The sequence below is a fragment of the Drosophila busckii genome, chromosome 2L (assembly GCF_011750605.1).
Source record: "Drosophila busckii strain San Diego stock center, stock number 13000-0081.31 chromosome 2L, ASM1175060v1, whole genome shotgun sequence".
NCBI classification, from domain to species: Eukaryota; Metazoa; Arthropoda; class Insecta; order Diptera; family Drosophilidae; genus Drosophila; species Drosophila busckii.
This window is the reverse complement of record NC_046604.1, coordinates 10338017-10480231: the sequence shown is the minus strand read 5'-3', so window position 1 is coordinate 10480231 and position 142215 is coordinate 10338017. Positions and strand designations below refer to the sequence as shown.

At 37.6% G+C, this 142215-nt stretch overlaps 12 protein-coding genes and 1 non-coding gene across 18 annotated transcripts in view; 6 read left to right on the top strand and 7 right to left on the bottom strand.

Moving 5' to 3' along the window:
- Window positions 1-23967, top strand: part of LOC108601987 (short neuropeptide F) — a 28032-nt gene extending 4065 nt beyond the window's left edge. Inside the window, 5 exon segments of the mRNA XM_017989985.2 lie at window positions 22923-23057; window positions 23122-23573; window positions 23639-23788; window positions 23790-23855; window positions 23914-23967. Of these exon segments, the coding sequence (XP_017845474.1) occupies window positions 22952-23057; window positions 23122-23573; window positions 23639-23788; window positions 23790-23855; window positions 23914-23967 (828 nt within the window). The 5' untranslated portion in view covers window positions 22923-22951.
- A 3005-nt stretch (window positions 23968-26972) lies between these two features.
- LOC108598235 (condensin complex subunit 2) lies at window positions 26973-29750 on the bottom strand. Its single transcript, XM_017984853.2, has 4 exons — window positions 29478-29750; window positions 29075-29413; window positions 27474-29021; window positions 26973-27409 (listed from the first exon to the last, which is right to left on the bottom strand). The coding sequence occupies exons 2-4, from the start codon at window positions 29408-29410 to the stop codon at window positions 27062-27064; spliced, it is 2232 nt and encodes a 743-aa protein (XP_017840342.2). The 5' UTR covers window positions 29411-29413; window positions 29478-29750; the 3' UTR covers window positions 26973-27061.
- Window positions 29751-29803: 53 nt separating this feature from the next.
- On the top strand, window positions 29804-32279 carry LOC108598441 (ovarian-specific serine/threonine-protein kinase Lok). 2 transcript variants are annotated; one of them, XM_017985077.2, is made up of 6 exons: window positions 29804-30392; window positions 30493-30650; window positions 30719-30827; window positions 30885-31325; window positions 31385-31619; window positions 31678-32279. In XM_017985077.2, the coding sequence occupies exons 1-6, from the start codon at window positions 30203-30205 to the stop codon at window positions 31985-31987; spliced, it is 1443 nt and encodes a 480-aa protein (XP_017840566.2). In that variant the 5' UTR covers window positions 29804-30202; the 3' UTR covers window positions 31988-32279. The 2 variants fall into 2 exon arrangements, with proteins under 2 accessions (XP_017840566.2, XP_017840575.2); XM_017985086.2 differs by having other exon boundaries at window positions 29805-30338.
- A 161-nt stretch (window positions 32280-32440) lies between these two features.
- LOC108601882 (protein valois) lies at window positions 32441-33781 on the bottom strand. Its single transcript, XM_017989860.2, has 3 exons — window positions 33172-33781; window positions 32743-33119; window positions 32441-32689 (listed from the first exon to the last, which is right to left on the bottom strand). Exons 1-3 carry the CDS (start codon window positions 33703-33705, stop codon window positions 32506-32508), a joined length of 1095 nt encoding a protein of 364 aa, XP_017845349.2. The 5' UTR covers window positions 33706-33781; the 3' UTR covers window positions 32441-32505.
- A 393-nt stretch (window positions 33782-34174) lies between these two features.
- LOC108595509 (alkaline ceramidase) lies at window positions 34175-38245 on the top strand. The gene is made up of 5 exons (XM_033294433.1): window positions 34175-34648; window positions 36177-36433; window positions 36493-36630; window positions 37228-37520; window positions 38113-38245. The coding sequence occupies exons 1-5, from the start codon at window positions 34526-34528 to the stop codon at window positions 38205-38207; spliced, it is 906 nt and encodes a 301-aa protein (XP_033150324.1). The 5' UTR covers window positions 34175-34525; the 3' UTR covers window positions 38208-38245.
- A 345-nt stretch (window positions 38246-38590) lies between these two features.
- LOC108594329 (6-pyruvoyl tetrahydrobiopterin synthase) lies at window positions 38591-39875 on the bottom strand. The gene is made up of 4 exons (XM_017979479.1): window positions 39666-39875; window positions 39422-39501; window positions 38916-39061; window positions 38591-38854 (listed from the first exon to the last, which is right to left on the bottom strand). The coding sequence occupies exons 1-4, from the start codon at window positions 39731-39733 to the stop codon at window positions 38642-38644; spliced, it is 507 nt and encodes a 168-aa protein (XP_017834968.1). The 5' UTR covers window positions 39734-39875; the 3' UTR covers window positions 38591-38641.
- A 456-nt stretch (window positions 39876-40331) lies between these two features.
- LOC108596521 (transmembrane 9 superfamily member 4) lies at window positions 40332-43152 on the top strand. The gene is made up of 6 exons (XM_017982385.2): window positions 40332-40438; window positions 40629-41857; window positions 41919-42146; window positions 42208-42391; window positions 42450-42588; window positions 42650-43152. Exons 1-6 carry the CDS (start codon window positions 40433-40435, stop codon window positions 42748-42750), a joined length of 1887 nt encoding a protein of 628 aa, XP_017837874.1. The 5' UTR covers window positions 40332-40432; the 3' UTR covers window positions 42751-43152.
- An 837-nt stretch (window positions 43153-43989) lies between these two features.
- On the bottom strand, window positions 43990-48888 carry LOC108599582 (glucose-6-phosphate 1-epimerase). Of its 3 annotated transcripts, none has more exons than XM_017986543.2 (7): window positions 48669-48888; window positions 47451-47502; window positions 45498-45556; window positions 45279-45435; window positions 44548-44885; window positions 44336-44487; window positions 43990-44138 (listed from the first exon to the last, which is right to left on the bottom strand). In XM_017986543.2, exons 1-7 carry the CDS (start codon window positions 48739-48741, stop codon window positions 44091-44093), a joined length of 879 nt encoding a protein of 292 aa, XP_017842032.1. In that variant the 5' UTR covers window positions 48742-48888; the 3' UTR covers window positions 43990-44090. The 3 variants fall into 3 exon arrangements, with proteins under 3 accessions (XP_017842032.1, XP_017842015.1, XP_017842024.1); XM_017986526.2 differs by having other exon boundaries at window positions 44041-44269; XM_017986535.2 differs by lacking the exon at window positions 48669-48888 and adding an exon at window positions 47909-47927 and having other exon boundaries at window positions 44041-44269.
- Window positions 48889-69687: 20799 nt separating this feature from the next.
- LOC108607861 (dual 3',5'-cyclic-AMP and -GMP phosphodiesterase 11) lies at window positions 69688-107596 on the top strand. 3 transcript variants are annotated; one of them, XM_017998944.2, is made up of 18 exons: window positions 69688-69761; window positions 76404-76490; window positions 96541-97042; window positions 98456-98602; window positions 98676-99087; window positions 99443-99582; window positions 100597-100747; window positions 102091-102246; window positions 102456-102977; window positions 103043-103219; window positions 105140-105226; window positions 105293-105460; window positions 105517-105626; window positions 105687-105875; window positions 105940-106156; window positions 106214-106297; window positions 106359-106610; window positions 106685-106800. In XM_017998944.2, exons 2-18 carry the CDS (start codon window positions 76436-76438, stop codon window positions 106706-106708), a joined length of 3393 nt encoding a protein of 1130 aa, XP_017854433.2. In that variant the 5' UTR covers window positions 69688-69761; window positions 76404-76435; the 3' UTR covers window positions 106709-106800. The 3 variants fall into 3 exon arrangements, with proteins under 3 accessions (XP_017854433.2, XP_033150871.1, XP_033150872.1); XM_033294980.1 differs by having other exon boundaries at window positions 69693-69761; window positions 106359-107596; XM_033294981.1 differs by lacking the exons at window positions 69688-69761; window positions 76404-76490 and adding exons at window positions 92973-93142; window positions 94074-94096 and having other exon boundaries at window positions 96485-97042; window positions 106359-107596.
- Window positions 107597-108557: 961 nt separating this feature from the next.
- Window positions 108558-108676, top strand: LOC117135059. Its single transcript, XR_004458965.1, has one exon. It is a non-coding gene; the product is annotated as a 5S ribosomal RNA (ribosomal RNA).
- Window positions 108677-108867: 191 nt separating this feature from the next.
- Window positions 108868-122374, bottom strand: LOC108608232. Its single transcript, XM_017999515.2, has 9 exons — window positions 122184-122374; window positions 113232-113812; window positions 112435-113170; window positions 112098-112373; window positions 111822-112039; window positions 110206-111747; window positions 109729-110137; window positions 109499-109652; window positions 108868-109435 (listed from the first exon to the last, which is right to left on the bottom strand). The coding sequence occupies exons 1-9, from the start codon at window positions 122219-122221 to the stop codon at window positions 109196-109198; spliced, it is 4194 nt and encodes a 1397-aa protein (XP_017855004.2). The 5' UTR covers window positions 122222-122374; the 3' UTR covers window positions 108868-109195.
- A 6924-nt stretch (window positions 122375-129298) lies between these two features.
- Window positions 129299-131447, bottom strand: LOC108598644 (UDP-glucuronosyltransferase 2B13). The gene is made up of 4 exons (XM_017985356.1): window positions 131308-131447; window positions 130945-131197; window positions 130356-130802; window positions 129299-130296 (listed from the first exon to the last, which is right to left on the bottom strand). Exons 2-4 carry the CDS (start codon window positions 131195-131197, stop codon window positions 129404-129406), a joined length of 1593 nt encoding a protein of 530 aa, XP_017840845.1. The 5' UTR covers window positions 131308-131447; the 3' UTR covers window positions 129299-129403.
- Window positions 131448-131983: 536 nt separating this feature from the next.
- LOC108596304 (UDP-glucuronosyltransferase 2B31) lies at window positions 131984-136448 on the bottom strand. The gene is made up of 4 exons (XM_017981903.2): window positions 136330-136448; window positions 134778-135024; window positions 134264-134710; window positions 131984-133145 (listed from the first exon to the last, which is right to left on the bottom strand). Exons 2-4 carry the CDS (start codon window positions 135022-135024, stop codon window positions 132259-132261), a joined length of 1581 nt encoding a protein of 526 aa, XP_017837392.1. The 5' UTR covers window positions 136330-136448; the 3' UTR covers window positions 131984-132258.
- Window positions 136449-142215: the final 5767 nt, after the last annotated feature.

Sequence of the window (142215 nt, the reverse complement as noted above, 5' to 3'; positions counted from 1 at the left end):
ACATGAGTTGCTTATATCCATTAATTAAAGTGAATTATTTAAATTGATAGAATACGCTTTATGCGTTCGGTTGACAGCCCAGGGCGCCGTATGTAAATGTCTTTGAATTTAATTAAATGCATTAGCTAAGGCTTATGTGCAAACAGCACACGTAACGTGATGAATGATGCTTGAGAAATGATAAAGGTAAGCAATGAAAGGATAATGGCTAGACAATGGCAAACAATGATTATGAAATTGTGTAGTAAGCAAATATGTAATGGATTTATATTTTAATAGACTAATGCCTAAGCAGCTAAGCATGCAAAATATTTACCCAGCTTTAAGTTTCACAAACTGAATTCTGCCTTCACTGCTTTTCGTCCTTCACAAGCAGAAAATACTGTAGCTCATAAATCAGTTCTCAATTTCATTTTTAAAATGCAACTCTCTGTCGCACACAGAGAGAGAGAGAGCAGAAGACCGAAGCTCAGATTACTGTACTCAAAGCGCGCTTGAAAATTCTAACTATTTATTAAGCAAACAATGCAAAGCAAATTGGATAAGACACTCCTTAATTTTTTGCTTGCTTTTTTTTGTTTGGTGAGCAATTGCAGAAGAAATGAAGTGCCAAGCGTATAATTTACTTGTGTGTGAGCATGACTGTAAAAAAAAATCTTTACATTGAGTGGATTTGTTTCTTGGATTATGTTTGCTAACAAGCTCAACGGGCAGGCCTTAGTTCTTTCTTTCATGCTGTGCACGTCGATTGCATAGCTTATAATCTTTGGCTAATTGCTCAACTATTTAATTGGGGGCTAGTGCTTGATATACACTTGATCTACATCAAATCTGTTTGATGAACTGACAGCACGACCGACAATCTTAATCAGTGTGCGACCAGTAAACTATAGTTGGCTATGCCCTTGTGTATTACGTGTGACAATTAAGCGTTATGGCGTACATTAAGCTGGCCAACAACGTGCTGATAATGTCCTTTATGTAAGCCACAAAGCAGCAACGTGGCGTATGCGTAATCACAGCTAGTTTGTTGCGCATACGCTGCGCGAGCCTTGCTGTGATTAATGCCTTTGCTGCTTATGCGCCAACCAAATGAAGAGTTATTTATGCTACAAGCTGCAGTTTCGGTTTGCATTTGATTGAGTGGGAGAGCCACACAGCCTGCGAGATTTGTTGCTGCCATTTGACTAATTTTTTAATTTGTTACAATCTCAGTGTGCAGCAAACGGCTTTGTTTATGCGCTTACACCAGCTTATGCAGTTTAAAATAAGTATAAGCTGCTTATGGTAGTTTGCGTTTTGTTTAATTCAACAACATTATTAGTTGCATAAATAAATGCGTATAAAGCAAAGTAATTACCAAGCTTGTATTCCCGATTCAGCGACTGTTATACATTGCTTAGCCTTTGCGCGATTTTTCAATTGAAAATGCTCTTAATTAGTTTTATTTCCCATTAATTAGAAGTGCTCAACTTCTTTGACATTTTCAATTTAATTTTATAGATTATTGTATGGCAACAGACTTTTTATATACATATTTTTAAAATGGCCGAGGGTAACTCAACTCGGCAGTCCAAGTTTATATAAAATGGTCTTCGTCTCATGCTGATTATTTTATTAATATTATGTGCCAATTATATTTACGAATTTGTGTTGACTTTAAAAACTTTGTGCCGCGTTAAACGCAAGTGTTAATAATGGCACCGCCAATTAATTAGCTAATTAAATTTTCAGCTGGCTCAAAACAAAAGCTTGTCCGACACTAAAGCACGTTTCGCTGTAAGATATTTACCTGCTGCCTGCTCTGCAGCATTTTGAGCTTGAATAGCCATTTAACAACAACAAAAATTCCAGTGTTGTGCTGGACGCATAAATTTTAAGCTGTAGGCAGCTTAAAGTAATAACTTTTGTTGGGCTTCAAACAATTATGTGCTCAGCCTTCTCATTAGCGCAAAAAAGGACGAGCAAGTGAGTTGAATCGTTGAACAGGCAGCTGCAGCTTAAAGCTCAATTTATGCAACTTTTTATAAAGTTGAGCGATTAGTAGCAAGCAATTTATCACACATACGCCTAGTAACTGCACTGCATGCCACACACTCACGCTGGCCTTCAAGGTGAACCTGTAACCCACTCAAAAACCTCCACAGCTATGCACTGGAAAACAATCTGACCAAATGAGCAGCAGCAGCAGCAGCTTGCCCTCTGGCTGTCAGTGCTGCAGCAGAGCGTACTCGTAAATCAATCAGGCGCATTGGTATTTTTTAATATAAAATGGAGCAGACAGCAAAGACAGCAGGAGCACTCGTCAGCGTGAGATTTTCATGTGCAGTGAAGCAAGTGTCTGACGGTTTTGGGGTGAGCCCCGGCGCCATCCATATGCAACACTTTAACCTATAGCGCTTGGGCAGGTGTCCGTATGCATAGCTCACAGTTGTGAGGATAATTGATGAAGCGCATAGCTGACCAAACATCATCATCATCATCATCATCATTCATCAACAAATGTTTGAAGAGCTAAAAAAGCAATGCAATGTGTGCATAAATCTTTTACCAACTGCACGTGCATGAAACAAAATATACCAATTGAATAGTCAGCATTGTTACGCGTTATTATTAAAATGTATTTAATCAAAATATTGGCTATATAGCTTGCATATATATTAAAACAGCAATCAATAAGTGAAAAGTAAGAGCTGTTATTTTAATATTTTATAAGCAAACCATAAAAACATGTGAAAAGTTTGATTAAAGGCACGCACCCAAAAAAGTATGCACAAATTTTATGACTTTCCTTTTTGTATGTGCTTCGCTTTTTTATAACTTGTCTCTTTTTTGTAGGTGCGTATTTTGTTACAAGTATTTCTTAATTGCTTTTTGTGTCACGTCGAATTAAACTTGTGTTAAATTCATTATGTTGCCACATGTAAAACAAATAGCAAACAAGCATTGAATTCAACATGTGTTTCATTTAATATGCCTTGTTAAATACCAAATGCTAATTTTACATAACTCAAGGATTTTCAACGCATGAAGCACAGCTGTGGCTGTGTACAGGCTTAACGCCTGCATATGTAAATGCAATTTGATTTAATAATGTTGTGGGCTTAAGCGCTTTATAATAAGTTTTGTCGTTGTGGTCGTCGCCAATTATTATTAATTTATTGAAACTGTTACTGCAATTCTGAGTTCAGATCAATTCAATATATCAATTGCTCTAAGTAAAGCTCAATTTGCTATAAACAATCACGTGCTGCTTCTGATTGAGTAGTAAAGTAAAAATCACGCGCTGCGCGTCAATTAATAGATAAACACTTATCAGCCATCGATTGGAAAAAACTCCAAATACTGCTATCTTCATATACATAACATCTATATCTAATCCACACTGAAATAAGCTGCGTAGAGAGCAATGACTGCGATAAGCTGCGCTATATTTTGTGTTTAATGCCCCGCCCACTCAGCTGGCAGCTCATTAGTTGTCGCTGCTCGCTATTAACGGCTTCATTACAGCCATGTTATTTATTTATAGACGGTCACATATCGTATTAATAAGCAGCTTGTACTACGCCACAAAAGTTAGTACTGCGATAATGAATTCAAAACATTTGCCAAGCACACACATATGTCAACTTTAAGCATTAACCAAATGCTTAATCGATTGTAAAACTAAGTGCTGCATGCATTTGGCCTCAAGCTGCGTTGAAAAATATTTTCTCTTGCCTGACTTGGCGCAAAATTAATTACACGCTCTTGCTCACTCTAAGTGCGGCTCATTATTTCTTCTTCTGAATTAAAATTGTAATTTTGTCTGCGCTGCCTTTAGGCATTTGTTGCTGCAAGCGCTTTAAAATGCACAAACCGTTAAATATTTGTTTAGGCATTCATTTGCAAAACTCTTTTTGTTTTAATGTAGCTCATTAGTCTTGGCAGCCAACGCAAAAAGGTTCAATGAAGCAATAATATACGTAAACGTTGCCAAGTAATTGGAAAGCTTAAGTTTTCCAATTTAAGCTGTGGGCAAATCTAAATGTCATAAGCAAATGCATAGCATATTTGCAATTAACAACAAATTCTTTGATATTTTTTAGCTGCGCTAGAGCAGAAAATATCAGCAGCCTAGCAATATAATTTATAATTCAATTATAGCTACGAATGCTGTTCAATGAATTTATGCGATTTAATAATAATTTTGTGTCTACTCAAGTTGCGTCGAGCGAAAAAATGCAAACAGTTTTTTATTCAAATTTCAGATTTTTCACTGTCCAAGCGAGACGCAACATAAATCAAAAGCAGACAGACGCGTCTGCCTAAAATGTTACATAAATCAAACGAGAGCAGAGCTAAAGCATTAGCACTTAACGTTGCGTCGCGTTTAGTTAAAGACAACAGCAGTTTGTATGTGGCAGCAATTGTAATAAATTCAACAATACAAGACGCTTGCGAATGTCAATAACTAACAGTTTTTTATCAGCAGGACTTATGCTTTAGCTGCTGCGCTGCCTGATTGAAAGCAAACAAACAGCAGGCACAAAAACTCACATGCGCCTAAAAGCAAGCAGCAGAATTTATTTACTTTAACCAACTGCTTTCAAGCCTGTCAGCTTCAGTTTAAGTTTGCTGCCACTTGTTGAGACGCGCGCTAAACAATTTGCATGCCAAGGCCTGCTTAATGGAAATTGGTGTAATAATTACACGAATAAATTGAATTAACTGTGTAACTTGTGCTTGTTGCTTAGCTTACTCAAAGCTTAGATTAAGTGTTAAGTGCGACTCTGATTGCAGCTTAAACAAACTTCAAATCAAGTCCAGCTTTTTAGAGGCACTTCACAGACTCGTAAACAACAGTGCTGCCTGACATGTCACATAAAACCACAAAAAGTGCCCATCAAAAATAAAAATTGACAGCACATACACAAGCTCCGGCGTGGGCGTTACATGCAGCTTAAGTGCTATTAAAATAATATTTTGTTGAGTGCGCATATTTTCAGCTATTTGAAAAGCATTGAAAAGCCATTAACATGTGCATGCATGTTTATATTGTAAAACGATTATTTATTTATATAAACAAACACACGGCTATGGACATTAAATGTCACTTTGAATTTATGTTATTTTAGCTGCAATTCACAGTGAAAAGTGCCATTTGCAATAGCAAGCAATTTTTATGACCAACTGTTTCAAAAGTAATTTGCCAAATTGTTGTTTGTGACATTTGACTTGCAGTAGCTTAGGCAATTACTACGCTGACCTCTCACTTGAGTAGAATTGTTGCATTGCGCTGTCAATAGACTAGTAAAAAATTTCATTTTATTAACTACCCTCAAGCTCTTAAAATGAGCCTAACAAAGACCGTCTATTGATTATGGTTAAGTGTTGTGGTTTGCTAATTCATTGTAACTGTGTATTTGCCGAATCGATTGAGCGTCTAACCAAATGCACTGATGTCATTTCCGGGGGCTGCTGGTTTTGTTGGCCTTAAGCCTCAGTCTATCTTTCGCAATATTGCATGTTTGCGGTAATTTGTGTGCACACATGGAGCTACATGGCTATTCACTTACTTAGTTGCATGTTTGCTGGTGCCACAAGAAAGCCGCAACTTGACGTCATTTATGAAATATGCACAGCCAAATTTCAACAAGCAAAGGCGCATATTTGTTAAAGTTTATTGGCGCTGAATATTGCAACTTAATTTTGCTTACTTTATGCACAGTCAATTGTTTATAAGTAAAGTGCTGGCTGCATTTATTTTAAGGCAATGCGTCTGCTCCTGCATACATTAAAAGGCAACGGAAATATGTTTGCAACAGCTGCAGGCGTCTTACAGATCCTTCTAGCAAATTACAGCAGAAAGCACAAATACATACAAATGCTGCGCACACTTTGTGTATGAAATTTCATATGGGCTGCCAGTTAAGTTTGCTGCCTATGCTTGTGTTTGAGCTTTCTGGCTGAAGTAAGTGCTACTAATTAGCTGGCAGAGTTTCAAGAATTCAACTAAACTGCTTAGGAACCAAGCATATTGTGTATTGAAGCCAAGCACTTAAATATATATTTATACGTAACTGATAAATTTCAATTACCATTTGTAATCAAACTATAATTGCAATTCAATAATTAGTTATGAATGATTGCAAATAAAATAAAACATTATTCAAGAGTTACGGCTTTAAATAATTCTGAGAATTATTTTCTTTACATAAGCATATTTTTAATCAGCTCTTTGTTATTGTTAGCTAGCTTAAATAGCTTCGCTTTAATAAATTTTGCTTCGCTGCTTGCTTGCTAATTTGCATGCGCTTGATATGCAATTGATACGCCACAGCTGATGTAATCAATAAATTGAATCGATTAGCCTTGGTTCAAGGCAGACTTCGAGTGCACGGCTAATCGAATATCTGCTACAAAAAATGGCAATTTTAAATTTTACATTTATTATTTAAAGCGTGTAATTTCTCAAGCTAAATTTGTGTCAAGCCTTTGCCATAGCAACTATAAAAAATTACACGCAGCTGCCAAGTCCATGCAAATAAGTCGCATTGCTTGCATGCAACACAAAAAGTAAAAGTATTTTCACTTTTTTTTTGCTGCTGCTTTATGTGACAGTATTTTTTTTCTTTTACATTGGCGCCCTCATTGTGCGCTCGCAGTAATTTACAGCATCTTGCTGTGTGTGTCTGTGTGTGTGTGTGAGCGTGACTGTGTGTGTTACTTGTTGTATTGTTGCTCAGTTTGGCGCCTGTTGAGTGGGCTGTTGGCAAATGAGCGGCATTAGTGAGCGCTTTAAGTTGTTTTTTTTTGAGTGGGCAAATTGTAAGGCAGAAAACACGTTAAGTATGTAGAATTGGAAAAGTGTGCTATATATTGAGTAGGCTCTAATGCGTGGTTATTAGAGCTGAGATAAAATTTGCGACTCATTAAATTTAAATACGCATTTTACTCGAATTTCAAAAGATGTTATGAGCGCAACCTTCTACTTGTTTACGCTATCGATAGCTACAAAGGTGTTATCGATTAAAATTAGCATCTTGTGCAACATAAGAACCTAATATTGAAGTATAGTTTATTTAAATTGAATACACTAAAGTTTAGTTCATCAATTAATTCTATCATAGCTTGTACTTACTTAATTAAATTTGTAGCAATCTTTTCTTTAAAGTTTCTTTAAGCAATTAATCTTTAGTACATGCAATCTTCAACTTTCTTTAGTTAATTTACTACAACCTTTTCAATTGCTATTGTGTTGTCGTTGCATTTATGAGCTGTGACAAGCCATTAACGATGCGCTTGAAGAGATAAACACGCAAAGCTAAGCTCAGTCAAGCTATTTTTTAGCCTGGGCTAACACATTTCTATGTACTACATGAGCCGGTGTCAAGTCAAGACAATTGGCTTTGTTAGCGTTGCACAGTGGCCATGTGCAGCAGCTGCAACTACAGTGGGTGCAGGTAGTATATGTAAGAGACAGCAACATTTTATTATTATGACGAGCAGTTCGAAAGCATGTCAACAAACATGCAACTGTGTGGGGGGCACAACCAACACACACAACTGAGAGAGAGAGAGAGAGAGAGCACAGTGGGCTGCCGCCACACACGTGGCTGGGCGCATAATGGCAAATTTGCTGGCTGGCATCATCGTCAGTGCATAAGCTTGAGGCACTGACTGACTGGCTGGCATGTGTCAGGGGGAACTTTTAAATTAGTGCTAGTAATTTAAGTTGCTCTGTTGCTGTTGCTCTGTCATCAGTTGCAGTCAAGCGTAATTTGTTATTGCCACAAAAATTTGTTTGCCTGCTGGTAATCCAATGATGACCTTGTGAACGAAACCTGAGCTAACACCTTTCCAAACGCCAGGCTAGGCGCCCAGTGCCCACATTAATTTATAGGCTGCCAAACATGTTTGCCACAAGAGCTGACAGCTTGCCACAAAATACTTGTTGCATACTTTTAGCAGCCGAAGACCAAGAAAATCGCATCAAATTTGTAATCTAGGGCTTGGCTGCCTTCGGTAATGCTTGGCTGCCTTTAAAAATGTTTAATTTTAGTTTTAACCTTACACATTTACCAAAGGGCGGGCGCCTGCCCGCAAGGCATGTGTCAAACTTAACAGCTTTAAGGCACATTGAAGTGACTGCATATTGGCATTGACTGGCTAGCATATGGACTCACCATGCACAAACTCACTCACAGACACACTTTATATGGTATATTGCGGCTGACTAATTGACCCAAGTCCGGCTTGAACTGGCACTGATTAAACCAATCGAGTTGTAGTTGGCTCTGTTGCTGCTGCTGCTGGCACCCCAAAGCGTTTTTGATGCGAGCCAAGGCAAACCTATTAATAAAAGCTCGAGAAATGCTCACGCTTAATTAAGCTATCGATTTGTATATGCAAAATAAAATATCTAACCATAACCATATGCATAACACCTAAATAAAAAGTGCGCATGGCATAGGAAGTTTTTCTGTTTTGTGCCTTTTATTTCAGACCGACATTTTTCGGTTGCGCTGTGAAGCATAAATTAAGTGGAAACTACATACACGTACATATAAAGGAAGATAGGTGTGTTTTTGAAAAAACCAATAGTTTTAACTTTAAAGGTTAGCTTAACTCAAAGCTGTTGATTTCAATTAGCATTACTAGTAATATAATTGTAATGGTTTATTGCGATAATAAATAATAATAACAGAAACATGTTGTGAGATTACTCAAAATGATTCAAAATAAATGAAAATTATTATTTAGCTATTTCAATTATTAATATCAATAAATGCAGTTAATTGGGAAGCAATTAATTAGCTATAAAAGTCTTTACTATTTGTTTTGCCGCAAGTAAATATTCTAATTTTATTATTTCTTTTGTAGCAATGTAATCAATTAAAGTAAACTACATAATAATCATTCCTCCACATATGCTCATAATTTCAATAAATGGACTTAATACAAAAATAAATATAAACATTCATTCATTGACAACACTTAGTAAAGAAAGGCATTCAATTTGTTCTCAATCAGTTTACAAACTTGATATAACTACTGGCACTCAATCGTTGAGATTCCACAAAATCGCACTCAAGTTTCATTCACAAACACTTTTGAAACATATGAACAGCATTCATTAGTGGCACACTCAATTACGAGACTTCTTATGGCCGAGTGCCTGAAGAGTGTCAAAAGAACAAGCAATAGTAAATCCATTGACTGCTTCAGTATCTCAAGCTAAGCGCCCACACACACACACAGACAGACAGACAGACAAATAACAATTGTATATAAGCTAGAGCTATATTTATAGACATTGCTCAGGGAGCACCCTCAAAGTTATTGATACCTTTGCAGAATTAGCAAAATTACCTTAGCAGAATTCATTGAATTAATTTTTTAACTTAATGATCGCTAAATGTAGTGCAAGTAGCGAGGTCAAAGTCAAGTGTAGAAACAAGTAAAAGCAGCACGCTATGTAATTAATAAACTTGTCTGTAAGTGATTGAGCCACGTTGCTAACAGAGAGTCAAACGTTATAAAGAGAATAGTGCATTTCATTAAGAAAATTGCATTTGCTTTGACATCCTATGGGTTACATGAGTATATTGAACTGTATCTTGTATAAACAAATGTGCGCAAAAATTATGTAAAGTGAGTCGTAACGAAAATAGTGCAGAGATGTCAGTAACATTGCCAAGCAGCTTACATGCTTACATAGTTAGAATAAGTGATGTCTTTGTGTTACCGACAAAAGTAGCTATTATAAGCCAAAGCCACGCCCACACTGTCACACGCATCGAGGCACAGGCTATTGGGCACTCGAATGATTTTGCTCTGTGCCATGATAACAATCGCACAAGCCAAGCGCTTGGCATAACAACATTTCAAATTGGCAAAACACTGTGCTGACAGTTTTTTCTGCTATTGCCCAGCAACTCACCCCCCTCCGCACTTTGTATTTTGTCGCATGCTAATGTCCTCAAATGTGCCATACAATGTTGATTTTGTAACGAGACTTCGACGTAAAGCAGCAAGTGCCATGTGCTTATAATTGAAAAGTGTCCGGACAGGGGCCCAACTCGTTGGCATGCGAAATTCCATGCTGGCTAACAATTTATAAATTCTAGCAAATATTCGAACATTTTAACAAGCTGGACAACAATCAAAGCAAGCACTTTTAAGCAGCCTAACAAGCAATTATTCTGTTTGCCTTTGGAAAATATGGCTAAGTAGGAAAGAGTGACTAAAGAATGTGCTGATGTGTGAGTGGATCGAAGATTAAAGCAAAATATGTTAGGTCTAGATCTTGAGCTTAAATTGCAAGATACAATATTTGGAATGAAGCAAATAACAATGTGCAAGGCTGTGTGTTAAATTTGAACCAAAAAATTCAAATTTTTTGAAAAGCGACTTTAAAAATTATTATCTTATTGCTTAAGATATGTTTTGGTATTCTATTTGTAGTAGTAAAAAAAAGGAATTTCTAGAATAAAGACTGTAAAGTATCAAGACTTTATCGGAAGTGTAATAAATATTTGGACAACTGTTCTTTTTCTAAACTCAATTCTTAATACACTTTCTTGTCTAAATTACTAAATTTAACAAATTTTCAAAGAGCAAAACATTTTACTGTCCCCTGATAAATAAAATAGGATTAAAAACAGACTGAAACGCATCCCATTACTAAGTTTGTTAAACGCGGTTGCCGCTTCATCGCCCTATCGATTGCATTCATCAAAGTATTTCGCCCACTATGCGGCTTGGCTTTTTAAACAATATTGCAAACTCTAAGCCCGATTGAGCATAACTCAGTTGGCAGCCACATGTGGCATGCATTTCAAACCCAATTGCAATGGGCAGCCCACAGCTCTTTGCAACAACTGCAGACAACTGCAACACACAAACTGACACACAGACACATAAAAACGTTAACGCTTCAACGACGATGGGGACAACAGTTTCAGCTTACAGTTTTCAACTTACTGCGGCCAACACCAACACGGTGTTAAGTACTTAGTTTGAAATTTGCGTAAATGTGTCTTTCTCTCTCTCTCTCTGTCTCTGTGCAGCTAAGTTGAAAGTCCATGGCAAATGTAAAGGCAACAGCAGAGCAAGTCCAAGCTGCAATTGTAAGCCATTCACCTCTTAAGTCCAGGCTGTGTGTATGCCACATTACAGTTTTGCAACTGACACTAAAAATCGGCAAACGAGTGCGACACATATCGTACATATATCTTGTGGGTGAGTTCTGCTGCTTTTATGCTATATCCCATTGCGTTTCGAGTGGCTTCAAATCCCCAGCAATTTGTCGCAACAACTCGCATTACATTACAAAAAGATGTGCAAATAGAAACGGCCAACAAACTAAAGGGATCTACACATAATGGTTGGCCCAAAGTATATTCCATATATGTATAAGTTTGCTTTAGCTTTAGCTTACGGCTGACTGTCTTTTAAATAAAGACAGACAACAAATGAGAATATTTGCTTTGTTGTAGAATAAAAGTTTATTGAACATAAAATGCTTAGAAAGTTCAAAGTTACTATTGGGCTAATTTTGTTACAGCGTATATGATAGTCGCCTTTATTCAAGTTCTCCATTCTTGTTAGTTTTGTATTATGTTTCAGTTTATTGTAATTCTTGTTTATTTAGTTTGCTTGCTTTGATGATGCTTAGTATATTATTTGCAGACGCTTTATGTACGCAATAATTCTAAAGCTAAGGCTAAGCTTTTATATAAAATTAATATTTTAATAAAATAGAAAGCTTAATTTAAATTTAAAATTTGCTAACCATTCGCACTGGAGTTATGTATAAATTTTAATAAAATTATTATATTGTATAATAAGATATTAACCTCTGTCTGCTCTTAAATCAATGTTTTAACTATGTAGTAGCTGTAGTTGAACGTTGTATATTTTTCTCAAAAGCATAAGTATACATAGCAGCAGCCAACAGACTCACTTTAAGACTCTTTCTTTTAACATCTTAATAAAAAAAAAACTGAGCATTTCACTTCAAATATGCTTTTTGTCGTATAAAATATTTAAAGCTCAACCGCAGCTACAAAGTTCTTTATACAGAATTTTAATAATTTTGCTTTAAGTCTTTATCAAAAGTCTGCGCTCTTGGGCGCTTTTAAATTTAAATTCAACTGAACTCCGCCGAGTCGCATGTGCTTTTACTTTATTTGAGTTTATTCACAAATATGATTATGCTAATAAGAATCAAAAATTTGCAACTCGTGCGTAGTATTTATAGGCGGCACAGCATGTGATGTCGACCATCAAATAACAAGGTCGTCTACACGCCACAACTTAAGGCCAAGCATAATTTTAATAATTTCATAAACTGCTGTGTGTGTGTGTGTGTGTGGAGACGAAGAACAAACTGTGCCACATAAATTGATTAGGCTACAAAAATGTGCCGCAATAAAATGGTCTAAGCTGGCCATTAGGGTCATTACAAGCACGAGAGCAGCAAATCACGGTCTGTCAGCTATGAGACGCTCTGTGGCTCTTGCAGACTTTCCCAGGCGACATATAAACACCGAAAACAAAAAAAAAACGAGAAGAAAACCTTTTTGTTTGTCTACATAAAAAATACATTTGTGTCTGCTATGTAGGTTGCAAATGCGTGTGTTGCGTGTTGCATACTTGTGTTTTGCTTTTGCTTTTTTTTTTTGAATATCACGTTCATAGCCATACACTGGCGCCTTATTGGAAGCGAGTGTGTGAAACCGCATTTATATATCCGCTGGGAACTGTGCCACTTCCGTTGCACAGCAGCAGGTTGTCAGCTGAACTGTTTTACGTCTACAAAAGCTGTGCATAAGAGTATAACTCGCTATGATAAATTAAGCATTGTTCCAGCAGGCATTAGATATTCAGAAAATAATTTCAACAGAATTTTAATTAAAGCAGTTTCAATGCAAAAGCAAATACTTTATAACTAACTCTTATAATGGGATTTAGTAAAAAATATTTTTTGTTCTAAATATTAAACAGTGCTCTGATTTGTAATTTATTGAATTAATAATTAATAAGCCAATTGTTAATGCTTTGGTCGATTTGATGAGATTATTTTTGTTGGGTTTTTTTAGTCCAGACCAACATATTTAGTTGCATGTATCTTTAAGTTTTTAATTAACTTTTTTTATTTTGTATTAGCTTTTCTATATATTTTATTGACTGATCAAAACTATTTGGCTATTCAAAGAAGATTGCATGGTACACAAGACTTAAAGACAAATACGTTTGGAGAAATACCATATAATTTTTACTGAATTCGAAATTATATAGAGCATTTCCTAGTCTACCTAGCTAGCGCTAAGCTGCTTCCATTTGTCATTTATGAACGTAGCCACGCTTACAAATTGTAATCCCAATACGATGGCAACCATTGCGCTGAAAAGTATGCTAGCTTTGTCATTAGTAACGATAAATAATTTAAATAGCAATTAAAGTTTTGTGCCGGATGAAAGGCGCCGGCGCAGCTGCTTATAACGTTGAAAATCCTTGACAATTGCGAATGATTTGCGATTTAAGAGTGCGTCGGCCGCTCGCCGGATATTAATAAACTGAAAGAATGCGTGTTAATTAGGCTTCGAGCGCAGCGTTCGAGTGATGAATGCAACTGATGTGGAAGAAAACAATTTTAATATTAAATTCAATGCCGTTAAATTCAATTATGAGCAAGTGAATGGGCCAGCGTAGAGATTTCTGCTGTTGTGTAAAAGTTTCAGAGACTGCTGTTGTGACCTTACAGAGAGAACTCATTGAGCGAGAGAGGCATGCAAATGTAGGCGACACTTAATTTAGTTTGTAAATTCTTGTGCATAATTTTAGGCGTGACTGACAACGAGTTGACAGCACAACAAGTCAAAAAACAAGAAGAACAACAAACAGCTGCAAGCTTAACAACAAAGTTTAAAGTGTGTTTTAACTTTGACAGCATTAAACAAAGCCTTGACATAAGAGAGAGGGATAAGCTGAGCCAAAAGTAAAAATTGTTGACCACATGCTTTAATCAGAAAATAATTACACAAATGTCATAGCTATGCTTTGTTTAATAAATTCTGTACAATTAATTAACAGTAGCGAAGTGGCAAAGGCCAAATTGTCAACAATTTCACGCTTCAGTGTACAATCGTTGTTAATGGGCTTTCAATTAAGTTGATGCATCGACTCGACGTTTGCTGGTAGGCAAATGAATTTGTTGGTCAACCCACGCAGCCCACGCGCTCAAGAGACAATAAGCCAAATATGAAAAAAATGCACGAGCGTCCAAAATACTTGTGTTTTTAATTTACCAACGCTCACGTAACATGGGTGGGGGGTTTGAGTACAGCCGCAGGAGCATGTCAAGCACTTGGCCATTCAAGCAGACTGACAGAGCGACGGACAGACGAAAAAACAACTTTTCAGCAAACTGTCACTCGTTGTAATTACAGCAGCGTTCGCAGCAAGTTCAATTTAAAGTTGCCACAGAAAACGAAACTGAGGTCAAAGGCAGATCCACAGCTGAGGCTATAAGCCGTCGCACTAGCAGCAGCAGCTTAGAGACTGCGGACATTGACGAACTGACGCTCAAAGGCGCAGGATTTGTTGGTGCGCTATGAAAAGCGCGTTCGTTGCCTTAGATTGTGTTAAAGATTTGATTTGGCTGCTCATTAATATAGCTTAAAATTCAACCAAAGCCAACACAAGCAGCTTAGCGAATCACAAAAATAAATGCTGCCCACATATATTTAATTAAAGAATTAATTTCCATTACAGCTTGTACCCAGTGTGTGCTTTAATTTTGGGTGCAAGCATGCTCATGTGATAATAATGCGACATTATCAATGCTTTTCAATAAATTTGCATGACGCGATTTATGGGCACATAAAAATAAAGACAAACAATGTGTAGACGCCGGATAAAAGCGCAGGTGTGGCAAATCACAAAGCAAAAAGTAAATAAATTTATATACAACTTGAGAGAGCTGAGTGCTATATTTAAAGCTGCTTTCAATGCCAATGCAATTTGTAAAACTTTGGCGTAGCACGGTCTTATCTCACTCATTGTCCAAGCACAACTATTTTTTCTTATTTGCTCCTTTGTGTGGAGTTGACTGCCAAGTTGCTAGACTCGTCTCGTGGTTTATAAATAAAACCATCATTGGCATTATTATCATTATTATCAACAGCAAACAATGCCGCTGGCAGCTTCGCACTGTCTGCGTGCCACAAACCTTAATGGTTTTAGCATCAAAGCGCGTCATGGCAACACTAAGCTTACAAAGCATCAACAGTGGACCATTATTGACACTTTGGCTGTCCTTAGACTGGTCACACTATGTGGAATGGCTGTCTGCCGTCTGTTGTGGTTTCTGTGCAGCATTTGATTGCAACTAATTGTCTTGGGTAAAATTTTGCTTAAGCTTGTAGCTAGACAAGCAACTAGTTGCTTATCGCAGCCAACTCGTTTTTTTTTTTTTTTCTTTTTTTTTTTTAAGAAATATATTGTAAGACATTCACGCATATATAAAGTACAACAGAATAATAATAATAATAACAAAGGAATAATTATGGACAAACATACTAGATATAAACTGAATATAATGAGATATTAGTGTCCTAGGAATATAAGCGATATGAGTGCATTAGGTCAAGACCGACGCCTGCGGTCTGAGGGATGGGCTGTCGTTTTATCGTCTCCCTGACGTTGTGCGATGACTCGGGCGTTAGGCGTCTAGCTAGCCTGTTCGGATGAGCTCCAAGTCGCTCACCGTAATATTTTGCATCTGCTTGGATTCTGTCGCCAAATTTTTGGTATTTGAGGTCCGCGCTCGATGTCCGCGTCTCATGTACCATGGAGCTCTGCTGATCCTCCTCAACGTCTGGCCCTTGCAGAACACTCGTATTTTTGGTTGAGGTGTGTTTCGCTGCGAACCGTACACCTGTATGCGTCAAATAAGCTCGAGCTAAATCACTGGTAAATTCGCAAAATACAGAACTCAACTTAAATACTCACAAACAGTATGTGCAACATGAGTGTTCAAAAAAGTTTCCAAAGACTTTTGCTGCTATATCAAAGTTTGGATAAGTTCATACAAATCATGTTAGCGCTTCCTTGATGTCCTTAAACACCGAATGGTGGGTTACTTACAAAGTTAATGTCACATAAGATAATTTGTTTTAAAAGGGTTTACAATTATTTATTTGTTTGCGCGCAGTTTAAGGTACTGAGAGCAATAAGTTGAGCTATATCATCGGCCAGATAGGTGGCTATCAACTATATTAAGAATATAATATGTTATCTATAGATTTTCCATTCATATTCCTTATCTACGAATATTTCCAGTACATATGTCTGAGCTGCAAATTACTCAAGCAAAATGTCAAGTTGACTGCGCTTGTTAATTCGCAAAACTAACTACTCAACTAGTTTGTGCCAAATCAACGCTCTAAACGCATTTACGGACAGCTTTGGCTGACGTGCAACAACTGTTGCAAGAAGAAAAGCAACAAGAAAACTTTTTGCAGCGCTAGCGTATCTTTGTATCTCAAGCGGAAGCACACGCATAAAATATGTTTATAAACAAAAAATAAGTAATATACACATATGTGACGTACGTATGCTTAAATGTTTATACTTTTAAAATGAAAAATGGCAACAGCTTGCAGGAATCAAGGCTATTTTTAGAGCGCTGAGCTAAAAAAGACATTAATGAAACATTGCCGGGCATAAACTGGGCACACAATATTCTCTTGGATTTTTTTATAAGCTGCTCGTTTGCTGTCCAGTCTGAAGTGGATATTGATGAATTCAGATGGGATTTATATGTGTGCTTGGACATTGTTTCATTTTAGGTTTACTTATTTCAGCTTAAGTACTTATTTGTTGTCATTTGGTAATTGGAGTTTTGACCAACATACAACAAACAAATTGATGACCCATGTGAGCTGTCAGCTTCTGTTGCTTGGTGCACACTGTAAAAGACACGTGCCTACGCATCCGTCAAAAGTTTCAGCAGTTTCCAGTAAGCTTATAAAAGTGCCTGCCGATTTGGTACAAATCAAAAGCATTGCAAAGCTGCTTATGCAAATGAATTTTAAATGGACCTGAGGCTTAAGTAAGAGGCTTGAGAGTTAATAAAGTGAGGCAAGCGCTATAAGTTCAAGCTAAGTTAGTTTAAAAGTGTCTCTAGCTGGCAGCTGTGATAAAATTTTGATTCTTGCTATTTAACTCGCATTTGCTTTTGTTGATTTGCTACAAATATTTTTCCAACATGTCCCCAAAGGCAACAAATTGTGTCTAATCTACTCTAAATGCAAAATAAGCAGCAAAAGCTAAATCCAGACGCATGTTTGTTTGCTTTTGTCAACGGTGAGCGCTTTATTCAATTTTTCTACCCCCCAAATAACGCGCAGAGCCAATCAATCAATCTAATAGATTTATATTTCTGACAGCTCGCCCCACAAAAAGTTAAAGGTAATTGAAGTGCAGCGGTAAAATTTAAAATAAACTTCATAGCCAACAGCTTGCAAACGATTAAAAGCCACAAAAAACGGGGCACAAAAATAAAGCGAAAGACTTTGTCACGCCCTCGGGCCCGTAATAGCATAGACAATGCCATAACAATTGAGATGGGCAATTTTTGTGCTAAGCAACTACACCAACAGCAGCAGCAGCAGCAGCAGTGACGCAAAACAAAAACAAAAGCACAAACAACTACAACAAACGAAAATTACATTCATTTCCGACTTCCGCCATCACGTAGCCGCAACGCTGGCCCACAAATTCTCAACTTCCGGCATATACAAATAGTCCAATTTCAAAAGCACCTCGCTCTAGGGCATAATTGAAGCGCGCCAGCCTTGTTAAAAAATACACTCGTTTACCGTTTTACATTTAGGCTTGCTTCTATGAGTTACAAGAGAGGATGCAGTCCTAGCATTTGGCTCAAGGAATTACTTTTGAAATGTGTTTATTATTAACTGTAAACTACAAGGCCAAACACCGCAGTACAAGTTTATGTTTCCCATAAAAAGAAGTACCGATAACATCAGTAAATTTACTTTTTAATTCGAAATAATGAAGTTAAAGTTTCTTTTATGTATTTTTACATATGCGTCTAGAGACTATTTTTGGTGTTAACGGGGCAATAACATTAACCTTGGTAGCTCTTTTTTAATTACTTGCTAAAGTGCAATAAACGAATATTTTTGACCGAAAAAAATAATAATGTCAAAATAAAAACGTTAGCTTGCTTAATATTAATATTTTAAATATTTTAAAATTTTGTTCCAAAAATTTGTTAAATCTGTACATAGCAAGATTAAGCCTATAAAACTTGCATTAGCAAGAATGAAGAATCATCAGCACTTTAAATCAAACGATTTGGCAATCGTTGTACTAAACTAACAAAACTGCTTGGCTAGCTGACCATCATCATCATCGACAAATCATTTGCCAGCTCGTCCCAGACTTAATCGAAAGCTCCAATACTTTTTGCTGCAAATGATTTGTGAAACGGAAGCTTGGACCCGGGACCCGCTGGACAATTGCCCTGGACCCAACCAGGCAGGCAGTCAGGCCGGCAAGTGCGCTATGTAGAAAAGTGTGCTGTGTGTATTTGCAGATTTATGTGGGTGCCAAAATGTGCGAGCTGCTCGTCAGAGCCGTCACTTGTGACGTTTGTCAAAATTGAAAATGATTTATCATCGTTGCTGCTGCTGTTGCTGTTGCTGCTTGTTGATTGCCACATAAATGACGAATGAGTTGTGCGTTATGCAGAGATCATATTGGTGTTTATGTCTTTTGCAGTAGAAAACTGTGTTAGCCTGGGCTTTAAACTGTCAAAAAGCACAGGCAATTGTGCGGCAAATTGAACATGACAGCAGCGCACACAACTAAAAACCTAATAACGAAAAGCTGTTGACACTTGAGGTCTAAATTCGGAGCTATAAAGCTTAGCACTAAGCTACAATTGGCACTAAGCAGTGTCGGAATTAGCTAAATGTAGCTGCTAAAAATAAATAAAGCTAAAATCTTTTAAGGGCATTAGGCAGCATTTTTAGAAAATGTTATAAGTTGCTTGTGCTAAAATGTTTGTGTTGTTTAAAAAATTTTGCGGCTTCTGCTTGACAAGCGTAAAAACACATTGACCACGTTTAAATAGCCAAGCCAAACTAACACATTTAACACTCTCACACATACATAGTTATACGCACACACATAGACACACACACGCACACACATACAACAGGTTGACTGCGTGCTGCACATTGACGAGCCGTCGTTTCTTTTATACACTTTGGCATTTGTATAAGAAAAGGAAGAAGGTTATCATGAATGAATGGGAATGAATGTAACAGGGAAAAGAAGAAGAAAAGAAAAAGAAAACAAACTGAATCAATTGAGCCCTGTCTGTCTGCATGAGAAAAAAGAACTCAGAGCTAGCAGTGAAGAGCTTAGGTTACCAAAATTTATTTGTACATAGATTCCTTCGCTTTCATTTTTGATAATTTTATTTAACTGCTGCTGATGAGCTATACCTAGCCGTAGTCAAAGTGTATCATAGTCTTGACTGCAGCCAACTTATAGGTCTTCTTATATTTTTTTGGGGCTTTTTGTGTCACACATTTTATTTGCCTTTTATTTAACAATTTTTATTTTGCTGTGCCAAAAAGGTCATTTGTGGTCAGTTGGCCAAAAAGCAAGAGCAACAACAACAGTGTTAAGCAGCATTCTGGTCAGCCTGTCTGCTTTATAGCACCCTGGCCATTGGCATTAAAACGTTTTGACAAACACATTAGATGCCCAGTTTGGTAGCCTTTTGTTGACCCAACGCGCCGACCCTTTAGTCGGGCTTCTATTACTTAAACAGGAAGGGCGTGCGGCATAATCTTTTGTGTTTTATCAACGTATTTGATTAAACTTTCTGTTGTTGTAGCTGTTGCCTAGGCGGCTGCTTGACATTTTGTGCGGCTTTTGCGGCTTTGTGGGCGTTAATCATACGCCCTATTGTGCCAGGCGAGACTTGTGCCCAGGATATGTGCCTGGCCCAGCTTAGGTTTATGCAACAAAATTTGCTCATATTAACACTCTATTTGAGCTGTAGTTGTTAAGCAAGTCTCGAAGGACAGCCTGCAGCTGGCAACTTGTCTCCAGAGCGCAGATAAAAGTTTCGAAATTCATTGTAAAGGATTTTAAGCTGCATTTTCATAAACATGTAAAAACCAGATTGCTTACACTTAAATTTATGCTTCAATTACAAGTTTTCAACTATTTCAAATGCTCAAATGCCAGCAATTAAACGGCGCTTGGCAACAGCTGCTATGCAAAGGATGCACTTTGAAAATGTTCTGCAGCTGCAGCAGCTCAGTTTTTTATTCACACATAGCCAGACAGCAAATCTAAAGAAAAAAACCACCAAACAAAATGTTTGCTTTGCCAACTCTCTCTCTCTCTCTATAGGTGGGCTTTGTCACTCGGTGGGTGCTTTGCTTATGCAGCTACAAAAAGTAAAAATAGAATTGAGCTACAAATTCCATGAATATGAAATCCGCTTGATTAAACCCTTGCTGCCAATAGGCAGCATTTTTACAACAAGTTTATTGTCACTGCCCACACAAATGCAATGCACACAAAGCTGCTAACGAATGCCTCCTGGTTAACCAGCATAATAGACGTCGAAAGTTGTTGTGGCAAAGTTTAGCCAAAGTTGTAACAAACTTTGATAAGTTATGCTGGCCAAACAATTTGCCCGGCGATTATCTTATTTTATTTGCACGATTAGCTGCTTGCTCCGAGGCTAAAAGGCAAATCAGGTGTATTAAATTTGTGACAAGCATGAAAGAGTTGACAGCAACTGGGAATACACCAAGGCATCCACAAATGGGCGTTACTAGTGAAAATCATCATAAAAAAGGAATGACATTTGCATTGCTTAGTGGAAGACTCTCTGTGAAATTTATTTATATATTTCGTAGTGAAAAAACTTTTTATACTGTTGTACTGAATTTCTAAATATTCTACAGCCAATATTTAATCCTCTTTGCCTAAGAATTACAACAAAAAGTTTGTCTTACTGGTCTAAAAATGTACATTATGTGGTCTTATAAAGGGATGCTCAACATTTTCTTAGAATAATTGCTCATGAGAACTCTCTTTCCCATTTACTAAAAGTATTAAATATATATTAAATTTTAATAAACATTACTTATCACTTTTTGCTGATTGCAAGTTTATAGGCAAAATATAGTTCAATTAAATAAATAAAACAGCAAATAATCGTAATTCAATAATTTAAAATATTCACACTCTCCCATTTTAATATTTATCAAAATTAAACGCTATAATCCAAATTCACGCCAAACTTATACCAGTATGTACTTGAACTCTCGTAAATATTGCACAATGTACACCATTAAATTGTCACAAATTACAAGAAAGTTATAGACGCAATTGCTTGGCTTAGGCCAAAGGTCACAGCCAAATGAACTTGAATATAAAAAATTCATGAAATAAAGCCCACATGGGTTAGCAAATGACAGTACTTGACTACTATGTGCATGCGATTGATTTCGAAGAGGCGTAGTCTTCTTCAATAGGTCAACTTTAGCGAAAGGACTTTGGTGCAGCTGTTCAATGCGTGTTATGCCATTAGCAGCGTATGTTTTATGCACGTGGCAAAAGCTGTGTAGGTAATACTAGCGAAATGATGTCATGGACTAAAGGGCGAAACAGCTAGCTCATCATAAGAGCCGTAAACACCATATTCAAATCCATAATTAAAGTCAACGCAAATCAATAAAAATGTAATTTCAAGGCATGCCAAAGACAAAAGCCAGCGGTAAGGGAATGGAGGGACCTGCTGTCTATTACAAACATGTACATATTTAAATTGATATGCAAAACTTGTGTGGTGTAAATAAAGTTGTGTAAGTTTTGCGCCTCCAGGCGCTGTTCATTGCAATTCATTTCATCGTCATATATTTTCTTTACGGGCTGCATGCGTTAGCAGGCAATTGAATTATTTATAAGGCGGGGCGCAAAGAAAAGACTGTAGCAGACATATTCGTCAAGTAGTACGTCGCACCTTAAGGCGACGCCAAAAACAATGCAACAAAAAGTAGCAGCGTCAAATTTCAGTACGCGCGTGTTTGAGCCTGAACAATGCAGCTAAATAAGCTAAGTATGTGAAGTGGCAAAGAAAAAACAACAACAACAACGGCTCCCCAAGACAGACATGCCATTAAAAATTGACTCTTGAAGCAGCTTCAAGTGTTTGTCTCCCAGCTAAGGCGGAAGTCTAAAAGTAAAGCCTGCAGCAACAGCACGTCTCTTAAAACTGTAGACGCTCAACTGCAGCAGCAGGTGGGGGAGTGGGCAGGCGTGGGCAAGCGTTGAAAGTGAGCGTTAAGTGTATTGCAACACACTTATTTTGTTAACTGGGGTTGCATGCGATGCAATGTGTCGTATACGTGATAGCATGCGTATACGACGTGTTGCCAGAGGCAAGGCGGAAATTGAATTGTAACACTCACAACATGCTGGCAATCGGATAAGCATAAGCAAATTCTTAATGCTCGACGACTTCAACGATCAACGATAAAAGCCGCGCTGCAAGAAAAAAAAGTACAGTCGACAACAAACTTATTATATAATATTTAATACAGTAAATAAATTATGCAAAAGCTTAAGAGCGCATTTATTACCAGCCTCACCCTCACATAAATTTTCTAAAATGACAGTGTATATAAGATAATTATAATTAATGATTCAAACATTCTTATCTTAAAACTTTAATAGAATGATGAGCATAAGTCAATAATATTTGAATTTTAAATAAACCTTATGTACCCTCAAGTCCATAGACTTATACAATATTTTTATATCAATAATATATTTTATATCAATAGCATCTTTTCTTTTGTTCCTTGCAGTTTGCCAACAACAAAATAAAAAAGAAAGCATGCGTCTATTCAAATCCCATCAAAGCTATGGCTGTGTGCTGGCGCTCTTCAGCTTGAATCTCTTATTGCTGCAAGAGACCAGCGCAGAGCTAACCACAGTGCAAGGTAAGCCAACATTTTATATACTAATTACTAGCAGAGGTTATAACCAATGTACATTTTTAAACAGGCGCTCCCATCAGCAGTTTGTATGACAATCTGCTGCAGCGCGAATATGCAGGGCCCATTGTCTTTCCCAATCATCAAGTGGAGCGCAAGGCGCAACGTTCACCCTCGTTACGCTTGCGTTTCGGTCGCAGCGATCCGGACATGTTGAATAATATGATGGAGAAACGTTGGTTTGGCGATGTTCATCAGAAGCCAATTCGATCGCCTTCACTGCGCTTGCGCTTTGGTCGACGTGATCCCAATTTGCCACAAATGCGACGCACCCCATACGATGATCTTCTGGAGCGTGAACTCACCTTGAACAGTCAGCAGAACCAGCCGCAGGCAGATGCTGCCAATGCTGTTGGACTATCCGATGATTATGATACTGTCTTTGATCGCGTGGTGCGCAAGCCGCAGCGTCTACGTTGGGGACGCAGCGTTGATCCTCGCATGATCAATAATTATGATGACGTATGGTCTTTGGCTTTGCTTGCTAGCCTATTTTTTATTATTTATTTTACTCTTTTACAATATAGGAGCGCAATCAGCTGGAGCGTGAGATAATGGACAGTACTCGCTTGTTAATAGCTTTGCAACAGAAGTATGATCACCTGACTGGCGAGCATTCCGATGAGAGCAACGCTGAGGATCAGTATGAGGAGAATATGGATGAGCAGTTCCAACGGCGAGGTGCGTAAGCCCATGCGCTTGCGCTGGGGACGCAGCACTGGCAAAGCTCCGGCTGAGCAAAAGGTAGCGACATAATCTTCTAACAATTATTGCAAGTACTTACAACATTTTTAACTTGCAGCTTCCTCTAGCTGCTGCCGAGTCTGCTTCAGTGGCACCCAATGCTCAGAATTAAGAAAATAACTCGAAAATGGACAAGGAACAATTTTAAAATATAACAACAAACATAAACAAAAAACAACTGTGCGGTTAAGATTAAAAATATTTTCTTTAAACTGTCAATCGAGGAGTAGGAATAGCTATTGTAGGTATTTATGGTGAGCGCTGGGAGACTAAGCATATGGGCTATGGAATACATACATATTAAAAATTATATATATATATATATATGTACACATATACATACATATTTATATATGCAGCATAACCATTTACGTGTATATTTTTATTAGTTAATGAAACTAACTAAATGTATAGAAAATGTGGCGAATTAAATATTACAAAATATAAAATATTTTTTTCCAACTTTGTCAAAAACTTTAATTTAACACCTCAGTTTTGCTATTCACTTCGAATGAAATAAAAAATTTTATACTTTAAATATTATTGTTTGATGTTTAGCTAAACTTTTTTCCTAACAATCTCAATTAAAAAATGCCTGTATTACTTAACAAAAGTCAATCCTAATCTAACAATTAGTGTATATAAAATATTTCAAAAAAGCCGTTTTTCAGTTATTCAAATGTAGCGCAATTTTGTTACAAACAAAAGAAAAGCAACAAAACTCTAAATTAATAAAATACATGCAAAAAAGTGTTTTATTTTTTAAAGTTCTATTGAAGTTATGATAACAATGTTTAAAAAACATTCAAAGGCCCCCGAAGGTGTATTACTGCAACAATTGTTATATTCTGTGTGCTAAAATGAATTATACTATTTATACATATATATATCCACTAATATATTCTATTCAATACAACATACATACTTACTACTTATATATATACATATATATAAATAAATATATATTAATTGTCTACTACACGTGTTGAACTTTTATTGGTGTGTTTTTAAAAATATAATTATTAGCCTAAAAAGAAAACACAAAAACTGGAAAGAAGTATATGAAACTCAAAAATCTTTTGTATATTTAATTTACACCATCATTGAAAATAAACAAAGCCTAAATGAATTAATATGATTTACGAAATATTTAAATAAAGTACATGTAGCCAACAATTTTAGAAAAATTGTTTAAGCAGTTTAACCACAAAAGAATAACAAGCAAACAAGAAATATACAAAGCAGTACTTACTAGAAGTATGCATATTATATGAGTATAAACAATAACAATGGAATATATATCATGAATGTAAATATAATTGACGAATGCTGAACAACCGCGAAATATTTAATCCGATATAATAAATATACAACATACCTATGCTACAAAATACAAAAAGTTAAATAAAAGGCGATGCTCTGAGGGAGTAAACAAAAAAAAGAAATTATACAAGTGTTTTAATTTCATAATGTATAATAACTATTTAGATTTTGTAATAGCATTTGTTTAGCAAACAAACTAAAAAGCAGAGCTAAAGTTTGAATTACGCTTCTGACCTGGCTATTAGCTCAGCAAATGTGGCACTTAAACTGCCAGCAATTATATGGCTTAGACACAATTGGGTTGCAACAGCAACACCCGCAGCACAATTAGCTTACAAATGTGTGGAACCATGGAAAATAAAACCAAAGCTAACAAGACATAAGGACGTCGGTGTTAATGCCGCAAATGCGATATGGCCAAAAGACAAAGACAAACACAAGGGCACAACTTTGGAGCTTGTTATAAAGCCTTGCCACTGCCACCTGTATTGCAATGTTTGTGTTGATAATTAACTTTTTAGCTGCAAATGTGTGTGTGTCTGTGTGTGTGTGTTGTTTATGTGCTTAAATATTGTTTTACATTTCCTTTTCAACTTGGCTTTTTCGACATGACACTCATTCATTATAGCCCTAACCCATTTAATTGCATTTGTTGGCCATAACATGAGAATGCACTTATGTTATGTGTTAATCAAGCATATGTATGTCAGAGGCAATTTTAATTTTACCATATTTTGTTACCAAATAAATTTCGACTGGGCTGTCAATTTGAGCTGCTAAAATATGGCTTGTCATTTATAATTATTCCAAGTAACAGGCATATTTTAGTTTCAACTAACATGTGCATACCATATTTCATTTGTTATCAGCCTAATACATTTTAAATTCAACAAATAATACATTTAAATTTAAAGCAAATAATAAATTTAAATCTTCTACATAGTTTTGTATTTCACACTTTACTTAAAATGTATTTTTTATGCATTAGTATTAACTGCAAATTTCCATGTTTTTTTTATGGAATTTCATGCCTACAGCACTTTACTTAACTCATACTCTGCAGTTCAGCTTGGCGCGATTAATTTCCAAAGTTTGATATGGCTAAGTATGTTTTTCCTTCTCACTCTTCATTTATTGCTGCTGTGTTGTGTTTTAGAAAACGTTACTTTGTACTTAGCAAATATTTATGCAAATAATATGCAATTACACACGCAAACACAACACATGCTTAAACTTCTATATACAAGACCAGACGACAGACAGCGCTACATTTAAGACAAAACGCGACGTCTCAAAGCTCTCAGTAAACAGCGAACTTTTTAAAACAAGTGCAGCAAATGTGTCACATCCTCCCACCCACGCTCTCTCATACGCAGACTGAGACACTCTCACGCAATGCAGATAAGCATGTGTGTAAACAGGCGAGAAGGGACAACAGCAAAAGCAGCAAACAAGTTTACAAAGTGTGCGACTAAAAACGCGCGTCAAACAAATGCTGAAGAAAATGCAAATTAAAGAGCAGCAACAACAAATACTAAGAACAGCTTGGAAAGCACATACATACATACATGTAAAAAATAAAGTTACATTTGTTCAATAGTTTGATTAAAGCAAAAGGCCCATGCACATTTTAACTGAATAAAATTTTATTGGCCATAATATAGTGTGAACATGTTGCCAACTCATAAAATGTTTTGAAGCTTTCAATTATAAAAAAAATATTGCAAGTTAAAAATACTTTGGTAGAACACAAAATAATATTAAATACTAAGTTTATTCATTTGAAAACTCCATAATAAAATCCGTGCACAACAGCTGTTCAAGTTAAAAAGTACACTGTTTTCCTTAATTTATATTATATGTATGTCCGTATATAAAACTAATTAATCGTCTGTTACTTGTCGTATTATAAAGTTTTCTAAATCATTCTGCGAAATTAGTCGCAATTGCATGTCGTTAGCTAAATGTAGAACAGCATAGAGTGCAACAGATGTTGATAGGGAATCCGCCATTTTTCCAGTTATAATGCTTGGCAACGCGTCATAGATATCTGTGAATGAGGCCATGCCCTTGGTATAATGCTCCTCCTTGGGACGTGGATGTTGTGGTATTTCCTCCTCGATCACATTGTTTAGTAATTGTTTTTGTATCAAACAATTACAACTACGTTTAAGATTCTTCATGTCGATCACCTTGGCACGCTTCGCAAATGGCACCACAACCTTGGTGACCTGCAAATATAATTGGGTTATAATATTAACAAAGTAAAGATAGGAATTCTATTCAATATGGTACCTGTGAGGGTGCGCCATCAAAGTCAGTAGCAATCTCCAGCACAGTTTCATTATTAAGCATTGTGTCTCCACCCATTTCGAGCCCATCGTCTATTAAACTATTGCTGGCCGGAAAACCGCTCATCTCCATACCAAGCGCATCGGGAATGATGGGGGCGTCTTCAGTAAAATGATCATTGTCATAGAGTTCCACATCATCACCCTCATTCTCTTGCGTGGAATGCGTATCCACATCCATTATCTCGTCGTCCGGCTGTCCAAAATTACGGCTCACCTTTATGCTCGGAGCAAAGTCATATCTATAGAAGTAATTCTCCTCGAATTCGTATCTTGTGGGTAGCACAAGCTTGCGTGGATCCCAACGTTTTTGGAAGTTCGCCTTGCGCAGTTTTGTTTTCGATTCTTGTTGGAACATGTTATCTGCATAGACACCAAAGTTCAATTGCTGATTGCGCCGCTTGGCGGCTTGCTGGGCGGCACGACGTGCACGTGTGGCAGCTGCACCGGCAGCGGCGCCGGCATTGTTGTCCTGTAAATTGCTTTGACCCAATGTAGTGCGTGTAGCGCGCTGACGCTTGAATTTCCAGTGCGTTGGGCCTGCCCAGAACTGTGAAATTTGCTCCAATGGACGATAAGAGTAGTCTAGTTTTGAGTTGCCATCAACAGGACGGAGATCGTTAACCTGCACCGCTGGCTTGCGTAGTGGGCGACAATGATTTAGCGTTGTGCGCTCTTCAGTTGTTAGCTCCTCCAGCTCTTGGTAATCCACTTCCATAACTGTCGCCGAGGGCATATCTAGCTCAGGCATGGGTTCACATTCTGCATTTATATCGAAGGCCATAGATAGTTCCTTTGGATTCTCATAAAAATCAGCATCGCCATTATCCACGCCAGCGTCATCATCTTGAATGGGCTGTGTTGTAGACGCGTTGGTTGGATTGGGTGTATCCGTTATAATATAACCCGTATGCAGTGGACGCAGCTTTAACTGTGACTCATAGCGACGCAGCTTGGCTACCCAATCGGCACTGACTAAAGGCTGCTCCTCATCTGACTGTTGCTGCTGCTCCGCGTTTACCTGCGTAAAATCTGTTATCTGAGCTGGCAGTTCGCTGTCTGTCCAAAAGCGATAGCTTGTGCACAGTCTCAGCTCCGACTGCAGAGTTGGCAGCACATTGTTCATGAGTCGATTAGAGGCATTAATAGAGCCCACTGTGGAGTTTAGCTTGCCAAATACTGGATCCTGCAGGGGAGCTGTATCCGGCTGGGCATTAATGGTCTCTGGGTTTTTTGTCACTGTGGAAACGGCCTTGCGCGTGCGTTTCTTCTTAGCCGGCGCTGCCTGCGTTACTGCTTCAGCTCCCTCTGCTGGCTGCCCGCCTTCATTATTATCGGGCGCATTGTCCTCACGATCGGCGGCTTCATTTAGCTGTTGCTCTGTCACCACACGCGAATTGAGACCCGCTGACATGCGCATTACGTCCAGATATATGGAATCAACGCGCAGGCCGTAAACCTTTGAGGAAGCCTCCAGCGAGGAGCCAGCAATCTAAAATAAACACAATATTAATGCCATACATACAATAAAGATAATTAACTTACCTTGAAGTTGCTCAGTGACTGATGATGACGATCCAACAGACTAGACAACGTATCGATCAGCGACAAATTCCAGGCATTATCGCGACTTAGCTTGTTGCCGTTGTAAATGTCCAGGCATTTTTTTATTGTCTCATCCTCCTCAATAGAGCCCAGCGCAGTGCTTTCGCGTGTGCGCATTTGTTGCTGCACCAACGTGCGTCTGCGTGCCTCACGACGTTCCGCCTCATCATCATTGGCCACAGGCGTTATAGTCATCTCGTGCAGCATACTCTCTCGAAGCGTCTGATTGCCCACAGCAGAACGCCTCAATGGCGTCTCAGTGCGCGGTAGCGTCATGATCTATTTAAAATAGAAAACATCAATAGTTAATGGTTTTTATGCTTTATTAATGAGATTTACTTACAGTTTTAGCGAAAATATCTTAAATTGCACTCAATCCAATTGTTTTTGTTGCTTGCGCTTTACGCTTGTCTTTTTTATTTATTTTCTCTTTTGCTTGTGTTGGTAATAGTTTACAGTTGCTTTTAAACGACGCCGCAATCAAGGGCTGCAGAGCTATTTTAATATTTCAGTGTTGCAAAATGCCACAAGTCGGCTATCGAATCAAAACAAGCAATGAAGGTAACGCACGCATGTTGACTTAAAAAGCATTTATTTGTATATAAAACGTATGCTAATACTGTATTAATTATGATTTTTGTGTCTTTGACCTACAAAACTTGTATCGCAAGAGACTAAATTCAGATTTCTACGACGTTACAAGTACTAAACTATCGAATGATCGCTACGGCCCTAGATTGGCGGCATTGCGCACACAACTAAATAAACGGTTATCTGTAGTATGTCTTGTGCGGATGTTTTATGTGTGAAAATCAGTGAAAATTATTAAGCCAACGCTGCAACAATTAAATGTAAACAAGTTCTGCATGTAGTGTGCGATGCAAAGCTGACAAGCTTGCAAAATAAATTGAAAGTCTATGTAATTTTAATACATAGTTTGTGCTTGTGTGTATATGTGTGTGCGCGAGAACGTAGGATAACTGCACATTTGATTTGCGCAGCGAATTTAAGGAGAAACGGGAAACAGTTATAATCGCGCTTGGCGATAACGCGAAGAGAGCTTAAGAAATGGCAAAAGATACACAAGGCACGCAGGCTACGCAAAGCCAGGCGTCCAACGTTTGGACGCAGGTGGAGAGCCAGCCTATGGAGAAAATTGTATGGGGCAGACTCTATGGCAAGAATATAAAAATCAAATCCCTTGGTACGGCAATCAAGCAATACAAAATTATCTATACGCATTCGCCCTTTTGTGTTGGTAACTGTTGTTCTAAACTCCTTAAGTAGTATATGTGTTTGTTTAACCTACATATGCGTGATTGTTGTTGTAGCTAAATAAAAACTTTGTACTTTTGCAGATTTGAACAACGACGAATTTTCCGCCGGACGCGGCGAAGCCAATGATTTAATATTAACACTAAATGATTTACCTGAGAAAATACTAGCACGCATATCTAAGGTGCATTTTATAATAAAGCGCGCCAACTGTGAGCTGACAAATCCGGTTTATATACAGGTAGGCGCACTGAATTATGCAGATCACCAAATATCTTCAAATCCTCAAGTTACCTTACCATCCCTTAGGATCTCTCACGCAACGGGACCTTTGTGAATGGCGAAAAAATTGGAACAAACAAAACGCGCATTCTACAGAATGATGATATTATTGCATTAGCACATCCCACCTACAAGGGTATGTCCCACTTACCTACACACATGGCAACATGCACCTGAACCTTTGTATTTGCAGCATTTGTTTTCAAGGATCTCAGCCCGAATGAGGCCATTGGACTGCCTGCTGAAATTAAGGACACCTATTATATTAATCGAAAACTCGGCTCAGGTGCATATGGCATGGTACGTTTGGTCTATGACCGCCGCACCTGCGAGCAGTTTGCCATGAAAGTAGTAAAGAAAAATATGCTCGAAGTCAGCGCACAGCCTAAAAATTATTTTAACGATCCGGAGAAAGTGCTCAACGAGGCCAAAATTATGAAGAATCTTTCGCATCCATGTGTTGTGCGCATGCACGATATTGTGGATAAACCAGACTCGGTGTATATGGTCTTGGAGTTTATGCGTGGCGGAGATTTGCTACACCGTATTATAGACAATAAGCTGCTCTCTGAGGATACATCCAAGTTATATTTCTATCAGATGTGCCATGCCGTCAAGTACTTGCACGACAGAGGTAATTTTATTAAAAAATGTTACAAACAAGATTTACTTATACTTTAAATCCATTCACAGCTATTACTCATCGCGATCTGAAGCCAGACAATGTGCTGCTGGAGTCTAATGACGCGGACACTTTGCTTAAGGTGTCTGACTTTGGTCTCAGCAAATTTGTGCACAAGGGTTCAGTGATGCGTACGCTATGTGGCACACCGCTTTATGTTGCACCCGAGGTGCTCATTACTGGTGGTCGCGATTCGTATACCCAAAAAGTGGATATTTGGAGTCTCGGCGTGGTGCTCTACACCTGGTAAATAACTAATATTTTTGTATTTATATTCATGACTAACATTGATTACATTTTGCAGTCTAAGCGGCACTTTGCCGTTTTCCGATGAGTATGGCACACCGGCTGCTGATCAGATTAAAAGAGGCAGTTTTCGTTTTCGTCATCCTTCCTGGCAACAGACATCACAGCGTGCCAAATCGCTCATCAAGCAAATGCTCATTGTGGATCCTACAAAGCGACCCTCAATTGACGCTGTACTCAAGAGTAACTGGTTGCGAGATGCTCCCATGCTGCAAAAGGCCAGAAAGCTCATGAAATTGGAAGAAACTGACCAGGAAGAAGTGGAAAATAACTTCCTAGAACCACCGACTAAGCGACGACGTTGCTAAAACACTCGCTGTACTGAAAAAGTTTTAATTTTCTGGAAAAATTAATTGGAAAAAACATATTTTTCTTACATTGCAGCCAGAAACTTTGACATTTCCAACAGCTTAGAATTAATTTTAAGGTTGTTTATTTTTACATGTTTGCCTAGCATAAGTTTTCCATTTGCGTCTTGATAAACAATGTGCCAACAAAAATGAATTATGGAAGACAGTTTGAAATGATTATCGACGCTGTTTCACTAAAATTAAATAAAAGATGTTATGAAGTTGACAATTTAATTGAAGATATAATTAATTAACACAACTTTCCTGTATTCATTTTATTATTTTTATACAAAATACGTCGTATGTATAGAATAGCTTTTGAATGTTATATATTTTAAACATATATTGAAATAAATGTCTTTAAATTTATTGGTTTATTGAAAAAAAAAAAAGCAGAAAGCATTTATATACAAAACACAGCATTGTCATTACAACAGTTATCAGTTCCTAAAGTATGATTATGAATAATGATTATATTATATTTTGTGCGTAGCCAACTTGTGTCCGTGTCCAATAGTTAGCAGTGTGCTCTCATCGTGCCAAACGCCATCCGTGAGACGAGTATGCGTATCATTATCGGTGTAAATAATGTCATGCTTATCGTTCACCCTCGCAATTTTCACACCCGCAGGCGAATTGCTCAGCACAGCCAAGTGTGACCTGCAGTAATAAATAATTAATAAAATAGAAAAATATTTAAGCTCTTCACATACCCATTGACTAGTAGCTGGGATACGTTGCCTTCGGAAAAATAAGCATTTGTTTGTTGCACCTCGCCAGGCTTGCGCAAATCCAGCGTATGTACATTCCCATCATAGTCACCCAGGTAAACATAATTATCGCCCACAAGTTCGGTGGGTGCAGCCCATGCAGCACAGGTGAAACTCAGCTTATGTGTAGTATCATTAAAGAGGCATGTGGAGGAAGGTGAGGAGGCGCGCACATCCCAAAGACGCACACAGCCGCTACGATCGCAGGTAACAAGCTGATCTTGTGTGGTATGCGAGGTGGCCAAGCCTGTTATTTTTTGTATGTGGGCAACACGTGCGCAGTATGTGCTGCATAATTCCGCGCCTGACAGATCCCAGACCTACAAGCAACATTTTGTTAGAACAAAGTTTTACTATAGTATTATTATTTACATTCAGTGTATTACTCAGACAGGTGGAAGCCGCGCGATTGGGCTCCGACTTAAACACGCTAAGCTGGTTGATGGGCGCATTGTGCGCCGAGTCCTCGCCAATCAGAAACAAACAGTAGGGATCCTTGGCATTGCGCACCTCTGAGAATGTGGACCAGGCCTGCAAACGTGTATCACCCAATGCCACAAGCAACACATTGTTGTGCGCATAACGTATAATGTTAACAGTTTGCTCGCACTGCAGCTTAAAATCAGCAGTGTCTACTGCCATTTTTTCCATATTGGCAAAGCCAAAGAGCATGCCCCACCAATTGCCGCCATCGCGATGATTTGTTGCCAGTGCAAAGTGTTGCGATTCGTTCATGGCAATGCTATCAAAGCAGTCATGCAAACGTGGTGACAAGTTCTCCAGGCGCGCATTCATGTCGGCTACATTGAGGTTTGGATACTCAACGTTGTCGGCGAGCTCCTTAGCTGGCGGCGGCTGATGAGACGCTGGTGTCATATACGTTATGGAGCTTCTTTGCGGGAACATTTCTTACTTATTTTAATACAACAAACGCCAAAATGATCAAATTGCAGTCGACAGCTACAAAAAAGTGCTTAACAATTTGAACTTTCAGAGAAAATAGAGGTGGAAAATAATAACATCGATAACATCGCACGGATCGAAGGCTTTGGTAATCGTAACGAAGCACAACGAACAATTCTTAACTTAAAAACAACTTTGGCGGATATTAGTTAATATACCATTGGCTGTAATCTCAAAAGTATTCAATTATTTTAAATTTAAAAATAAGGATTCATAATAATGAATGAATTTTGTTATTGTTCAAATCTTAACGGTTTTCTATGTTTTTATAAGCATCGCTTTGATGTGGGAGACATTTTTAGCACATTTGTTTCTTGGTAAACTTTTGGTGGTGACTTTTGGTCACACTGCACGCTATCGCAGTAAACAAAAACAAAACGAAAACAATTTCAACTGCTAGTTTAATATAAGTCGTAGTGCAGTGGTAGCTGTAGCGAGTGACGTAGAAAATTTAATAAACAAAACCTGCACACGATTTAAAAATTTTGTAGGACAACGCACAAAATAATTTTGAATTACATAAGGCAGCAATTAATGACAAGTGGCATGCAACATACACATATGAGAAGTGGCAACAACAACAGCATGCAGAAACTAAAAACAGAACGTCATTAAAAAGCGACATGCAAATTTGTACAAAACAATTGCTTAACTTTGAAATAAAACATCATAACTGACATAAAGTGCCTTCAGAAATTAGCACAAAAGAAAATTTACACATTATCGAGAATACCTATATACAGTAAACAATTATAAATTAAACATGGACTCGGGTAACATAATGGATTTATATGCGATGTATTTATTTCGACCCGGAAGCTCGCCAGTTGATTGGTGTGAGGGAAATTATTTAATTTCATCTAATATTGCTGAATTTGTTAATACGGTGCGTATGTGTGATGACACAGTTATAAAGTGACATTGGTGTGCGTATGCATCTCTGTGTGTGTGTGTGTGTAAAACAGCTGCAGTTGCAGTTTTCGTTTACACACGCTTGCATATGCACAGCTGACTAGGCCTTGACCTTTCTTATTATAAACCAGAAATGTAAACAAATCAACTGCTGTCCAAACGGCGACCACTTGCAGTTATTTTACTTATCATAAAACAAGTACAGAAGCTAATGTTGACATATTTAGGCTTCGTTTATCTACATATAACAAAGTCCATGCTACTGTAAATAAATAAAGATATATATTTGCCTTCAATTAAATATATAATAAAAGTTTAGAATTGTAATACATTATTCGTACAGTTGATAAACTCTATATAAAACATATAATCAAAGTATAGAGTTAGAATTATATCAACTGTAATCATTTCATATTATTTGATTGATGCGTGCTCTATTTTTATATACTTTATCATTCTGTCATTTAGTGCATATAAAAATTAAGCTTGCTAAACACATAAGTTGTATTCCCTTTGTTGTCGATCTTTACCAATTACTCATATTCTCCATACCTGACAAAACTCTTTGTTAGAAGCTTGTTCATTTGCATAAGCTTCGTCTGCAAAAAAGCAAATTTATTAATGAAACGTTTTTTAATAAGCCTCGAGAAGCTCTACATTCGTTCATGTACAAGGGTGTACTATTATTAACTTTAATAGTTGATTGCACTCTAGTGTATTACACTTTCATTTTCAAATTGACAACGTTAATTGTTTTTGCATACTGATACTAAAAGCAAAACATTTGTCGTCACGACTTAATTGCGAACACAGTTTGTCTTTTGTTCTATATTGACTTTACATCAACTGAGTCAACTTAATGCGTTTCCTTAAGCTGTTTTTGTATACAACAATGTATATATATAAAGTAAAGTAAAGTATAAAAACTGTTTTGCCTTGCCTAGCTGCTTTTTTTTATCGCATTAAATGCTTTGATGCAAAACAAACTCACATTGAGTGTTGTAAATATAATTTGTTCACTTTGCTTGCTCAAATTTTAATTGCGCTTAATTAAAAATGCTTGACAATTTACGTGACGCGTTCTTTGTTCTCGTGTTTTAGGTGAAAAGTTGTTAAAACGACATGAACATTATTGTTCATTGTTTAACAAATGGATATATTAAGTGTAAGCAAATGGTTTCTTATATGGAAGTGGACATGAATTGTAGTTAATAATAATAATAATAAGAGTTTTAGATAAAACTTTACTGTATAAAAAAGATTTTTAGCATTTAATTATTATTAGAAAATTGCGCGTAAAAATAGCAATTTATTTGTTAATTTTTAAATTACAATAACTAAAAAGTAATTAGTTACAGATTAAAATTATGCATTCAGATTAGTTTTTTAATGTGAAATAAACAGGTCAAGTCGAGTCAATGATAAATAATGACTACAATACTTTTTCAAATATATGTACATACATAGCTAACTCTGCTTTTCCCATTTCCATCTATTTACAGTTCAGCAACTTTCTCTTTATATTACTGCCTCCGATCTTAATAATGCTATTTAAGGAATATGGTCGCTTTGTAACGCCTGGCATACATCTACTCTGGGTGCTACTAATTGTGGTTGGCTTGAGTTCAATGTATTTTCATGCAACGCTTAGTTTGCTGGGTCAACTGCTCGATGAACTGGCCATACTTTGGGTATTTATAGCAGCCTTCTCGCTATTCTATCCCAAACGCTACTATCCCAAATTTGTACGCAATTCACGGTAAGTTATGGCACTACTATAAAGTTTAAATGAAGCTAATCAAATTGTTTTATGTGCAGCAAAATCTTCAGTTGGTTGATGTTATTTGCAGCGATAGTCGCAACGGCTTTGTGCTGGTGGAAGCCCATTGTTAATGCCTTTGTTCTTATGCTCATGGGCGTGCCCACCATGGCAATGCTCTACACTGAACTACAGAGGTAAATACATTAAATAATAATAAAATATCATATTATTTAGTTGCTTAAAACTTGTCTCTACTGATAAGAGTATGCGCTGCCTTTGTTGACCGATAAAGGCGAACAAAGCGAAGAGCATTAGTTCGTAAATAATATATCTATTCGACAGCTCTTATCAAATACATGTTTAACAAAGCTTATTTACATAAGGCTTTGCATTCATAGAACAGGTGTAGGCTATTGCTTAACTTATTTCGTAATTTTTCCGATATTATGTGAAATTTGTTATCTCACAGTTCAGAGTGCAGCAGAGCAACCGTTTTGTTTTTCTATAAATGTTATCAGCGACGGGTGCAGTTGAACTAGTTTTGGAAAATATATGCTTAGTAGCTAGAAATGTATATTTATATAAATATGCGAATCTTATCAAAAAACACTTAAGAGTTATAGTCTCTGAACGAAATTTTTAAGCAATTAAAATTGATAATATTTAAATTAACAAAGAATTTGGGATAACAAACCGAATGTATGAAACATCAGAATATTTTCTTGCATTCATTTGAATACCCTAAATATTTTATTAAACCTTTAATGGAATTATATGTATTTCTTAAACAGAGTTCGTGATCAGCGTGTTTATCGCTTGGGCTTGCGTGCCACAACCGTTTGGGCCGTGGCCGTATTTTGTTGGATTAACGATCGTATGTTCTGCGAGGCCTGGTCAGCGATCAACTTTCCATACTTGCATGGCTTTTGGCATATATTCATCTTCATTGCGGCATATACAGTGCTGGTGCTGTTTGCCTATTTCTATGTGGAATCTGAGCTGCCACAGCGGCAGCCACTGCTCAAATATTGGCCAAAGAATGAGTTTGAATTTGGCATACCATTTATATCGATAAGAAATCCAGGTAAGACGCTACGCAACAGCATTTAAGCTGATTGGCAAGAGCGATGACAGTCCGAAAGAGAGAGCACAAGAGATAATAACTAAACCAAATAATAATGTAAAGTCAACAATGCTTTAGCTAGAAACGAATTAATTGTAATTGTATACCTTAAGCTAGTTAACAACAATTTTTTGATTAGTTATAATTGTAGCAAAATTTGTTAAGTTAGTTTTTCTAGTACTGCCCACTAGAGGGCGCTGTGAACATATCCCAAATTATAAACAAATAACTAACAAGTTCAGCCAAGTAAAATCTGTTTCTACGATCCAGCTGTTAAAACATTTTACCAAACATGGCTTCCAAAAATAAAGTTCCCTATGGTTTTTCCACGTAGTTTATTTATTTGGTTTTTAAACTAGCTAACTAACACTTGTTGTGGGTATGTGCATGCCTAACTGCCTTAATGTTAAATTAGTTTTAATTCTTGGCTGAACTATTACTAATCCCAATCAGGTGCATAAGACTACTAACTCCCGTAGCTTTTGTGGTTCAATTTAGAGTCTATTTAATGCCTTCACTAAAACATTTGCCTACACTCTGCTGAATCCCACAGATACAAATGATTGGCGCTTCTACTGCGGCTTATTCATGCAGGACTTTGATGACAAGCAGAATATTTCTGCCATCCAACAACTAAAGATTATGTAGATCACTTTACAAACATATATCTAGCCTAGATCACGTGATATATAAATTAATTATAAAATATACACAGGCAGAACAATTACCAATCCAAATTCCAATTTAAATATATATAAGTATAATTAGCTGCCATAGACAATTTAATAGGCAACTCAAAGCTTAAACAAGTATATGTAGTATATGCTAGACATAGAACCAATATTGTATGTACTGAATTTATGAACAATAAAAATTTGTTAACACTTTAATACAATAAGTGAACGCACAAATTGCATTTTACAATATTTATTTGATTAAATTCGCATAAATGTATATAAGTATGTATATTTACTTTGTAATTCGTATAACAGCTAATATATCCTTGTTGTAAAATATAGTTGCGTAAGTGATTTTGTCATAACTGAGCATTGGTCCAAAATTTATTTTAAGTTATCAAGCAACTAATCCGAGTCGGATGATATATTGGTGCATGAGTCGTGAGCAACGCGTTTGTTGATATTGTTATAAAGTCCATTCAGTTGATACGGTCCACGATAGGTAATAATATTCTTTGGAGTCTCAAATATTTTCACCTCGTAGAGCAGCTCTGGCTTCTTAAGTTGTGTGCGTATATTGTCCCAAATGTAGACAGCCAGATTCTCTGTAGTGCTGGGCTATTAAAGTGAAAGAAATTTGTTTATTAATCTTAGTCTAACTTGCATAACAACTGCATACAATTTTGGCAAAATATTCAACATCCTTGTCTAGATTTTTATGATCCAAGCGCTTCATTATAACCGTCTCAATGGCATCCTTCAGCTCCGTTATGTTTACCACCATGCCAGTGCGTTGATCTATGGGTCCTCGCACAGTTAGTTCAACTACAAGCATGTATAGAAAAATAAATATTACTTAATTCATTATCACTTTGAATACGAGCCTTGTCTACAAGATTTTATGCGCGTTGAACTTGAACATGGGTTGATAAGCGAGCTCCTCGGTCAAGGTCTGGCTCACAACATATTTACCAGCTCAAATTTCCAATGGCTTGCGGTTATGCATCGGCAAAGTTAATTGTTATATGATATGTTTGGTAAATCGCTTTTAATCAAGCATTTAACTACAACACCTGACTAACTGCTGCATTCTATTCCATTCCAAATAAATATCTCTTTTTGCGATTGTTTAACTTAAGGTCATTTGCACTTATCATTTCTATTTAGTTTAATTAATATATTGACCTGTATAATTGTGTCCATGACCATGGAAATTATTGCATTTTCCAAAGACCTCCAAATTTTCCGCATCGCTTAGCTGGGGACTATTAAATAAAGGAAATTGCGTAGTTAGCATAATTAAGCAATAAATACACTCTTGCACCACTGTACGGCAATCGAATTGTCCATTTATGTACATACATACATAAGTACAGTATCAATTGAATTAATCAATTTAATTGACTTGCAATAGTATTATTTGTATTACCTATGCAAACGATGGCAGGCGCTGAACGTTTCTCGTCGCGTCAGAAAGGCAACAGGTTGCTGAGACATCGTTGAGAGAGATTGTCTTTGTTATTAATTAGATTGCGTTGTGATTAGCCTCGCACGTGCACTAGCACTGTTTTGCCTCAAATGTGAAACCTGCTCTTAAGACCCGCTTATTTATATTCTCTGGCTTGGGAGAGCTCGTATGCTGTTATAGAATACGGAAACTGTTAGCCGGTTAATTGATTGCATGTGTGCGTAAGTGCTTACAGTGTTTATTTAGCTGGACAGTGTTTAAATACTTGTTAAACTGGCTTCAAATTAAAAATAAACAAATATGCAATTTTTTGTCTACGTTGAACATGCACTTACAACAACAAATTTAAAAGTATCGATGCTCTGTGCGGTGATCTGGCAGCACTGTCATTCAAATGTATCGATTAATACAATTTTAAGTATGCAGTTCGCAGCTGCTAATCAAACCACAGCTATTTAGCTTAACTTTTCTTTATAATATGATGATATGTATTGAATTATTTCATGCATGCTGCTCTATCGTAATTCTTCGTCTTGCCTGCGCAGCGTACTATGCCCAATATTCACACTCGATACTTTTCTAATGGCACATCACCTGTGCTAGTCTCATCACTAGCAAGAACAGTGCAAGACGAAGAACATTAGCTAGTTTTTTAAAACAATTGACAAATTTGTAGTTTATAATTATACACTTATTGCATATCATTTAGGCCTAACTACGCACATATTATGCAGGTAAGTTTGTTTTAAATCAGTGCCACAGGGTCAAAGCCAACCGCTAACTATAAAGCCGCTAATACATAGACAGAGCGAGAGAGAGCGAATGAGACGTAGCGCTGTCAAAAGAGACACGCAATCAAATGAATCTTAGTATGAGTGTACATTTTGTTTGTGTACTTAAGTTGTTGTTGCTTCTTCTTTGCAGTGGGTGGCTGGGCTGCAGCTGCTGCTGGTGACACTGCTTGCTAGCAGCATCCTTGTTGATGGTTTCTATGTGCCCGGCGTGGCGCCCGTTGAATTTGTGCGTGGGCAAAAAATCGATGTTAAGGCGGTTAAAATGACCAGCAGTCGCACACAGTTGCCATATCAGTATTACTCGCTAAGGTTCTGCTATCCAAAGAACGGCACGCTGATCTTTAAATCTGAAAATTTGGGCGAAGTGCTGCGCGGTGATCGCATTGTCAACACGCCCTACGAAGTGCAAATGGCTGAGGATGTCAACTGCAAGCTGCTGTGCAATAAGAAAGATCGCCCCATGACTTGGAACAAAGAGGACTCTGCTATGGTCGCCGAGCGTATAGAGCATGAATACTTTGTGCACTTGCTTGTTGATAATCTGCCTGTGGCCACGCGCATTGTAAGCGTCAACAATCCCGCAGATGTTACCTACGAGCACGGCTATCGCTTGGGCCAAATGGATGGCGAGAATATTTACATCAACAATCATCTGAAGTTTATACTCTCGTATCATATGTACACAAAGGATAAATATCGCGTGGTGGGCTTTGAGGTCATCACCAGCTCAGTGAGCCACAAGGAGTTGAAATTCGAAGGCGATAGCTGCAATTTTCCAGACAATCCGCATCCACAGCTGGTGAACCCCAATGGCGAAACGCAGCTCTACTTTACCTACTCGGTTATGTGGAAGGAATCGAAAGTTAGCTGGGCCTCACGCTGGGACATTTATCTGGGCATGCGTGATGTGCAAATACATTGGTTCAGCATCATCAACTCTTTAGTTGTGGTCTTCTTCTTGTCTGGCATATTGACCATGATTATGATACGCACATTGCGACGCGATATAGCTCGTTATAATACCGATGATAATATAGAGGATACACTGGAGGAAACTGGCTGGAAGCTGGTGCATGGCGATGTCTTTCGTCCGCCCAAAAATACGCGTCTGTTCTCTGCTATCATTGGCAGTGGCATTCAAATATTCTTTATGGCGATGATTACCATATTCTTTGCCATGTTGGGCATGCTGTCGCCTTCATCACGCGGCGCTTTGATGACCTCTGGCATCTTTATGTATGTATTCATGGGCACCATTGCCGGCTACTATGCGGCGCGTCTGTATAAGACTATGAAAGGACGCGAGTGGAAGCGCGCTGCTTTTCTCACGGCTACGCTTTATCCGGGCATTGTTTTTGGGTAAGTCAAACCTGCTCTTCATTTATTTTAATATGCATTAACTTTTGCTTTTGGTGCTCAGCACGGGCTTCTTTTTGAACTTTTTCATATGGGATAAATCGTCGAGCGGCGCAGTGCCGTTTACCACAATGATATCGTTGCTCTTACTTTGGTTTGGCATTTCGGTGCCGCTGGTTTATCTAGGCTTCTACCTCGGCTATCGCAAGCAACCATATCAGCATCCGGTGCGCACTAACATGATACCGCGCCAAGTACCCGCCCAACATTGGTATATGAATGCTGCGCTCAGGTAATTACTACATCAAGTTATTAATAAACTTTTGCCTAATATTCGTTTTTTTTTTCCACAGCACTTTGATGGCTGGTATCTTGCCTTTTGGCGCTGTTTTTATTGAGCTGTTCTTTGTGTTTACAGCCATCTGGCAGAATCAGTTTTATTATTTGTTTGGCTTTTTGTTTTTGGTATTCTGCATTTTGGTTGTCAGCTGCGGGCAAATTTCTATTGTCATGACATACTTTCAATTGTGCGGCGAGGTAATTTTTCAAATGTTTTGCCTTATAATATTAAACTATATCAATGCAACTTTTGCAGGATTATCGGTGGTGGTGGCGCAGCTTTATAGTTTCTGGCGGCTCGGCTGTCTATGTGCTTTTCTATAGCATATTTTATTTCTTTACCAAGCTGGAAATTACAGAGTTTATACCCACATTGCTTTACCTGGGCTATACAGGTAAGCTTCCGCATATGCTTACAACGAAAATTTGTATGCTAAATAAATGTATTAATAACAGGTCTGATGGTGCTTACATTCTGGCTGTTGACCGGCTCCATTGGCTTCTTTGCTGCCTACGTTTTCATACTGAAAATCTACGGCGCTGTCAAGATTGATTAAAGAGGGCCCAGCACACACACACAGACTCACACTCACACAACGCTGCACACCAAACAACCAACTGTCCCTGCAATATCATTTGATCATTATACTTATTGCCTAATATTTATATATTTGTATGTATATATGCATATGAAAGCCAAACACTGCAAAAGCGAAAAGAAAGTACAGTCCCTGATTTGGTTTTAACGCTAGTGTGCTTTGTTTCCTTTTGCCTCCTGCTACGCTTTCATTGATAACGACTAAACGATTGAGAAAAACTTAATTAACTGCGTTGACGCGAGGAATGTCTAATTTATATATGTATAATGTAAGAGTAATCTAATCTAAGCTAAAGCAAAAACACAAGAAATTTAATAAATTAAGCTAAGTGTAAATGGAATTCAGTTAATTCGTGGGTGCATAAGTGTGGGAGAGTTAGCTTTTGTCTTATATAAATTATAATTATATTCGATTATGACTTTTATGATGTGTCAAGCTTATTAATTGCTTTTGTTTATTATTTATAAGTCTAGTGCTGCAAGCTGTAATCGAGCTTTCTTATAATTCCCAGAAAACTTTTCTATACAAGGCTTTGGTGTGTATATTCGTAGCTCAAGTAGATTATTATAGCCGCAGTGCTGACTCGAGCAAGACCTATTATGCAATCTATAAAACAATGAATAAATTACATTTATTGCTGTGCCTAATTTTGGCATTTCAAGCTGTCCTTAGTGCGCCTAATTTTTTCGACAGCGTTTATGAGGTGAGTGTAAAGAAAGTTTAAAGCTTTATAACTAATCGATGAGTTTTCGCAGTCACGTATGCGCACTGGCAAACAGGAGTTTGAGGGCAATGTAACCCAATTTATAGATCGACTCTTAACGGAATTTCTACCCATTTTAGTGCCACGTACCGAAAATCAAAAGCATCCGGCGAAAGAGAAACCAAGAAAACCTGAAGATGATCTCTTTATGCATGGCGTGGAAGCTTAATTTCATTAACAAACACATCACTTAATTGTTGTTATGCATTTTTATTTAGCTTTTCTTTAGTATTTTACATAGACACGTGCTTAAAATAAATTGTAATATAGCTCAAAATAGTATACACATTAGCATATATTTATTTAAAATTAACTAGTTTAGTTAATGCACACTTTATAGTTAAATTTTACGTGAAATTAAGCCTAAGCCCTAATGTATGGGGCTCAAATGTTTTTGATTTATTTTTTGTAACTTTTACTTAAAATTTATATTATTTGTATAGTATTGTAACTAAATCCATTTTTTGCTGCTTTCAGTGAATTGTTTGTGCTTTTACGAATCGGTTTACCGCAATGGGTTCCGATTCTTTAAACGCTAGCGATTCCGTTTTGTTTTTCGACTCACATTACCCTCGATGATGATCTGTGCAAGGAGCAAAAGACATTTGATTTTAAGATTATTTCAGTATAAAAGCTTCAATGAACAAGCATAAGGCGTAAGCGGGGCTTCTTGGAATCAGGAGGCTTAGGTAATTGATAGGGACATTTGAATTGCTGCGGGTCAGTCGGCGTTATAGATCATATATCATGGGCTAGTAACGCCTAATTAATTTAATATACCTGCAGTATCTGACTGGCTTCGTAGGCAGTGCCGGGCAGCAGGATCACAGGTGAGCTAACATTGCCCGCTTCAACGCAGAGCATATTGGGAAACTCATCATCACCAAAGTCGCTCATTTCACGCGAGCGATCAATCCAAGGATTCCAAATAACTGCAATATACAAATTGCTTTATATAGAGTTTTTGCATTAAATGCACATAGTTAACTCACCCGTATCTGGAAAATTATACTTATGTAGCCTCATTTTGCGTCCGGATACGACATTGGTGATAACATGCTCCTGTGGCGTATGCTGATAGATACGATCTGTCCACTCATTAACCGTGACCACCTCGCGTCCCTCCTGATACATTGCACCCTCGCGTGTCTTGTCTATGAAATGACAGCCATGTAGTCCCGTTATCTGACAACGACGCACATCGGGCACCTTGAGATACGTATGCAGCAGCATATTGAAGGTGAAACTCAAATCCTTGCTGGGATTATAGACGCCAATGTGAAAATGCAGCTCCTTCTCGCGCAAAATCAAACGATAAGTAATGCGAAATCTACAAAGGGAATTAAATATTTTTAATAGAGCTAAGCAGATGGTATTGCTAAGAAATAGGTATGAATTTTAAATAAGTCAGACTTTGTAGATAGTAAAACAGATATAAAGATCTTGCTTGTGTTACTTATATAAAAATTAAATGATACAGCTCTGAGCTATGCTTAAGCGAAATTTTTGCAGGTAACGAAATAAAGATACCACGTTTTTAATATTTTTAGCTCATAGGTTGTATATTAAGAGCTAATGTAAATTATAAATAGTTAAATATTCTTAATAGTTTCAACAGAACCAAAGAGTAAATTCTCTCTTCTCTTTGATGGAACTAATGTTAATAAGAGTTCGAGTTGTACAACAATACGCAATGAAAAATTGAAATATTCAGTTAACCTACTGATAATTCCATATCGAACGCGTAAACTCATTGTCCATTAGCGAGAATATAGCCTCGACATCGCCATTGTGCAGTCGCTCCGGAGCACGATCCAAGTGCCAGCGTGTTATGCGCGCAAAGCCATGCTGTGGACCAAAGGACCAAGGACCAAATTGTGCTGCAGTTTACAAGAAATGCATAAATAAATTATCAACTTTAATGTCGCTGCTGAGCACTTACGAAAGACGAAGGGTATGCCACCGCGTATTGCTTTTTTGCCATCAAACGAGGCCAGTTTGCTGCAAAAAACGAAGAAACAAAGGCAAAGGCTTCTATTAATTTTAGTTGGATTTCAACGTAGAGCTAAGGCTTTAGCAGTTTACAAAATATAATATATATATATATATATATAATATATATATATACTTAGTATGTACATATATATTCAATATAAAAAGCGATGCAGACATGCGAAAATTTCTAAATGTTCTTTTGCTGCTGCTGCTGCCTGCAACAAAAAAGTGTCTGGCAAATTGACCAGTTTTTGCCTCCTTGATTCGTCTCAGTTTTGTCTTCAGCTTTTGCTGCTACTGCTGCTGCTGCTGCTGCTGCTGCTGCTGCTGCTGGTTTTTGTTTTGTTTTTACGTTTGCGCTAATTTGCCGAGACATCCATCAAGTGGCTCCTGCGCCTTGCCAATTGTGTCATTAATATTGTCAGTTGTCTGCGCTCTCAGCTCTGGTTCGACATCAAATTTTGTTGTAAGTTTTAGAAATCCTTCAGCTTGCTAGCTGAAACTACTTTAACTTTATATATCGTATAGTGCAAAAACTCTTTCAGCTTTTTGCTGCTGCTAGGCAGAGGCGTTCGAACTTCGAATCCAGCTCAAGTCGAATGGCACTCGCAGTGGTTTTTGTGTGGCACTCTACTTTAGCTGGATTCCCAAATGCCAAAAGTAACAAGCTACAAAAACTACAAGCCACACAAAAAAAAAAAAAGGGCGTTCAAATAAAAATTGTGGAGAAGTTGACAAAAGGTTAGGGCAAAGTGAATAGCTGAGTAAAATTATAATAAGTAAATTCATGAATTTATCAAAGAATAATGTTTGATATTATTTAAAATAAATAACATACATCACTTAGTAAATCAATGTTAGTAACTTAATTTATTTTAATCATAATTTCAGTAATATTTCACTCTCTTTTCTTTCAATGTTAGTTTATAGATATTAGCAAACATTAAAGGTTTTTTCACCTAAATTATTATTTATATTTTTTTGAATAATATTTAACTTTATTTTCTTTCAATGTTAGTTAAGAAATGTTTGAAAATATTAACTAATAGAATTTTTCTGCATTTATAAAAGTAGAGCTTGGCGATAATATTTTGCTTTAATTTTAATTATAAACATTAACTTTGCTCCACTGTGCAGGGCGAGTATTAATGCATGTGTGCAGGGGGCAACATGTTGTATTCGTAGTTGGGATTTATCGATCTAGATGCCGCGCCAAAAAACTCCATTCATAAAAACCAGCACATTGTTTGCCTATACATACATACATAAATATGTATTTGTATGTGGTACATTATGTGTATGTGTGGCTACATATGAGGCAGAACGTAGGCCATGGGCAACAGAATAGTGAAAAACAAGCGGCTACGCCGGCCCTCAATGGGGCAGCCACAAGTTGGCCTCACACCACGAGCTGAATTTTATGCATGTGCAGCAGCCCGCTCTCTCTCTCTCTCTCTCTCTCTCTCTCTCTGTCGGGCTGTCACTCACTCTCTCTCCCTATCTCTCGGACTAGTCAGAGCGCTTTTTTGTAGTGCGTTCAGTTTGGTTGGTTGGTTGGCCGGCGTGTTTTTGCTAACTCTTGGGTTGCCAAGCAAAAAGCATTTTGCCGCCAAACCAAATGGCTAAGGCTGACGTTTACCTCCCCGTTTTTAGCCAACTAACTTTTGCGGGGCATCCTTTGTGGCCAGCGCCCGCCTGCCTGGTCCAAAACTCACTCACACGCTCGCTGACTCGCTGGTTGAGTTGAAAAAAGTTTTGCACAACACTTTTTTGGTTGCATGTCCGTTAGGTTGCCATGGACTTGGACTTGCGTAAGTTACTTTGTTCAAACTCTCGTCATTAGGCAGTTGCTGCGCTGTTGGCTTTAAACGCGGCGTATGCGTAATATTTAAATGCTTACCTGACAAACAATTGTTCCTGATTATTGACACGCCAGGAGACGACGGTAGCGCCTGTGAATAAATTTGCATAACACTATTTATTATATATACACTTATTTTTCAGTTTTATTTATAGCGAAAATGTCAAATTGGCAAAAACGCAGTTATGCGTTTATGCCAAAAGAAAAGTATGAATGTTGCTGACAGTGACACACACAGATAGACAGACAGACAGACATGTAACCCACATATAGTTGAAAATGTTTGCTGCCCTGTAAGTAAAAACTTTTCTGACTGTCATTAGACTCGAAGACGCTGAGTCCCAGTTTAGCCATTGACTATTGCTTGCCACACAGCTGCGTGTGTGGGTGGCAAGTGAGTGTGTGTGTGTGTGTGTGTGTGTGTGTGTGTGTGTGAGTGGGGCCTGTTTTGGTTGCAAGCCTGATGCTGATGCTGCGTCTAAGCAGCCTTTACTTACTCATAACTGCAAATACGTTTGAATATTTAGCAACAACAACAAAAAATATAACAAAAATCATAAACCACAAGGCGAGGAAATCAAAAAAAAATACAGTAAGTAAGTAAAGCTTTGCTCAAAAACTGTGTGTTGCTCAAACAGCGTTGAAAACCAACGTGGGCAGGCCGAACGAGTCGTAATTGTTGAAAGTGCGCTCTATACATAAATATATATACGTAAAGTACATATATGTATACAGACAGTATATATATAAATATATGTGTATGATATAACGCCTAATCGAATTGTGTCGGCGAGTAGGAGCCGCTGACTTGACAAGATCTTGGTACTACATACATAGAGGTAGGTGCTGGGCTGCGGTGAGGCGAGGTGTGTGCACATCCCAAAGAGATCATTGTAACGACGCTGATAAGATACGTGGCTACTTAAACGGGCCAACACAGTCGATGAGAATCAAACAAAACACAAGGTTAGACAATAACAAATTACTATATGTATATATATATATCAACAATTATATATGTATTTATGCAACTAGCACTTTTGATAACCTTTGGAGGTCGCTATAAAATGAAAGTCCATAAAAATCTGTAGTTTACCAATCATGCGCTATAAATAAACAACCAGCAACATTGCCAAAAGCTTCAAAGCCAGATATACTACGTTTGCAAAATTCTCTGTCTGTTGTTGTTGTTGTTGTTGTCTTTTTCGTTAATTATGATTAATTATTGAGTACAAATGTGTGTATACGCTCACTTACCGTGCAAATTGATTGTGCATGTTGTATTATTGCCACGATCTAATACGACCACGCTAGTGGCAGCCGCTGCCATTTTAAGCTAACTAACGGTAACTCTGCTTATCGATCACTATCCTCGCAGCCAAGCCAACTGACTCCTTCTTAAGTATCTCTTTGTGCGTAACGAAAACTATTTTTATTATTTATTCAACAAACTAACATAAATCACCAGGCAATTGAAAACAAATATTTGTTGTATAAATTGTTTTACTTGTTTTCATTAAACTTTAATTTGCAAATTTACATAATTTGATATATACAACGCTTACACACACACAAGCGCAACACTCACATATATACGCGCACACACACACACACACACACGTACGCGCAGAGCTCAGCTTGTTTTTGTCAATGAATAAATACGTAAGGAAAAAACTCGTGTAAAAAACGTTGCGACTCAAAGTTGAACAGTCCGCGCTTTGGTTGTTGCGGCCACGACGTCAGTTTCCCAACTGTTTATGTTTTTATTCGCAGCTATCATCAGGTACGATTGGAGCGCAAGCAAGCCGGCAATAGCTCCAAGAACATAAGTGCGAGGGAGCAACAGCAACAAGTGCGAGGCAGGTCAGTCTGATTGCTGATTAGATACCCTGTGTTATTATATTATACGTTATACAATATAGATAGATTGTTATAGCGATTAAAACAACAATATATTATAAATATATGTGTTTTCAGTTTGTAGTTACAATTGTTCAAAAACCAAATATTATAATGAAATTAAGCCAGAAGTTTACTGAATGACTCGAATTAGGTAAAATAAGATTTCTATCCTCATATCTTATAATGAAATCAGTCGAATGGTTAATGCAATTTTTATGCGCCAATCCTAATATATTGACATTGTATTGATTTCGGATAATAAACATTTAAAAAGTCTCAGCCTTGTATTCACATTAGTTTATTTTAATTTTGTTGTTATGAATAGGGTATACCAAGCAACGCTCAAACTTTTCTTAGTTGAAAGCCTGGAACTGCCAACTTGTTGATTTGAAAACGTGCTAAAATTGGAAAAATATTTAAATACTTGTTATATCTGAAGTACATTTTAGTTACAAAGTTAATTATAATTCACTCCTAAAAACAATAAAAGCATTAGTAATTTATTTCAACATAAATTTATGTGTTGAAGTGAAACTTGTTTTTCTTAATTTCAACTGCTAAGCTTTCGAACCTGCTACTTGTTGCATGCAACGTCGAACAAAAGTGCTATAAAGCAACTATCATCGAGTATATTTGTAGTGTGACCAGCAGTTTGAACTTACAAACCTGGTGATGAGATTGAAATTTGAACAAACGAGCTTCAAAGCTAAACAAGCTAAATATTGTATGTGTGACTAGTTGAACTTAGCTTCAAGTCAGTAACATATAAATTTACATGTGGTCTACATTACACAGTAGAAATACATTTAAAACACGCGCCTTTGCTGTGGATCCTGCTCTTCTGCGCAGGAGCAGGATTTGTGGAGCTTATTGGAGCATTTGGAACGACTGCAGCAGGTGGCGCCGTTTAGTCGTTTGGCCAAAAGTTCACTAACAGCTGCGCTGCACAAGCGTCACGTTGTCTTCGTTGTTAACGCGGCTAAAAGTAAAAGCATTTCTCTTGAGTATTTTTTACGTGAGTCGTCCGCCGGTTGGGCTAACAGTTGATACGTGTGTAATCGTGTATAGTAGACTATTGACTCTTAGTCTTGTTGTTGTTGTTGTTGTTGTGGGCGTTTGTTATTGTTAGCCGGCATATGGCCATGCGCATAGTTTGTTGTTGTTATTGTTATCATGTTGTCATAGTTGCCGCAGGATGCTTTTACTGTCTCTTTGCTATGAAAGTGTCAGACTGAGCTTAAGTTTGTGATTTAAGCAAACATAATTACAGCACATAATTACGCTTCGAGTTGCATAAAATGCGCATTAGAATGAAATTTTTTGTACGCCACAGTGCTCAATGCTCAACTGTGAAACGGCGCGTCCTTGCAACCATTAGAGCCCAAGTAATTATACTGATTACTTGGCACAGACTGAGCAACCCAACAAGTAATAATAACAACAACAACAACTAGAACAACAACATCAGCAGCAGCAATGAGAATAAGAATGCCAAGCAAATCCCACGCTGTGCTCGTGACCCAGTGCCGCCAAGTAGCGCCATTTGATTGGCAAACGTCACAGGGAAATGCGCCGCAGCCGCAGCTAGATTCAAATAATTACTCTTCAATTTCCCGTCTTTCCTTTAGGAATTCGCTTGATTGGACATAAACAAAGGAACAGACAACAGAGCGTTTAAGTGATTTGTTGTTGACGTAGAGCAACTGCGTAAATAAAAATAAAAGCTGCTTAGTGAGGTGAGTTTTATTTAAATACTTTTATTTACACTATATCTTATCAAAACATTTTATGTAATTTTTACATAATTTAACGATAACGAATTTATATATTCTTACAATTTTGTAAGTCCTACAGGGCAAAGAAATAGTTAAATTTGCTCTTCAATTAAAACGACCAGGGAAACTTTCCAAATTGATTAATAAAGCAAAAAATAAACTAATTTTCTAATTGAAATTAACACAATATTTCATTGCAATATAAATGCACGTAATTCAACAATTTATTATACTGTATACAATATATAATTACAATATAATAGTAATAGAAGGAAAAAGAGTAAAGAAATATTTATATTAATTAGATCTTTAAGTTCGAGTAATCAGGAGAGAAAGATAAATTGCTACTTCATTATTTTAAATCTCAAATATTTAAATTGAATGTGTATTAGAAATCAAATACAGGCAATTTATAGCCTCTGCCTGTAATCTGGCAGTGACGTCAATTGTTTCGGAAACTCCCAAAACTAATTGCGTTTACATTAGCTGTTAACACACGCACACATATCCTGGTCGCATTCTGGACGCCCACACCTATAGAATAAACTGTAAACAATAAAGTCTAATTAGGGCGACAATTTGAACACCAACGCCAACGCTGATGTGCACTTTTTTTTATGTTTCACGCAGTTTGGTGTTGACTGTGGTCTGTGCCCTTTGGCCGGCCCTTTGGTCAGGCTATTGTTCTATTTTACGCACATTTGTCAATTAGCTGGCTATTTGCAGGCAACAGCGGCGCTAAAGCACTCAAAATGCCACACACTACTAAATTTATGGCTCGCTAACTGTATCATAAGAGTCTCACATGAATAAACATGTTCCACGCCATTTGATTTGATGTCAGCACGAAAAACCAAAATATGTTGCATGCTTTTCAGCGCCAAACAAAGCAGCGCAGTCATCGCATGCGTGCACTTCGATTGCTTTCAGTATTACCTTGGCAACTAGAGATATATGTAGTCACAATTGTGGGAAACAGCATGAGACATAAGACTGTTGAATTGACTCAATTGCACATAGGGTCATGAAATATAAGTGGAATATTAACTGCAGTTGGCGTTTGAATGCAATAAATGTGGCGTTATATATGCTGTTGTCATTGGCAAAGTAGTCTGGTTGTTATAAATGATATTTTTCCTGGAATAAGTTCAATAGCAATATTTGTGTAAGCTCTGAATGGCTGTTATTGCTAAAAAATATTCTAAAGAATTAAAAAGCGTAGCTAATTGTAAATTATACTTGTGTTTTTCTTCTTATTATTCCCTTACAGCTTGAACTCTTCAACGCAATTGGCTTAAGGCACTTCTTAAATAGTTGACTTTTTTTTATAACTTTTCTACAATTGCAGTAGTTCACAATATGCTAAACAGTTGCGCATATTTGTATATTTGTTAGAAACAGACGTCACTGGAGCCCACGCCAGCCAAGTAAACAAGTTTAGGTTGGCGTCATCGTTAGACTTGCTGACTAGATTTACTTGTGTAGTAACGATTGCTCTGCCTCGACGCGACTGTATTTTTTTCTGTTGCTGTGGCATCTGTTTGTGTAAGGTGCATGCCAAATGTCAGCCGTGGGCTAATCAGAAATTGAATGCAGCTGCTGTCAGCTGCAGCAGCAGCAGCTTGGCTGGCGCACTAAATCAAGTGCTGAGGTCCTTTGGTCCGCTTGGCATTTTTAATTTGCATATGTGAGAAAGAACAGCGCGCTGTTTGCACAGCTTGCACAAAGGATATGAAAGCTCGCGGCAAAGGCCACTTAATAAAAACTTCTTGATATATGTGTGTGTATAATCGCACACACACACGTATTGTGTAACTGTATGACTGGCACTTCTTGGGCGGCATGGGGCACAGTTTGATATATTAATTTCATAAAGTCAACTGACAGACGCACAACGCAGTCATTCATCATGCAAGTCATCATGATTGTGTGTAGAGTGGAGTGCTGAGTGCTGCCTGCTACGCTTGCATAATTTGCTAATTGAGTGCTTGAGAATTTAATTTTCAACACAAGCTAATGTTTGCTACAAAATTTAAATGTGCTCTGCCAGCAAATCCGCTTAGAAACGCATTAGCTGATAAACAGTTGAGCGCTGTGTGTGTGTGTGTGCGAAACAGAAGAACAATGCGAGTCTAATAAAGTCTGAGCTCTGGCTTATAATCAACGCTGCTAGCTTGCGAGACAGCTGCGTATTATGCGGCGTATACGCAACGCGGCGCTAAATGTTCGCTACGTGATTTTTAGCACTGCCACTTGCGACACGTTTGTGCCACAAATGCTCACTTTATGCCAACAGTCGATGTTGTTTGCTTTTGTTGTTGCCACTGTTGCTGTTGCTGCTTTGTTGTGTTGGCTTTTGCTTTGGATTTCTTATTGTTGTGTCGCCGTTTTACGTATGCGCCGCACATGTCAATCAACCAAAGGGTATATCAAACATTTTTACTGCATAATTGAAATTTATTTCAATTATTTATGTGTCAGTTTAAATGACTGTAAAAGTTATATAGACAATATATATACATTTAGTGCCTGAAAATGTGTTGAACAATGCGAACTTAACTTTTTGAGCATCCCACAAACATAAAAAGCGAAATCAAGTGATGTCAACCATCAACCAACTAATCGCTTAGAAATATCATGATTTGGCTAAAATTATTAATTTAGTTACACTTTTCCCGAACTAGTTTTCCGTTCTAAACCAGACAAATGCTTATCAATTTAGTCTACAAATCTACAATTAAGTTATTCTTCAAATAAAAGTTTTTATTTTAATAATGAAATTCATTTCATTTAAGAGTTGAATACGTCTTTAAGATTTTATAATTTTGCACAGCAAATTTCAATTTTTTTTTTTTAACTTTAAAGAGATTTTTGAACATTCTATCGAGAAATGGATAGATTATTTTTAATTGGGGATTATCTTGGCTTAAAATGGTAACTGTGTGTTCGAATAATACTTAAAATAGCAGAGGCCTCTTAAAAAATATTCAAAAACATTCTACCTAAGCAGATAAATTGATTTGAATTTTATTTTGCGTGCTTCGGAAGTTTAGTTTATTTTGCAACTGTGCTATAATTTAATCATGTTGAACATAAAATATATATATTACACATATCTATAAATTTTATTGATTTATATAATATCTTTGCACATAATTGTTAAGTTGAGCATACTCTTATATATCATTGGATTTAATTTACTTTCTTTCATTCTACCTAAGCAGATAAATTGATTTGGTTTATTTTGCAACTGTGCTATAATTTAATCATGTTGAACATAAACTATATATATTTTGAATATATTATTACAAATATCTATAAATTTTATTGATTTATATAATAAAATTACACATAATTGTTAAGTTGAGCATACTCTTATATATCATTGGATTTAATTTACTTTCTTTCTTGTTTTTTTTTGCAATATTTTGTGTTGACTTTCAAGTGGGTAGATTTTTTGTTACTCATCGCTCGAGAGCTGCGTCAGCCACCCGCCCGCACTTTGGTTGGCCCAGCAGACACACGTCAGCACTTTGAGCACGTTTTATTTTAATGGCACTTTCTGTGGCGCATTTCCTTTTGGACTTGTGTCTAACGTTTACAGTTGCTTGGAGAGCACAACATTTTTCGTAGCATTGTTTCGCTCGGTACTTACATTATCAGTAACTTAACGACATGAGAATTGTTTGTATACACAGAACGCGTATGAGGCATGCAACGTGTTGTTGTTGCTGCTGCTGCTGCTGCTGCTACACTGATGTATTTAAATTTCCTGCAACACAGACAGACAGACAGACAGACAAATGTGAAAAATGTAAAAAGTGCTTGCTGACTTGACTCTGCTCTGTTGAATTTTCATAAATTTTCGCTTGATTTTCAATGTCTATATAATTTGATGACGCTTGCATATTTTGCATACCTTGTGCCATATTAAAGTTCCACTTTTGATTTATGCTGGGAATGTGGCTTAGTGCTGTAAGCTTGAGTTATGCTTAGGATTTGCATGTGAAAAGGAACTGGACACAGGCCACAAACTCAACCCCACAACTGGCAACTGGCATTGTAAATTATCCAGCGAAGCATGCAATTGGAAAATTTCTCTGGCATTCTTCATTGTTTTCTATTAACTGTCGCTGCATTGATCTCTCAGCTATAATAACATGCCACAATACCTTAGCACGTACTATAAACAATGCAATGAGCTTTTGGTTTTGGCGGTCAGTAGGGGGGGGAAGCCTGGGGCTTACAACTATTGAACTGTACGTGACGTCAAGGTGATTTGTGGCAAGGACATAGCAAGGTCTTGTGGCATCTGTAACTGGACCACGTCCATTTGCACAACGACTCGATATGAGTTGCAGTACGAGTTAAGTGCGGGGAGCTTCCTTTTGTTAACCTAAATTGGCTGCTCGAGAACTTAACCTTGGGCTATGCTCAGCTTGACAGTTGTTGAAATCAGTTCAACCAATTAGAGTCGCTAATCTATTTTCGATTCGCATTTTATCGCTGCACACAAAATTCTTTTCACGTTTATTTGTTTTCTACGCGCGATAAACGTTCAACGCGCGCGCCATCAAAATAAACCCACACACATACGTATATACGTGTGTGTGTGTTTTTTATCGCATTCAACACATACAAACGTATTGGTTTGTGGCTTTGTTAGGGTGCAACCCTTTGTCACTAATCATGGCAAGAGCTAAAGAATTTTGTCAGCATTTTAACGCATAATTTAACTTGATGGCAAAAATGTGTTGCATACCTTTCGGGTTGTGAACAAGTCATTGTCATTAGTCTGACATTTGTCATTTGACTTGCAATCCTTTCATTTATCTTGGACTCTGTACAGAAAAGTCTAAAAGTCTGTTTGTTTGGTTAGGTCTTCATACAAAATTCAAAGTATGAAACTCAATTAGCAACTTTGCCTTTGAAATTATTTTATAAATTTAAAATTAGTCAGTGGTGCGTCTTGTAAAGATTTATGATATGAAAGCTAAATATTTATATCATTTGCATTTGAGTTTGATGCTTTCTATTTCAATCGAATTGCATAAAAAATGTCTTAAGCTTGCTTTATCGACAATTCGAGTCTTTGAATATTTTCTTACTTAACTTGGTAATTGAAAAGCTTCGAAGATAAGCTAACAGCTTAAAGGCTTTGTCACTTTCTTTTGGCTTGTCTCATTTGCAGGCACTCAAATAGCAATTAGATAAATGGCTGCAAGGCCAATGCCACGCCCCTGACACCGCCCTCGGCTGCTATGTGTTGTCATTAGACAACTTTTTGACATTATGGCGTTTGGCAAAAGTTTTCTTTTTCTCGCGCACACAAATGTTGAATGTAATTAGTCTTAGCAGTGTGTGTATGTGTGTGTGTCTTTTAATGCTAATAGACTTTTAATGCAACATGCGCAAGTTTTGTGGCAACATGTGTGTTGTGTTGTGGTGGCCAAAGTTGCAAGCCCAAAGATCGTTTCACGCACGAGCTCCCCCAGTGGGATTTCTTGTAAACTGTGCGCCGCGTAATCCTTTTAAGCTGTCACTTTTATTGTAAATAATTTTGTGTGAAAACCAGAAATTGGGCACACACGCGCCGCAGGCTGTAAAAGAAAATAAAGAAGAGAAGCAAAGGAAATCGACAGGAAAAATGCTTGAAACAATTGGAAAACCAAACTGTAACTGAAATTCGGAAACCCTTTAAGCATGAGATTTGCATGTGAAGCCAACAGAACACACACACACACACACAGACAGACAAACAGCGTGTGTGGCAAGTGACATGTGACTGTGCAACGGCAGCGCATAGTTTGACTTTGTTTGCTTGCACGACTTGATAGAATGCTAAGGGTATTGACAGGGGTTTCTGTTAAGGTGTAGGCTTATTGATGCTTGAATGCTTGGGAAATGTTTTCAAATTTTGCGTTTAAATTGTAGATGTGGCACTAAATTATTAAAACTATTAAATTAATATGAAGTATACTTAATATGCAGTATATAATATTTTAAAAAGTGCGCTTATTTGTATGTCAATATTGTTACTAATTTTATTTAATTTATTTATTTAAATATTATATATACAGCCATGATTTGCGGATATGCCAAGCAAGAGCATTTAAACTTTGCTCCAAGCCATAGATTACTTCCTAGACTTGTCTTTAGCAGTTTTCAATTTCATTGATGTCTGCTCTCGCTCTCTCTTTCTCTCTGTGTGTCTCTCTTGCTCTTCCTTGCTTTGACACTTTGTCTTGTATCCAGCGCATTTGCTTAGTTTGTCAGCTCATTTTCTGGCTGTGGCATACGTTTAATGAAATTGTTTTGCCTTTTGCCAAAATTTACAATATCAACAGACCTACATATATATGTATGTGTGTGTGTGTGTGTCTTTGCTTTTGTGTGTGTGTCTTGTGGTTAGCGCGTGTATTTATTTATTTGAATTTTATGCAAATTTTACTGTTGCTGCTCTTAGTTTTTATTTCAGTCTAATCTTTTGCTGTGTGTGTGTGTGCTGTGTGTCTTGATTTTAACGCGTTTTGCATAACATTGTATTACAAATTTCCTTTTTTTTTTGTTGGCTGCTTTTGCTTGTAACTGTGCTCAGTATGATGTGTGAATTTTGGCGCCGTTCTTTGGGCCGTTCTCAAGTGGCCTTCTTTTAAGACTTGTACATAAAAAATGTTCAATATGTTCTATTAGCTTAGTTGAAAAAGTTAATTATATAAACTATTGTTGACCATCCACAAAATCTCAGCAACTATAAAAGTTAGAGCAATCAAACTTGCTATTATGCAGTTTAATATAATATAATATGAGAATTGAAATAAATTATCTTTATATTTAATGTGTATTGTACTTTACAGCTACTTATACAGTCGGCTGTGTCTCCTTTGCAGTTGCTTGGGGAATTTGCATGAAAGTCCCATTTAGAAATGGGCATATATTAATTGCGCTTTTTTTTCGGGGACTTTATGTGGGTGGTGACAAACGTTTCGGACGTGCTAACTGCCTTTTAAGCGGACACTTATGTGTTGGCTAGCAAGTTAAAAAGCCAGCTGACAGTTTAAGTGGTAACTAGGGAAATATAATAGAGTCTTAATGTTAAAATGTGAGACTTAATAAATTAAAGCTTTAAAATGCTAACACAACAGCCTGGAATATTAAATTGCAGACTCCTATGTTAGTCCATAGGCATGTGTGTGCCTAACCTGTTATTTATGCGCATTGTCACGACCTTATCAAAGCTGCATTTACATATAACAATATTTATTTTATTCTCGCACGTCGCCCCCCGCCCACTCGTAATTCAATGATAAGCGAGCAGTCAGGCAGGCATAGTCTGTCTGTCTCGCTCGCACATTCAATATGCTTGTGATTAAGGGCCTGGAAATGCGGCCAGAAAAAATAAATAAATAAACACAAGCGAATTAGAGAGGAAAATAGGCATTTTCATGGCCCAATGATGCCAATATAATGTGGCAGCAACTCTCAAACCTCAAGCCTATGCATATAAAGATAATGATGAAGCAATAGATAAACACACACATACACACACACCCGTTTTATAGTTAGTCCTTGAAGGTGTTAAAATATGCACAAGCTGCCCTTTTTATAAAACAAGTTACTTTTATTTTTCAACTGAGCGCATTGATCCAAATAAATTTAATGTAACGCGCTCAGAAATGTCGAACAATGAATTGCAATTCAAAAGCGCAGGCAAAATTTATAATATCCTTGCAATTTGACTACACTGTGACCCCAAACCGACATTTTGTTTATTGCTTGTGCGACGACGCTTCACCGCTCAATTAATTTAAACGCTTTTTGTTGCGCAAATGCGCAAAAAGGAGTAGGGAGGACCTTTAGAGATGGTTTATTGGTCAAGGCTCTGTGTCTGTCATTTGCATGCGACATTAGAGTCGTGGCTGCTAGACATTTATGAAATTGAATGTTCAATTATTATAATTGAAATTGAAATGGGTCTCGCATGCTGACATCATTATTCACTTTAACAATAGCTAATACTATTGCTGTTGATTAAGGATGACATTAAATGAAATAGGCAACAGTCAACAGCAGCCAATGCTCGATTTGTATATTTGATAATTAGAAAAAGGCTTAACATTGAGAAAATTATGAGTAGCCAGCCATAAGCAGCGGTAACAACAATAAAAGAGTTAAAATTAATATTTAAAATGCTTATATAAACTCTAAGAAGACTTTTACTATAGTTTAGTCTAAACATTTTGATAATATATTATTATTCAAAGCGGTGTATCTTAACTTACTTAAATATTAACAATTATCTTTAATCCAGATCTGATTGGGTTTTTCTGGGTTTTCCCCAATCCTTGCAACAAATGTTGGGTCTGTTTAGCACTCCCAATATTTAGGTTTTAAGAAAAAGAGAGTAATTTAAAATTCCTTTACAAATTTAATTTTACCTATTTTGTAAATAAATACTACAATGTAATTTTTTCTTTTGCTGTCGACTGCGACTTAAATGAAATAAATAAAAATAAATAAAAATAAAAAAAATCAAAAATAATAATAATTTAAAATTTAATAAATAATTTAAATTTACAACAACGAGCAAAAGTTCCCCCCTAGATTTAAAAAGTTTTAAAACTTTAAAATATGCATTTGAAATTTAATAAATTTAGCTAAACATTTTAGCTTACTCTCTTGGCATATTATACATAACTCAAAACAATCTTTTATTTAACTGATTTATTCCTTAAAGTGCAAGCGTTGTAACAATTTGTCAACTCAAATTCGCATTAAACTCAAGCATCATTAGCGCTTGCAGTTTTGAAACTTTGTAACTACTTGAGAAGGACTCAAAGCCATTTCATACTATCTCATATGGCTGTTAAATTGTTGCCAAGCATACGATTTTATTTTTTGATGACTCATTGATTTGATTTTCAATTTAACGGCCAACGAACCTTGCTGGACTTTATTATTATGCCCAAGCACGTTCGCCACGTCACACATGTTGTAGTCTCATATATTATATGAACATTGATTCATTGACTAATCGCACATTTATTTAAATTGCCGCATCAGGACGTTTAAAGCGTTGGCATGCAACATTTGTTGACTTGCGCTCTGCTGTTTTACTTTTTTTTTATTTTGTGATTTTGTGATTTATGGCTCTGGTCGCATCTTGAGCTGGGTTATCAACTGTACGCTTGTCATTTGTCGCTGTCCGTTAGAGAACATCGCGTATACGCGCCGTGTGCTCAAGTAGCTGTCCGGATGTTGTCGCTGGCCATAAAAGTTTTTCTCATATCCGCACAGCCACAACTGCCAACTGACGAGCAAATGAAATAACTTTTAATGAGAATTTATGCTTTTTATTTTATCTACTTTGGTTTTATGAATTATCGATGTGCTTATTGTACATACTTCAAGCCCGGAAGGAATATTTATTGCAGCTCAGCTTACAATGAATTCAATTGCATTGTTGTTAACGAATTATTCTTTACAGTAGAGTCCAATTAGTTGGCTTTTATTGTTCGACCGTCTTTTTTTAATATGCGCATAAAAATTGAATTAAATGACAAGCGCTGTGGCCAATTTGTTGTTATTTGATTTTGACTAAAAGGACACTGAATTAAATTAGCTGCACGCTAATTGGCTTGACTAATTTACAGCATAACAAAATAACCGCAACAGCAACAGACCCTAGAGAGCAACAACAACAAACAACAACAGCAGCAAAGCACTAAGAACTGAAATAAAGTTGGCTAATAGCGCATTAAGCGCGTTCCATGTGCCCAGGCACGAGTATGAGACTCTAACGCATTAAACGAAGCTTTTATAGCCATATTGCTTACACGGAAGTAGCTGAAGGTCATATGTGTGTGTGTGTGTGAGAGCTAAAACCTGACACTGCATGTTCAAGAAATTTCAGTTTAGTAAGCATAGATGAACATGAGATTAAAACCAATGAGTTTTCATAGCTGCACAATTTCTTGGCTATAATTTAAAAATTAGTTGCGCTTAAGCAAAAATGCAAAAAATAACAAAAATTGTTGCACATTGTAAGATAAAAAATTGTTCATTTTAATAAGCAATAAGTAAATTTAAAATATTCAACTGACTGCATAAAGAAATGAGCAATAAATTTAAGTTAAATTTTTTTATGTTAAAGTTCCATCTAACTTATCATTTCATTGCTTAGAAACTAGGCAAGCAAATTAAAATTAGCTAAAGTAAAATATTTAATTTAAAAACAACACAAGTAAATTTAAGATATTCAACTGACTGCATAAAGAAATGAGCAGTAAATTTAAGTTACATTTTATTTAGTTAAAGTTCTATCTAACTTATTATTTCATTGCTTAGAAACTAGGCAAGCAAATTGAAATATTTAAATTAAAAACAAGTAACATTACTCAACTTTGAATTCATGCAATTAGTGTTCTCAGCTCTTTGTTTTGCCATTTATAAACAATAGACTTGCAATTAGCCATAGACTTAACTAAACTGTAGCTTAAGTTCTCAAAGTCTAAGCATAATTTAATTTGTGTGACCATCGAAGAAGCAAGCAGAGCAATTAACACTTGCCAAAAACTTGTAATGAAGCAAGTTTATGTTGCGGTTGCGTATGTAGCAGAAGGCTTAATTAGCCACATGCCACGCGCTCGCTCTCGCTCTCGCTTGTGCAACTAACTGGGGCTTTGCTTTAACTTGGCCTAATTGAAATTACTAAGCTGAGTGGGTGTGTGTGTGTTGTTGTTGAAAGCTAGCTGTTAGTTTTAATGCATAACACGCACATTCACACAAACACAAACATACACACACACATATGCACACACACTTGTGTCTTATGCCTGTATCTGACTGGCCTGCTATCAATTTTAGTTGGGATATTCATGTGCGTTGCTCGGTCAACGGCTTTATTGAGTTTGTTAAGCCCTCAGAGCCAGGGACAGGCTGACAGGGACAGGCTAGCTGTCCTGGTTGCAGCTGTTGCCACTGCCACTTATATATTCTATTGTTGCAGCAATCAATATTAGTGTGCCCCACTGTAAGAGGCAAAAAAGTTGCACCGACTAAAACAAAAAGCGGCTTAAAGTATTTAAGCTGCCTGCCATTCAGCTAAGGAAATAAATGAATGGAGCGGCAGTTCTGTAGCATAACAACGACTATATGTATGCTCTTCTCTATGCGTATCTATACTCAATTGGCATTAAATTAGATATAGCTCTTGGGCTTGTAATATAATTGTGAACTTCAGCTTTTTAACAAAAACTATCATTTTTATCTTTTTTTTTGTGGCAACACTGATGTGCATATTATCTTGCCCCACAAGAATTTTGCTGCTGCTGCGGCAATCCTAAGGCCATCAAGCACTTTATATAATTTACAGCCATTAAGTGCTCGCTTTCTACTCAGCGCGCTCTGTTGACACAAAAAACTTTCATATTCACTTAAATTAATGTGCATTTGGGCAGAAGAGCTGCAGCTCTCAAGCCAAAAAGCCTTTCGTGCTTAACTTTTAATAACAAACTTAAACTTAGTTTTTGACGCACGCTAAATTAAAATTGAGTTTAATTCGCTAGTTCGTAAAACTGCTGCGAAAATTTCGCAAACTGCTTTTTGCTTATTCAATTATGCTAATTTGGCATATTAAAGTATAAAGACATTTAGTATAGTTGAAAGTACGCGCGAATACGCTGGGGTGCTGTAATTTGTTAAGCAGAGAGAGTTTTGTATAGAAAGAGCAGAAGCTTGAGAGCTTTTTAGCAAGAAGATTATGATATAAAATATGCCAAATTGTTGAAACACCACGAGCGTGTAATATTGTCAGTTTCTCTTAGAAGTGGAGATTATGAATTTCTGCTAACAATTTATTTTAATAATCTAGTTGGCATTATTCAAATGCTGACTTCTCTAACAAAACAAACACAATAAGCTTAACCACTTTGCTACTTATTTGAAAGCATAGTCTAGCATATATTGTTTTCTAATAATATATTTTACTCAACATTTTAAAAATGTTACCAGTCTCTTACACTAAGCCATTGGCAATTCAAATTAAGTACTGAAAGTACTTGGAAAGATTTTGAGATTTAAAATATAATGAGCCTGTAATATCTGAGTGCATATTCTAGCAAAATATTGCAGTATTGAAATGTTTATTTAATAAATAGTTACACTGTCCTTCAGCTAAGACTTTTAGCAATTCAAACTTAGTTCTTCACTCTCTACACTTCAGCTCTTTCAGCTAAACTAATTTGACCTAACACTTAAACTTAATATTATTATTAGAATTTACGTGTACCTTTAAGCTATAGCAGCACAGAGCTTAAGCTTGTAGTTTAAGTAGTTTGACTACCTTTAAAAGATTTGTTAGCTGCCATTAATATGAATCAATTTACTTACCGTAAGCGCACACAAGCTTTTGTCTTTGCAACAAGTGTCTGCCACACATAAGCCCTTTAACAAATAACAGTTCATTGGCTACAAGCTGCTCTTTTGTTTTCATACATCGCTTATTCATTTGTTTGTGCTGCTGTCTATGCCACACACAGCAGCTGCAGCAGCAGCAGCAGCAGCGCAGCTGTGGCCGCCGTTCCACATAAAAAGTATGCTCAAGTGTCGCTCGTTAAAGGTGCCCAAAATAATTGGCCATTTGGCACGAAACAAACAGCTAGAAATTGCCTCTTGAATTGAATTTTAAACAGCAGCAGCGCCCAGCACAAATTTTAAAAGGGCATTTAATTTTATATACATTTTGTACTTTGGCTGGCTTTAGTGGGTGGACCACAGGTGGTTTTTGTTGCACGTTCGCTGTTGCTGCTGCTGCTGCTGCTGGTCAAACTTGAAGAGGTCAATTTACAGACACGTACGCGCAGAGCCCAAAGTTGAATGACACGAGGACAAGTGTCAAGGTGCTGCACACAAAGCGCGTTAAATGAGCAGAGAGTGTGCAAATCTTAGAGTTGTGTGCTTTGCATTTAAATGAATTTACAACAAGTTGTTGGCTAATGTTCTACAAAATTATTAAAGTAGCTACAAAATATATAAATTCATACTTATTAATGTGGTTAACTTTAAATATTTATGCTTAAAAGCTCTGCTGTTATTTAAATTTACGATATTCGCCTGGATGTGGTTTGTGTCTCGACTAAAAGCGAAAGCTTTGCAACGTCAACAATGCGTATGAGTAATTTCACTTTAATGTTTTCAAATTTCCTCTTAAATGCCGTGACTAAGTGCTAAATTTACTTAACTAACTTGTCATCTGATAAAATTCATTCATAACGGCAATTCTCAAGCAAATACTTGTTACTTTATATGAATCTGACTCAATATTAAGCAACTGCAGGGGAATTTAATTCAAGCTTAAGCTGTCATCAACTGCTCAACTGGGAAATTCTTTATACTGCATTGGCAATTGCATTTTTTAAAGTTATTTAAATTTGACAAGCCTCCTTATTTAGCATACATAGCAAAACGTCAACATCAGCAGCAGCAATTTGTCGTGAAGTCATTTTAATGGCGCTTTTTGCAAAGTTGTCAACATATCAGACATAAATATATTCAGTGCCAAGCCATATAAGGCACTTGTTTTGTTGTTTAAAATTTCCGTCATTTATTGCTCAATTAAATTGTTCGATTGCAGTTTGCATATGTAATTTACATCTTTCGAGAGGGGCCGGGTTCAGTTTGCGCCACTGCCACTGCCACTAACTCTGACTTAGTCAGCGGTCATTCCCTGCTAAATACATATTTACATAGTATAAGAATGCAAGTTTGTGTCTCTGTGTGTGTGTGTGTGTGTGTGTGTGTGTGTGTGTGTGTTTGCACTGTTATGTTGTATGCAGTTCTCAAGCGCGACTCATGACCTTGAGGTTGACGATAAGTCGTTCTCGCGATTTGCTGTCTTTATGGTAAAGCGTAGCGTATTAATTGGGTATACACGAAAGTCTTTAATACATTTGACAAAACTGAGATCAATAAATGAATCATCAAATCAAAACATATATTAGTTAGAATTTTATTGAAAAGTTACAAAAAGTGGCGACAATTTTTTTTTATAAATATTTGCAGCCATAAGATCTAACAAATCATCACAACGCTTGTGCATCGGCGAATTAGTTTTCGCATGTAACTGCGCGCTCTCAATATTTATATATTATTTTAATTAGCTATAACTTCTTAAAGATCTAATAGGTTGCTTGAGAATATTTATGAAGTCTAAGTCTTTGCTTGCTATAAATTTTATTTTCAACAGATCGCTTATAAGAGCTCTTCTAGGGTAGACCCACAGTCATAAATCTTCTTCTACATCACCTCGTCTTATATATCCTTCCTTTTACGTTGTGTCGTTTTTTTCGTCGCATCAACTTGTTTTCTTCGCCACGGAGTGGATTGCTTGTCTCGCAATTAGCCTCTGTGTTCTGCTTGCTTGGATTATACCAGGTTACCAAATCTAATTTTTTTTAATAACCCCAAACGGTTGTCGCTTTTATTGCGATTAAACCTCACTTTATTGTTTTTCTATAGTACTCGTGCTATGCTCTATAATCGCGCTCTCTTTTGCTCACTGTGTCTCTCTCTCTGTCTTTAGGCATCCTCAGCTGCTCACAGCTGATGCTTTGCTCATCGCATTGCAATTCTCAAAAGTTTTGCATTACAAATTTAAAATGTTGTTGCTGTTGCTTTCGCTGCTTTGATTATCTTGGCTTTAATTTGTGTTTCTGTTTCTGTGTTGCTGTTTCAGCTTCGGTTGCTGTTTTCATTGTGACTTAAGCACAATTGTCAGAGCTGTTGATATAACACTTAGATAGCAGACGCGACAACAATGCAGTTTTTGTTTAGTTCACTTCAAAACGTGACCGTTATAGGCACAGATTTGTTTTTATTTTAAAACAACCTGACAAAAAAAACGCTGTTTTTGCAAAGTTATGTTACATACAATGAGTCAAAAAATTATAGGCACAGCATGGATTGCAAGAAATTACAATTGTGCCTTTCTAAAGATTTTTGAGCACCCAATGGGTTGAAAAACAAACATATTTTTATATTTATTTATACGATATGCACAGGCATTTGAGACTATGTAGCTGAGTCATAAATCTGTGCTGATATCAAGAGATGGGAACTATGCATAGTATGTATGATGATTTATTTTAATAAATTTTTTGTTATTTTCCTACTCATGAATTTCTATTGATTGGATATGAAATTCATTCTCTATGCTACAGATATTTTTATATCAGGACAATTGTCCTCAACCCTTTTTCTATTTTTAATATTCAATAATAAAGAGAAACGAAACTTTAATACAACTCTTACTTAGTTTGATATAACTTACTGAGTTAAGCATGACAATACTTTTTTGACTCACTGCATGTCTTTTAGTCAAGCTGAGTTATGCATAGGGTGGTTGCAAATCTTTGTAGCTCTCTTGATTGATTTGCGTGTTGAGAGAGCTGCTAAATATTTTGCTTTCACAATTGTTGCTGTTGCTTTTAAAATTGATTGCTTTATGCAACTGCAACACGGCAGCAACAAGAGCCAGAGCCAGAGCAACTGTTAATTTGAGCGTATTGTGCAAAATCAATTCAATTTGATGATTTATCTTTTGTCTTGCCCTGGGGGCTGCTTTGAACCGGCTTTGCACGTTGACATTGCATACGAGTGAGTAGTTGTTGCTTTCACGAACAACGCTGCTGCCAAATAACTAATTCAATCAAATATGAACGCCAATCAAAGATTTTTCCCACACAAACACATGCGCATGCAATTGGCGCACGTTGTGCTTTATGCATAATATGTACCACACATACACATAGATACTTGCGAGCAAGCAAAAGCCTTTTATTACGTTACTTAAACGAAACATAGTTCATAATTCGCTTATGACAAATTGATTAAAGCAACGCGTTGCTGACGCATTTTGTATGCGGCGGCGTATGCGTAATATTTATACAACATTTTTCCAGCGAATTGTTATCTTAACACAAATTCATCAGGTTCATTGTCTGTTTCAAGAATGAAAAGCTCTGTTTCCCATTGTCTTAGTCTGGCTTCTTGTCTAGCCGTCGACACATGTCAGCTGTGTCAGTTTGTTTAAATGCCATTCAGTCTACAGACTGAACAGACTGCCGCATAGTCAGCAGCCCAATAATAAAACTGGCTGCCAAGCTGCCTTGCCTGCCTGCTTTTCAAAAACAGACAGTAATTGGCTAGGGTATATTCACTTTGTTGTGCAGTTTGTTATATAAAATAAATATAGATTGATAAGACTTTGTCATTGGTACAATTTTAAATAGAACCAAAGGCTATCTTTGATAGAATTAAAAAATAAGCGCGTAGTCAAAGTGTATACAATAAATGTCTATAAGAAATGCTTTCATTTTCGAAAAATTTGATTGTGTAAATTTCTTAAAAGAATGAGTGTGAAAGTTTCGCTTTGAAAGTTTTGTTAGTTTGTTTTTTATTCTTATTATGTATGCGTTGTCAATTGGCTGTGACTAATGCTAAAGACTAGCGGCTGCTAATTGCCAAAATCAATTCACACAGTTCTAGCCAAAGCTAGAAATATTTCGCATAGATAAACGAATAGTTTAATTACTGTGACTGTGGCTGTTGCTGTTGCATTGGCTGCTGCCTTCGCAGAAATTGCATCATTGCCAAAATTTTGTGTTTTGATGGTTTCATGGCATTTAACAACTAGCCGAGTTATCTTTTGATATAATTGGCAAACCAAAAAAGGTAGAGAAATATTGAAAATTTAAAAATAAATAGAGCATGTCTATTATTTTTGCTTATATATGGTACTATAGCGAATTGGCGCTGGCCTCAAAGGCGCATGTTGCAAACATTTAAGGTAAAATTCGTCAGATTCCAATCAAAAAGCAAGTTCTAAGAATTCGAAATTATTTACATATGTGGCGGCTCATAGAGGAAATAAAATTGCTTCTCGTTTTTAGTACAATATTTTTCACATTTAAATCAGTCATCATTAATTTAATGCAACTACTTAACACGCTGCTTAACATTAGCTAAGGTCTATCTTTTAGTATATTTAACATCAACAAGGGCATAAAAACACAGCAACATGAACAGCGGAAATAAATTCCGTTTCACACCTCAAACTAAGTCAGCAGCTCTGCTTTGTGGCGTCCGAATGACTGGGGGCCACGTGTGAAGGTAAACAACAACAAAAAGCAAATATGCGGTAAAAGAAAATACACAACAAAAAAAAAAATGCAACAAGTGTGTGGGGCAGTTGAACCTTAAGACGAAAGAATGAGCGCAAGAGAATTGAACTTTGTACCGATTAGAGACTGCCAAAAAGTCTCTGAGTACATCTCTCAAATGCAGCGAAGGGCTTGAATGTAAGCAAGAACTAAATACATACAAAGCTGGATTAGGCTGACGTCGACGTCGACTGCGTCGTTGCTTTGCGCTCTCTTCACATGCATGTACACATGTTTATCTATGTGAGCGGCGCGCTCTCTTTGGCGCTCTGCGCTGTCAGTTGGGGGCGCTCGCCGTCGCGATGAACGTTTGGAGCGGCGCTGCTGCTGCTGCTGATCAGTTAGCGCTCCACGCTCGTCGCGTACAGTTCACTCGCAAGCGTCGCCTTTATGCCGAAAGTAACTAAAAGCAGCAACGTCGCGTCGCGTCAGGCCCTGGAATACGTTGATAATTATTATAATGGTGATAATGATGATCTGAACTGATCCGGCGGCTAACGTGTATGTGTGTGTGTGTGTGATTGTTAACTGCGGCAAAGGCCATACACAGACAAAGAAATTGAAACGAAATTTTGTGAAACAAACCACGCTAAAGGTAAAAAAAAATATAAACGAAAGGCAATCAAAATAAAAAAAGTGCCAAAGCACAAGTGAAAAAAGCTTCCCAAGCAACAACAACAACAACAGAATTTACCAATTCCTCGCAAAGCTGCGGCTGTTTATCTGCTTTATATATTTGTCTGCCTGTGTGTGTGTGTGTATTTTAGTGTTTATGCCTAATTACTGCTTCGCATTGGTTGTTGAATTGTAGAAATGCCGCTTTACAAAACAAAAGAGGCAAGCAACAGGCATAAGCAGGCGCACATGTTGAAGAATTTCAAAGAGCATGCTTGATAAATGCTTTGGTAATCTACGACAAATAAAAAAAATACAAAATAAAATTTAATATTTGCGCTTGCCAGCGGCGGCGGCGGCAACAACGTGATAAACATTCATCATTTTCTAAGCGCAAAAAAAATATATATATAAAAAAATAAAAGAAATTATTTGTCTTGACTACGCACGCTTTAATTTATTGTACCCTCTCTTTGAGAGAGAGAAAAAAAAAACATAAAATAAAATTATTTTATGTGCGCAAAACAAAACGCGAAATTTTCAAATAAAAGTCGCGACATCGCCAACGTGTAAATTATTGAAATATTCATTTATTATACTCGTTTCCAATACAACAAGCAAAAATCAAGAAAATAAATTAATAAGAGTTTTAATAAAATTTTAAAATTTACAAGTGTATGTATTTTGTAATTGTAATGCAAAAAAGTGAATCAAAATATATTTATATCGTATGTGTGTGTGTAAAGCTCACTTAATTATATAAACAAATAAATTATATATATATTAAGAACCTAGGGCTAACTACCAGTACTTATTTAATAATCTACAGCGCTTGACATGTAAGTGAAATTATTTATTGACTTTTATTTATAAATGATAATACTAAATGTTGTTTAGATTGTGTGTTTAGATTTGCAAGCAGCTTTAAGCTTTGAATAATTCAAGAATTTTAAAGTTAAAAGAGAAGTGTGAATACAAGATAAGCAGATAAAAGTGAGCTTAGTTTAGTTTAATGAATATTTAAAGCTTTTGCGTGTTCTGTTTTTGTTTTTAATACGATCTTAGGACAGATGTTTCTCTCTCTCTCTCTCTCTGTCTCTCTTGCTTTTTATTCTTTCATTTCCGGCAGCTGTCTTTTGGCTCAGGTCTATGACCTTTTTGCAATCGATATGCTCAATTGAACAATTTTTGATTGACCAAATTTAGCTTCTTTTAGCGTTTATTTTATAACAGGTTAAATTTGTTTTTGTAGTAGATTTCAGCTTTGGCTTTCTGGTCTTTTAGCTCTTGTAAGTGAAATTCTTTTCAAGTTTGTTTACATTGTTCTGCTGTTTAAATTGCCATTGTTCTCATCTCGTTTTTTTACGTATTCAAGTGGCAACCGCTTTGGTTTGTCAAAAGTTTTTTTTATTGTTGTTTTATTTGATTTTTTGTCGATTGTTTTTTTTGTTTTTGCATGCGTGCCAAGCAAAGCTCGTTAGCCGAATAACGGGACTTGTGGGCTATATATAGAGTAACTGTTGGGTCTACATGCTATATACGTTCATTAGATTAGACACTTGAGCTTGCCACTTGAATTTTATGGCCAAGCGCACGCTGCGCTTCGTTTTTGCTACGTGCTGGATTTTTGCCTTTTTTTATTTTTTTATGTTTGAGACACGTTAACAGTTAACTTAATTAACATGTCATTGAATACAATAATATATGTGAGTGTTTTTTTTTGGCAGTGTAGATTTACTGCAGCTCATAAAGTTGCAACAGCTGCTGTCATAAGTATGCAGCCAAGCAAAAAACTTACACAAATTATAGGTACAATGACTTTGCCTATATATGTATAGCATAGAATATAGTTATAGAATAGAATAGCACTTCCTGCTCGATATCAATCACACCGAAAGGTTTCCCGTTGACATTTTGCTAATCAATTTCAGTTGCGTTACGTGACTCACATTTTAACTGTTCAATTATCTTGACTTTATTTATTATGAACATCGTTTATTTATTCTGTTGCTTTTGCCAATAAATCGCTCGTAGCATATTTGAGGAGTTGAAAGACTTTTTGTCACTGGGTGTCAGTCTAATTGCCCTTGGCCTTTTATTTCATTATTATTACCAACTGACAGACTGTTAGATAACTGTATGACGTTTGTCTATAAAACACAAGTGCATTGTAATAATAATCTGTAATAATTTGTAATGTTTTGACACGTGTTTTTGCCTTGAAGATAACAAATGTCTTTGTAGTTTAGTAAGAGGAAAAAACTTTTTATTAAAATAGATTCAGGTATTCTGGAATTAAATTATTAAAATTATTATTGTACTATATAAAGCGATTTAAATACTTAAAAAATTGTATAAAGTTGCGAAAAAATATAAAAATTAATAAATACGTGATATAATTTACTCTGGGCAATGTATTTGAAGTCTTATCAATGGGTTCAACTTCCTCTCAAAGATATGCATGAAGTTTGGGCTAGTGAAGTGCGGAAATTACCAGAAACCAAAAATACAGATATAAATCTTCAGACATCGTAGCGCCTTCCTGCCGTACTTTGTGTTTAGATATTGAACATAAGGTGCGTCAGCTGTTCACACAATGCGTTAACATTTTTGCATGAAACTGTTAATTGGCCGTGTATGTTGGCCGTGTCTTTGTCGCCGTTAACTTGACGTCAAGGTGGCCAGTGCGTTGACCATGAATCACGCCATGGAAACTTCGATAAACGGCGCTTATAATTGGAAAACGCCTCAGAGCTGTAATCTAAAGAGTTCTTAATGAATTAAATGTTTCAAAGTCTTGCATGATAAAGAAATCATACAATAAACATATAAAAGCTGTAAATAACAATAACATAAATATTGATTTTAACATAAACTTTTTGTTTATATTTTTGCTTTATGGAATTATAATTGAAGAAAAACAGCAGCATATTAATAATGAGATTTGAATCAAACTGTGTGCTATATTATTAATAGAAAGGAGTCAAATTTTATGTAACAGGGAGAATGAATAATCCTTTATATTAAACTATAATTCAACAATTAAATTTAAATATATTTTGTAATCAAATTTGTTTGCTTTTTTTATTCAAAAATAGAAGCACTTGACTTGTGCTATCTGCTTGTTAAGTTGAATTCATTGTTTTTTTTTTAACGATTTTAATAATAAATTATATTCCAATCACACATTTACCCACGTAATCAACACATTTATGTTAATTCGCAATACGCGTGGCTTTTAACATTTTTCTGATCCGTATGTGGCTGCGCTATTTCTTTTTGGATTCATTGTTATCATGGGACCCAGACCCAGGCGTATTTATCATCAGTGTTTATCAACGAAATCTGCGCAAACAACAAATATGTACCAAAAGCTTATATATACAGATAAGATATATCTAGGCATGACATGCATGTCAGCATTTAAACGACGCACTAACTTACACACACACACATATATACATGTGTGTTTATCGCCTGTCCTCAAATATGAGATTTCATATCGAGGCTTGCCGCTTTGGCATGCAACAAAAGTCGCCCACATGAGACAATAACTAACCCGTCACATAAAAAAAAGTCTTGTGTACTTAGCTTTAAGTTTTATAAGCCAAACAATTACCAAAATGTATACAAAAAATACAAAGTGACCAACGTCAGTGGGATGCTCTGACTTTTAACTTACATATATGTATATAGAAATATTGATTACATTTCAACAAAACTTACAGAAAGTCCTTAAAACCATTTTAATTTATTTTATAATTCATACAAGTATTAATTTCCGAACTTGATTAGCTTAACTTTGTTTCAGCTTAATGATTAAATATTATTTTTCAAATTTACATAATGGGATTATCGAAATTTCAATTTATTTTATAATTCATGTTGCAATTAATTTTCATTTAATTCATATGCGAACTTAGTGCCTTTGTTTATAAATTCGTCTTAATGAGTTTTAATATTCAATTAAATGAAATATTCAAAACTTAAACAAATGTTCCATTCAAAATGTCAATATGGTAAATGTCTCATTTAAATTTCTGTATGTAAAATAAATTTCAACAAAATATATTATGAGCAAGTTTACTTATTTTAATTTAAAATTTTTAATTTAATAATAATAATTAAATTTGTTAAATTAAATCTTGGGAAAAAACGATTATATTTAGATTTAATTTGGTACATTTGATTTTTAGCATCGCTGCTTAAGATAAATCTTATAAAAAATAAATTTAATCAATTTAGTAATCTGAACAGCTGCTAATTTGCAAAATAGCAACCGCTGTTTTTATAAATTGATACCAGTTACTTTAATTTTGCGTATTCGCTAATGAAATTAGCAAAAAGCACGTCAGCAAAAAATGCAAATGCTAAAGTAAAACCGATTAGAAAGTTGCCTAAGCCAAATACTATTAATTTCCATAGTTTATCTTGGCGGCACTATCTGCGGTTACTCGAGATCAAGTTGTAATAAAGATATTAGCCTGCAACATAATTAAAATCAAGTTAACCACAAGCAGCAGCATCAGCTTTCAATTTCAAAAATAAAATAACAAACATATAGATGGGAATATATAGTTGGTCTGATTGATTTGTTGCGCACGTCATTGGGGCAACTGACTAAGCTTCAGTCTTCGCACTTTACGCTGCTCCGACAAAAGTCTCACCTAGTTTTTATTATTTTCATATTGACTTAACTAAATTTCGAGTGTCGAATTTTGTGGCGTTTGTTTATCAATCGCCAGCTGTTCAGCAATTCAATAACAACAACAATTGCAAACTATTTGCTTCGAGTCTTGTGGTACGTGTAGCGCTTATTGTTAATAATATTAAATAGATGATTATGCATTTTATGTGGGGTTTTTTTCTCTTACTTCAAGTCATACATGTTGCGAGTTATAAATTATTAATTTGCGTGTACAACATAATAAACTTTTTATGATGAAACTTAGTTTGGCAAAACTTTTGTGGGTCAAGCTAATGGCTAAATTATTTTTGGTGAAATTCCAGATTAAATGGCGAAATTTTCCATTATAAAAATATATTTGAATTGCAAATGTGCTGACATTTTCAATATACATATGTATTCTATTTAAATTAAGTTGTTGCTCACATTTTTCCAACTATTTGTTTATGCACTTTGTTGCAATGTTTTGCAGGTTATCTAATTTGCGGTTTCCGCGCCAATGACATTTGTGCTTACCTAATGTGCATTTTTGTTGTTTAATTTTTTTTTTTTTTTTTTCTGTTTCGCAGCTGCCAATTGCAGTTTTGTTTGTAATTGTCTTGGCGCAATTTGCAGCAACTAATTGTGGAATACAATGTGCGCAGTTTGTTTATAATCATAGAGTGAGTTGCTATAACAAGTGCCCTTTGGGCTGGGCTAACTAGACGTATACTTAACCATGCCTTGCGCTGCGCTAAAGTCGCACATACGCCCCATTAGACAAACGAATGATAATCAGCGGCAGTTTGATCGACACATCGGCAATTGGGCGCCACAATAAATGTATTCTAATCAAAATTAAAGAGCAATAACAACAACAATGGCAATAACAATATTAATTACACTGCCGACAGCTTTATCAAGTTTTTTTTTGTTGTTTGCGTACTCAGTAAAATTAAACAAATTAAATTCAAACAATGCAACGCTATTTAAAAATATATCCATTTGGTTAGAGCATTCTCCAGTCGACTTAGGAGTTGAGCAGTTCGTTGCTGTTTGCTGCATTATCAAGAAATTGCAATCAAAACGTGCAGCCAAAAGGGCAGTCAACAGTTTCAAATGGTTTGTTGTTATTGCCTTTATTTGCTATTTATTTGTTTTTAATCAAGCTTAATTGAATTTGTTGTCGTTGTTGCTGTTGCTGTTGCTGTTGTTCTTCCCTTTTTCTTACTATCTACCGCCGTTTACAACATCTAAGCACAATCAAGTGCCGCGCTTGGACATTGAGACCAAACTTGTGGCACACAGTTCATTGACACACACACACATACAACGAAGAGCGTGGCAGCAGCATTGACATTGAGTGAACAACTGAACAATTGAAATGCGTGTTGTGTTGTGAGTGAGAATTGCTCTGGCAGATAAAAAGTCAAGGTCGTTGCGCTGATAACAGCAGCAGCAGCAGCAACTTTAGCAACAGCTGATTGTTGATAACAATGCAGAATACTTGACTGTTGAGTCGCAGTTGTTACCGATACTATATACTATAATATTTATATAGCATAGCTTAATTGATTGCACGATATTTCGTTGCTGTTGTTGTTGTTGTTGTTGTCATTCATTCATTAAGGCGTCTTATGCGCATATCTATTGTTTATGTATTTATTGCGTTGTTTTGAGTGCAAAAAACAAACACACAGCAAATATAAATGGTAGCCAGTCCATTAATGCTACCAGCCCATAAACATTAGTGTTTAAATGAATTTATTAACTCTATTCTAAGGCGTGGAAAAATAATGTTATAATTTTTATAGAATTAGCTCAGCACTTTAAGCAGTCTTAATGAGTTTGCCAGCAGCTTTATCAACCAAGTCAAATATTTGTATGTTCTTATAAGCTCACTTAAATTATAATTTAATGCTTTTTTTGTATTTAGCAGAGCATAAAATAAAACTCAGCTGTATAAGGCTTAAGCCATATTTATTGTTATCAAATAATCGAAAGCAAATAAGTTAATTACTAAAGAAAAATGTAAGCCATTGTAATTAAAACTTTAAGCAGGCAATCCAACAAATAATAATTTAAAATATTAATAGTCAATTAGGTAAACAAACTAATATTTTATAATATGTATGCATTTATTATAAAATGATTTTTATTTATTCACACTTTTTGCCATGGCTACAAATTTATTGTTTAAAAACAATTTTAAATTCAAATATTTTGAGGAAAAACAAATTTATTTTGAGTAAATTATTAAATACATTTCTGTTTTTTTTTTTTGTAAATAAAATTTAGCAAATTACAGAGAAAAAAAAACAGAAAAAAAAATAAAAAATAAAAAATAAATAAAAAAAAATAAAAATAAATAAATGTAAAAAATATTTGTAATTTACTTGCCTCTACTTTAAGTTTTAAGAGCTGCGCTCTCGCGAATGGAAAATTCTGTTCATAAATCTTCGTTGCCCATAAATCTCTGCGCGCTTGAACAAACCTTTGTTTAACTCTATACATGATCTAATGGCACATTTTTTATTGTTGTTATTGCATGTGTGTGTGCGAGTGTGTGTGCCCCTTTTGACTGTTGGCCACCATTAATCAGCGAGGCTGTCATGCACAATTTTTGTTTTGATTGCGAGGGCTTTGGCTTTTATTTTTTGTTGTTGTTTTGCCGGATACCAAGCCAGACCTACATTTTGTTCATTTCAATGTTATGGCTAATTTTTCGCTTATTGGTGTCATGACATGGAAATAACCCGCACATAAAAATGAAATATGTTTACTAATGATTTGCCATAATTCTCTTTGATTGCAGAGAGGAGTTTGCATAACAAGCGTCATCTCATTATGGCCAGTTCTCCAAATAACCCGCCGGTGCTTTGGCGTGCACGTCGTAAGATTGGTAAGTTTGCTTTAAATATTTCAATAGCCTTAAGTTGGGGATGCGATTTGACAAAGCATTTGGCATGGCTCATTACATGGTCCGGCGGGATTTGGCCCAACCGGAGGCGTCAAAGTTCAATGGCCAAGCCAGAGAGAGAGAGAGAGAGAGAGAGAGAGGAGCGCACAGCATGCTCGGGCGTTCATTATCCTGGCGATTGCTTTCGAGCATAAAAAGCGACTATTTTTTGCCTGTTGCGTCAAGCTTTGTTGCCACATAAAATATTAATGAGCACAAGTGCTGGTGTCTCTGCTTTTTTTTTTCGCTTTAAGTGATTGTCAGCTAAGTGGCTGGCAAAAAGTTTGGGACAAGTTAAAAGTTGCCAAGTTGTAAATCTTTGGTAATACTTTAACAAATGGCAGTCGATACCTGCCAAAAAATAAAAGTTTAGCACTGAACGGCAATTGAAGTAAAGAAGCGCCAAAGTTTTTGTTTAAAAGTAAACATTTATAAAAGAACAGCCTTAAGTTTTATCTTTGTGCTGCGGTTACCAAAGTAACGAACTTTAACGAGCTTAAAATACTTTTATTTATTTTCGAATTTAATAAAAATGCAGAGTAAATTTAAAGCTTAGCTTTTGACCTGGCCCTATACACTTGAATAAAAACCATAGCAAGTATTACATTGACATAAAATTATGAACAGATTTGCAAATTAATAAATCATTGTGTGTGTGAATTGAATTAAATTTGTTTAGCAGCTCTTGCGGAGCTCAAATTGCTCTAAAGCTCAATTACTTGCCACAAATTGTGGCCTGTGGCATAATGTCGGCTTTGGCTGATTTCCCATTTGCATTGTAAAAGTTTTTGGCAAATTGGCAAGACTAATGCAAATAGGTTGTAGGCTTCGAAGTGTAAAGTGGTTTTCTTAGTCGAGTCGATAAGAAATCTTTAGGCTAAAATAATTAAATGGAGAAACTATGAGGCGCAACCCACACGCCACACGCCACACGCCGGCACACAGACTGTGGTTGTAAACAACTCGAGTGATTTATAGCCCTAAACTAAGCGTGGCTGGGACAGGGGCGTGGGCGTGGGCGTGGTAGGGAATACTCAAAACTTCTGCAGTGCTAAACAATCACATAAAGTTTTAATTAATTTCAAACAAGTGAAAACAAACAAACCAAATGCACGCAACACAGTCGAATGGCTAGAGAACTTCTCATGCGATTTATGGTCGCTAAAGTCGCGTCGCGGTTGCTGTCGCTACAGTGAAGCAGCGTTATGAGTGCTGTGTCGTCAGCGGAAGTTTGTGGTCATGTCACGTTACACACTCAGTGTGTTCCATTTCCGTTTCCGTTGCAAAGCGACAAGTCAAAACAAATGTTGAAGCTAACCTTCCGCTTTGGCTTGCATTCGTTTGTGTTTTTTTCTGTCGTTTCGTTTCGTTTTGTTTCGTGCTTTGCTTTTGCCGGTAACTTGGCATTGAGCGCATTTCACTCAACGGAATATCGTAAGAGCTTGCTGAGCTTTTATTTTTGTGTTTGAAAAGCCAAAAAGCTTTGCGCTTTATATACAAAAGCTGCAACAGCTGTGAGCCCAGCGACTTGAGCACTTTTGTGGCCCGAGAGCTCAAAGCCGGTTCTTGTATTTGTCTTTGCCACTTGCATATCTAAAAAAAAAAAAAAGATAACTTGACTGTTGTCTTACTTTGCTTTGTCTTCAGCTTTAGTGTTGGCGTTATTTTCCATGCCAAATTTGTAACTGTTGTATTTGTAACTGCATTGAGTCATGCAGCAAGTAAATTGGCTTAAGCAAAATGATTGCAACTTGTTGCGCTCAGAGCTTTTAGCTGCGGCTGTTTATCAATTATGGCCCACGGTCAGCAACAACAAAATGCCATTTCCCTAGTCGATCACACACACACACACACACACACTTACAAGCTGCACATATATTTCATTTTGGCTGATAAGAAATCTAGAGAGCAAGAGCGCACAACTCTGAGAGCAAAGCTGTAAGGCAATGTAAACTGAACATACAAACAAAAATATATATGCGTATGTATTGTAGATAAACAAACGCATTTGTAGTGTTCTGATTTAAGAGCAAATCTGCAAGAGAGAGAGCAATACAAAGAGCGCATCTCACATATGAAGTTCATTAATCGCCAATGTAAATAATACGCAAAGTCAAAAAGGCAAGCGCCAAGCAAAATCAGCAATAGCAGCGACGCCAGCAGCGACGTCGACTGCAACAATAAAAGCGCTCAATTCGTTCTGAGTGCTTTGTGCTTGGCGCTTGCTTTGTATCTGTATCTCGCAACTCGTTTTTAGTATCTCACAGATATTCGACGTGTTCGGTTCAGCAGCAGCGGCGCGGCGAGCAACAACAAAAGCGGCCCGAATAAGAGTCTAGTGTGATTAAAAAAGAAACAAACTATTAGAGTCACAACAGAAAACTAAAATAAAAAACATAACGTGCGCGCATATTAATAAAACAGAAAGTTCTTTTATTTCGGGCAGAGTTTTGTGTGTGTGTGTGTGTGAGTGTAAAAAAAATGCATTGAAGATAGGCAAACGAATATAAGATGCGCGCGTTTCGTTTTCAGTTTTTATCTGCGTTTACATTCCGCTTTGCGCTTTAGCGATTAAAACGAAATTAAAAAAAAAGTAAGGTATATAAAGTACAAACTGACGCATATAGATACACATATATACATATATATATGTATATTGATATGCAAGTGTGTGTGATCAACGGTCGCGTGCTCATTCGACTTCTTCTTGCTTCGATGCTCTTTAGTGTGCGTGTGCGTGTGTGAAGAGGTGTGAAAATAAGTATAATACAAATGAAAAATGTTAAAATTGCGAGTGTATACAAATAATGAGCACAGAAAATTATGCACAACGCCCCAACAACAACAACAAAAAAAGAATTCAACAGTTGCTAAAAATAAATGCAAATAGCATACACAAAATCAATTACAAGTGAGCAGCAAAAAAAAAAAATAATAAAAGAGTGCATTGCACACACATAAAAAAGGAAGCTTAAGCAAAAGCAAGCAACAAATGCATTGCATTTTTTTTTTTATAATTGTGTGTGAGTTGGAATTGAAAGTTGCTCTCTCGCTGAGCTAAACTCTTGTAACTTCATTTTATGCTCTCGCCAGCTGATCAGAGCAGCTGTCAACTTTGCCACCTACTCTGCCTGCTGGCAGCGTTGCCAGCTTGTTTTTCTCTTTGCTCGATGCTAGCTTTGCGACTTATCTGCAATCACCTATGGTGTATATAATCACAAATACATTTGTATTTTATTTGTGTTTATTGTAGCTGTTTATTATTTATGATTATTTATTGTGCCGAAACATAAATGCGCCGCACTTTGTATACACATGCATATGTATATGTATATGTATATGTGTGTAGGCTTGTTTATAGAGAGAGCGAGCGCGCGCGACTAAACGGAAGTTTTGAGTGAGCGAGAGCGCAAGTGAAAAGAAAAAAGAGAGCGCAAAAGCCTGCGCAACATGCTGAGTCTCTAAAGTTAAGCGCTCAATTTAAACTGCGCTTCAACCAAAGAGTGCGCTTTGCAGACAGGTAGAGACTCTTTTATGTAAAGAGCGCATACACTTGACTTGTAACGGTCAATGTTTATTTCCTTTTGTTAGTTCGAGAACTAGACCTTTGTTCGATGCCATTTAGCACACGGCAATTTCTCATATCCCCAATCAACCCGGACGCACCTTCAAGTGCTTATAAAGTCAATGATAAGCTCTATCTGCTTAACCTCATACCTCTCCCTCTCTCTCTCTCTCTCTCTCTTTCTCTCTCTCTCTCTCTTTACGTTGACTGTTGTTTATAAATGTCATTATCGCAAGGAATTACCATTGTTATCCAGCTAAATCTAGTCAAATGCCCTATCAGCCTTATCAGCTACATACGTATGCACTAAATATACATAAATATGTTCATAGATTGCATATTTCATATATTTAATCTTTATATATGCTGCCTATTTACTTTTCAAAGCTTTTAGAGCACGTGCTTTGATATTGAGAATGTATAGAAAATATTAGAAATGCCGTCAGTGGGTTAAAATAGTCGATGACCATGATATTATTATAGCTGCTTTATCATAAATCGAAATAAATTCAAATTACCGATAAGCACAAGTATTGTTTTGAATTGTTCAATTGCAAAAAGAACCCATTGGTGTGACCACAGGCCTTACTCAATGCAAAGAAAATGTTATAAAAGAGAGTTCCCAAGTTGAACTTACATATATGGTAATTACAGCTGGATTATTATTGTGCGCCTTAAACAGCGAGTAGTTTGTAAGTAGGGGGAGAGCAGTGGCCTCTTCCTGGTCTTCGGTCTTCGGTCTATAAGTGGTTACTGCTACTACTACTCGGTGGCGGTGGTTAACTTGTTTGACTTGTTTATGTGGGTTAACAGTTCTTGGACACAAACCAAAAAATTAATACGCTCATGTGCTCGCGCTGAATATATCAACAGCTATTGTTCAGCTGTTTTATTTTAATTTATACAAAATTAGCTTGACGTCAAAAGCATTAGAAATTAAAATATTTATATGCGCTGCCTGCTGCCTCTCTGTTAAGTATTGAAACTAATTGCGAAATATTCAACTTCAGCTGACACCTTTTTTTTTTTTCAATATTATTACTTTTATTATTTTTCGTGTTTCTGGGCAACAGCTGTTGTAATTGTTTAATTTTTTCTTTTTACCAGGCACGTGTAGCTTATTTGTATCATAATTCTGAAATTTTGCAGCTGGTTGTCTGCTGCTTCTTTTTTTTTGGCAAATTATAAATGATAAAGAGGCCAAGCATAATGAACGAAACTTGTTTGCATAAGTAACTACTACAAAAAACTAAAGTTAAAACTTAAATTTCATAATAGATTTTTAAAATATTTAAATTAAATTTATAGATTGCAAGCTGTGCGATAAGTTTCGAAATTTATATTTCAAATTATAGTTAGTTATGGTATAAATCTATTGACTTTTGCAGCTTTATTTATGAGTTTTAATCATATGATGGTTTTGGCAGAGATTCAACGTATTATGTGAAAGAATTTAACATAAAATATATAAAATATTGCCCACGATTTTTTCACTATTACATATATACAAAAAAATATATATGTATTTGGGCAATTTGTTGGTCCAAGGTTAATTCGTTTTACAAACCACAAAGAATAAAACATATGTCAGCTTATGTACACTACCTAGAACGTTTTGTTTATATTTATTTAAAAATTACTGTATTTGCTCATTGACTCAATGTTTATTATACGCAATGAGTCAGCAAAGACACGGATTGAAAAAACTTGAAATTAAGGATTTGCTGCTGGTAAAAAATGTAATTGGGAAATCCAAATGCGGGTCATTTATAATTATTTTGTGTGTGAATCATAAACAAGGCATTTTTCGTTTTGGAGGCAGCGACATGCTTGCGTCATAAATCGAACTATAACAAAAACAAAAAAAAAGTGTGCCAAATAAAACATAAAATACAACAACAAACAACGCTTTAAAAGCGGTATGAACGTCGAGTACATGCGCTATAATAAAAAGAATAATAAAAGAGAAATCATTTTCTTAAATTAAAGGCTAACTAACTTATAGACATATTACTCTTGCTGGCTAAAAATATTTGTGCTTTGTAGATTTTGCTTACAGCAGCGCAGGTTTGTCTGCATTTCAAATTTTACAGGGTATTGCTATAGGAAATTGCGCTGCCCACGCGACGCCCGCGCGCTGCTGTTGTATTTTTTTTTTCTTATTGCGCTTTATGCTATCGTCATACCTGCGCTCTCTGCAGCTGCGCAGCTCCCACTGACTGCACTCTCTGCTTTGCTTTGCTTTGCTCTGCTCTGCGCTCAATTCGTTTTGAGTGACGCGCGCCGCCGTTTCTTGCTTATCAGACAGCGTGGGCTGTGGGCAATTGCTCTCATGCTCTCACGCTCTCTCACGCTCTCGCTCTCAATTTGACTGTGTGCTAAAAACGAAAACTGTGCATTAATTAAAATTTAATTTGTAGTTTTGCTAGCAAAACTTGTAATTTTTGACTAAAATTAATGCTGCTAATTAGCATAAATATTTATATATTTAGCATATAGCTTTATCAGCTTTATTGCGCTCTTAATCTCTTGCTCGCTCTCTTGAGCTGCTTGGTTTTTTTTTTTTTTTGTTGCGTTACTGTTTATTTTAGTCTTTCCCTTTTGAATTGCCTTGTTTTAGATTATTATTGTTGTTTTGCTCGCGTGCACAGCTGATGGAAAATTTTCCAGCGCTCAATAGAAAAGTATGTAGAATTAAAACTGATGCGATGCTTAAATCCCATCCCAGATGGACACATTACCCCCCACCCTTAGTCGCTACTTACGCTCTGCTTATTATAAGCACAATGTGCATTGTGGCGCCAGCTTAAATGTTGCTGTCATTGTTGTTGTTGTTGTTGCTTTTATTATTCTAGGTGAATGCATTTTTATTGTATTAGTTAATTGCCCAGCAGCGTACGAACTCGAAAAACGTGAGCTTAACAAGCAGCGGGAATTATTAAAGTACCGTACTAGAGATGAAATTAAACGCTGGGAAATATATAGAAATGAAATTAAGTGTTAAAAACTCGCTGTACTCTGTTTAACTGGTTTTCAATTTAGCAACATTTCAGTTCTTTGTTTTACATTTTGTTTACATTGCGCGCTTATATCAATCGCAACTGGTTTCACATTTCAATTTCCCAGAAACAAAACAATGCAAGCACTCGATTTAGTTCAGTTTCCTTTTACTCGATTTTACTTCAGCAATCTTTGCTTCATATTAATATGAAATATATATAATTTTTTTTTTGCAACGTTGTGCAATATTTTGATTACTGTAAACATTTCACAGACCGCCCTCAAGACTCAAGACAATGCCCGAACCCGAGCTCTGAGCTCTCGCATCGTTTTACAATTTTCGCTGTGCTTGGCATGAGGCCAGACTTTAAATGCTGCGCCCACCCCCACCCCCTGCGCAGTCTGTCTGGTTAAAAATTGAAATTAATATACAAAATAAGCATAATAAATATTTGGCCAACAAAAAAAAAGTATGTGGGACTAAGAAGCAAAGGGAATATAAAATGTACTTATTAATTTTGAAACAACCTTGGGCTAAAAAGAATTTACATGTATTTTATATTGAAACAGATTGAATTGACGGTCGTCTATTTTTCAAATTCTTCAGCCACATTTTGATTTGTCAGGTTAATAAACCTGTAGCTCTTGCTAATTGTAGATCTAGCCTTGATCTTGTTATCTGACCTATTTCCTTATGACTCAAAGCATAAAATGTTGCTGGCTCATTATTGTAAACAAGCGAGAGCACTACTAGTATATGCTATACTTGTGTCTATATTTGTTTATAGGTTCAGAGCGCTACAAAATAAACAAACAAAGCAATTACAAGTGCCAAATGAAAACCAAAATTTTTCCAGTCTCAAAAAATTCTCCATAAAGACAGACCGCAGCAATATCTAAATAGATAAATACGTTTGAAGAGCAAATAAACAAAAAATAAAAAAAGAAAGATATATTATATCTGTAGCTGCCTTATTTGCAAAACTTGGTTCATGGTTCATTCATTATTTTTTTCATTATTATTTATTGATTTAGATAATTCGCTTGATTATTTTCAATGACAAAACAGAATAAAAATTCGCCATGTAAAAAAGTTTCCATGCGGCAGCTGTTGATGTTATTCAAAACCCGATATATTTACATATATGTATCTAAATGCGTTTTGCATATTAAAGAGCAGCAGACATTAGACAGACTTGGGGCATGTAAACAAAAATATTGTCACAGTTGATGACACGTAACATTGTCGTGAATTGAACTTCACATCATCGGCTAATTAACACTTGATTAACACGAGATGAGTGACGACAACAAGCCCCAGAGCTCAGCCAGTTGGTAACTAAGCTGCCAACATATTTCATTTCGCCTTAAGCCTCTTGTTGTTTGCCGGCATTGATAAATGGAATTCTGCGAATTCTCAGACCGGTCTAAGCAAATGCGTTTGAATGAACGCCACCAAACTGGCGATAATCCCTCAAAGGCAAATAAAGCCTTTTACTCTTGCTTATATAAGCCAAAGTCCATAGCCATTACCTTGCTCAAGCCAGCTGGCAAATGTTCAAATATAATATTTTGAATTTCGTTAAATGTTTAGATTTATCCAATTAAATTCATAAGTTTTTAATTGGCAACTCTTAGTTTTCAAAAAACATCAGAAAATTTTTGCTTCTCTGCTAATTTGTACTAAAAGTTTGATTAATTAAAAGCCGTTAAGTCTTAAATGTTTAGCATATATGCAAAAATTAAATGGAAATTTCCCACAGTTTGACTCATTCGTGTGGTATTTGTTTGCTCATTTGTCATAGCTATGAAATATATATATAAAATATATATTTAGGTGACTTTTGCGCTGTTTTTTATGCATTTCTGTCAAGTATTTTCTTTTGCTTTCCTGAAGAGCTTTGCCAATTTTGATTGCCAGTTGAGTTTTGCTCGAGTTGATTGCACGCTTCATGGCTAAACTAGAGGCGCAGGTAGTGGCAGCTGGCCAAGGCTTTTGACTTTTGAGTCAAGCAGCAGGCATTAACTTAAATATATAAATTTATTTTTCATAGTCAGCTACTTAATAAATTACGCATACGCCGCGTGTTGCATTAAATTTGCTCATATTTTTGCATTTTATGACATTAATTGCTAATTATTGGCATATTATGCTTGATTGATAAGCCTTAATTAGTTTATTTAACAATTTTATGTTGAACATAAATTATTTTGCTTGTCGCATTAAAATTTCATAATTGCTGCTGCGTATGCAATTAAAATGACAAATTAATTAAAATCTTCAAACTGTTGCTCGATCAATATGCACAAATGGGTGTGTGGGTGTGTGTGTGTGCGAGGGAGTGTGCGCTCAATCAGCCGTTTAATTGAACTGCACCTAACGCACACACACACACACACATACATAGATATACGCTATTATACAGTTGTTGCCACTCACAAGTCACAAGTCAAGTTTATGACCATTGATGGACTAACAAATACTTTTCATTCATCAAATCAAACCAAGCAATAAATTAAATTTATTTAAAGGTGTGTACAAATATTTAGTGAAATATTAACTTTCATTTATTGAATCAAATATTATAAATACAGAAATATATTTTTAATTTAAAGCATTTGAATTAAGCTCTGAAGACTTTCTTTATTATTTGTTTGTCTAGTTTTATGATAGTGAATCTCACTAAATTTCAAAGCCTTAAGTTTTAAGATTTTCTTGATTTGCTCAATATATTCATTAATATTAAGTTCGAGAATTTAATTAATCTTACATTGATATTAAATTTTTTGTGCTCTGCACTTTTTGCTTGTCAAGTCTTAATTAAAATATAACAACAAAAGAAATCAATCGACTGCTCTCTAACAAAATTCACTTTTCTTTGGTGACTGACTCGCTGTTGTCTTTTAATAACTGCTTGCATTTTTGCTAAAAATGACTTGTGTACATTTTTTTATTTTTATTTTTAGCATACTCTATAACAAGTTTGCATTTGTAGCAGCGCTTGCCTGGGTATAGCCAAAGTTGGCTCCTTGTTGTCGCACGCTTTACTTTGCTCTGGAGCTAAGTAGTGGGCGTTGATGCTCGCTCGTGTGTTGTGGGTATGGCTGAGTGACGAACTGACAAACTGACGCAGCCAAAGTCGTTCACAGCAATTGCAGTTGCAATTATATGAAAAGCGCGGAGCAGCAGCAGCAGCAGCAACTAAATGACACAAACGCTTGCAACAAAAGCAAAACGCGTATCATTCGCTTGTGTTTTTGTCTTAGCCCAACGCTAAGCGTGTCGCTCAATGAGCAAGTGACTACATGAATGAATGAATGAATACGAAAATGAAATGACACGATAATCAAATAGCAACAACAGCAACAAACAACAACAACAACAGTCGCACTCTCTGTTATTAAACGAACTTGCGTATCATGGTGCCAGCTTGTTTGCCCCTTTTAATTTTTTTTTGCTCTTGCTTGCTTCGTTTTGTTGTCTTTTATTTTTATTCGTATTTGTTTTGTTGTTGTTTTTCCTTTTTGCTTGTCACTGTGTCTGTGCCCAGAGGTTCATTGACTGTTGTTGATTTTTATGCTTGGCTTGACTGAATGAATACTACAAATAAATATATATACATATATATATATAGAAAGGTATATATGTAGTTTGTGTATTGCTTGCAATTTAGTTGAACGACGCTTTTAATTGCTGCCGCGCTCTGTTGCTTAAAGCGCAACTTAAAGCTAAAGGAAGCGCACTCGAGTGTGTGTGTGTGTGTGCGCTATAAAGTATGCAAAGGTATTTGGCTTGGGTTCAAAGTGGCTGCCACTTGTGCTGCTCTGTGTGTGTGTGTGTTGCATGCAACCTGAAGTGCAACGCCAACATCTAACATCAAGAGCAGCAGCAGCAGCCTTGACTTGCCCCCCAATCATCCCCTCATTCTCTTAAATAAATAACTACTGTGTTTCTTCATTAGTGTGCGTGTCTTGGCCTGGCTTTGACGTCACTAGCCAATTGCAAGTCATGAGCGCTAATTTTAGCGCACACACCAAAATATTTCCGTTCACGTCAATTGACAAACGGTTTCGATTTGTTGTTGACGAGGCCTAAAAATAAGTTCACATAAATTTGCAATTTATGCTTGGCCAACAATTAATTGATTGAACTTTGTATTTGTTTATAGCGCCGCAGGGGGATTCCGGGCCTTAAATCGTAAATGCCACATCGCTAATTAATTAATAAAAACAAAGTTGCTATTGTTTATATTCACTTTTTTTTATTAGGCGTGGGCGCGAAGTTTATCAAAACGTTCAGCACACGTTCGGCGTTCGGTTTTATTGTCAAATAATTTAATTAATGATTTGTTTGCACACCGCCGCAGTCATAACAAATATTGCAAATAATATTATAAAATCATTGCACTGAGTTAGCTCAAATCAAATGTGTGTGTGTGGCACACATGGCGTATGCGTGTTTTTTGGCTGCAAGCTGCTGTCGTTTGGCATGCCACACATAAAATTATTTAATCAAAGTCTTAAATGTGCCATTTAAATTCTTGCCCCAAAAGCCAATGGCTTCAATTCAATGTGTATACCCTGGAAATAAAGCAAAGTGGATACTTCTAGTGAACAATACTTCTGGTGAAACAAGCATAACAACAATAACAATTGCAACAATATTTATGTATTTCTTTATATATTTTGTAAACTTAATATGAAGTTTGTAATCAAAGCAGTAAATTGTTTTGCTCTTGGCTATAAGTAAACTAATAAATCAAATTGTTTGTTTCCTTCTTTTTGCAACTATTATGTTTTTTAATTTATTTTGTTAGGCATTTGTTGTTGCATTTACTTATATTTGCGCTTTTGTATATTTGAGCGAACCAATTCGTTTAAATTCGTTTAGACTATAGAAATCAAGCCGAGTTGATCTCATGCTTTATTTATTACAGGGTATGCTTGTGTATATTGCAGACAAACAAACTAATTTTGGCTGGCAGACATGTTTGCCAGCGTTTTGTTGAGTGGGCCGCAATCAGTGCCGACCACGCCCCCATTCCCCAACACTCCCTGCTGACCCTCAATTCCTCAACTCTCGTTTGCTCTCTATTTGAGATTCGCAGCACGTTTGTCATTGGTAATTTCAAGCATGTCATAATGATAACTCAACAGACTCGATGTCGATGTCGATGTCGGCAGCGGCCGCTCATATGACAAGGCTTTAAGCTAAGAGCTGACAAATGTGTGCTGCAGTTATTAAATTAGCCAAGTTTGCATATAATTGATAGACATGAGCCGCACAAGATTAAATATATTTTTTCTCTTTCTTTTTTCCTTTTGCTTGTCATGCCGCATTGTTTTATATTAAAATGTTGCTGGCAGCTTCGCATTTCCTTTTTTTTTCTGCTGCTGTTTTACGCGCTGGCAACCAGAGATCCCGGCAGCTGTTTGCTAAAGTTTCATTTCAGTGCCAGCATCTAATAAGATTTATGTTAAGAAACTACTCCGCTCTCGCCTTTTGTGCGTCTCATTTTTAATGTGCGCATACAATTTCCATATTTCTTCATCTCTCGCTGGCGCTGGCGTGAATTGAAAGTCTTGGCGTTGCGCTTAAATTGGCAATGTGATAGCTACGGGCAGCAGGTTTTCAATGTCATAGCAAAAATTTATTGCGCATACGCTGTGTGGTCCGGCGGCACATAAACATTGCCAACAAGCCATTAAAATAAGCAACAATTAAAGTTGTGTTTCGTATGAAAAGCAGTAATTAGATTTTTTTTTGTATATTTTTTAATGCGAAAATTACTCATACGCCGCATGTGTTCGCGCGCACATGCGGGCAATGCAATCAAATGAGCAACTGCGGGAGCGCTGATATGCTAAATATAGCGAAAGTCGTCAGACATTTGCTTTGCTGCTCTCTCTCTCCCTCTCTGACAATAGCATTTGGTTCCTTTTATGGCTCATACGTTTATGTGCCTGCCATTTGGTCGCGACCTTCAATTGTGTCTGAAAATATTTGAATTGCCACAGGCATAACAATAAAAATAAAACAAACATACTTACAACTATTAAATAGCTGTGTATATAAACATTATTTTCTGTCAGTTAAATGCCAAAGCTGCCGGCATTAGCAACAGCCACGCGCACTATGCGCTCTCTCGCTCTATAGCTGTCCGTCTGCTAGTTTTATGACTATCATAAAGCCATAGTTATGCTTTTGGCCATAAAATTGCACAGGCATGAGCATAAATGGTCAACAATTGAATTTGCATTTAACACGCTTAACGTTTTGCATTTTGTTAAATTAAATTAGCTGAGCTGAGCTTAGCTCAAGTCGGAATTCGGCGAAATTCCATTTGATTCGCAGTTAAAGCAAATTTATTGCTTTAAGCTGTGCGCTTAAGTAAATAAAGCATTTTTTTTTTTTTTATTGTTTCAATAAATTATTATTGTTAACAGACAGACAGGCTCCCCCCCCGCCCACCGGCTTGTTTGCCGATAATAATTGAATGCACGAGCTTGTAATGTGATAATGAGATTTATTGTTTATTTACTCAATTATTGAGGCTCAATTCTTTGGGGAGTTGCCTGCGACTTTAACAGTTCATTATGTCTCTGAGCCCCAATTTAAAATTCCAGCATACACGCGCTTAAAGTCAGTTACGCGTGCAGCTTTTGATATATATTTATTTTATTGTGTTTGCGCTCACATTGATAATTCACAAGTTGGCGCTAAAATCAATTTTGGCACAACGAATCGAACGTATCACGCATACGCCGCGTTGCTGCCAACGCTAAGCAACAAAAAGAAAACCGCAGCAAAAGACTTGATAATGACAATGAGTAGTTGTTGCTATGAAAACAAAGTTGTTGCTCTACAATAGCAACAGGTTATTGATCCAACACTTGAGCTTGAGCAGTTCCAAATGCAAATACGACAGGTGCCAGATCCTGGCTGCGTCGTCCTTCACTAATCGATGCGCTCTCAAGTTCGTGACGCGTTTTGCCGCCGCCTAATGACACTAAACGTTCAACTCACACCCAGCTGCCTTTTATGTGTGTGTGTGTGTGCGTAGACATTGTTGTCTGTTTGCATTGCCAAGAGATTGAAGAAGAAGAAGCAAGCAGCAACCGTAAAATAATTGTGAAGAAGTCAAACGACTGAGGCAAAATGAAAAGGTGCGACTTACATTGAATACCATGCAGTACTCTCAGTTACTAGTTATAATACACTGCGAGATAAGCAAAGTGGCACATTTTCTTGTTTTTTTGTAATTTAAGATTATGGCATGGCATTTTGCTTCTTGAGCTTTGTCATTTGACCAACTTACAAATATGAATAAAGTTTATGTGCACATAATTAAATTAAATTAAACTTAAGTGTACTTCACTATTATTATTAAACTTGATCGTTCTTCTTCTTAAACTTCTCGTGTTCAACTCTTACTCGACTATGTGAAGCTGCTGCTTCTGTTAAGCTGCTGTTAATCTTAACAGTGCTTACAGCAAACTCAGTGTCATCCAGTTTAGCATTAGGGAAAGCAACAACAATAGTTTAGCAGGACTTTTACATAGTTCGCTGCTTTAATTTACTTTATTTTTAAACTAAATACATTTTATTTATTTTTAAGAAAAGGCTTCTTGCTCTTTCTCTGCTGCTTAACTTAATGCAAAACTAACACTCCCAATCTATAAGTTTATCAAATCTAAAAACAAAAACGTAATTAAATAATTTTAAATTTAATTTAATATATTTAATTTCAATTATTTTGTAACGCGACGTGTTCATAGTTGACATTAAATAAATAAATAAATAAAATAATATGCTCAAGTTTAATTTCACATTTGTTTGCTTCTTCTCGCAGTGTATCTTTTGTTATCTGTTATCTTTGCCGCTCGCTTGTCGCACTCAACTCTGTCGTGCGCCATTAATGCACATCGTTTGCTTTAGCCAGACATCAACTTTGGCTGGCTGGCCTGGCCACCTTAACTTTTACTAACTGATTCACTTCACTTCAGGCAACTCAACTCAACTCAACTCACTAGAAAATTGTACCTATGCTATTGACATAATGTAAGCTACCAACTACAACTGCTCGTCGCTCTATATACATATGTTTGTGTATATAACTTTATGTATTTCTATGTCTGTTGCGGTTGGCATAAAAATAGTTTTTTTTTTCTGCTTTTATTTTGTGCTTGTGCTTGGTTATACACAATGGTTGCTAGGGGTAGATACGAGTGGTGCGAGATAGCTGAAAATAGTTTGAATGCCAGCGCAGCGCCAATCTATTAGTATGGACTGCGCTGCGTATGAGTAATGTTGACAGTAAATTACACAGATGTAATTGCAAAGTTACGTAGAATTTGTTTAACAAATGCAATTTTCAAGAATTCGTTGAAATTGATAACTCAACATTCGGTTCGCTCTGCTGCTGCTTTCGAATTTAATATAAATGATTGCCACTCAATGTGTTAGCTGCTTCATTATTGGCAATTGGCAACATTGTTGCAGCACTCAATGCGCTGCTGATTCAATTCGAGCAGTCAGCAATGTCTAGCTCAACAATTGTTGCAATCCTTTTGCCTGCCACTTGCCTCACTGAATTCAATCGTTGCACTCAACGCGTTGAGCGGAAATTAAATCATTTCCGCTGTCAGTTGTCAGTTGTCGTCGTCAAGTGTTAATGTTGCACGCTCGTCTCTCCGTTTCTGTTGCTTCTGATGATGCAACAGCTGGCAGCTGAAATTAAATCACTTAAGATCTTAGCTATGCTTGAAGTGTCAGGCCAATAGTCAATATACTACAATTGTCAACATATTGACTAACTGAGCCAAGCAGCGAGTTCTCTCTACTCAAATGCAAACATTGACCAAACCAAACTGAAGCAAACTGAACTTTGGCGCAAACAAATTGCACTCGATTCAAAGGTTTTTATTTTGCTGGTCAAGGATTGAAATGTTTGCTTAGTAAGCAAAAGGGATGTTGTTAGTTAAGTTCTTTAATTCACAATTGCGAGCTTATATTATAGATTTAAAATTAAATAAATAGCTAGTTAAGCTTAAGAGCACGATGTGCTTTAAATAAATTGAATTAGTTTTGTTTGTTAAGAATTTATTTGCATTTGATTTGATTTATTAAAATTTAAAATACTTACTGCAAGAATTGATTGATAAAATTATTTGAAATTTATTTGTACACTCAATTTTACTACAAATTAAATTCAAATAATTTTTGCTCCATCTGTTAATTTTCTGATTTCTTTTAACTGAGTATGCTTAGCTTCTATCAGAATTTGCTTTTATTGCTATTTGCTTTTGGGCCACTCTGGCGTTGGCCGTGGCTAACGTGCAACGTTTTGTTGTTGGCCATGTTGATTTTATTTAACTGACATTGCCCGTTGGCCTGGCCCGGTCTGTTCTGTTCTGCCTACGTGTGCTTGCATTTGAGTGGGCCTGTTGTAAGAGTCCTTCTGCTTCTTTTTTCTCCTTGTTTTTTTTTTTGGCTTTTGTTTGCGTATCAATTGCCTCGTCTGTCTGCAGTGCAATCGGCTTGTGGCTTAAGCGTTAATTGAATTGCCCATGACAAAGCCGCAGCTTAAGGCAGCTGCAAATAAATTGAATGCAACTCGAAATGAAATTTATGCGTGTATCGAAATTACAGTTGACTGTGCAATTGTTAAATAAACTTTGCAACATTGTTATAAAATTTTAATGATTGTTAAGCAAAAGCACACGCACATTGCATGCAACGCTACAGCGCGCAACAACAATAACAACAACAAAGCACATACAACAACAATAACAAACATTGCTTGCAATTATTAAAACAGACAGCGGTTGCTCAAAAATTGACAAAATTAAATTTATTAAAACGGAGGGTTTAACATTTGCATTGCTGGCGGGCCCCATGGGCCAAGCGGCAAGTATGTGTCGATTTCGTGGTTGTCGTTACAAAAACAAAAACAAGAATCACAAGCAACAACAGCAACAACAAACACCCACGCACAGTCCGCAACAGCAGCAACCATTGCAATTGGACGTTGCAACGGCAACAGCAGACAACAGGGTGAGAGAGCAAGGTGTTTGAGAGACATAACTTGGCTATTTGTCTAATGATTGTTGTATGCTATTCAAGACAACTTCTTGTGCCTCCCCTCCGTACACATTGAGGCATGCAAAATTATATTAGAGTGGGCACAGCAACACTAAAGATGGAGCGCCAGATAGAGAGAGATAGATGAGAGAGAGGGGAAAAAAATGCAACTCTCTGTTACATTTGCAACTTTCAATTTGCATTTACACACATACACAGCCAATATATATGTGTGTGTGTGTGTGTAATGTGTACCCTGCATTTTGTTTATATAAAGTCGATTGAATTTGATATGAACGTCGAGAAGCTTTACTTGAATTAATTGTAAAGAATTTTATAGGCATTGTAAAAAATAATACTATATATTTTTTATACAAAGTAGTAAATGTATTATCAGTTAGATAGCTAAGTTAATAATTAAATAGTAGTAGTAAGTTATTCATAGCTACTATTTAATTAGTAAATTTTAAATTCATTATAGTATGTATTCATTATAGTATATAATTTAAACAATAGCTTTGAGTTACTGACTACTACTTTTTAAATAGTAACTTTATATATTTTATTACTCCTTTAACTATACAAAGCTATCTAACTGCTCTTTATATTCTTCTCTTTGTATTCTTTATAAATTTTTAAAGTTTCCAATGAGTTTTGCTTTAACTCCAAACTTTGTTAATTTAGTCACACATTCACTCTTTAAACATTCCACACATTTTTACATATATTTTGTTATAAATAAAACACTTTTTTATGGCTGCAGCTAAATGCAAAATTCCATTGCACTGTGGTGTGTAAAATTTGTTGAGCCAGTGTGCGCAGCTTTAAGCCAGCGGCGTGTATCTTACATAAAGCTGGCGCATCATCATCCGAATAGCAGCAGCAGCAGCAGCAGCAGCAGTGAGTGTCAATGCTTTTGTAAAAGTGGGCGTAAGTGCCAGTAGAGGCGTGGCTGCTGCTGCTGCTGCTGGCGTTGCAAGCGACGCTGTCATTTGACTTTGAAAGGGCAAAAGAGGTGGAAAAACGTCTGACGCAAGAGTGAGTGAGTGAATAAGAGGGGCAAGTAGGGGGGGCTGCCAAATGTACTGCAGCAGCTTAAGCATGTTGCATGTTGTCTGTGCAAGGCAAATGCAGCTTAAAAGATTAAGTATGGCACATCTAGAGACACCAAAGGGGGTGGAGAGTGGAAGACAAAGACAGACGGGTACAAGCTAAAATTGGTTTGGGGGATCTGGGACAAGCATGTGGCATGTAAGTGCTCGCTCGACAGCGCCGCTGCCCTCATAAATTTCTCAACATTAAGCTGCGACAAGTGAAACTAAACTAAAGTCAGAAACGCGCACACACCAAACTCATTTGATAAGCTTCAATATTGAACTTTTCACAATGCGAAAATTATACTATATACACATATATATATCTATGTATGTATATGCCACAAGCGGCAAGCGGCAAAACGACATACAGATTGCAACATCGCTTGCAACATTCTCTGACAAATGTGAAAACAAACAATCAGCAAATTTCATTTCAACAAAGCAAAATGAAAAATTTTACGGAAAAGAAATTTTATTTTGACTGCATGTGTATTTCAAATGCGCTTTCTTTTTTAATTAAAACTGAATCCAAAGTTACTATATTGAGATTAAATAACAAGGCTTCAAGACTAGTTTTTTTTAATATTTATTTATTATAATAATTTTGAAGTTTGACTTAATAAATAGAAGTTCAATTTATTTTTAATCGTATGCTAGTCTCTGCTGAGAGCTCGACCATTAAAAATTAAAAAATCTTATGTTAATCATTCTTTTCAAAAGGAAGGTTTAATTATGTAGTAATAACTACGTATAGTGGGGAAATTTCAAGACTATTATTTATGAAAAAAATATTTTAGATAAATCAAGGGCTATTATTATTAGCTTCAATTATAAAAATTACTCAGCAATGATTTTATTCTGATTTTATTGCGTTTTTCTTCAATGATAATTAATTAATTTATGAGCAATAAATAACATAAATCAAACAGAACGTATAAGTATTATTTGATAAGTTTAAACTTGTATTTTTAAAAAGCAGTATCAATGATTATAGAATCTAGAATTGGTCTACAATCTTTGCTATTTTGATTTATTTCTAGAAATATTCTTGGTTTTGTTTTATCTCGTGACCTAAATTTTAAGCAGAGCAACATTTTAGCTTTTTATACTAATTTGAAAATGCATTAAACTGAATTTACCCTTAAGTTATTTTTATTATATACACGCAATAATTTGCTCGATTGTCTTTCGTGGAAAACAAAATAAACTTATGCCAAATGTCGGAATTAAACGCCAACTATGTTAATTAGATAACTCAATTGCGTTGTTAATGCGAAAAGTAACTTTGGGCCACAATAATAATAACAAATTCAGCAGAAAATGTATAAATAATGTCAGTTGACATGAATTCTGAGAACTTGTTATAGCCAAAGCTTTAACAATTTGTAACTGGCAATGAAGGAGTCAAGTAGTCAGCTGACAAATCCTTCACACACACACACACATAGTTGTAGCTTTGGCTTATTTTGTTGTGAGCTTATGCGCTCGAGAGTAGCTCATAAATCAAATTTATCCATACACTGCACAGGCATACAGACTACTATAATATATATATATATGATATTATAATATATACAGTTTTGAGTATTTGAGCTCCGGCAACCTTAGACATCCATCTGCTGCTTGGTTACCGAGTATTTATGGCTATTTTTAGCACTTAATCAGACGCTCTCGATGTGCTTACAACTATAGACTGAGTGACTGGGCAAGGGGAGTGGGAGTGGGAGTGGGAGTGGGGCGCTGCACTGAGTCTGAGTTGCCCTTAATATTTCACGGAAATTGCCAATATTTCCGTTTAATGTTAACTTGTCGCCATTTTTCGTGCACGGCTGGCATTTCAAGTCCTTGGGGAGAGTCAGACACTCTGAAGTCAGGCAGACATTACGTATACGCCAAGTGTGAACGTTTTAAATGCGCTTAATTGTCACACAGCCAGCGCTGTGAAATTGATGAGCTGTAAAAGCAATTTAGTGAGATTTATGTGCGCCGAAAAATTGAAAATTTAAACCAGCATATTTCAGTGTTTTTCATGATTTTAATGCGCGCCGATTTGCATGTGGCGTTTGCTTAAAGGATATATGCGTGCATATGTGTGTGTGTGTGTGTGTGTGTGCGCGCAATTTGCAATGCAAATCGCATTGAGCGCTTGTAAAAAATATCAGCGCATTGAATTCGATTTATTTATTTTTAGTGCCGCATTAAATATTCAGCTGACAATCGATAATTGTTTCTTTGTCTTCTTTGCAGGCCTTCAGCTGCGCAGCATTGAGGAGCCAGCGACGACGCCGCTGCAGCTAGCGGGCAGAATGACCGCGGAGCAGGGGGGCACAGGGTACGGGCTGGGTGAGCATAGTCTGCTCATTGCCACACGCACCGGTGTCCCCCTGCCGCTCTCACAGCACCAACCACTACCCGCCCACTATCAGTACAGCAGCAACGGCAACGGCAACAACAGCAGCAACACCAGCAATAACAACAGCAACATCAATGGCGGCGGCGGCGGCAGCAATCATTGCCACAACGCTGGCTATGTTGCAAGCACTGCTGCCGCCTACCAGCAGCATCAACAGCAGTTTCAGCAGCAGCAGCAGCCAACACATGGAGTGCAGCAGCAGCAGCAGCAGCAGCAGCAGCTTTATTATCATCAGAGCTCGTCGCCACAGCATAGCCGACCCTATGATCCGGAGCATGCGCGCATGGAGGCGTGGCTGGATGAGAATCAGGAGTTTGTACAGGATTATTTTATAAGGTGAGTGGCAGACAGTAAGAAATTCTAATAAGCAATCTATAGATGGCAGATTAGTAACAATAAGCAATCGATATATGAAAGATTAACAGTTTTTTTTAATCGATTGTTGTATTTAACTTTTGATGAATTGCCTGAGTTATTTACGTATATAAACTTTATCGATAAGTACGTATCGATATATGAATATAATGATAACAACGTTGGAAAATATTTCTGTCAGACTATTAGCCTAAACTACTTTCAGTTTCCATTAACTTCTGAGCCTTGCAACAATCTTTATAATAATTTTTCTGGACCATATATTGAAAGCGATATACTTTATGTGTGCTGTGTTTTTAATCGATATTATGAGTTCATAGCAGCAAAGATATTTAAATGCTTTAGTTTAGTTTAATATAGAGATTGCTTGACATGCTGCAAATAAAGCAAATATATAATATAAAGAAAGGATAGTATATGTCTACTTTAATAGGAACAATCGATATACACATGTCGTATCTGCATCAATCTTTTTATCCCACAAGCCCAATAGAGTTTCGTTATGCCCTGGAGCATAAGATATAAGCACTAAACATGCATCGATTGCTTTAAGCTATCGCCGCCCACTTGTTTCAACGAAATAATAGTAAATATGACATTATGACATGGTCTTAAAATTTTAACGCTATGTTTTGTTTGATTTCAAAGAAATTGTTAAATGATATGCAGCCCGTTTTTAGTTTCATATTTCTAGGCAGCCAAGCGGCTGGCCGACATTTCCGCTATAAACAAAATTTAATAATAATACAGCAAACAGTGAAGAGGGAGAGAGAGAGCGGACAGCAAAGTTAAAGAGATAGCCGCAGCTGAGAGCACACAACTGAGTTTGAGGGCAGGAGCCGGTCCGGCCCGTCCCTTTGGCTATGACACATAATAAAAATCACTAACAACTAAAAACATAAATTGGGCTTTATTTTCATGGCCAAGCAGACAACTAAAGAGTGTGAGTGGGAGGGGGTTGGAGGGGCATGGTCAACAGACTTTGTGTGACATTAAACGAGGCAGAAAAAGGCTTTCAGTTTGCTTTTGCATAAGAATATGTGCGGACTGGACTATTTGCTGCCTCTCGCTCACACTCTATCGCCCTTTCTCTCTCTCTCTCTCTCTCTGCCTCTGCCTCTGTCTGTGAGTGCTGCGCTGTGATTGCTTGGCAGCTAAACTTTTATGCCGCTGGCGCGTGTGGCCATAACAGGCACACGCTGTGGCTCTGGCTGTGGCTGTGGCGCTTGCAACATTACGTCACAACAACAAATTTACACATTCGCTGAATATTTATGAGCGCGCGTATTTTATGTGGCGCATGCAGGCCGCATAAGCAAACTCGCTTAATTTTTAATAGCATTTTAATAGATTTTTATGAATTTTCGTTTGCAGAAAGGCGACGCGGCAAACTGTGGACGCCTGGCTGGTGTCGCATGCCACATCCGCTGGCAACGACGTTGTCAGCAGCAATTCGCCTACACATCCCAATGGCCAGACGAGCAGCTCACGTGGCGGCTCAGGTGCCACCACACCAGTGCGGTAAGTTGCCACATGTTGCAACATGCAACATTGCTCAGCTTCAGTATCTTTATTTTGTGTGTTTTGCTTGCAGCAAAATCTCAGCGCACGAGTTCGAGCGCGGCGGCTTGCTCAAGCCCATTGTCAACACTATCGATGGCACGCCCACCTTCCTGAGCATCGGCCCACAGCTGGACAACTCGAGCGGCAGCTGCAGCAATCTGCAGAGCGCTGTCTGCACCACAGCCGGTCCCTATCAGCCGCAGCATCATCATCATCACCATCACCATCATCAGCATTATCAGCACAGTCATTATCAGGCGGGCGGCGCCGTTGGCAGCAGCAGCTGCTGCAGCACAGGCAACGCGCCTGCCAGTGGCGCCACCAACTCGGCGAACACCCATAGCCATGCGTATCCCTATGCCTATCATGGACACCTGCGACCGCAGCGTCTGTCCCGCATTGAGCTCAAGCAGCTCGACGAGAAGGAGCTGATATTCGAACTGGTGCGTCATATTACTAATACGCCCCCCCAATCAGCAGAAATTCGTGCCATGCCAAATGCAGCGCACCCAACTCTGCGTCATTTAGTTAGAAATGAAAAGTACACATTACAATTGATTTGCCACACTTGTCTCTGTGTGTGTGTGTGTGTGTGTGTGTGTGTTTGTCGATTGCTGACGTTGTTATCAGCCAACAGCTAAGAGGCCCGTCTATGCACAAACAACGTTTTGACGCCTTGCATTGGCTATCAATGCTTCAATAGCTCAATATGTTTTTGTTTTATTTCAAGTGCATTTGGCATGAGCTGCATTTCGATTGAACTTCGTATTGAATGCTTCTCTCACTTTTATTTCATAGGTAAAGGACATTTGCAATGAACTGGAAGTTCGCACGCTGTGTCACAAAATATTGCAGAATGTTTCGATTCTATTGAATGCGGATCGTGGCTCTTTGTTTCTAGTGCAGGGTCGCTGCAATGGCGCCGATGGACTTAAGAAGTGAGTAGATACTTTATTGAGGAACTATAACCAAGCAATAGTTTTCATAAATATTTTTGCTGCTAAACAAATTCAAAATAGTATATTAATAAATTTTAAAAGAATTTATTTGCTGTAGAAATTATGCGATACTATAAAAAATTAATATTTAAATATTGACGACTGATTGTTACTTATTGAAATTTAGCAACATTTTTTTGATATGATTTAATAAGCAATAAAATATTGCAAAATTTATTCACAATCTCTAATATGTAATGTATAACGCTAATTTTTCCATTAAATAGTAATTTATACAAAAACTTATTAGAGTACAAAATTTAAGAAAAGAAACAGCAACATTTAGATTTAAATTATACAAATTAATTTATTCTTTTGTTATTATTTTTGGCATTAAACTACAATTTACAATAAATATTATTGCATTCATTCAAAAGAAAATCAATGCAACTTGAATTTAAATTATAAATATTTAAACCACTTTGCTAAGCCATTTGTTTGGCATTAAATTAATTTATTTTCGTACACTCCACATATTTTTTGAAAGCTCTCGCTTCAATTTTGTGCAACTTGCAACTGCTTTTAGACTTTTGACCACATTTAGTTGCTGTTAGTTTATGGCATGAGCTTCGCTTTGCTGGCAAAGCAAACGTAATGGCAATAACTATTTGCCAGAAATTGAATTTTTGTAATCAGGCAAATGCGCTCGCAGCTCGCAGCTAAGGCGGCGATGACTTCATGCGGCCCAAAGACATTCGGTTGCCAACAACTTTTTGCCAGTGGCTTCAACTTTGTCTGCAAAATTTGATGGCGTTTATTTTTGGTATTTTATGTTTTGTCAAAATGCAATGGGAAAGCGTCATAACTGCTGCTGCTGCTGCTGCAGTGTGCGAAGTGTGCGGCACTGTGTGGCGCCGCCTAATTGCATGCCACAAGCTGTGGCAGCTACTCTACTAAGAAACTCTATCTCTCTCTCTATATCAGTTTAAGCAATTTTTGCGTTTGTTTTTGCAGATGCCTGGTGTCGAAGCTGTTCGATGTCTGCCCACGCAGCACTGTGGAGGAAATGGAACAGCAGGAGGAAGTGCGCGTTGCATGGGGCACGGGCATAGCCGGTCACGTGGCCGAGAGCGGCGAGCCTGTCAACATACCAGACGCATACCAGGTCAGTGTTCAATGGAAAGTTTTTGCCGCCGCTCAGCTAAACTCAATTGGCAAATTTAAATGCCACACTAGAACATAAATCAATATATGTACATATTGTAGGGTGGACAGTTTTCAAAGATTTATGATGGAAGCCACAGTGGCCCCAAAATTGCTTTTTAAGTTTCAATATTGCTCACTGAACATGCAGAGAACAGAGCAAAGCGAGGCGACTGGAGCCCACTTGCCAACTGGGCCGTAATTAATCTTATAGCCCCAAAAGCAAAGATTCACCAAGTGTGCAATTTTTTTTGTACGTATCTGCTGCTGCTGCTTTTTTTGTTCAAAGACTTTAAGCCTTGTGCAAACGCCCGTTGGACTCGCGGCTGCCTTTTTCTTTTTTACTTTTTTTTTTTTTATCGTGATATTTAAGTCAATTTAAGGCAGCGCTATGACGTGCGCTGCCATCTTTTATCATTTGGTGTATAACAACATTTTAGCACAATTAAGGCGAGCTTTTGGCATGTGCAGATAACTTAGCAATTTGTGGTGTAAACACCGCCAGCTAGCTCAACATTTATCTATTATATTGATGCTTGGACTTCAGCCTGGTACAGATTGTACGCCCCAGCAAATAATGAACCAAGTGCTTTAGCCAAATCAGCAGCGTAACGTGTGAATGCCAGAGCCAATTAATCAAGTCTAGACGGAGCTCACTGGGCTGCTAAAGTTACAGCACAGCGGCCAAAGCATAGATATAGTATCTTCGGTTTCAACAGACACTTTGGGCAGATAGCAAATTGCAAGCAGCACTTATACAATCGAATTTCAATCGAATAGAATAATAATAAAGTAGCTAAAGTAACAATTCATTTATTAATTTCATTGTTTGATAGTTTTGATTTTTGTATAATTATTTATGGAAACTAAAGCGCATAACTTTAGTTTACTTAAATATAAAATTTAATTCGACATTGCATTTACTTTATTTAAATGTTAATTTATTTAAAAGAGAATTTTGCTACTCATTTTAAAGTGCAGTACTTTATTTTAGCTAAAATGAAATCGAATTTCTATAAATAAATAAAATTGTATTTTATTAATCAATTTATAAGTCAGCTAATTAACAATGCATTTCAAAATTCTATTTTTACTAGAGAGTTTGGATAATTTTTGCTGTGCGCATTATTTATTTTATAATTACAAAAATATAATGCATATATAAATTATAAGTTACTTAATAATTGACTCTTAAACTTAAAATGAAACTTTGATTTTCTTTATTTATATTTTTTTTTGATAATATCTGATAAATGTAAATTGTGATAAATGTATTATTAATTTCTTTGCATTTTTGTATTGCAGGATCAGCGCTTCAACTGCGAAATTGATTCACAAACGGGCTATCGCACCAAGGCGCTGCTCTGCATGCCCATCAAGGATGCTGGGGGCGATGTGATTGGTGTTGCGCAAGTAATTAACAAAATGAATGGCGAGTGCTTCTCGGAAATCGACGAAAAGGTGAGTGTGCGCGCCATTATATATATGGCCATATACATATATAATATTCAAGCGATATGTGTGACTCTGACAGCACAAAGAACCGACCGACCGACCGACCGACCGACCGAATGCGTCATGTCTGGCAGAGATTATGGCGCTTAAGCGCTTAAGCCGCTTGACACACTTGCAGCAAACTGAATGTTTTACATTTCTCTTTTCGCCTTCAGGTCTTTGCCTCCTATTTGCAGTTCTGCGGCATTGGCTTGCGTAATGCGCAATTGTTTGAGAAATCTCAGCTAGAAATCAAGCGCAATCAGGTGCTGCTGGATTTGGCACGCATGATCTTTGAGGAGCAGAGCACCATTGAGCACATGGTCTTTCGCATCCTGACGCACATGCAGAGTCTCATTCAATGCCAGCGCGTGCAGATTCTGCTGGTCCATGAGGCGGACAAGGGCAGTTTCTCGCGCGTGTTTGACTTCGAGGCGAACGACTTGAGTGCCGAGGAGGCCAACTCACGCACCAGTCCGTATGAGTCGCGTTTTCCCATTAACATTGGCATTACCGGCCATGTGGCCACCACTGGCGAAACGGTCAATGTGCCCAATGCCTATGAGGACGATCGCTTCGATGCCAGCGTGGATGAGAGCCTCAGCTTCAAGCATCGCTCCATACTCTGCATGGCCATCAAGAATTCGCTGGGTCAGATCATTGGCGTCATACAGCTGATCAACAAGTTCAACGAGCTGGTAAGCAGCCCCGACTTTTCAATCAATCGCTTGCTCAACACCCTTTTGTTTGTTTTTGCTCGCAGGACTTTACCAAAAACGACGAGAACTTTGTCGAGGCGTTCGCCATTTTCTGCGGCATGGGCATACACAACACCCACATGTATGAGAAGGCAATTGTGGCCATGGCCAAGCAGAGCGTTACTTTGGAGGTGCTCAGCTACCATGCATCCGCCACCATGGATGAAGCCCATCGCCTGCGCGTAAGTTGTGCTCCAAGCAAGCAATAAACGTACTACACTCTCGGGTGCCATTTACTCCGGTCCCCCCTCGCTACGAAAGCTGCTGGCATGCCATTTAAAATGCTTAATTTTATTTGCGTGCTGACTTAATTTGTATGAGAGAAAAAAAGGTCGACAATTGTCTTTATTTCTATGCGTTGTTGTGTTTGTTTTTATGCTCACTTTCATATGCTATGTTGTGATGAAGATTAAGGAATTCTAGAGACTGGCAAAGGAAATATAAATTAAAGTGCTGAATTAAAAATTATTACTCATTTCAATATTTATTGAGTTTGTTGATTAACTTGCTGTGATTAAAAGAAATTTACTCACTCTAATAGTTATGGAATTTATGCTTAGTACTACTTACTTGTTTAATAATTTAAGCAGAATATTTTTATATGTGTCAAGAGATTTTAGTCTTACATACCTCAAGCCAAAACGTAGAACATGCAGAGAGAATTTATTGTTGGCAATATTAAGTCAGAGTTGCTAACTTATAAAATGTAAAGAATTTGTGTTTGATATGGATTTGAAATTCTGGAGTTAATGTTCGTTCGCTTTAAAAATTGTAAATTCAACTTGAACATGCCCAAGTTTATTGCCGACTTTCAATCTATTTTGAGCCTAAGTTTGTCAAACATATCACAAGCTATTTTTAGTAAATCTTTATAGTTTGTCATAAATCTGCAGCAATTTGCTAAAAGTTTGATGTCCCATAAACAAATTAAAACTGCTTTATGAATTTTTGTGGAAAAAGTATATTTCTAATTTTTTATGTAACTTTCTTGGAAGCAGTTTGAGCATTGACAAGGGTATGCCAAAGACTATGCTAAAAATAAACTTTTATTTCTCTTATTGTTTTTGCGTGTCAGTAGCAGCAGCAGCAGCTCAGCTTGCCACTCCCCCTCCCACATCCCCTTTACAGTATCTTGCCCCTTTTGCAGTTGTTTGCGGGCGCAACGTGTTGACAGTTGTAATTAGTTTGTTCGCACAAGTATGACAATGAGAAACTTTCGCACGCCGACTGAGTGCGCTAGAGTAGCTCGCCCCCCCCACCGACCACACCCCTCAGCACACGCTTTTGCTTACACTAACACCTCGGCATTTAGGCTGAGGCTGAGACTGAGGCTGTCTTCGTCTTCGTCTTCGGACTGCTTCAAGTTTTCGCATCTGTCGCTGTTGTGTTTGCTTTAGACGCTTCTAGTTGGGGCTCGACTATATGTATATATCGTCTTGTTGCCGTACGGACACTTTCCGTAATTATGCTGCGAAAAATTATGACCGCCTGTCGCGTTGTCAACCAAGACCAAGACCAAGACGAAGACGAAGACGCTTGGCAAACGACAGCGATACCCAACGCCAGTGACAGCATCAACATTGGGTTATTAATTTTAATTAAAATTATGCCATTCTATGCGCCGCTGCTATGCGCGAGAGCTTCTAGGCGATTATGCCATCAGCAATGCCAAAGAGAGAAAATTAAACAGAGCAAAAAAAAACAGAAACCCTTTTATACAGCTGCAAGGCAAGAACTGCAGCAGTTAGCTGTCAGTCTGTTTGACAAACGGCCATGGGGGAGTACATTATGAGCCACTGTGGATTATGGACCACAATTTACATTTGTCGACAGCAGCAGCAGCAGCAGCAGCAGCTGGTGTGGGTGGATTGTCTGTCTGTCTCTCTGTGTGGCTGCAACGAGGTTTGTCATTACATTTTGGGTACTCATTTGTACTCGGGGACACGTGCTGGGGCATAAGAATTATGTTGGTCAGTCCATGACACAGTGACTGATGAGATTTGTGGTCGAGCTACGCTGCTGATTAAATTGTCAGTGCTACGTTACGAAAGTCAAAGCCGCACACACTCGAGTATTAAATATTAAATTTTATTTATTTTCAGCGCCTACGCGTGCCCTCTGCTGTGCACTTTCGTCTGCACGACTTTAAATTCGATGATATACACTTTGAAGACGATGATACACTTAAGGTTAGTGCGCTTTAAAATATTGAATTGCAAGCTACAAAAATGAATAAAAAATGATTTTGCTTGCAGGCCTGTTTGCGCATGTTTTTGGATCTCGATTTTGTGGAGCGTTTTCATATCGATTATGAAGTCCTTTGTCGTTGGCTGCTCAGCGTCAAGAAGAATTATCGCAATGTTACCTATCACAACTGGCGACATGCCTTCAATGTGGCCCAAATGATGTTTGCCATACTCACTGTAAGCAGCGAAATTAATGTGCCATAGCTTTAGAGTTAATATTGATTTATATATAGACCACACAATGGTGGAAGATCTTTGGCGAAATTGAGTGTCTGGCATTGATCATTGGCTGTCTGTGTCACGATCTCGACCATCGGGGGACTAACAACTCTTTTCAGATTAAGTAAGTTGTCTCATACAAAATGAAATTAAACAAATATTAATTATATGTAATTGTATTTAGAGCTTCCTCGCCGCTGGCGCAGCTGTACTCCACTTCAACCATGGAGCATCATCACTTCGATCAGTGTCTAATGATCTTGAACAGTCCGGGCAATCAAATTCTAGCCAATCTGTCTTCAGATGATTATTGTCGCGTCATACGTGTCCTAGAGGATGCCATACTATCCACTGATCTAGCTGTTTACTTCAAGTGCGTTTTAGAATCGAACCTTCCAAAGTACAACTCTACAACTCTAACTCAAATTAATCCTTAGGAAGCGTGGTCCGTTCTTGGAGAGCGTGCAGCAGCCAGCAAGCCATTGGGTTAACGAGGAGCCGCGAGCCTTGCTGCGTGCCATGAGCATGACTGTCTGTGATTTATCGGCCATAACCAAGCCGTGGGAGATTGAGAAGCGCGTCGCTGATCTGGTTAGCTCCGAGTTCTTTGAGCAAGGCGACATGGAGAAGCAAGAGCTCAACATAACGCCAATTGTAAGCTGCCAATCAAGCGAATTTATATGGCTATGGCTCAACTCTTAATATTTGCAGGATATCATGAATCGCGAAAAGGAAGATGAGCTGCCAATGATGCAGGTGAACTTTATCGATTCCATATGTTTGCCCATCTATGAGGTAAGTTGGTAGACGCCATAATAAATAATCAATTACTGAATTGCTCTTTTGTTGTTGTTAGGCCTTTGCTACACTCTCGGACAAGCTGGAGCCGCTGGTTGAGGGCGTGCGTGATAATCGCGGCCACTGGATTGAGCTGGCCGAAGATGTTAAAACTAGTCAGGAGGACGAGCAGCAGCAGCAGCAGCAGCAGCAGCAAATTGTGATAGCTAACGGCAACAGTAAGCAGCAGTCCACAAGTGAAACTGAAACTGAAACGGAGCCGACTGATGATGATGAGGCAGTGGCAGTGGCCGTGGCCGTGGAAGCAATTGTAAATGGCATAAATGTTGTCCCATCAAGTGCAACAAGAACTAACAACATTGCCATCGCTTCTCGTCCCAGCAGCAATCAGCAGCAGCAGCCCAATAGTGATGATGCGGACGTTGTGGCCCATACGGCGAACGGACGCAGTCGACGCAACAGCATCTCATCCTCTGCCAGTTCGTCCACCGTTTCGAGTCGCCTCTCCACGCCGCCGCCAACGGGCGAAGACGACAGCACGCCCGTTTCGCCATCGAAGACACTGCAGGCGCAGCTGGTGGCGGCCAATCTGAATGCCCTGACACAGGGCAAAGTCTTGTTGCAAAAGCAGCAGCACCAGCAGCAGCAGCAGCAGCAGCCACGTTGCAAGCACTGCGATGCCACACGCGGCTGTCTGCATGTGCGCAAGACGAGCTCGCTGAGGGGCGTGCAGGAGTTCAATGGTATTGGCAGTGCCAGCATTGGCGGCAGCGGTCTCATCCAACTTCACATGCCGCTGATCAGCAGCAGCAGCAGCACGGAAAGTGATAAAATACCAAAAATTGTGGGTAAACTGGCTAACCTCGATGGCGTTCTACCCTATAGCAATGGTCATAGCCTGGCCTATACCAACTATCCACAACACAAGCCGTTGACACGTCGCCACTCGGGCCCCAACAGCAATGGCTCGTCGTTAGCGTTGCAAAAGTAAATTTAAATCAGAAAACTGTATATAGGCTTTAGGCCAACTATTCTCCAATTGTAAGTGGCCAATGCCATTTAACTGTAGTGTATATAGATTGATTTGAGCAACAGTATCGCGCAGTCCAGTTTAAACTAATTGTGGGCACTCGGTTAGCAAAGATTCCTATAAACTAATGCATAACTATATCGACTAAACATTTAGCAGACTCTCGTATGCTGTGTATTCTTAACTTCAATTTAGTTTAGTTCAAAAGCAAAGAAGTCAAATTCTCTAGATGTTTAGCATTAAATGTACCAAAAAAAAAAAAAAAACAAAACAAAACAAAAAAAATTATTAAAGAAAACCTCCAACTTGCAAAGTAGTTAATTATATATGTATATGTAGTTTGTCATTCTCTTTGTTGTCGTTGGCTTTCATTATAAACGCTCAATGCACTTAGAGTGGCACAACAATTCAAAATGAAAAGTATTGTAAGTATTTTGCAAGAGTAAATACTAAACTTAAACTTATTTCAATATATGTATGTATGTATTTGCACTGCAGAAATTAGTAGTTGAATTAACTGTGGGTAGTCCGAAGTCTAACTTAAACACAGGCACAAGCAAAACGCTTTACAATGTTTGATCAATAAATATTAAAAAACATCTAAGCGCTTTGTATTTTGTTCTGTGCGCTCTTTTCGAATTTAATTAAATATAAATACGCTATATATTTTTAAATAAACAACTTTTACGATAATAATATATATAATATATCTACATATATGCATATAAATGTACTTTGGGTTGGCGCTATGCACAGCCCAGTTACCTAAACAAATTGTTAAAATAACTAAAGATTTTCATTTCAATATATACACATACCTAAAATATACGATAAGCACCTGCGTTGAACTATGAGCACGTTTAACGGTCTGTGTCTAACGTAGTTGCATATCCCAAAACGAAAGAATATAAAAATACAAAATATATATTATACATATATACATACAATACATACATATACAAACCCTCTTTAGATTTTAATGTACTTTGTGAGTTTTGTTATTTATTGTCGGCATTATAGAGATCTTATCTAAACTACACAAATAATTTGCTGTAATGGAACCACGTTCAAAGAGCAAAACTAAATAAAGCAACAAATATTTAAACAATTTTTTGAGTTTATAATTTTTACAACTTGCCACTAATACAAGCATTTTTGAATGAATCGATAAGGATTCTATTTTTAACTTTTTGTTGCTTATAACCAAATGCTAAGCTCCAAGCTTTCGCCAACGACCATACCACGCTGAATACATCGGTTCTCGTCCGATCACCGAAATTAAGCAGCGTCGGGCGCGGTTAGTACTTAGATGGGGGACCGCTTGGGAACACCGCGTGTTGTTGGCATCGTCCAATAAACTTTTTTGCTGTAGCATGTTTCTTGCTTTTAGTTCAACTTTTTATTCAAACAGTTTAATCTAAATTTAATATTTCAGTTTTCTGGCTGGCTTCGTTACGATGTGGGTATAAAACGAAATAGTTAAGTGATTTATTTTCATTTTTTTTAACATCATTAAAAGTCTGAATTTAAATGTGTTTTTGTCATATTTTTATTGTACATATGGTTTAGGTAAAAAATACATTACATACATAAAAAATGCTAATGGATTAGTTGTTACTTAACTAACAATAGAATTACTTATTTGGATGCTGCCTAAATAAGATTGCTTATTGTTTTTAGTTTTATTTAAAGATACATGGAGCAGCGCATTTAATTTCCTAGAGTGTGGAACAGTTTACATATAGCTGTAGCTCTTGGGCTCTCGATGAATTTAAGGAGTAGTTAGGAAATATTTGATAACATATGCCATAAGCAAATGAAAAGTAAGATACGAAAGCCTGCTTTCTTTACAATAGTGGCGGCGCTTACAACGACGCAATGAACGGCGTCAAGTCGGGGAACTTGAAGAGATTCTGATTGCGGGAACGCGTTACACGTGGCTGGCTCTGACCCGCACGCTGCTGAGGACTAAAGCCGGCTGCCTGTTGACCAGTCAAGTAGATGCCGCACTGTGAGTTGCACACCTCATCGCGTAGAATGGCATCCTTGGGCCACTGGCGAATAAGCTGACCACAATCGGTGATGCGCAGCGAGGCGCATTGAGCCTGCATTAAAAAAAGTAAAAATTGTTAAGAGCTGAGTCTCAGTCGAGGCTTGTGGCAACTTACGCCTTCAGCGGTGCAAACGCAGCTGGTGCAGGGTGATGGGAAAGCAGATTCGCCCACACGCACATTGCGGCTGCCAATCTGACAGCCTTGCACATTCTCGCGCCAGGCATTCAAATCGATTTGGGGCATCGACTGGCAGGGCACACGTGGATTGCTAAAAAAAGAAGTGGGGTAAGCAAAATAGAATTTAATAAAAATTGTGCATTTCTATTACAATATTTGAAACCTACAGGAAGTTGCTGGGCAAATCAAAAGCTGCACGCTGCATATCTCCGGGCACCTCCAGATTCTCGCAAGCAATCTTGGCCAGCGTAACCTTACGTATCTCAGCCAGCTGAGCTTCGGTGAATTTGACTTCAGGATTCTGATTCTCATACCAGAAGCGATCGCATTTGCGTAGCTGTCTGAACTGAATGCCAATAATGCAGGCAAGTGTGGGACCAACGAGACCGCCCTGCAGTGGACGCTCTGTCATGGCACCAGGGAACAGATCAATGTCGTCAACGCTGGCATAAACCTTCTGGAAGCGACTAATAACTTCGGTGGGTATTTCACGGCTCAGATCGTTCCAGGTAGTGGCACGTTTCAAGTTGCAGAGAGCACGATAGTTATTATAAGAGGGCACGCCATGATCACGAGCTGTAGATTAGATAGAGATTGAGATAAAATGCTGCAATTAGTTGAATGCTAAGGACAAGTGCACTTACCACGCTGCACATTGAGAGCAATCAGATCAATGCCAGAGAAGGGAATCTTGCGATCTTCGAACAAATGATTGGTCACCTCGCCGGTGATGAACTGATCCAAGGTTTCCATAGGTGTGGCCACCAGACCACGCATGATCTCATCTGTGATGCCAGGCTGCAACATGACATCCATGCGGAAGAAGCCATCGCGCAGCAGCAGTGGTGGATCCACGGGCTGATGCTGAATACTCAGGCGTGGAATGTGTGGACGCAGCAGCGAGTGGCCAATGCGGAAGGCGGCGGCGGCAAATTCGTTGAACACAATGGGACTGCAAGATGGATTGTAGTCCTTGTAGTAGCCTTGTGGCAGCAGCTTGAGGCCATAGAGATTGACAGCATTCCAGCTGAGAATGCGTGGCAAGAACTCGTTGAAGACCACATGCTGAATCTGAGCGCTGACAATGCGACGCGCATGATGGAAAAGCTGATCGCCATTCCAGTGGGGATTGACGCCACGCAGACCCTCAACAATGCGATTGTGCTCGCGCAGGAAAGTGGTGTGGATGGCAGTCAGACCTGGCTGCTCGGAGGCACGATCATCGCCCGCATAGAAGCAGAGACCGTTGCGAGACTTGCACTCGGGATGTGTGGCAGTCTGGGGCAGCAGCTCCTTGCCGCGTATGGGATGGACGGTGCTGTTGAGGCGGCCAGAGAAGCCGCGCAGTTTGTTGGACAAGCAATTGGTCTCGCCATAGATCATAGAGCCATCCAGGAAGTGAGTGTTCTGATTGACCTGATCACGTGGACCCAGCGTCTGTTGGCCAGGCAGCGATCTCATTGAGGGGAAGCACAGACGCTCGCCGCTGGTCACATTCACCTCGGGATAGAAGAAGTCACCGCTGGGCACGGGGAAGGGATTGCACTCGGGATGCACGGTCTGGCGCGAGTTGCAGGAACGACAGCTGGGTATGGATTCATGGAAACCCTTGTGTATGGGCGTTAGCGTCAAGTCGTGATCCACGAACTGTGCAAACTGCATCGTCATCAATGAGTAGCGTGTATGCAGATTGGATATATCTGGATGTATGGTGGTCGAGATGGTGCGGGGATTGGGCAATGGTGAGCCTGTCACACCTGTCACTCTTGGAGCTGAAATGCCATCCTCATACTGAGCTGGCAGCAGACGCGAGAATGTTGTGAGCGCCTTGCCCCAGTTGGGATTGCGCAGATTGTTGCAACGTCCCGAAATTGTGCGGAAAGGTGTGTTGGCATCGCAGGCCGTCTGTGGATCTGGGCAATGATCAATATCGTCAGAGCTGCCGCCAATCAGTGCGCTAATGTCCACTGTAGAAAGCGAATCGGTGAGCTCATTGCGATTGAAAGGATGCTGATTGGGATTGAAGATCTGACGCTTGCGACGTGTAATGGTGTTCAGTGATTTGAGTATTTCATTGGAGGCCAGCTCGAAGATGAGCGAAGAGTTGGCCAGCTGCAAGGCAGCCATGTTGGCTTTGCTGAAAGAGGCAGCAGTGCCGTCAGGAGAACGCGCGCTAATGCCGCCCTCTGTGAAAGATAAAGATAAAGAGAGAGAGAGAGTTACACTATTGACTTCAGGTTGGGCAGTCGTTTAGACTTACGCTCCCTCCACACTTCGTACTCGAAACGCTTGCGCTCCTGCAGTTCCTGCTTGGCGCGCTCTACAGCAGCCTCAATAAGTTCAGGGCTCAGTTCTTTCATAGCTTCCTTGGTGTCAGGCTCAACCTCAACATGCTCCAGTTCGATTTGTTCCTCAGCATTGATCTTCCAAGGGCGCAGCTCGAACTTTGGCAGTTGAGAGCAGTCCAAAATAGAATTGCTGCAATAAAAATGCGAATCTCAGTTGCTGTACTAAAACTCATGCTAACTAAACTTACAGATAGTTGTCCTCACGAATAAAAGCCTTGGACTGCGCTGTCGACACTTGGTTGGAGCCGCAGAGCAGGCCGGAGAGTGTGGTCTGGCGAATGCTCTTCAGCTGCTCAAGACTGAAGGAGGAGGGTGGAATCTCGTTCTCATACCAGAAGCGATCGGTTTGCTTAAGCAGCTCGAACTGCTGCGTCAGCAGGCAGGTAATAGTGGGACCAAAGATAGCACCCACAGCAGCATCCTCTAGCAAGGCGCCCACGAGCAGATCAATATCATCAGCGTTTCTACAAAAAATTTTCTTTGCCTATAGATTCTTTTATCATTTAAGTATTTTGTTAAACTCACTGGTAAATGTCACGCAAATTGGTTACATGCTCCTCGGGTATTTTGGAAAGCTGCGCCAGATTGTCAAAGGTCACATTGACGCCAGCGTTCTGCGCATAGCGACGCTCGCAAATGTCCAGCGCATGCACATAGGAGGCAATGCCATGATCACGACCACGATGCACTGCTAACGCGAGCTCGGACCAGCCCTCGTCATTCGTCTGGCTGGGCACCAGCGACTTTTGCAGCGCTGCAATTGACAGCAGCTCGTCGGCGGAACGTTTCTCGGATAGCATCTCAGGTGGGTACATGCTCCAGAAGGCTGGCATGGCGCTGGTGGCAAACTCATTGTAGATGCCCGCGCGTATGGAGCTGGAATAGTTCGACGAGTGCTTCTCGGCAGTCAGTCTGAGGCTCTCTTTGGCGGTTGTCTCCTGACCCAGCACCAATGGCAAGAATTCGTTGTAGGTGATGTGCTGTATGGTGGCGGTAATGATGCGTCTGACCTCCAAGAAGACATCCTCCTCGGACCAGTCTGGATTCATATGCGCAAGCTGCTCGCCAATGTTGTTATGCTGTTGCAACAGCGCACGATGCAGTGCACCGGTAGCGCCAGCCTCTTGGCAATGACGACAGGATTCCACCTTGACGCCACCGCTGATGTAGGTACGCAGCTGATCGAACTCATGGCGTGTCGAGCCATACAAGCCTGAACCGTCAATGTAAGCCGAGGCAACGTTCATCTGCTCGCGCACGTCTGCAAATTTAATTTAGAGATTCAAATTCAATTCATTGATTAGTTAATGCACTGCACTTACGTTTCTGGCAGACTTCGCTGTCAAAGCCTGGCGCGGACCGCTTGTATTCCTTGCAATCATCTCCAGCGCGCACAAAGCACTGCTGAAGCTCACTGGGATCCTTGATATTGGCCTCGCGTTGGCAGCACTTGCCGTCAATGGGCAGCTGCGCCACCTCGTACAGATCGTTGGCTAGCAGTTGTCCCCAGGCAGGCAGCATAGCAGTTATGTGATCGTGACGCAGCTCGCTCTGCACATGGCGCTGCAGCTGCTCCACAATAAGCTCAGCATCGGGCAAGGCGTGTGTGCCCTTAGAGCTGCGCGGCTGGCTTACACCATCCGCGTAGTCGGCTTGCAGCAGACGCTGGAACACATCACCACGGGCGCCCCACTTGCGATGCGACACATTGTTGCACTCAGCTGTGGGCTGGCGATACTTGCTCGGCGGGCAGACATCATAGTCATCGGTGGCGTTGGCATCGCTGTCCTCGCTTTGGCCGCAAGGCTTGACAGAGCGCGCACGTTCCGAGCGCAGCGCATTGATGGCGCCACTCTCGAGATCCTCCGGTATGCGTAGCGTATAGCTGGGAACGCTAAGGCACCTGTTGGTATAAAGTATAAAACGATTATTTAGCAACTTGCAAATGCATATGTATATATTTTTCAAACGCTTGCTAATTATATTCTCACGCAGCGTTGCCACCTTGTCAGGCTTGCGTGCCTACCGAAGTCATGTGGTGAATTTGAAATTTGAAAATTAAAGCTGCAAATTCACCATATTTGGTTGCCAGTGCTGCCACGCTAATAAACAATACTAGTTTGCTTAAATTCTAAACAAACCCACACTTAATAAATACTTCTAGTTTGCTAAAAATTCCAAATAGCACTAAAACTACAATTTCCACATGTGGAACATTATTATCTTGTTAAAAGCATTATGTATGAATATTTTAAATAGCTGACAAACAACCCTAATTTACAGTAGACGTCACACACGTGCCGGTTATTCAAGATAAGCTCTATTTTGTTGCTGGCGTTGGGCATTTTCCCGGCTTTTAATTATCCGCCTTTTGTTTGACGTCGGCAACGTTTGCTCACATAGATAATTAAAAGCGCCGCTTACATGCATCGAATAACTTAAGCTAAAACGTTGTTTTTCATACTTTTTGCTAACCGGATATCAAGACGGGCATCCGTCAACGCATCAGTTTCAAAATAATAATCATAAAGCGTATGAGCAATGGATGAGCTTTTGAAATTTTGACTGCCTCTTAATAGCTAATTGACTGCCTGATTGATTTTTTATATCCAATGGTTTTATGTCTGTCATTATGCTATTCTCAATTGGTCACGCCGCCTCACGTGCGCGTGGTTTCTTTATTTGTCTTTGACATTATTATGCGTTGTTGTCTTTGGTGGCTTTTGTTATGACAAAAAACAATTTGGCATGCTTGAGCTCTTTCATGTCTACGTCGAATTGTGCAACAATTGCAGTAGTGTGCGGGCGTAAAGCTACTCAACGACTGAGACGGAGGCTGAGGCTGAGGCTGACCAAAAAGTCAGTCGAGAGCACCGCCTAATGAGCTCGTTAATGCTTATGGCCAATAATCGTTAAATGACGCACTTCCTCTACACATAAATATGATTATGATGCTGTTGGTGCTGCTGCTGCTGCTACTGATGATAATGTTGATGTTGATCAGCTGACGCTTTATAATTGAGCTTAAAACTTTGGCTTTCTGTTTCACCTCAAACATTTCAGCTTTAATTAGTTTTTGTTTTTTTGTTTTATTTGCTTTTATCTCTAGCCTCTTTGTGGTATTTTGTTATTTGTGCTTGTGGCTATAAAGACACTTTAGTCAAGGTTGATATCTATAAGTATATCTCAAGTTTGCTTCCGAAGTCATTTGACTGCATAATACGCAGTTGAATTCACATAAATTGATTGTTGCAACTAATGCTACCCACGCAATAGTAATTGCTGTAAGAAACGGCATAAATATTAAACTGCAATTGGCACATTTATTGCACGTCTATATTTATTTATTTGTGTACACACGCTTGGCCGCAATTGGCGCAGAACATGAGCAAATAAATGGTTTAACAACGCCAGCGCCGTCACGTAGCATTAACTGAAAGCGAAAGCTACTACTGTATGGCAGACAGACAGACACAGACACAGACAAATTGACTTGGCAGCTGACTGCCAAATGCACACTTGCCCCTTTTATTGCTCAGGGCTGGAATTCATGTCGCACACTCAAGCGAATGCCAAAAACTGTGTCAAGCTTGATTTTGATGGCACCAAACTACTACAAGCAGCTGCTACAACAATACACAACGCACATCGCAACAGCAGCTGGCAGCTGGCAGCGCTGAGACCGCAAATAGAAATGCGCAGCGCAGCACACGCGGCGTATGCGTTATTTAACACATATGATTGAGCGCGCTTATGACATCGATAGTTTTATAAATTGCTGCCATAATTTGTTGGCTAATTAAAATAAATGAGCAGCTAATGAAAATCGAAAGTTTTGCAGTTTGTTTGGGCCTAGGCTTATTCGAGAGCGCAGCTTGACTCAGAGTGTGAGTAAAAGTTCCGAGTAATTCGTGCTCGTCATTGAACTGCTATAGGCGTTTGAACTGTTGTGCATATTTGTTTAATAATTTCTTATTTATTTTTATATGGCTGTGTGCTTAATAACATTTTTATCATGTGACTGCATACGGCGCGTATGCGTAATTAATGTGTTTGTATTTTTTATTGTAATGTGTTAAACCTGGCTTAGACAGCAATGTGCGATACAATATTTAATAATGTGTGCGTTGAGTTCACAAGAATGAAATACAGAAACAGGATTACAAGCACAAATATTTAATTGATCTCAAGCGATAAATTTCCAGTTATTTATGGATGTGCAAAGCGAACAAGATAAATATGTAAATAACCTAATAAAAACCATCTAAAAATATAAATATTTGAGGCATGTTCATCATATCTCAGGTATTCAAGAAATGTAATCAAGAATTTTTCCAAATCAGCAAAATAAATTTTATTGACTTAGTACCAGGTACGATGGTAATTTATGTAATAAATACTGAATTACATCCTAGCTGCGCCCATGCTCAAGCATTTAGTTAGTCAGTCAATCAGCCAATCAATCAATGGATAATTATAAAACACGTGACTCTTTTAAATATCAAATGGCTCATGTAACAAGTTAAACAAGTCAAGTGGTCTTCATCGGCTAACAACTCTACGCTTTAGCCGTAGCCACTATAATCCAGCATTTGAACTCTATTTGGTATCAATCTTAATTGACAATAAAACTTAATTGCATATGCAGCTATAATCATTTATAATAGTTGCTTAGGCAATTATGCTAGCTATTTCCATTTGTTTAAGCTATTTGATTGATGCCCAGCGTTGTTTATTTCTATGCTTAATTTGCAAGTGTTGATAGTTCGGTAGCTGGTCACGAGTTAATTACAAATATTTATAAGCAATACATGAGCGAGGCGTGCATTAGATAAGCAGCAACAATAGCAACTGCTAAAGTGCAACAGCTGCAACAAGCACACATTTTTTCTTGTTACTCTTTGCGCAACACATAACAAAAGACTTAGGCAACAAACTTGGCGCCAGTTGCCAAAAAAAAAAAAAACAAAAAATAAGCAGCAAGAAAAACGTTGCTAGCAAAAGCAACACCTTAAAGAGCGACCATAACACAATTGCAATAAATGAAATTGAAAACAACAGTGGGTACCGAAAGACCGAAAGACCCTTGCAACAGTTGGCAGAGGCGTGTCCAAAGCACTGCAAATGGGTTAATGGGTTAATAGCAATTGCAAGAGATGCTTACGGGTTGGCATCCCGCCGAGCCGATAGATTGTCTCTACCCAAGTCTGTTCAGCATAAGCTTTCCTCAAGCTCATCAACGGCAATTACTAGCGCTATCTGCCACGCCTTGCAACAATAAAATTTATGTGGTATTTTCAGTGTACGTTTTGCATATTGCGGAAGCCGCACAGTGGGGAGTCCCAGGCACTGTTGGCGTGCCATGTGCATTGGTTAAACTGCGCGCTAACTGTGGGAGTTGTGAGGCGTCATTTTCATTATCAACAGCGAATGTTGGCTGTTGGCTTGGCCAAATATGCAGGCATGCGCTTGCATCAGTCGAAAGCCACATGACTGGCACACACACAAAACACACACACCCTGCTATTCACATTGGCATCCATTGGCATATCCATGACTCGCGGCAATTACTCACAAGCACGTAGCCTCTCATCGTCATGTGACTTTGCACATGATTTCCTACCACCAACACCAGCAACAGCAACAGCAACAACAACAACAGCAACAGCAACTGCTAAACATGTTTTCTTTTTGCAGGCAAAAGCATAAAGGCAACACACACACACACAAACACACACTTGCACACAAAGCAAGTCACAAGACTTTTTATACAACTTGCAGTTGTTGTTGTTGCTGCTTTTTTTATACTTTGTACAAGTCTTTTTGTTGGCAGCTGTTGCACAATAGGCCAACATGCAGTTGCAACAATAAGCAAACTAAACTAAACTTGCCGCTTAAGACGCTTCTTATGGTTTGCGTGTGTGGCTGGCAACTTGAAGCTTCAAGTGCACTTTGTCAGCTGTAGAAATTAAAAACTGACAGTGGCCTGCATATAACATCATCATTATTATTATATCCAGCAGAGTAAACTCATTAACATCGCAAAGCCATCGCCGTCGCCATCGCCATCAAATGTGATGCAATTTGAGTTGTTTGTTCATCGAATGTGGCTTTTAAATATTTGTTACATTGCCAAGACATGCAATGTTGTTTGTTTGTTTGTTTATAAGTTGTTGTTGGGTGAATGCAAAGCAACTTGGCTTGAAGTTCATAATTCTATGCAAACGATCGCTGTGCCAACTTTTATTTTTTAATGGCCAGAAAGTGTAAATGTTAACTCAGTCACGCGTCAGCCTTAAGCACACACACCCAAGCGCGCACACACACACACTGAAGCGGGGCGTAACTTTCGTTTTCATTGCGAAAGTGCATACATCTTGATATTGATAGAGCCAGCCTGGTTTCAACTTGGCTCGTCCACTTTGTTGGCCTGTTTCTTGTTACACTGTTACACTGCGCTGCATGCCAAGTAATCAAACGCTCAAAACGTAATAAATTTCTTTTGTTATTTATGGCCATGTGTGCTTAATATGCCAAGCGCTTTGACTGCTACTCGTTCAGTGGCATCAAGGTCGTCAGCGCGCCTCTTCATTAAACGATTGTGCAATTAATATTTGTGTGGCAGCCTCTTCAGCCAGCCCACTTGACTGTTTCCAAATATTCAAGTGCTGCTGCTTCTGCTGCTGCTGCTGAAACTATTATTTTTATTATTGCTTGCTCTGCAGCTTATAAATATTGTGGCACGTTCAAGTGACAGTCGTATAAGCTGAGAGAGCGCACCTTATTTTTTGATCGTAATTGTTGTGAAAACTTTTTGGGCCTCCAGCTGGCAATTTGAACAAATTAAGTGAAATTTTTGAGTGAAACCCAAACAACGAATTTATTTAAATCAATCTAGGCTCGAAAAATTCCACTTTAAGTCGCTGCAAATATGGCAAACTAGTCTCTGGTTTTATGACGGAAGCCTTACTGTCAGTCGACGCCACAAACTACTTCAAATTAACACACAAATAAATTTCAAATAAATGTATGAAGAGCTCGGCAAACCTTTTGGCCAAGCAGTTGGTTCCGTTGCTTAACAACCACGAAAAATACCGAAATCACAAAAAAATGGCCAGTCAAGCCTGTTGGGTAGGCACTTCATCCTGAAGTTGATTACGTCTTTTGCTGCCATACTTCGTATATATGTATATGTATATGTGTGTGTGTGTGTTTTTATTTTTTTGAATTTTTATTTTGTTTTATTAAGCACAACAAAATTTCACTTTCGTCTGCGTAGAGATGCCTGGTACCGTTAACTTGCTGACATGGCAGCTGTGCGGCCAAGTCGCATCGCAGTTGAAACAGAAATTTCTTTTTAACCCAAATAAACCAGTTGCCAGTTGGGCGAAACAAGATATTTTTTTCTTATTTTTAACATGTTTCGATAAAGCCAAGTGTACATATATATAATATTTTTTGTATGCCATGCATACACAGAGATCAGACAAATATTTTTTTGGGGCGTTAACTTAGCCTGTTTTTATTACTGCTGCTGCTGTTGTTGTTGTTGTTGTTGTTGTTATTCTTGCATATTTTGAGCGATTCGGGTTAAACCGTTAACTGGTCAGGTAAGCAGCAGCTCTATATGCACATTTATCAGCTTTAATAACATGCCTAACTGCACTGCACTGGAACTGGCTTACTGGCTGCAAACGAAAGACTTAGGCAACGAACTTGTTGTGCTATAACTCGATGCTAAGCTCGCCATTCTATGTATGTCAGGGTCAACAACAACAACAACTCCTTTCACTTTGCAGCAGGAAACGCATTCGGGATAAGCTGCAGCTCTATATAAATAAGTCATATATATGTCATCAATTAGTTTTCAGTTCGCTCGGCAAAGTGCATTCAACTTTTTGTGTTCCGACAAAGTAGCAAATATTTAACAAAGATTGATTATGCTAGCATGAGTTTGAATAAAACAAGTCTTTAGCATGATAAATGGCAAGCGATTGCAGTCATCAATTTAATTACCAAGTCTAATTTCTGAAAAGAAGTTTAGCGCTTCTAGACTTGATTAAATATTTTTCTATACTATTTGTATTTTTTTTTTCGGCTGGCTCGCAAAACAAATCTCACTTTAATGGTCATTTGGCCTTGAACTCGTGGTGATTTGTTTGAGTTAATTATTTATTTATGCAGTGGCAAATTGATTTTGTAGCTATTCTAGCCAAATCGAGTTTGCTTTCGCTTTAGCTTGGCATTCTTTTTATTTTTATTTGGTTAATAAATTGCTATATACTTGATATACTTCGAAGCCTGCGCAAACGGGTGCCAACGCTGTCTGCTAATGATTGAATTAATTTTGCAGCATATTATGAGATTAAAAACAAAGACAAACTTAAGCATGTGACGCAGAGGAAGCGCATAGCTTAAACTAATATTTCGAATGATAAATGTGTAGACTTAATTAAGTGCAGCCGTTATGACTATTTATAACAAAAAAAAATCAATATAACATTGATGTCAATTTTGAAAGCTCGAATTCGTTAAAATATATATTTTAACTAAATAATTTATTAACATATTAAATGCAAATTATGAGCAAACTTGTTTGCCAAATGGCATATGGCTTAAATGCTGGCTTTTGGCTTCAGATATAATAAATTTTGTTCAAAGGCATTCTCGAACATCTTTTAGGCCGAGCATTAGCATAATTTATCAAATATTGAAATCAATCAGCCTACAAGCATTCAGGCATTCATCCATCATAATTTCATATGACAGACGTGCTCGCGGAAGCGTAGTTCCGCCAAATATCCGCCGCCGATCGGCCTATCAGCGGCCAATTAAGCGGTCCTTGGCGCAATGCATAGATTATGCATTTCAAAATCATAGGAATTTGCATTATGACAGCTGAAAGCAACAATAAAAATCAACAACTTCAAGCACTGTTAGCTTTAGCTTCTGTATATAAATGAGCATGTTAATTAAATAAGCACACAGCATATATTTTATTTATGAGTTATTCAAATACAGAAACAGCACACACAACAGCCAAGTCAATTTGAATTTGAATTTGAATTTCTTTGCAATGAAAAATCAATCTACCACAACAACAAGCCAAGCTGAGGAAAAAAATTAAGTTTCACTTTCATGCGGCGTTGAAGATGCCGAAGAGAAAAAGTTGTTAACAACGTCGGACCTTTTTGAGGTAGTCGCTTTTGTTGTCGTCGTCGTTGCTGTTGTTGTTGTTGTTGTTGTTGTTGTTGTTGTTGTTGTGCATTTGTTTATTTGTATGTTTGTGTGTCGTGTCGTGTCAGGTGAATTTTTTGGAACGATTACCTAATCATGACTTGATTTTTATGTTACAGTTTTGTTTTGTGTGTTTCGACTTTGTGTTTAAGTCTATTTATTTTTATTATGCTTTTTTGTTGACAAACAATAACCACATTGACATAATTTTACTGCCATGCGCTTTACATAATTTTACAATGCAGAGTGTGCAGCTAATTTATAGATATGCGGCCTACATTTAATTAACAGCTACAGCTACAGCTACAGCTACAAACTGAAGTTTAGAAAGTTTTCTCTCACTGTCGATTTTTCGCATTTTGCTGTTAATCAATGTTAAATTTATGCAAATCGCTGTCTGTTGTTATGCAAGCGATGCTTGTATTGAGCTGCGGCAAGTTACGTGGAATCTGCACGATATTGTGCGGGGCGGTGCCCATGCTCAGTGCAGTCGCCACAGCCTTGGCAGCTGTAACTTCTTTGGCTTAGTCATGCAACGCTTCTCAGAATGCAGCTAAGCAACTTTGCACGCAGTGCAAATTAAGCACAAGCTGCTGCTGCCCAAGTCGCTGACATTGTCTAGTTGACACACTTAAGTCACATATATCAACGTGGCGCAGCAGCAGCAGCATTCTTGTTGCAAACTTATGCCAAGTGTGGCGTTAGAGCAGCAACAAAATATAAAATAAAAAATAAAGTGAAGTTTGACATTTGTTTAAAGACTTTGTCAAGGCTTAGCCGGACGCAGCGATGTGCGCTGGCGCTGGCGCTTATGAACAATTTGCATGCGAAAAAGCTGCACATAACTGGAGCAATTGCGTAGGAGCTTAACGAAAGACTTAGGCAACGAACTTGATGCCTACGAAGGCCAATTAAGCGCAAAGCTCAAATACTATAAATATCATGTTTTTATATTGTATACTAAACATAAATTTAACTCTAACTTTAACTCTAAGTCATGGCTTACAATTAGTTTTTAATTAATTTTGTCAACTCACCATAGAATTAAACCTAGAAGCAAACGTTGCTTATGCATGCTGAAGCAAACTGTTTGCTCTGCGGCTGCTGCTTCAGTTAGACGCGACGAACGAAGTACGTATAGTAGTGTGTTTATATTTACGACTTAATAATTTATAGTTAAACTTATTAGCTCTTGGTTAAGCGAAATAAATAGATTAGGTTTTGTTTGTATAATTATTAAATTATATTTGGCACGTTTGCAAATTGATTGAATAAATATTTGATGCTTTTTGTTGTATGTGTGTGTGTTGGTTTGTTTGCTTGCTTGTGTGAGAGTGTGTGTGTGCGAGAGTGAGTATGTGTAAACACTTTTGAGCGCTGAGTGAATAATTTTGTAAATTGCTTTGCTTGCTTTCAACAAACGTCAGACGTCGCCTTTGCCAAAGAGATTATAACCGATAATGTACGCAACAATTTGTATCCTTTCGGTAATTAGCATAACGCAGGCAATACTGTGCACAACATTGAGGCAAAAACCAAACCGATATTGACCCTATTTTGGTCGATAATATGTGCAGACTGTTCAACCACTGACAACAACAACAACACCACACCGCACCACTTCTTGGGCTGTTCACAAACTGCACACGGAATATCGAGTAACGAAATCGACAACAACAAACCGATCAGACCGATCAAACCGTAAATAAACTTTAGAGACGGAGCTAACGCTGTCGCTGACGCTGGCGCAGCAAAAACGTATCTGAAAGCTAAAAGCGCTGGTGGCTGCGCTTAAAAGGCAAAGCACACGACCAAAACGAAGACGGATATGCTGTAAGCTTCGATACGACCAACCGGTAGACGATCGACGACAACGACACAAAAAAAGCTCTCACTCCAGCTCACGTCACTTGCGCGCTCACACACATACACACACACACACACAGACAGAGACAGAGACAGAGGTTGACTTGTGGGAGAAAGTATAAAATGATGCGCCAACACTCAACAACACAGCATGCGGCCCAAAATGAAAGCAAAATCAGGCCAATTGAGCTGAGCGGGGGCAAGTGCTGTTCGCTTTTGTTTAGCGGTCACTTTAATTTTTATTTTTAGTTTAGCCAATTGCTCTGGCACAAATTCACAGACATCTTTAAGTACAGCTACGTGTATCTATGTATCTATATTTGTGTGTGTCTCAGCTTGTAACTTTAACACCTTTTGTTTGCCGTTTTTGTTTTTGGGCGCTTTGTGAAAGGAGTCACGCGCTTTGTGTCGCTTATTATTTTTGTAATTTGCACAAAAATCAGACAGAAAGAGACAAACATCAGCAAACGAGTTTCGAACACGCTTGAATACAAATCTCAGTCTGGCTCGGCGTAGTCAATGGTCAGGCGCTCCTGCTCTGCTGCTCTGCTGCTCTGTGATGTAACCGAAAAGGTTTCTATAGTTAGGCAATTGGCATTAGCATCATCTATTGATGCGGGAGTGTCTGCGGCCGCGTTGCAAGCATCATCTCCTGAAAGTGAGACCCTTGTTCAAATAAACTGTTTAGTATGCGTCTGCTAAGCACTGCGGCAAATAAGCGCGACAGGTGGCGCTTTACCATCAATTAAGCATCGACAATCAAATGACGCCACTAAAGTTGCTAATTAAAATCAGTAAAAATCATTTACAGCCCTAACGTGTTGCGGCATTCTACAATAAACTGAAAGCCATAACGACTTTATTACAATCAGTATTGTGGGAATGATGCTGCATAGCTAAGCAAAACTAATGACAAACTATAAATAACAAGCTAAAGCGAAAACTAATTAATATTGCGTTGTACACTAATGTAAAAGAAAGCATTTACTACTGTTTACGAATAACAGGGAATACCGCTAAATAGTATTATTGAGTACTAAAGACAATCAATCAATATTTTATAAGATTTAGTTCGCCTAAATGAAATTCGTTTAGTTACTGCTGAGCAATTTGTATTTGGTAAATTATACAATTTTAAGCGAGATAACAAATATGACGCATACTACAACAATATATGCATATATTAGAGTTATTGCAAGCTGCGGGAACTACAAACTGAGCTTGAACATATATGTATATAAAATAGAACTCAAAGTAGCGATGAGCTATTCAGACAGTCATGCCGAATTTAAATTATATTTGTTTTCAACAAAAGAACAATGGAGTAAGTTTTTCAAAACAAACTTTTATTTATCGTTTGTTAATTTATGAACTGCAATCTCCAAATGACTGCAATGCAGGTCAATGTATTTATGATTTTAAATATTTGCATAATATTCACATTAACTATACATTATGTTTTGCATCATTGCGACAAAAATGCGTTAGCTTTCCACAAAGCCAAAGTTGAAAGCCAGCAGGCAAATATTTATAGTGTGTGTGTGTGTGTGTGTGTTTGCAATGGCACCAGCTTCATGGCTAATGGACGCCCCTCACATGACCTTGTCGAGGCCTTAATTTGTCACCTCAGCTGACAGCGCGCAAAGACAAAAACACAGGCAGATTTCAAATTACATTTAAATGCCCAGTCGCTTAATTACAAAAGCTACGCAGAGTTACATTTAAATACATTTTTGATGCCGGCACGTGACGCGCAGCTTCTTCAAGTTTTTATTTGTGCAATTTATTTTAGGAAACTAGACATAAACAAACACAAATTATAATTCAAAGTTCATATGCATAAAAGGCAGTTTGTTTACTTTTATATATAAATTATCTGTGTATAAATATATATTTTTTTTTTGGCTTTATTGCGCTCATGTGACCAACTGTCAACTTGTTTTTTGTTGTGCTTGTGCTTTGATTGGCCAACAACATCACAAGTGCAATTTATAAGCTTGAAGCACTTGCTAATTTGCAACACGGATGTTGGGCGACAGATTTACAGCTGTCATGTGTCTAGAGATCTTCCAGAAGAAAAAAAATTTAATTCAATTTTTATTACATACACTTAAAGCGCTTAAAATCACTTTGATAAGACCACACTACTGGACTTTGTAAACTAATAGAAAAACTAGTTTTTTTAACTGGCGCCAAACACATTTAATTTTGAACTTGAAAGTTGTTCTTTTTCTTTTTTGTCGCTGTGGTTATGGTACCAAGAATTTGGCGTGCCTGGCACTGATCTTTGAACTACTCGGACGGACTCAAGACGTGCTTGGGATCCGGTTTGTGTATTACGTAAAAATTATGTATAGCATTTCAATGAGATTGCAAAAGTAACAATAAAAACAAATGCACGAGAAACGTAAAATATAATCAAATTTTAATATTGAAAAAAACCTACATTCGTTAGATATTTACCGTTAGCCAAACTGCCACCGAAAAGAGTCTGTTAAACATTTATTTGTTGTTGTTTTTATTACTCTTTGCTATTATGTCAAAATTTTCAATGCCTCGGCATCATCACATGACACGGAGACTTAAGGCCCGCTCGTAAGCCACAAAAATTTCAATTTTTAATCGCACACCATACGTTTGGCATAGTCGAAAAACAAAAAAAAACAAAAAACCAAAATGCTTCAGTTGCAAAAACTCTTTTTATTTTCTTTTTGTCATTCAAGTAGCAACCGGTACGGTTGGTACAGGGTACAGCAGATGGCTAAAACCGTTAACCGCAATAGCAATATTAACAATAAAGTCGCACTTGAACCTGCACAAGGTGACCCACCAAGAGCAGTGAAAGTATTATGAAGAGCAAATGACATAAACAATGCAAACATCTCTGAAGAGCTTGTGAAGGGCTGAAGCTGAGCGAAAGGGAAAGCAATATTTTAGCTGCTCGCTGAATTCTAAAAGTAATAGTTGCATAAACATAAAGTTTCACTCTCTCACTTATGCTCGCAGTCTGTCAAATCAAACTCTCAAACAAGTTTAAGTTTGCTCTTACTTCTCAGAGATCAACATATGGATATGCCACACAGCATTCGCAACTTGTTTCAAACAATAGAACGTGCTGTGCGTGGGCGTGTTATGAAATGCTTGACAAGTCGTGATTGTCGCTGCCAACAGCTACAAAAATATGCCATGTTCAGTTCAATATGTGTTACTAAAAGCCTTTGCCTATTTTGATTTAATTAATTGGAACATAAGTTATTCATGATATTCAAGAAAAACAAAACTGATGCTTCAGCACATTCCAGCTCAGAATATGCTGTAAAACTAAATTACCCTATAAAACTAAAGCTCTGCCTATGTAAGTATTCCATTAAACTTTTAATTGTTAACAATGTTTGTTTAGTTCCTTATTGTACAAAATACAGAAAGTAAACCATGCAAGGTCTTAAGAGCAGCATAAGAATTTCAAGGCGCACAGTGGGTTAAAAGTAGTCAATATTCCAGTATAATGCAAGTACAATTTCGGACGTTTTTATTTAAATAGAAATAATTATATACGAGATTCATGATCTTACGTAACATTCATTGATATTTTGTGTGCACTAATGATATTATTACTGCCAAGCCGTCAGAATTGCTCTGGCTAAACAGCATGAATTGGCAACTAAATTAATTTTAAATGTACAAGTTCAATTCTAAATGAGCAAAACTGAACGCTCGATGATATATCGAAGGAAAGTATTGCGGTGCCATACGGTAAGTGGGATAATTTGCAGACAACAACAAAACTTCCAAATCAAAAATGTTACCAATTCTTCACGCAAACTACCAGACGAACATAAATGCATAGAAGGTGGCTGCCAAAAATTTCGTTAAAATCATTTTCAAGATGTACAACACAGATATTGGTTCTTTAAGCCTTTGGTTGCCGATGTACAACACAACTTCAAAATTCAAGTGTAGTTGTGTTCAAATTTATCTCAAAAAGTATAAAACAAAGTATGAAGCTCTGAATTTGAGATTATCAAAGCTTGAATATTCACAGAAAATGTTCTGGTTTGTTGCACTTCTTTGATCATAAATTTTCCAAATAATTTATATATCAAACATTCATTTAAATTTGACTTTGCCACGCCCTTAAAAAATGGAATAAGAAAGTTAAATCTGATTTTTATTAACAGAGTTGCATCTTGTCTAAGCTTGAAATTAAACTAAACACTAGTGTGCAGCAATTGTTTTTCAGTCATATCTTGATCAAAAATCAGCCGATTCTTATACATTTTTACACTAATTTGTCTTATTACTCTATTTGTAATAAAATCACGCTGGCTACATTGTTTTTTTATCCATAACTTTCTGTAAAATCATCCGATTTTGGAACGTGTTGCTGCGTTTTGCGCGTCTTGATACTAAAAACAAAGAAGCTTCATTGTTTTAGGATTTAACTACTAACAACTTTTTTCGCATTTTTGAAATTTAGCAAGGGGTAACATCATATTATATGCCAAAATATGGCGAATCGTCAAATCTCCAAATTTGAATGCAGTTTAAATTAGATTCATCTCACGAGACCTAAACTTAAATTCTTAATACTCTGAAATCGGACGCGTGAATTACAGCTTATCAAAGTTGGATATTTCACAGAAAGTTGCTTTGTTGGCTTTTGTTCATAACTCCGCCAAATAATTTTTTAAATCCATTATGCTTGTACTCATTTGAATTGTGTTTGCACCAACATAAAATTGTACAAAACTATTTAACTAAATTACAGCTTCTCAAAGTTTGATGTTGTTAGTGTGCAACACATTTTTGAATGTTTATTATTTATTTGTATCACATCTATATGCTCGTTAAAAGTATGCAGTAATTTTAAAACCAAATCGCAAATAGTTTCAAACAGCATGCAATGAATTTGCTTTGTTCGAGCAATTAAATAAATATTTATATATGGCGACACCTAAAAGTATGCAGCCTAGTTTTTAAAAGAGTGTTTCATATATTGCAAGCTTCTAATCTTTAGAAGCAATATAATTTCTAAAAATTTTGCAATGCTTGCACATTTTGCTTAATGAAATCTCTCATTGAAAAATGCCAATTAAAAAAATCATTTACTTTACATAGTATTTTAATTTTAATTCAGTTTCTTGCTTATGCTGTACGTAGATCGTTATCAATCAGCAACTATATATGAAAATAATAAATGTAATTTAGTAAACGCGCGTTAATTAAAGCCAAGCGTGCTTTAAGGTTGTTCTAATTTACAAATAGCAACTGATGCTATTAGTTTAGCAGAGTAACTAATGTAATTGATAGATTGAGACTATAGACAACACCTTAGAAAAAAACAAAATATATATAAATCAGAATAAATCAGGAATAAATCAGTTATACACACGCCTGGGAAATCCCCTGGTACAGCTGTTGTTGACTGTTGACTGTTGTCAAACAAACAAAAAATCGTAACTAATCGTTGCTAATTGAAAAAACTATTACGGCTATAAAGATAAGCGTGCACATACGTATGAAATTTACGTATAAATTAGAAATCAATGAACTGTCTGGCAAGCAATTTTGAATTACGTCAAAAAAAGCTGATATATATTTATACGTATATGTGTATAGTAGACGCTCGAAATGTTGATACTGATCTTGACATTGACATTGGAGAGCAAACGAGAGCCAATATTTATTTTCAACTGCAGGAACTAAGGTATGCTGATTAGGTTCTGGGTCAATTGAACAAAATCTATGCGTAGTTGTTATGCTGCTGATCGAAAGTAAAAAAATGCACAAGCTAATGAGCTGATAAGTCTCTGACATAGGAATTTATGAATTTTATACTAGTATCAAATAAAGAGCATGTTTTCAGTTCATGATCACAATTGAATGCGACGCTGCCGCTGCCGCTGCGACAAATTGCGCATATGTTGTTGCTACTGTTGTTGTTGTTGTTGTTTTTTTGCGTCTACAGGTCTATCTAATCGCAGCTGGTGACGGTCAAAGCAAATGCCACATCTCACACATTGATTAATATTATAATACACACACTTAGTAGAATTATCGGCGCGCTGCACTTTGCTAATTGCAGATACCGCTGGCAGCCCGCACGCGCACACGATTTGTTTTTGTTCAGGCGGCGGCGGCGGGTGGGTCATTGTTGCTAGCTGCGGTTCAAGTATAAATATTTGGCGACTTTATTGGACCATTGAGCTTATAAGACGTGCGCGCTAAACAGCCGTCCCGCCACGCCCCACCCCTCCCATATGCATAATCAGTAGACATTTAGCGCTAAGCTCTAAAATGAAATCATAATTTATTTGCGTTGACTTTGGCAGCACTTATAAACTAGAAGAACAATGAAACAATTTGCGGGCAAGCCAAAAACAACAAAATTTTACAACTGTTTCTTGACCTGCCTCGCCTGCGAGCTCGCACTCGCCGCAGCAGCAACTCCAGCTATCCACCATCTGTACAGCTTGCCCAGCAGATACCAGACAAGCGCCAGCGCCAGCAGCACACAGCCCAAGACGTCCAGCATCAAATACTGATAGAGTGGCATGAAGGCGCCATGAGATTTCAGATGCGCTGCACCGCGATGCTTCACTATATACTCCAGCCAATAGCTGGCCTCCTCTAGCGGATGTATGGCATTGTCGCGGAACCGCTGCGACATTTCCAGCGCATTGCGCTTGTACTGCGGCTCATAGATCAGCGCCTCCAGATGCTCCACCAACTGGTCCGCGTTCAGCTTTGAGTAGCTCAACAAACGCGCATTGCCGCCACGCACCGAGCGAATCGCATTGCGATGCTGATCCCCAAACAGCGGTATGAACAGCATAGGCACCCCCCAATGTATGCCCTCCTGCGTGCTAAACATGCCGCCGTGCGTGATGAATACCTTGACATTCGGATGCGCCAATATGTCGTTCTGTGGCAGCCACTTGCTGATCATCACATTGGGCGGCAGCTGGCCCAGCGTTGCGTTCTCGTATTTCCACAGCACCAGCTGCTTCAGCCTGCCAAAGGCCTGCAGCAGCTGCGCCAGTTTCTCCGGCGGCATGTCCGTGCTCTTCATGTAGGAGCCCAGGCTGAAGTAGACAGCGCCGTGTGTGGCATTGTCCAGGAAGCCTTGCATCTCCTCTGGCAGTTTCTTGGCGGGCTGTATATGCGCGCCGCCCACATTAATGAGTCCTGGCATGCTGGGGCGTGGCACATCCACACCGCGATGACTGTTGAGCAGCATCAAGGAGATATTTCGCTCCAGCTGCTGCACATTGGGCAAAGGACCTGTGTCGTAGTCAAGGCTTAGCAGGCAATTCGATTTGCATATTAGATTAGTGATTTACCTTTGATAGCTGTGCCAAAGTACTTCTCCGCCAGCTGCTGCATGCGCGGCATATAGTACCAGCGCCTCATGACCGCATCGTAGAGACCCAAGTACAAATTGTAGGCACGCTGGCTGAAGCTCATTTGGTCCGTATGCGGCAGCAGCAGATTGGGCACAAAGGACCAGGGCGTCAGCAGTCCCATCGAGTGATGCATATTGTCGGCATAGCCCAAGGTGCCAATGGTGGCCACCGGCGCATTAAACTTGTGACCAAACATGAGCATTGCCTCGTGGAAAAACTGCTCCATGATGACCAAATCGTAGTGCTCATCAGTGCTGTGGATCAGCTGCCTCAGCTGCACATCCTGCAGCGCATGCTCCGTGGTCATCAAGCCAATTTTCCAATACGATTGCATGTTGTGTATTTCGCCATTGTAGCGCATGCTAAAGATGTTCTCCTTGGGAACTGTGGAGCAGCAACAAATACAAAAAAATAAGCTTTTGAAAAAACGTTTAGAATAGAAACTTAATTTATTTTATGCAGCGCAATATTTATAATTTAAAAGCCTTTTCTATTTCAATTCAAATCAATCACTTTTGCTACTTACAATGCTTGGGTATATCAAAGGTGGGATTGAGTATAATTTCAGTCAGGTTCTCGTGTGGCTTCTTGGTGGGGTGATTGTGTATGCTGGTGACCTCGTGGCCACGTCGCAGCAAATCGCGCTGAAAGTGCTCCAGCCAGAGCCAATGACTTGGCGCTGGGAAAGGACACAGGAACAGAATGCGATAGGCATCGATGCCGTAGCCGGATACGGCCAGCAGGCAAAGGCTGAGTAAATGTTTTAATTGCAGCTGCATCTGCAGAAAGAATTTGAAATTGAAAACACTGCCACACAACGAACTTAATCTAATTTAGTATTATTAATTTGCAACCTTGAAATTGAAAATTATTGATGGCAGCTATTCACCTTTTTTTTTGTCTTTATTATGCTTGTGCACTTCACTTTTGTTAATACTTTGCGGTAAACAAATGAAATTTATTTCACTCAAAGACAAAAAAAGTCAAGACTTTTTGAGTTTTTGAAGAGCAAAGCACGTCTGCTGCGCACAGAGCTGCAATTTTTACTAAAGCTAACACGATTTGTTTAGCAAAAAGCAAAACTTTTGCACCAAATCCGCGCAACAACAAATGCTAAGCAATGCTCGATGATTTCAGCTGCTGATAATAGATTGGGGTGGGCGCATTATATACAGTATATCCTATGGGCGCACTTTCGATTGCAACCACAATACAAATATCAATACAATAACAATGGCAATGCCAGCAAGTGCCCCCCAACTGCAGCTTGTTGTGGCGTCTAGTGTCTATATCTAATCTTGGCCAATTCACAAATTGCTGTTCTAGCCGACTGCGTGTAGTGCCAAGGTGTTGTTTATATTGTGAGTATTAGCTTAATGCTTGTTGCTAGACGCTCATAAATGATGAAGCTTAACTTCAGATCGTTGCATATCTAAAAAGATTTATTAAGATATACGATAGATTTTTGTTGCTTGTTTTGCGATTATGTAAAGCTTAAGATAATTTTGTATTTATAGTTTTTTTGTTTGATAAAACTAAAATAATTTAATAATTTAACAACTGAATTTATTAAGATATGCGATTTATTTTATTTTGTTTGTCGTATACTTATGTAGTTGTCTGTATATAAAATGTTTTTTTTTTTTCTTATTTTTTAATTAAATGTTGCGGTTTTTTGGCAGCGCGTATGGAACTACCCAGCCTACAATAAATACCCAAAATACAAAAACACACACACACACATTTGATTTAATTCTAATTTGTTATCACTTTTCATTATTAGCGGTGATTGGGGGCAGCACTTAAGCTTCAACAACAAACAACACTGTAAAAATTCAATTCACAATCGTTTCTTGACCTTCTCCGCCTGCGCAGCCGCTGCACCCGCTGCCCACCACTTGTGCACTCTTCTGAGCAGCCGCCAAGGCAGCCACACGCCCAAGAACAGGCCCAACAGCAAACAGCCCAGCACATCCAGCAATAGATACTGATACAGCGGCATGAATGCACCTTTCGATTTCAAATAAGGCGCGCCCCGATTCCTGATAACGTATTCTATCCAGAAGCTCGCCTCATCCAGCGGATGCTGCGCGTTATCGCGAAAACGCTGCGAAATTTCCAGCGCATTGCGTTTGTATTGCGGCTCGTAAATCAGCGCCTCAATATTCTGCACCAAGCTGTCTACGCTGAGCTTGGAGAACACCAGTGCACGCGCATAGCCGCCGCGCACCGAGCGTATCGTATTCCTATGCTGATCGCCATACAGCGGCATGCAGAGCATAGGCACGCCCCAATGTATTCCCTCCTGTGTGCCAAAGATGCCGCCATGGGTCATAAACACTTTGACATTCGGATGTGCCAATATATCGTTCTGAGGCATCCACTTGCTAATCATCACATTGGGCGGCAATTGCATCGAATCATTCTCATATTTCCACAGCACCTGCTGCTTCAACTTGCCAAATGCCTGCAGCAGCTGCGCTGTCTTCTCCGGCGGCATGTCTGTGCTCTTCATGTAGGAGCCCAGGCTGAAGTAGACAACGCCATGTTCAGCATTATCCAGAAATGTTTGCATATTCGCTGGCAACTTCTTGGCGGGCTTTATATGCGCCCCGCCCACACTGATGAGGCCAGGCATGCTGGGGCGTGGTAGATCAACGCTGCGATGACTATTGATCAGCATCAACGAGATATTCCGCTCCAGTTGCAGCACATTGGGCAACTCACCTGCAAAGAATTTAATATTAGTAATCATTTAGTAATTTACAATAGCTATACTAAGCAATATAGTAATAATATATACATAATTAAATAATTTCTAATTGCTATTCGTTATATATACTTTTAAGTTCTGATAAAACTATCAAAAACATTTGTTTGAATAAAATCAGTTAAGTATCGACACTCAAGTTAAAAGATCAACAGTCAATAAACTTAACTGGCATCTTATTATTATTTGAAATAATTATTTTATGGCATAGCTATAATATAATAATATAGTGTAATTCTTAATACTAATGTGTAATATAATTATGCAATTTTTCATGCAGTTATTGTACATTTAACGATACAGAATAAATATTTTAGAGTTTTAATTAGACTCGCAGGCATTGTAATTAAGACATTTATGTTTGATCTGATTGCAAATATAATGAATACTTAAACTGACCCTATACCAAAATTTAAATAGAAATGTCGACTGAAAATAATTTAATCTGTAATTAATCAAGAAACTTATCATAAACTATGTTAAAGGACATTCAAATGCCAAGAACAACTTATATAGCAAAACTCTTCTTTAAAAATGTACGCTCAGCAACAGTGGCAAATGAATAATTAAAAATAAAACAAGTGCAATTAGATTTCTAGCGCGTCCACTAAACTTAAAGTTGATTGTGCCTTGCCGGCACTTTAGAATTTTTCATTCTGTTGTGCAAGATCTGTTTGAATAAAATAAATTTAATATGGACACTCAAATGTATAAATCAAGAGTCATAACACAGACTTTGTGGAAGGTCAAGAAATCAAGTGTCATAAAATAGTCTCTCATTATTGCAATTAATAGCATAGGCGATCGATCGTTCAACATTAAGCAAGTTTGTTTGTTTAAATTTGCGCTAAATTGATTAATAGAAAATAAGCATAAGATTGCTTAGCTTGAAAATATAAGAAAATGGCAAATAAATATAATGCAAAAATAGTTCAATGGCAACTTTTTATAAGTAGGTAAGTGAGTAAGTAATTTAAAGATAACTAATACAAAGATTAATTTTGTACTCAACGCTATGAACTGCGTGAATAAAATCAAATAAAATAGCAATAATTTATTATGTATGTTTGTTTACCTTTTATACTTTCGCCGAAGTACTTCACAGCCAGCGCTTGCATTTTGGGCAGATAATACCAACGCCTCATGATAGCATCGTATAAGGACAGATAAGAATTGTAAGCGCGCTGAGCAAAGCTCATTTGATCTGTGTGTGGCAGCACCAGATGTGGAATAACCGACCAAGGTGTTACTATGCCCATGGCATGATCCATATTATCCGCATAGCCCAAGGTGCCGATGGTCACGATGGGGCAATTGAATTTGTGCCCAAACATGAGCAATGCCTCATGGAAGAACTGCTCTATGATGACCAAATCAAAGTGTTCATTCTGACTGTTGATGAGCTGTCGCAGCTGCACGTCCTGCAGCGCATGCTCCGTGGTCATCAGACCAATGTTCCAAAACAAATGCAGATTCTGAAAATCGCTGGAGTAGTGCATATCGAAAATAATGTTCTTGGGAACTGTGAAGAGAGTAGAGAAAAGCTTTAATTTGTTTTTTACCTGAAAGTAACAGCTTTTTAAACTTAAAATGCTTGGGAATATCGAAAGCTGGATTGAGTATTATCTCTGTGAGATTTGCATGTGGCGTCTTGGTGGGCACATTGGTGACGCTGGTTACCTCATGACCACGACGCAGTAGATCGCGTTGAAAGTGCTCCAGCCAGAGCCAGTGGCTGGGGCATGGAAAGACACCCATGAAGAGAATGCGGGATGCGCTGGCGCCCAGTGCCAGGCAGAGCCACAGCAAAGCTCTCAGCTGCAGCTGCATCTGCATCTACATTTAAATGTAAGCAAACAAATAGTTAATGTTAGCTAACATTAAGCAACATTTTATTAACGTTATTTGCATAAGCGGTTAAGTTACGGAGACACGCAAGGCTAATTAAAGCGTATACTTAATATAAACATGATACTGAGCTTCCTTATAAACCGACAGTTCTATTAGCTGCGGCCTTTGACTAAGTGACAAATTCACTTTTCTCACTTGTTCGTTTTACTTATTTATATTTTAGATTAGTTTGTGCGATTGTTTGATTGAAATGCAGTTTATGAATTTCATCATTACTTAATTATTCCTATTAATTTATGTATAGCGCATAAAAAGTGGACTAAACTGCATTTTTTGCAGTTCGAGACAAGGCGTGTGCAGTTGGCTTATCCCACTCACTTGCTAACAGCTAAAGTAATAAAAAAAATTATAATTTACATTATTAACCATTTAAAATATTTACACACTCTGCTGTGCGCATTTTCTCATGACAAAACGTTTGTTAACATATAAATATAAATAAAATACTTTTAATTTTGACACGCAAATTTGATGCATGATTTTTTAACATTCACTATTGACAGTTATGTACATACATGCAACAAGCTATTATTTAATTTCTATTGTAGGTAAAAGTATTTGTATGGCATTCAACAAGGTCTTTTGTTTCAGTTTTTCGCTATAACTGTATTTGCGTGTTTAAAGTTTACGACTTTAGATATAATTGGCATGTAATTTTTATACTTAGCTCAGGTGCATAAAAACAACAAACAATTAAAACTGCAATTGACTCGACTCAAGCCTTGAGTTCTATTATAATAAACTAATTATATTTATGACTTATTACTTATAAAGTAGGTCAAGAAAATTTTAAAAATTTGGTTAAGTTAGCAAGTTAGCTAATTTTCTTTTACATATTTATTATTATATATTTTTTTTAGATAATTTGTGTACAAGAATAATGTCAAAGTGTATAAAAAGTTGATAAATTGAAACGTATTTTATTAGTAAATAAATACTTGTTTTGTGTGCATTGTTAATTATATACATTTATTATTTTAAGTAAAAATTGTATAAATTATTTAAATTTGACCAGTTGCGGCCAAACAATTCGGACAGACATAAATTTACATTAAACTTTAGCTTGACAACTTAACGCCGAAGGTAACCCTATTATTGGCTTTTATTTATAATTTTTAGTATCTTCGCAGCACAAACTTCAGCGTATGTCTCATATATAAATATTCAAAGTTAGGTACTTAAATTTTATAAAAAACCGCTTTATTTTTCCAATTTATTATTAATTTTCACCTTGTGTATTTCACTTTCTTAATTCAAGCAGCAATAATTTTGAAGTTTGTTTGAAGTTATGGCACTGTATTTTGTAATTTAATAAAGTTAAGCGCGTTACACGTCCGTTGTGCACCCAGTTTCAGTTATCACTGACAGTCGCTAAAAAACGATGCCAAGCAACTTGGCTCTCGCAGTTGCAAAACTTGGCGATTGACACACTCAGACAAGTGTCGACTTCTCAATGCGCTTTGTGTTTCAAAGTTTCTATTGTGCTCATATACAAGTCTCAGCAATTGTAGGGTATAGCGAGTTTATAAATGTCTAGACTCTTGTCTGCCTAATCAGAAGCAAATAAAATAATGTGCCAATTACACAGTACACACATATATATGTATGTAAGTATTGGTGGCTGTAAAAATAAGTGTGTGTTTGATTTGATTAAGAATACGATTAAGCATACATTGACAGTCGAACTTTTATAGCAACAAAAGGCGTATAAAAAAGTGCAAGAGTTTATTCGGGCACATCCGAAAGATAAAGACTCTGTACATATACAAATAGTTATAGTTATTCATTATATTATGAAAGCTTTAAGCTGCGTATACTTATTATTAACAAACTTACAATTTCACAGGCCATTTGCTAAAGCATTTATGTTCAGACGCACAGTATATATCGACTAAGTTCGACAATCTGATCCATAATATATACTTTGATCGCAGTGCTTTTCAATAAACTTAAAGCCCATTAAACACTTTTATGTGCTGAGTCTAAAAGCAAAACGAAAACAAATACAAATTTGTCTGTTAATTATTTAATGTATGCTATAGTTGCAGCAATTATATTATTGAAGCCCACAAATCAATGCGAATCTTGCCAAATATAATTGATCGATTACCATTGGATGCGCATGACATACAGACAACAGACTCCAACACGTGTTGCAACTGCAGCAAGCAAGTTCAACAGACAGCTCAACATATTTAATAATTGTCTGCCTACATGAACACACATCGTTTGTGTGTGTGAAATTAGCGTATACTCATATAAGTGAAATTGCCAATGACTTTTTATATGTTATTGAACTTTTATCCAATACAAACGGACACCTTCCGGTTTTGGCGCTGTCGTTAAACAATCTCTTTTCAAATGTAGTTGACTCTGTCACGCTCTGTAAGTGAAATATATGAAGCTGAATCTACTTAAATAAATACGTAAGTTAAATAACTGTTGGCATACATTTTAAAGGGTATATGTATATTAACACATTAAATTGAATATATTTTTACACTTTTTTTCTTCAAATATCAAAATAAAAACTTGTTTTAAATTTGCACCTTAATGCAGGCTTTGTAATTTATTGAAATGCTTTTATTATATATAAAAAAAGTTGTTATTATACAAGCCTTTGCAAAGTAGATTTATCTAAATAAATAATTTTATAATAAAAATAAATAACCATTTAGACTTAATTGTTATTTAGCTACGCAAAGAACTATAGTTCTTAATATATTGACAATTTAGTCAGTCATTATAAATAGCAAATGTATAAATAAAAAAAATTCAGCGCAAAATATAAACAAAAAACTAAAACCAGTTTAACGCAAATTAATTAAAGCCAATCGATACTGTTTAATTGGATCGCAAATAGGCGCTTAGAGCTTAGGCTAAGCAATATTTATTTCTGTAATAAATACTTTTAATCAAACACAAGCATTTCCTTTTAAATGGAAAATCCCGTTAGCATTGTGAGAATTAAAATTTCTATATTTGTTTAAGCGAAACGTGCACACTTAAAAGATTTAAATGGAAATATGTAAAATGTATTGTTTATCCGCTTTCGCCAGCGACATTCTTTTTATCTATGACTGATAAGAGCTGCTTACTGAAGCTTAACCAAGCAAAGGTTTTCATTGTCAGCAATGAAAACATTGCCGGCAATGATTGTTTCGCCACCAACAGCCAACAGCCACAAGAGTCATACACAAGAACATGCAACATATTAAAATATTTACCCAAAAGACGCCGAAACATTTCAATAAAAATTGGCACGCTTCAATGAAGCGCACCAAACCAAAAGGAAGGAAAAACGCGCCTCAAGGGCGAGGGTGTGTGCTGCGAGGTGAGGGTGAGGCGTGGGCGTTAATGACGAACTGCCCAACCCAGCGCTCGAAACTTGACTGCTGCTGCTGCTACTGCTGCAACGGCACTTTTGATGCATGTGGCAACGCCTGCCTGCCACCAAAGTTCATTCATAAGCAGGCCAGGCAAAAAGAAAGAAAATAAAGTTGGCCACGCTGCAATGAAATTGAATTGCGTGCAACGAAATGTGGCGAGGAGCAAGAGAGAAAATGCGGGCAAAAGAGCCCGCCGAGTCGAGTCCGCGCTTCAAACGGTGGCATCAAGATACTTTGTAGCCAAGATAAATTAGCTTATGGATGCCATGCGATCTGCGATTGGCCATATACTTGCGCAAAAAGAGCGTGAAGCCCCCCAGAATTGTGATTGCCACAAAGCCGGAACTCAGGCGACTCTAACTGTCAGTTTATTTATGACTTAAGCTAAAGGAAACGCTGTCTAAAGTTGAAATTTAATCACATAATTTGTACTCAGCATGTGCAGATGTGAAACTATTTATTAAATATTAAAGTAAGTTGGAAGTTAAGAGCAAGAAGAAAATAGTTCAGACCACACAACATATATACATACATATCTGTTGTGTTTGGATTTAACAAATAATAATAAATAAAATCTAAGATGGAGAAACAAGCGGAGAGGCTTTTACATTAAATTATTCTTAAGCAAATTGAGCAAACTATTAGCTTTAAACCAAAAATAATTTGGAAATTGTTCTTCTTAAGTGTGTGAGGAGCCAAATAAAGGCTCCCACAATACAGGAGTACAGTTGAGAAAATAGTCAACTGTACTATTGCAGCTAAAAACAACAACCAATTGCGTTGTTATTGCGGAACAGCCAGCCAGCAACATTTACCGTTGTTGCTAGGCGCTGACCGCAGTCACACGCATTGTTGTTGTTAAACAGATGTACAGCTGTAACCAGCCAAACAGGACAACAACAAATCTAGAACAGAGGATCAAGGAAGTACCCGTTAAGCCGGTATAAAAGGGCGAGCGCGAGTAGAAGCTGGGTCAGTCGATTCATGGGACTGTCCGCAACTAGACTCAGGTCAAGTAAATCAAGTCAGGGTGCAATCCGCAAACGATTTGGTGTCAATCGTAGAATCAAGAGTAATCCTGGTGTTTTCAAACCTGGTGTAATCCTGATCACTAACGAGTAAACCTAATTGTGTCACAAGCGGAGTAATCCTGTTCAAGGAGTAGTAGAGTATTAAATAGTGAAGAGTAAGCCTTCGTCCAAGGTGTAATCTTAGCTAACAATCCTACGCAATCCTACAGCATCTTGCCCAAAGCCCAACAGAGAGTTAGAGAGTGCGACTAACCAGCGAGTAAACCTTATTTATAAGGCGTAATCCCAGTTAGTCAATAATCTCATAAATCCTGTCAAGCCGCCAACGCCAACAAATAATAATAAATACAATAAGTCATAGATAAGTCAGCAATTATTGTAAATTATATCATTCGTAGCCGTGAAGGCAATAATAAATATCTAAAATACAAACAACGTGTTCTTTACTTAAAGCAAGCGACAACAAATTTGTTGTACCGAGCCCACATTACCCGACTGAGCTGCCCTGCATAACAGTCGAGCCAAAAAGGTTCTTTACAAGTGTATTGTTTCAATTCGATGGAAATGATCGTAGTGACTTTGTTTCATTTTCTAATTATACAATTATTGTTGAAATTTCTGTCAATTTATTGCCTAGCCTCATGCTTATTGCCACTGATCTATGAAAACTTCTTACTTTTACTTGAAAGTCTCCACACCCTAATAAGCTGCCGCTCCTGATGGCAATCAATATTTAAATTGCAACACTTCCTTACTTTCCCTGCACTTTCAAATTTCAAACTTTTACGAGGTGTAAACTACAGATTGCCAAAATGTTTGACATTAATTGATGCATAGCCCAGACCCCCACGCAATACAAAATACGAGGCACGAGAGCATAAGGCCCAACCCAAAATCTAATCAAGCTCAATATACAAAACACAATTTGTTAGTTTGCGCCAAACTTAATGTTTACTTTGCACTTTCAGGCATTCAGCCAGACAATTCAACCATTTTTGGTCAAAACTAATAGAGCAATCGATAGATAGATAGATAGAGCAGAAATAGAAAACAAAATAAACCTTTTATTGGCTACTGGTGATCAATGCCATTTGTAACTATTTGTCTGTGTCTAACATCAATTAAGCCCAGCTTGTGTTTTCCCAGGCGCGCTTTAGATAAAGAGACACGCATACGACACACACACACACTCGCATGCACACCCTATTTGAGTTCAAGCCCAAATGATGACACTGCTGATTTCCACGGAATCAAACAGAATTGTTTAGTGGCAATTAAACAAAATTTCACCAAACGCAGACGTTTCGCATGATTAACGCACAAATTTGAGAATTTGTAGCGAATTTTCTTTACCCGCATATAGATGGGACTAACTGTATAAATACAGACAGCGGGTGGTCGTCAGCATAGAGTTGATAGTTGTTGATAGTTTTGAGTTAGGGCTGAGCGGGGGTAGTTAGTTATGTTGTGACGCGGCTGATGAACTGCCAGACAGCTGTCAATGTGTCAATATTAATTTAATATGTCAAATATGAAATTATAGACAATTTTTAAATTGAGCTATAATGGCAGCGCCGCGTTTTATAAAAATTCGTTAGGGTTGTTACTTCTGAATCTGAACTATGCTCAAAACAATTAGCGTGTAATAAAATTTGTTGCACATTTGCTTTTAAAAATTTCAAGTTCAATTACCTAAACATAAATTATGCAGCTACGCCCTAAAATTGATACACAGTGCAACGAGCAACGCCCCCAAAAAATGTAGAAAAATTCTTAAGAATTTTGTGCGTTGATAGCGCGCAGCCCAACTATAAAAACTGTTGAAGCGTAAAAGGATGCACCCTTGGCATAGATAAATATTAAGTGTACTTAGCATTTCCTACCGAGATATAGTGCTGAGGGTTGTCAGGCAAGCAAAGAATATAAATATTTTATAACGAAAAGTTTAAACAAACTGACATTAGCTTAAAAAACTGACCAGAAATATTCGAACTATAGAAAGTATAATAACATTTTAAGAAGTTTGCTTTACATTACATAATGCAAATTGGTTTAAATTTTAAACTGTGAACTGAAATATATACTACACTTATACCACTACTAATGCAATTACAATTGCATAGAGTGCGACAACTCTGCTAAGGTTGCTCTGCAGCTTGACTTTAAATTGCAGTCAACAACGCACGCGTGTTCAGCTCCCCTCTGGCAGTCTCTTCATGAACTGGTTCTACTCAAAATATATTAGAGACTCCGAATCCTCACTCACATATGTGCATGCGGCTTTATCACCGATTTGGTTACGATTACTGCGTGTTGCATTGAGCGGCAGCAAAAGTATTTATTTGGTTGCACATCCACCCCCCATCAGCAATTAGTAAGAGTGCAGTTTTATGTGTTTATTTTTACATATGCCCGCAGAGCATAGCAAACATACTCAGAGGCAGACAGCTGTGTGGCCTAACCTAGATATATGTATGTAGATGTAAATTCAAGTGGTTGCCCCTTTAGGGAGAGGGAGTCGACTGCCGGCACTCCTGCTCCTTGCAGCGCAAGGAACTCAAATTGTGCGTGTTATGAAGTCGTTGTTTGTTATCACACCCCAAAAAAAAGAGAATGTTGTAGAATGCCCCTAGGGGTGGCTTGCTCGACATATACACACACACACACACATACACACACACACACACTCGTCTATG

Excerpts from the sequence above, each read along its gene's own strand:
- LOC108596521 (XM_017982385.2), top strand. Across the intron at positions 42,147-42,207 it reads TATATGAATGCTGCGCTCAG|CACTTTGATGGCTGGTATCT; the intron begins GTAATTACTACA and ends TTTTTTCCACAG. Across the intron at positions 42,589-42,649 it reads GCTTTACCTGGGCTATACAG|GTCTGATGGTGCTTACATTC; the intron begins GTAAGCTTCCGC and ends TATTAATAACAG.
- LOC108601882 (XM_017989860.2), bottom strand. The coding sequence starts at position 33,705 with ATGTTCCCGCAAAGAAGCTCCATAACGTATATGACACCAGCGTCTCAT. Across the intron at positions 33,120-33,171 it reads GTCTGAGTAATACACTGAAT|GTCTGGGATCTGTCAGGCGC; the intron begins GTAAATAATAAT and ends TGTTGCTTGTAG. Across the intron at positions 32,690-32,742 it reads TCCCAGCTACTAGTCAATGG|GTCACACTTGGCTGTGCTGA; the intron begins GTATGTGAAGAG and ends TTATTACTGCAG.
- LOC108599582 (XM_017986526.2), bottom strand. The coding sequence starts at position 48,741 with ATGGCAGCGGCTGCCACTAGCGTGGTCGTATTAGATCGTGGCAATAAT. Across the intron at positions 44,886-45,278 it reads CGTTCGATATGGAATTATCA|ATTTCGCATTACTTATCGTT; the intron begins GTAGGTTAACTG and ends TTCCCTTTGTAG. Across the intron at positions 44,488-44,547 it reads GTATAATTTTCCAGATACGG|TTATTTGGAATCCTTGGATT; the intron begins GTGAGTTAACTA and ends TGTATATTGCAG.
- LOC108596304 (XM_017981903.2), bottom strand. The coding sequence starts at position 135,024 with ATGCAGATGCAGCTGCAGCTGAGAGCTTTGCTGTGGCTCTGCCTGGCA. Across the intron at positions 134,711-134,777 it reads TTTCGATATTCCCAAGCATT|TTCCCAAGAACATTATTTTC; the intron begins TTAAGTTTAAAA and ends CTCTCTTCACAG. Across the intron at positions 133,146-134,263 it reads CTTCGGCGAAAGTATAAAAG|GTGAGTTGCCCAATGTGCTG; the intron begins GTAAACAAACAT and ends AATTCTTTGCAG.
- LOC108607861 (XM_033294981.1), top strand. The coding sequence starts at position 93,011 with ATGGGCCAAGCGGCAAGTATGTGTCGATTTCGTGGTTGTCGTTACAAA. Across the intron at positions 93,143-94,073 it reads AGCAACCATTGCAATTGGAC|CAGCAGCAGCAGCAGCAGCA; the intron begins GTTGCAACGGCA and ends TCATCCGAATAG. Across the intron at positions 99,583-100,596 it reads GGCGCCGATGGACTTAAGAA|ATGCCTGGTGTCGAAGCTGT; the intron begins GTGAGTAGATAC and ends TTGTTTTTGCAG.
- LOC108595509 (XM_033294433.1), top strand. The coding sequence starts at position 34,526 with ATGGACTCGGGTAACATAATGGATTTATATGCGATGTATTTATTTCGA. Across the intron at positions 36,434-36,492 it reads AAATTTGTACGCAATTCACG|CAAAATCTTCAGTTGGTTGA; the intron begins GTAAGTTATGGC and ends TTTTATGTGCAG. Across the intron at positions 36,631-37,227 it reads CTCTACACTGAACTACAGAG|AGTTCGTGATCAGCGTGTTT; the intron begins GTAAATACATTA and ends TTTCTTAAACAG.
- LOC108594329 (XM_017979479.1), bottom strand. The coding sequence starts at position 39,733 with ATGTCTCAGCAACCTGTTGCCTTTCTGACGCGACGAGAAACGTTCAGC. Across the intron at positions 39,502-39,665 it reads GCCTGCCATCGTTTGCATAG|TCCCCAGCTAAGCGATGCGG; the intron begins GTAATACAAATA and ends TTTATTTAATAG. Across the intron at positions 38,855-38,915 it reads TTGAATATTTTGCCAAAATT|CCCAGCACTACAGAGAATCT; the intron begins GTATGCAGTTGT and ends TCACTTTAATAG.
- LOC108598441 (XM_017985077.2), top strand. The coding sequence starts at position 30,203 with ATGGCAAAAGATACACAAGGCACGCAGGCTACGCAAAGCCAGGCGTCC. Across the intron at positions 30,828-30,884 it reads AGCACATCCCACCTACAAGG|CATTTGTTTTCAAGGATCTC; the intron begins GTATGTCCCACT and ends TTGTATTTGCAG. Across the intron at positions 31,326-31,384 it reads CAAGTACTTGCACGACAGAG|CTATTACTCATCGCGATCTG; the intron begins GTAATTTTATTA and ends ATCCATTCACAG.
- LOC108598235 (XM_017984853.2), bottom strand. The coding sequence starts at position 29,410 with ATGACGCTACCGCGCACTGAGACGCCATTGAGGCGTTCTGCTGTGGGC. Across the intron at positions 29,022-29,074 it reads AGTCACTGAGCAACTTCAAG|ATTGCTGGCTCCTCGCTGGA; the intron begins GTAAGTTAATTA and ends TGTTTATTTTAG. Across the intron at positions 27,410-27,473 it reads TTGATGGCGCACCCTCACAG|GTCACCAAGGTTGTGGTGCC; the intron begins GTACCATATTGA and ends TTATATTTGCAG.
- LOC108608232 (XM_017999515.2), bottom strand. The coding sequence starts at position 122,221 with ATGCATAAGCAACGTTTGCTTCTAGGTTTAATTCTATG. Across the intron at positions 112,374-112,434 it reads AATTTGCGTGACATTTACCA|AAACGCTGATGATATTGATC; the intron begins GTGAGTTTAACA and ends AATTTTTTGTAG. Across the intron at positions 110,138-110,205 it reads TGCTCTCAATGTGCAGCGTG|CTCGTGATCATGGCGTGCCC; the intron begins GTAAGTGCACTT and ends TCTAATCTACAG.
- LOC108598644 (XM_017985356.1), bottom strand. The coding sequence starts at position 131,197 with ATGCAGCTGCAATTAAAACATTTACTCAGCCTTTGCCTGCTGGCCGTA. Across the intron at positions 130,803-130,944 it reads CTTTGATATACCCAAGCATT|TTCCCAAGGAGAACATCTTT; the intron begins GTAAGTAGCAAA and ends GCTGCTCCACAG. Across the intron at positions 130,297-130,355 it reads CTTTGGCACAGCTATCAAAG|GTCCTTTGCCCAATGTGCAG; the intron begins GTAAATCACTAA and ends ACTACGACACAG.